This window comes from Carica papaya, chromosome 8 (assembly GCF_054855325.1).
Source record: "Carica papaya isolate Zhongbai chromosome 8, ASM5485532v1, whole genome shotgun sequence".
Classification (NCBI taxonomy): Eukaryota; Viridiplantae; Streptophyta; class Magnoliopsida; order Brassicales; family Caricaceae; genus Carica; species Carica papaya.
The window spans coordinates 14,053,060-14,197,238 of NC_142316.1; positions in this window are offsets into that span (position 1 = coordinate 14,053,060).

Below are 144,179 nucleotides of genomic sequence, written 5' to 3' on the forward strand. Positions count from 1 at the left end.
ACTGGCCCCTCACGTGCTTGTGCAATGCGATAATGTAGAATGGTTTGTGTGCATGCAAATTTGACCTTAAGCACATGTCGGCATGCCGTCGGGGCGTGTAGGGTAGTCTGCGCACTCGTTAGGCCTACCTTGTCGTGTAGCAGACTTAAATAGTGCGTGCGATGTCTTGAGCCCCCTGCGCACCCTCTTGGAAGCCATGCCTACTCCTTTGGCCGACTAACTTGGATGACGTGATGATGATGTCATTATTTTCTCTTTCCTCATGGATTTATGATACTTTGTCGCAAATCTGACGGTCCTCCTTTTCTATAAATAAGTACCTTCTCCACCCTTCTTTCTCACCCATTTTTACCCCCAAGATGGAAACTTTAGAGAGAGAGGAAGAGAAAGTTAGAGAGAGAAAGAAGAGAAAAGAGAAGAAAAGGGAGGGCTAGCTTGTAAAGAGTCTTCAGGAATCAGTAAGGGATTCAATATTTTATTTCACATTCTAAGAGGCATTTCTAGAAAAATATAAAAGTGAATATTGACTTTATTGCATGACTTCTAGTATGATTTTGCGGGTGTGGTGAGTTATTTATTTATAACAATGTCTTAAACAGATGGATTAAGTAAAGGCTTACATTGTTATTTCATGAACAAGAATTGAAATGCAATTAAAACAAAAAGGGATTATGTGAAATTGTTGACATGGCATTAAAACATGAATGGATTCATGAAATGTAAATTAATCCGTTAGACTATTTTATCTACTTTTGTTGTCACCATATCGTTTGAAAAGACATGAGATGACAACTCTTTGTGGATGACGGGGTGAAAGCGCATAAGAAATCTTAGGACAACTATAATGAGGTATGGCATTGTTCATAGTCTTTAGGACCATAGTGGTTGGCACGACCGTCGTCATATGTTGTACTATGGTGTGATGATCTATAAATCTACTATGGTGTGGCGAGCCACAAATCAGCTATGGTGTAGCGAGTTGCAAATGTACTATAGTTGAGAAAGTCGTAACTTGCTGATAGTGTTACCACAGTGGTAGTTGGGAGTCTGTATTAGCCAGTAGATAAAAAGTAGTAACAGGCTTTGCGTGGAGTATAGTAAAAGACTTAATAACTGTGATTATATTGATTTGTTTAATTTTCTCTCTTGGTGTGTTATCTGTATTATTACATTGACTTGATGATTTTGATATTTTTAAATAAATGTTTTTCTAACATTAATCTTACTCCAATGGATCGTTGAAATGGTAAATAGAGAAAGGTATTTCTTAAACACTTATACTTTTATAAAATTTTTAGTTATGTCAATTTAATACTGTATGCCTTACTAAGTTTCATAGAACTCACCATTTCTATCTTAAGCCCTCCCAAATGACGTTGAAAGGGATGTTTGTGATGAGTTATCCGCTAAGTTACCTCTTAAGGCTTGCCTAGATCCTGTGGATCCATGATCGTTGGCAGGTGCATGTTTTGTTTTGTACTCTAATGGGTCCATTTGCATGATGGAAGAAGTGGCATTCTTTTGTGTTTTGTATTTTGTATTTTATTGCCACTTCTGCCCTCAGTTGTATATTTAATTGAGAACTTATATTTTGTAAGGGATTTTCTATTGAAAAATTTTATTGTATATATTCTATTTAAAGGCACTCGTATTTTGTATTGGTATCTGACACCCTTATGCTGTAATCAGTATTAGGGATGTCATATTTAGCATTTGGGATGTTACAAATATATTTATAATGACAAAAGGACCTAATCACTTTGATCTTAATTTTTTGGGAAATAACTTCAACGAGAATCATAAAGTAAAACTTTATACCTCATTAAAAATTGCTTCATGGAAACCATTCGATCATGAAAAGCCTTTATCTTCTCTTTTTAAATCCTTGAATTCTCATAGGCATCATTTTTAATTTCTTCTAATTCCTATAGTTGTAATCTCTTGTTTTCTCTAGCTTCCTCTAACTTCATATCACAGCCTTGGATTGCCCAGTAGGCCCTGTGTTCCAATTTAATAGGAAGATGATAAGATTTTCCAAAGACCAAGCAATAAGGTGACATACTTATTAGGGTTTTAAAGGCTATCTTGTAAGCCCATAGGTGTCATCAAGTCACAGGCCACAATCTTTCCTATTAGAATTGATTGTTTGTCCAAGAATTGACTTCATTTCCCTATTAGACACTTCAACTTGCTCACTAGTCTGTGGCTGGTAAGTTGTAGAAATTCGACGAGTGACATGGTACTTCTTGAAAAGAGTTTCTATAATTTGATTATAAAAATGAGTTCCTCTATCACTTATTATTGCTCGTTGTATTCCAAACCTGACAAATATATAGGATTTGACAAAATCTATAATAACTTTAGCATTGTCAATTCGGGTAACTTTGGCACCCACTTGTTTTGAAACATAATCAACAACATGTAATATGTAAGAATTTTTGAAAGATGAAAGGAATGACCCCATAAAAAATCAATGCCTGCAAGGTTAAAATTTTCACAAATTAAAATGGTTGTTAATAGCATTTGATCTCTGCATCCTAAATTTTCAGTTCTTTGGTAATTTCCACATGATTTACAATACAAACCACATTCGAGCACCTTGCGGGCTGTCCGCTTCAGACCGAAGTGTCCCCCACAAGTATATAAATGACAAAATTTTAGAATGGAAGACATTTCTATTTTTGAAACACAACTCCTAATTATCTCATATGCACAATGTTTCCATAAGTACAGATTGTTTCAAACATAATATTTGGCATCTCTTTTGATCTTATCTCTTTCAATTTTAGATAACTCATCTGAAAGTGCATTGGTAACTAAGTAATTAACAATATCAATATACCAAGGTGTAGATTGATGAATTGAAAAGAGATTGTCATCTCAAAATCAATGGCAGTGGTTCTTCGTTCAGTGGCAGGTGGCTAAAATGGTCAACAACAAGATTTTCCAACCTTATCTTATCCCGTATTTCTAAATAAAACTCTCGTAGAGGGAATATCTATCGAATTAATCTTGGTTTTGCTTTTTTATTCTTAAGTAGGTACTTTAAAGCTGCATGGTCAGAATATACAATTACTTTAGTACCAAGAAAATATGAACAAAATTTTTCAAAAGTAAAAACAATAGCTAAAAACTCCTTCTCTGTGATTGAATAGTTGTTTTGAGCATTGTCAAGTGTCTTTGAGGCGTAATAGATGACATGAGGGTCTTCTCTTATCTTTTGCCCAAGGAAAGCACCCACGGCTTGGTTTCTAGCATCACACATAATCTCAAACGATAGCTCCTAATTTGGTGGCTACATAATTGGTATTGACACCAATCATGAGCGTGTCAAATGCCTTTTTACAAACTGCATCAAACTTGAACACTACTTCTTTTTGTTGTAATCGATATAGAGGACGACTAATCTTGGAAAAATCTTTTATGAATCACTAGTAGAGTCCTGTATGTCCAGGAAAAGATCAAACTTACCATACACTCATGGGGTAAGGTAAAGATTTAATTATATAAATTTTTGCTTTATCTATCTCTATCACTCTTAAAGGCACCACATGACCCAAAATCAATCCTTGATCTACCATAAAATGACATTTATCATAATTCAAAATAAGGTATAATTCAAGGCATCTTTGGAATATTGTTAGGGCATTACAAAGACCAAAGGGCATCCTCCTATAAGCGAAAGTACTAAAAGGGCAGGTGAAAGCTATCTTCTTTTGGTCTTCGGGATCAACTGGGATTTGAAAAAAACTTAAATAATTGTTAAGATAACAATAATGAGTTCAAGTAGTTAAACGTTCAAGCATTTGATCAACAAATGAAAGAGGACAATGATTTTTTTCTAGTTGATGCATTCAGTTTCCTATAATCTATACAAATCTGTCATCCATTTTTAACTCTAATAAACACTAACTCACTGTCATGATTCTCAATTACTGTTCTACCTATTCTTTGGTACCACCTGTATTGGGTTTACCCACTTACTATCTAAAATAGGATAAATTACATTGGCATCAAGGAGCTTTAAAATTTCCTTCTTAACTACCTCCATAATGAGTGGGCTTAAACATCATTATGCTTCTCTATTGGGTTTGCTATCCCCCTCCATTAATATTCTGTGCATGCACATGGATGGTGATATTCCTTTAATGTCAGCTATGGTCCACCCAATAGCTTCCTTATGCTCCCTAAAAACTCTAATCAGCTTGTCTTCTTCTATTATGTTTAACTTGTTAGAAATTATCACCGGAAGTGCTTTTTCTTCCTCCCAAGAAACATATTTCAAATGTTTAGGAAGTGGTTTGAGCTCTAATTTTGGTGCCTGCCTATAAAATCGAAGGTGGAAGTTTCATGTCAAAAATAGGAAGATTAACATATGGTGCATTGCTCTTTTGGGGTTTAAGTGCCTCCAATTCAAACACCATTTCTTTTAAATTCTCTTTAGCAACAAAATCCTCTTCTAAAGTTGTTGAGCTATCCATATTAAAATTGTTGCAAAGCACAATATTCAGCTTATCATTATGCCATAAATCAAAATACTTTTGACTTAGAGAATCTATAGTATCGATACCATACACACAGGACACATCACTAGGATACTTCATAGTATCATAAACATTAATTTTTATAAATTCTCCATCAAACTCCATAGTGAGGGCACCGTCTTATGCATCTATCTTTGTCTTGGTTATATTAAGGAAGGCCCTAGCAAAAGGTCAGAGGAATTAGATGATTTATCATCTTCTATGTCTAACACATAAAAATCAGCAGGAAAAATGAAACTATCAACTTGGACTAGTACTGCTCTAGAACTCCTTCAGAATAAATGACTCATCTATTGGCTAGTTGAATTATGACACTTGCTTCTTTTAATAGACTAGTATTCAATTTTGAATAAATGGACAAAGGCATGACATTTATTGATACTCCTAAATCACACATGCCTTTTTTTATGTTTAAGGTGCCTATTTTGCAAGAAATAGTAAATATACCTTAGTCTTTGCATTTGGGGGGATAGTTTCCTCTAAATTATAGCTAGAACATTTCCTCCCACGCTTACCCTTTCATTGTAGTTCAGCATTTTCTTGTTGGTGCACAACTCTTTTAAAAACTTAGCATACCGAGGTACCTGCTTAATTGTATCGAGTAAAGGAATATTTAAATAGACCTTGTATAATTTTTTAGGATCTCTTTATCTTTTTTTTCCTTTTTTTATTTTGTAAATCTTTCTGAAAATGGTGGACTGATTGTAAATGAAGCTAGTTTATTAGAAGCAAGCTTAGCTCTATTGACATTATCATCAACAATAGCTTCTAGTTCTTTGTCTTTCTATAAGCCTTGCCTAAGGGTTACCTTACGGAATTTTCCTGCAATTCCTTACCATTTCTTAACGTGACACACCTTACATTTGGCATTGGATTAACCTAGGGTTGATATGGTAGTTTGCCTTAAGATTTAAGCTTACTCATACATGTTGCTAATTGGTACACTTGGATCTCTAAATTTTGAATACTTGCTCTTGTCTCTTGTTGAAATTGTTGGGTATTAGTAGCAAGTGATTTAATAATTTCTTTAAGAGATACACCTTGTTTTGTAGGTGATGATTGTTGTTGTTGAGGTGGTCTTGGCTGGTATTATTGGAAATTTGGTTATCTTGCTCCATGACTAAAGTTAGGATGACCCCTCTATCCTAAGTTATAAGTGTTGGAAAAGGGATCATATCTCCTTTTGTAGTTGATTGGGAAATCCTTCTATTGCATTGACCTGTTGTTCGTCATCTTCTTGAAGTGTAGGACACATGTTAGTAGAGTGTCCAGAGTGCCACATATTCCCCAAACTGTAGCTTGTTGAGTGTTTCCTGTAACCATATTTCGCACCAAAGTAGTTACCTGTGAAATTTGAGATTCAAGAGAAGATATATTTACCTCATTCACCTTTTTTGGGGTGTCTTGTGAGTTTTCGAATTACTGTGAAATGATAGCCATGATTTCTATTAAATCTCTAGCTTGTCGAGGCATTTTATTCAGTATGATTCCACCACTACCTGCATCCAACATTTGTCTTTATGTGGGTAGCAATCTTTGATAAAAATAATGAATGAGGTACTATTCCGAGATGTCACGTCTCCCAATAGTTGTGGAGACTCTTTGATTATTTTTTTCTTAATTCTACACATTTCTCTCCTTATTCTAGCAGTTCTAGAGGTGGGAAAAAATCTGTTTAAAAATATTTTTACCATATCTGCCCAAGTGGTAATCAAACTAGGAGGTAGATAGAACAAATAATCCTTAGCTACATCATCCAAAGAAAAAGAGAATGCCCATAATTTTATTTGTTCTTTAGAAATTCCTTGTGGTTTCATGCTTGAACAGAAGATTTGGAATTCTTTAAGATGTTTGTAAGGTTCTTCATTCTCCAATCCCCAAAATTTGGGTAGCAAATGAATCAGACTAGATTTTAGCTCAAACGTTGCTTCCAAGTCTTGACAAGTGATGTAAAGGGGTTGCCTTTATGTAGAGGTGGGGTTGCCAACTCTCTCAATGTACATTCTTCAGCCATTTGCTCTTCTCCTCCTTCATATTTAGTGACTGAATTATTGACTTGAAGGATTGTGTGTTGGTTATGTTTTTTTCTCCTCAGCCTCATTTGTTTCCTCAAACTTTTAGCAATCTTTTCAATTTCCAGATCATAAAGAAGTATTTCCTCACAATAAAACCTGGTCATAAAAAGAATCAAATTAGTTTAACTTTAATTATCCAGCAACAACACGAAAATTTTATGAGTTTCTAATCCATGAAAAATAAATTTTTATTCCAACAATAAATTAAATTGTAGTAGTAGCAAATAGGGTCGAATCCACAAGAAATTGAAATATAATATTCTTTTACAGCCAATAACAAAATAAAAATAAAAAGAAGAGGGTTTTTGTTTTGGGTTAAAATTAAATAATTTATTAATTAATTAAAATAATTCAGTAGAATTTAAATCAACAAATTGAATAAAATAAAAATCAATTAAACTAAAATTACCAGAAACTGATTCAGAAGATTAAGCAAAGTAAGAATTAGTTATAAATAAATTCCAATCAAATAAATAATGTCAATTTCAATTCATAGGATTGATCATTGATGCAAAAATAACTCTTACCAATTTTCAATAAATCAGTTCTAGTTATTGGAGACGCTCCTAACAACCAATCTTTTCTTAATTTTAAATTAACCAAGAGATGATTATTGATTAACCCTTATTAACGAATAACACTAGAGATGCTCCTAGAGTTTAATTCACTAATAGCATTAAGAATTGGAAAGACTTTATTCTAAGAAACAAACTCAACCACACAATTCATTCAAATTAGATTATATATTTTCTTAGGCTGAACACTAATTTATTACTAGTTATAAGAATAACCTGAACAGTTATAGATTTAGGAATCTTGACTGTGATATATTATTATGCTAGATGCACAGCGGGCCCTGTTGTAACAAATAACAAATAGTAATTTTTGTATGCACAGAAAGTACATAAGTACTACAAACAAGCAAGAACAAGGATAAAGCAATTTGATCTCATAGTCCTAAAATTGAAACTTCAATTGAAAATTAGAGTATCTAGCCGCTCATATTGAGTTTCGTACACCAGAAATTGTTTAAAATTAGCATAGGAAATTTAGAGAGAAAACTGAGAAAAATAAAAAATTTTTCGTTGTCTTTTTATCTGTTCCACCTCTTCTCTCTTCTTTTTCTCTCTAATTTGCCCCTATTTAAAGAGTGAAGCCGTGTAAAGATATGGTTTCTCTCCCTTGATTTCGGCCTTCTCTTTTGGCTTTTAAAAATGGCATTTGACTTTGTTTCCCACCTCCAGATAAAGATATTTTCTTTGAGTTTGAAAGAATCCTATAAAAAAATTAATATATGCTACCACCGCTAGGGTATGTGGCAAAATAAACTAAACTAGGGGCTTTTTTGGAATTGGATTTTATATTTATACGTACATTAGAATTCAATAAAATTCTTTCCGTTAGACAAAAATTAATCTAATTATGACCTCAAACTAAGGAATAAAAATGAAATTTATGCAGACTATTAGGATCAACTATTAACTAGAGACAACACAATAAAGACCGAACTATCTCAACATGGAGGGAGATGAAATCCATCATGAGAAAAAAGGTTTGTACTCTCTTACTATAACAGAGAGATGGATAAGAAGTTGTGACACCTAACCTAAGAATCCATGTTTGTGGAAGATTATCACGAGGAAAAGGAGAGAGCAAAGATCAAGTTCAACATAGATGAAGATTATGAAGTCACCATAACACGATTCTTAAGTGGTCTAAACTAAGAGATTGCCAACATAATAGAATTGTATCATTTCATGGAGTTAAAGTCTATTGTGCACATGACCATGAAGGTAAAGAGACAACTAAAATGCAAGGGGTCCTTTAGAGGAATGTCAAATTCAAGCCCACAATATAGCTAAAGATGTTTGAGGAAGGAAGAAAAAATGGGATTTAATGTAAAGAAAAATAAGCGAATCCACCGATCCAAGAGGTAATTCTAAAACACTAACTTCTAATAAAAAACATAACACTATTAAACGCAAGTCAGACATACTGTATCTCAATGCACTAATAAGAAGATCATGATAATGCGAGATGATAGAGCAATAGATAATACTAGTGACTATAGCAGTGATAAGGATAACATGCCTCCACTTGAAGACTATGAAGAAGATTTTGATAACGTAGTCAAGGGTAAGACTTTGGTTTTTCAAAGAGCTCTAAATTTACAAGCAAAGGAAAAAGACAACAACCAAAGAGAAAACATCTTCCATACATGATCCTTTGTATATGGAACGGTTTGTAGTTTGATTATTGATGAAGGGAGTTATTCTAATGCTGTAAGCACTTTACTTGTGGAAAAATTAGGGTCGACTTCCACAAAACACCTTAATTCCTACCAGTTACACTGGTTAAACAAGTGCGAGGAAGTAAAAGTCACTAAGCAAGTTATCGTACCTTTCTCCATTAAAAGATATGCGGATCAGGTATGCTATGATGTCATGCCCATGTACGCTGGTCATATATTATTTGGGCGACCATGGCAAAATGATAAATGAGTCATTCACGACGGTTTCTAAAATTACTACTCCTTATGTCTGGATGGTCAGAATTATAGACCTTTGTCACCTAAAGAGGTATTTGATGATCAAACACGAATCAAAAGATCCATTGAGGAACTTTCAGAAAAAAAATAAAATAAAATAAGACAAAAAAAGGAAAGAAAAGATGTTGAAAATAAAAAGAATAGTCCAATGAGAGAAAAAAGATTAAAAAAATAAAAATGGTCCATTAAGTAAAAAATGACCTAAAAAAAGGAGTGGCCCATTAAGCAAAAAAAAGGCCTAAAGGAAAAATTACAGCTGAAAGAGAGATTATGAGAGACAAAAAAGAGAGACTATTTTTATGTTAAGGAGAGAGAGTTGAGCAGTGCATTTTATGAGAGGAGAAGTTTAATCATACTTCGGTACAAATAGGCTTATTTGAATTTAACTGACCTCCCCACTTTGCCTAGTTGTGTTGACTCTCTTTTGTAGGAATTCAGGGACGTATATATAGAGGAGATACCGGATGAATTCTCACCATTACGGAAAATTGAGCATCAGATTGATTTCATTTCTAGCTCATTAATTCCTAACCACCAAACCTACTAAAGTAATCCCAAGAAAACAAAGGAACTTCAACGATAAGTTGAGATGTTGCCGAGATAGGGATATGTATGAGAAAGCATAAGTCCTTGCACTATTCCAGTTCTACTGCTACTTGACGTGAGAGGGTACAAGAGGATCATTTTGACTCTCAAAACCTCAACCAATGTATGCAATTAAAAGATTTAACCACCTAAATCCTCCTCCCTACTTGAATTTACACCACCTATATGGCATGCAAAAACAATAAGAAAAAATAAAAGAAGGAAAGACATCACAACTTACCTGATAAGTCGATCGCAGCTCCTTGGCTCAACAAGACTTTTGGAAGCTACCTAACTTTGAACAACTGAAGAACACTCAAAGAAATTAGCCTAAGCTAATTCTAACGAGAGCAAAAGCTTTAACATTTATTGACAAATTGAATTGTGATTTACATCCTAGGAACTAAAGTCTTTATATCGCCTTTTATTGATAATTCTAATCGAATTAGGATTATAAATTCCTATCCAAACTCTTAGACTATAATTAAGCAAAAAACAAATACAAAAGTAATTAAATAATTAAGTTCTTATCCATAATAAAATAATCTAAAATAATTAAATCGAATAATTAAGATAATCTAATCAAATCATAAAATAATCTTCCCTCCTAATCCAAATCTCTCCATGTGCTCTTATCCACTTGGGTTCCACATTTGAATAGAATTCCCTCTTTAATTAAACATATTAATTACATGTTGAAATTATGGACGTCATTTTGATTTGCGACATGGGAATTAGTTTAAAATAAGAAAAAAGAATCCCATTCCTTTTTGGAAACTAACTTGTTGTCTAAGTGAGTGGTTGGAAGCTTCTCCATGTAGTTTCTTGCTTTCTCGTGACTCCTTCTTGCGGCAGGAGTCCTCCTTCAGTTGTCGTTCTTCCTTGAGTCTTCTAAAAGTTGCTTCTTAAATTTAAAAGGAGTTATGGGGTTGATTTCCTCATGCATGGTGAGGTCTCGCATGTTCGGGTTCTCTTTATTGCACATGTGGCAGCCCACACATGCGAAATAGGAGAAGCACATGCGCGACACGTGTTGTCCATAAATCTCTTTGGATCGTGGCCCACTTTGGCCGTGAGGCCTTAAAGTAACCTCTAGTTGGGCCAAAACTTGACTTTTCTTCTTGCCTTGTGACTTATTTAAGCCCATGAAGCATTACTTGGGCCCTAAGCTTCCTTTAAAAAAACTTGACCCATTCCTTGAAATAATCCAATTTAGGAAAGTAGTTAGGGATGAAGTTACTTTCTTGTTCAAGGTGTTCCTATTTAGGAAACTAGAATTTACTTGTTTTAGCTGATCTCATTTAGGAAACAACAAGATGTTGGATTTACTTGCGTATTTGGGATGGGACTTGTGGGAGTCCTAGTGAGAAAAGAATTTTCCCTTTTTCTAGACTCGCAACAAGTGCGTGGGTCTACGCCTATGTATGCACGTCTATTATGCTACATGGCCATGACCTCATACTGTAATAGACTCACGAGTAATTATTTCGTAGGAGTTTAGATTTGGATGGGGTTCCTCCTTTATGCAGGATTGCATCTTTAGAAAATTTAAGCCATCTAGGATAATATCAGTACTTAAGAAGGACACATTTTCGTAAATGTTGTCAACTGCTAAGTGGTAAATGAAATTATGGTAAATTATAGACACCCTATCCCTTGACTTAATGATATGCTAGATGAACTTATTGAGTCCTTATGTCATTGGTATAAACAATGTAATGATAACATTATTGTTGATGCCTTATCCTGAAGGTATGCCTTAATTTTGACTCTCAATTATAAATTATTAAGATTTGAACATACCAAGGAGATGTAAGCCAGTGACACTGATTTTTTTACTATTTTTAAAACATGTGAGAATTATACATTCAAAACATTTTATAGGCATAATGTATTCTTACTATAGGATGCCATTTTATGCAATTTTTGTGTGCCTAACTATTAATTGAGGAAACTATTGGTGTGTGAAGCTTAATAGGGGACTCATGGGACATTTTGGGGTGATTAAGACTTTAAACATTTTGCATGAGCACTTTTATTGGCTTAATATAAGAAAGGATGTTGAATGAATTTGTGTTAAGTGCATTGCATATTAAAAGGCTAAGTCTAGATCATTACCTCATGGTTTGCACATGCCTTTACCTATTCCTAAACACCTTGGATTGATATTTTCATGGATTTTGTTTTGAAATTGCGAAGGACTAAGAAAGGTAGTGATAGTATATTTTTCATTGAAGATAGATTTAGCAAAATGACACACTTCATTACATGCCATAAGATAAATGATGCAACAAATATCGTTAATCTTTTCTTTAAGAATGTTGTCAGATTGGATGGTATTCCTAAAATGATTGTCAGTGATAGGGATGTTAAGTTTTTGAGTCACTTTTGGCAAGTTATGTGAGGTAAGTTAGGAAGTAAACTATTGTTCTCTATAGTATGTCATCCACAAACTGATGGCCACACAGAAGGGGTCTATAGAATGTTGGGATCTCTTTTACAAATTATCATTAGTCATAGTTTTAAAAGTTGGGAAGACTGTTTTCCTATGGTTAAATTAGTTCACAATTATAGAGATGTGATTTTAAAAGGCAAAAGAAACACGACGCTTATGGGATTTTATGTGCTTGCGGGAAGATTGGTAAGGAAACTGCGGATACATAGGTAAAAAAACATGTATGCGAAGCACGCCCAACCGCATGGACATGCACAGTAGAAGATGCACGCATGGAGGAAGGAAGCACGCACACACCCAACATGCATGCACATACAGGGGCACCAGGAAGAGCAATCACGTGCCCGCAAGGATTCCCACTCTTGCGGGGAAACGGGTTCCTACCCTAGGCCGAATTCCCACTAGTCTAACACCTAAAAAAGAAGTTTCTTGGAACTTGTACCTCCCCGCTTACCATCATGTTAAATTGTATTTGGAAAACCCAATTTTTTCAGGCCTTAAGACCACACAGAAGTCATTTAATTTTATTTCGCAACTTTATATCGTAATACGTAAATTATACTAATTTTATTATTTTATTTTATTTTTAATTTTTATTTAATTTAACTTAATTTTGTTTTGATTTATTATTTTTATCATTATTTTTTTAAAATAAATGATTTTTAGGAGAAAACATAAAAAAAGGGAAACATCTTGCAGAAAAACTTATGCAGGAGAGGGCTGCCCATGCAAGCATCACGCTTGTCAAAGGCGCAGGACGTGCGCACAGTGCGCACGTCCCATCCGTGCAAGGCGTGGAGCCAGACTTGCAAGTGCATCTGTCGTGCACGGACCAGGCTGGCGCCACACCTTGTGTGTGCGCCGACCGTGTAGTAGGCTTAGACAGATAGGCCTACGCGTTTGGGGCCTGTGCGTGGCGCCCCAGTGCTTTGTAGGCCCTGCGTACGATAGGGTAGCCCAGCGCCTATAGGCTAGGCTTGCAATAAGTGCCAGACGGGTGAGGTATACTGTTGCCTCGAGCAGTGTGCTGTCAGTCACCTTGGGCGTTGTGCCGCCACTGGTGGAGGAGAAAAATTTTCCTCCATTTTTTATGCCATATCAAATAATTTTTATTTTCATTTCTACACTATCTCTTAGTCAGATTTTACCACTTGGCACAAATACGATGACCCCCATTTTTTATAAATTGGGGCCCTTCCTCCCATTTTCTCCTCACTTCCATTCTTCCACCTTTTAAGAGTTTAGAGAGAGAGAAAGGGATCTAGAGAGAGAAAGAAAGGAGGAGAAGAAGAACGGTGTAGAAAAAACTATCGAGGTGTCAGTAAGGAATTTAGTATTTCTTTAAACTTCTTAAGGAGTCTTTCTAGACAAATTTTAAATTAATGATTCTCTAATTTTACGTGATTTGCATGCTATGTTTAGTAATTTTAATAAACTGAAATGTTCTTGATTTCAAGCTTGCCATGTTATTTATAGGCACTTGATGATTTGTATGGAAATAAAATAATATGAAACTGGTAAGGTTATTTGGAAAATAAATAATATAAAAGATAGAAAAGTGGAATGAAGTTTGAATGGTCCGAAGCATGTATCTGTATTGACATGCATAATGCATCAAGCATCTCATTAAGCTTTTTATCTCTTAGGGGAATCTGTTTTCCCCTCCCCATCTAGTTTGAAAAGACGTGAGAGAACCACTCCCTGTGAATGACAGCACATGCTCTGACGACAGCGGTGACAAAAATATCTGTTAGGGGTCACCTTTGGATAAATACTATCGTGACTATAGAATATCTTATAGGACAACTATGGTAAGTATGATTGTTTTCGTAGATCGTACAATGGTTTGGCAAGTCAGAAATATGTCTGAAGAAATTGCTGTTATCTATATCTGATCTTGTCATTCCACATAGGTAGTCAAAAATCTGTATATGTCCTCAAAGATGGATGTCGGAACGATTTCGCGAAGTATAACATGAAAATTTGAGCATTTTATAATTTATTTGATTTTCTCTATTGTCAAGTATACTGTTTGTTTTATTTTTATTGTTGTGATTATGATGTAATTTTTGCTTTAACAAATAAATCATTTTTGTAAGGTAGGATAGGACTCTAACGTGACCTAATGGTAAGTGTTTATGATATGATTATTCGCCTTTTAAACTTTATGATACTATCTAAATACTATTTTTCTTACTGAGCATATAAAGCTCACTCTTTCCATACCCCCGAGATGAGGAAGATAGTGAGGGACTGTCAACTGACCTACCCATTGAAGTCTATGAGGATCCCACGGATCCGTAAACCTTGAATGCATAATTATTCCCACACTCTGATGAGTCCAATAGTATAATGATAGAAGTGGCCCTTTTTTTGAATTTTGACATTTATATTTTGTAGCTATTTCTGGCCTAAGTTATATATATATATATATGTATAATTTAGAACTCATACATTTTGTAAGAGATTTGTATTAATTTGCTCAACTGCATATAATTTTTATTATGTACTCGTAATCTACTTCTGTATCTGACACCCATGTCTTGATTAGCATTTGGGATGTTATAGATATCATAATAGTTACACGGACCAAATCCCTTAAAATTGAGGTTGTAGGTAGAACGACCCTTAGAATATCCATAAAAATAAGTTCTCTTTCTTAAATTAGACCACCAACTCGTGTCTTCGTTTCTTTTGTAGGAATGACACGAGGAAGACCATCTGTAGAATGTACAAAAAGACTTAAGGCCCAGGATCATCCAACCAGGGCCAAGTTTACCAAACTCTTCTGAGATATCCAAGGGTTGACTGTAACCGTAGGACAAAATCAAGCCAACCCTTGTCAACACCTTGCCCCGGAATATCAAACAACTGAAAGGTCAATCTCTCATAACATAGCAGAGTTTAGGAAACTTAACTTGCCACACTTTGAAGGTTGCCCTGACCTCTTAGTAGCCGAAGCCTGAATCCTATAAATAGAGAAGTTTTTCTTTGTCTTGGACCTAACTGAGGAACAAAAAGTTTCCCTAACAGCCTTTATGCTGAACGATGAAGTAGAACACTGGTGGTGACTTAAGAAGGAAGTCCTGCCTACCCTTACCACCTGCGAAGTTTTCATGGATGCAATTTTTGATAACTTTTTCCCACGTTATGTCCAAAAAAAGGAGGAAGAATTTTAGGACCTCCGCTAAGAAAATATAACGGTTGCCCAGTATGCCTCTTGGTTTGTCCAACTGTCTAGGTTTGCCCCTCTAATGGTCACCCTTGAAAGTCGTAAAGTTTGGAAGTTTCTGAAAGGCCTTCATGTCGATATCTACGATCAGGTTGCGATACTAAGACCTAGCTAGTATGCAGAGATGCTAGAACATGCTCAGTTGGCCGAATATCTCATCTCGGCCAAACACCAACGCATTGTCCGAGTTCATACCCAACAACAACAACAACCTTAACAACCCACAAGAAGATTGCCCGACCCAGTAAGTAGCCACCCTGATAAATAAACCTAAGTTGCCCTTCCCCTTGCCTTACCTCCACCTACTGGACAGCCTACCCGATCTTCCTAGGTATGTCAGCATTGTGGTCACTCGCATGGTGAGCTATCGGTGCAGAGACACCCAACAGCTAAAGGACTGCCCTCAACAGTTAAAAGATATGGCTAGGCCTGTAGCCCAGGGTCGTGTGCACCACTTAGATGAACCCAATGCTCTCTCCACTCCTATCCTTATCCAAGGTATGCTTTCTATTCATGATACTTCTGCCAAGACTTTGATCGATATAGGTGCTACTCAATCTTTTATTTCCTTTGCATTTGTTTTTAAACTTAATAATAGATGGGAACCTTTAGAGAAAATATTAATGGTAGAGACTCCCTCTAGGGGATTACTAAAAGCTCACTGTGTATATAAAGATTGTAAGATAGGAGCTTCAAAAATAAAAGTATTTAAAAAGTTAATACTATTAGACTTCTCAAGATTTGACTTGATTCTAGGAACGGACCAACTAAAAAATTATAGAGCAATTATTGATTGTGAAAGTAAAGTTGTAACCTTGTGATCCTAGAAAAAAATATAAAATCTATCTTTATTATTTTCCTAACAATTGAATAAACAAGAATATAAACGTTGATCCTAATGTATATTCCATACCGATTGTTTGTAACTTTTTAGAAGTTTTTTTCGTCGAACTACCTAGTCTACTTCCCCCCGAGAGATAGAATTTTTAATCGAACTGCTACCCGGAACCCAACTAATCTCGAAACTTGCCTATTGCATAAGTCGTGCTGAGCTCGCAGAACTGGAAAAATAGCTTTTTGAGCTACTTGGTCAGAAGTTTATTTGCCTTAATCATTCCCCTTCGGGCACTTTGGTATTATTTGTGAAAAAGAAGGATGGCTCCCTCAGACTATGCATGGACTACCGGAAACTCAACTGAGTAACAGTAAAAAGTAAGTAACCGTTATATCGAATCGATAATATTTTCGACCAATTGCAAGGAGTCAAAGTCTTCTCCAAGATAGACCTCATATTTGGATATTACCAGCTGAGAATCAAAGAAAAAGATATTTCAAAGACCGTTTTTTGGTGTAGATACAGTATGTATGAGTTTAGGGTGATGTCGTTTGGATTAACTAATGCCCCTGCTACCTTCATGGACCTCATGAATAAGGTTTTTTGGCGTGCACTAGATCAGTACGTCATCATATTCATTGATGACATCTTTGTGTACTTCAAGAGCCTGGAAGAACATGCAGTCTACTTGTCTGAAATGTTGGGGACACTTCACTGAAACCAATTGTATGTTAAACTTAGCTAATGCTACTCGCAAAAGCATACCTTTTTTCTGGAATTATGAATGTAGTTAAAGCTTTATGGAATTAAAGTGTCCTCTTACCTCTGCTCCGATATTGATCCTCCCTAAAAATGTTGGAAGATTTCAAGTCTACTGCGATGCATCTCATATTGGCTTGGGATTCATCTTAATGCAACATTGTAGAGTGGTCACTTATGGATCTCGAGAGTTGAAACCCCATGAGTGAAACTACCCTACTCACAACTTGGAGTTGGCGACCATCATCTTTGCCTTAAAGATATTGCATTATTACCTGCCTAGTTAGACCTTTGAGATTTACACTGACCATAAAAGTTTAAAGTAAATCTTCTCGCCGAAGGAGTTGAATATGAGACAGAGATGCTAGATGGATTTCTTGAAGGACTACGACAACGACTACAAGATCATCTACCACTCTAGTAGAGGAAATATAGTTGCTGATGTACTGATCCGAAAGGAGTCAATAGTGTTTGCCTAAACCATGGCCTCAAGTTAGAAGTTAATTAATGTTATCTAGTCACCTTGCCTTAGCTACTATGGTAAAGGTACCTATCTTGCTCAGATCAGAACCCTGCTGGATCTTTTCATGAAGAGTTAGGAAGCTCAATCCATGGAGCAGGAACTCACTAAGAATCTGAGTAAGTTCTCTTCTGACGAATTTTCTTTTTTTAGGATATCAGATGATGGGCTGTTTAGATTTTGGAATTGAATTTGGGTTTTTGTCATTATCAGGACAGATGTTCTTAAGGTTGCCTATGCCTCCAAGTTATCCATCTATCCTGAGAGTACCAAGATGTACTGGGACCTGAAGCGTCAATGCTGGTGACCAGGAATGAAGAAGGACATTGTCAACTATGTCTCCAGATGCCTTACTTACTAGAGGATTAAGGCAGAACACCAGAGACTCGGCAATTTGTTACAGGGCCTCTTGATTCCAGAATAGAAGTGAGAACATGTAATCATGGATTTTGTTATAGGACTACCCAGGACCTGTTATAGTCATAATGCTATTTAGGTCATCATTGACAGACTAACCAAGATCACCCATTTCTAACCCATCAGAACTACTGACTCCACCAGCAAATTAGCCCACCTTTATGTCGATGAAATTGTTTGACTCCATGGTGTTCCCTCATCCATTGTGTCCGATTGAGATCCTCGATTCACCTCCCACTTTTAGGACAACCTTCAAGAAGCCTTTGGATATGGAGTGTACTTCAACATCGATTATCATACCCAAATAGATGGTCAGTTAGAATGTATTATCAAGACGTTAAAAGACATGTTGCGTGCTTGCATCTCTGACTTTGGCGATAACTGGTATAAGTATCTTCCCCTATGTCAATTTGTTTATAACAACACTTATCATTCCAATATTGGTATGGCTCCATATGAACCTTATATGGTAGGCCCTACGGTTCTCCCACTTATTAGAGCGAAGTCAGAAACTAGCATCATTTTGGACCAGACTTCATCCAAGAGACTATTGAGAAGGTTACGATCATTCGTAAAAAATTGGCTACCGTGCAGAGCCACCAGAACAGTTACGCTGATAATCCTAGGATACCTTAAGAATTTGCTGTAGGAGACCAGGTCTTCCTTAAGGTTTTTCCCTACAATGAAAAAATACGGTTAAGGAAAAAAGGGAAGTTGAGCCGTTGTTATGTGGGACCTTTTTGGATCGTAGAGCACATTGGACCCATAGCATAGTGCCTTACTTTATGCTGAGAATTTGCAGGTCTACATGATGTTTTTCATGTCTCTATGCTCAAAAGGTACCACCCTAACCCTTCTCATATCATTCCTTATGATGAGACGCAAGTACAAGCCGATATGACTTACGAGAAATTTCCTATAGAGATTCTTGGATGGATTGACAAAGTCTTATGCAGCAAGATGATTTCAATGGTGAAGGTGCAATGGCAGCACCATACTTCGAAAGAGGCGACGTATGAGTTGGAAAGAAAGATGAGGAAAAAGTCTCCAGACCTGTTCCAGACAAATTTTGGGACAAAATTTTTTTAAAGTGGGGGAGATATAACACCCTTCTCACCACCATGTTAAATTGTATTTTGAAAACCCTATTTATTTGGGTCTTAAGGCCACACTGAACTCAGTTAATTTTAGTTCATAGCTTTATATCATAATTCACAAATTATGCAAATTTTATTATTTTATTTTATTTTTGATTTTTATTTAATTTTATCTAATTTTGTTTTGATTTATTATTTTTATTATTTTTTAAAAAATAAATGATTTGCAAGAAAAAACAAAAAAAGGAGAAAAATCCCACTTGAGAGGACTGCCCGTGCAGGCACTGCGCGTTGTTCACATGTGACAGGTGCAGGACTTGCGCATAGTGCGCATATCCCATCCACATGAAGCACAAGGCCAAACATGCACGCATATCACATCGCGCGCGGATAAGGCTGGTGCTGCACATTGTGCGCGCGCCATTCGCGCAGCAAGCCTATGCCAACAAGCCAATGTGTGGTGCCCCAGCGCGCCGTCGGGTGAGGCACACTACCACCTCGGGCAGTGTGCCACCACCACCTTGGGTCTCGTGCCACAACTTAAGGTGTGCTGCCGCCGATGGAGGAAAAAAAATTTCCTCCATTTTTTGTGCCACGTCAAATAATCTTGTTTTCCATTTCTATACACTCTCTCTCTTAGTCAGATTTTGCCACTTGGCATAAATACGACGACCCCCATTTTCTATAAATTAGGGCCCTTCCTTCTATTTTCTCCTCACTTCCATTCTTTTACCTTCCAAGAGTTTAAAGAAATAGAGAAAAAGTGATCTAGAGAGAGAAGGAAAGGAGGAGAAGAAGATTGGTGTAGGAAAAACTATCGAGGTTTCGGTAAGAAATTTAGTATTTCTTTAAACGTCTTAAGGAGTATTTCTAGACAAAATTTTTAAATTAATGATTATTTAATTTTGCATTATTTACATGCTCTATGTTTAGTGATTTTAATAAAGTGAATTGTTCTTAATTTCAAGCATGCTATCTGATTTATAAGCACTTGATGATTTGCATGTAAATAAACTAATATGAAACAAGTAAGGTTATTTGAAAAATAAATTTAAAAAAAGATAAAAAAAGTAGAATGAAACCTGAATGATCCGAAGTATGTATCTTATTGACATGCATAAAGCATCAAGTGCCTCATTAGGCTTTTTATCTTTGAGAGATATCTATTATTTCCTCCTCCATTTGGTCTGGAAAGATGTGAGAGGATTGCTCCCTGTGGATGACGATGTACCCTTTGACGAGAGTGGTGATGCAAATATCTATCAGGTGTCACCTGTGACTAAGTACTATCGTGACTATAGAATATCTGATAGGACCACTATGCTCGGTACGACCGTGGTCATAGATCGTACAAAGTTTAGTAAGCCAGAAATGTGCCTTAGCAAATTTTTGTTATCTGTATATGATCTGGTCATTTCACGTGAGTAGTCAGAAATCTGTATCTGCCCTCAGAGATGGAAGTTGGAACGACTTTGCGAAGCATGACACAAAAATCAGAGCATTTCTCTATTGTCAAGTATGCTGTTTGTTTTATTTTGATTGTTGTGACTATGATGTGATATTTTTCTTAATAAATAAATTATTTTTATAACATAGGATAGGACTCTTACGTGACTTAATGGTAAGTGTTTATGATATAATTATTCACCTTTTAAACCTTACGATGTTATCTAAATACTATTTTTGTTACTAAGCATATGGAACTCACTCTTTCCATGCCGCCCCTAGATGAGGAAGATAGTGAGGGACCGTCAGCTGACCTACCCATTGAAGTCTATGGGGATCTCATGGATTCGCAAACTTTGAGTGCATGATTGTTCCCGCACTCTAATGAGTCCATTAATATAATGATAGAAGTAGCTCTCTTTTTGTATTTTAACATTTGTATTTTATTGCCACTTTTGGATTTAGTTTTTTGTATGTGTAATTTGAAACTCATATATTTTGTAAGGGATTTATTTTTATTTGCTCCATTGCATATAATTTTTATCATGAACTTGTAATCTGTTTCTATATCTGACACCTACATGTCTTAATTAGCATTTGGGATGTCATAAAACTTTTCAAGTTTCTGGGGCATCTATAGCCCCAGGGCCGCCTAAGAAGATCCAAGAAAGTCGGCCCAAGAATTGAAGGTCACTAGGTCTTGATCGAAGGGACTGGTCCAAAAGGAGGAGCCAAAGCCCAAATCAAGAAGGGATAAGGGGCGTGAGGCAAACATCGATTTTAGAGGACCAAGAAATAGCATGGCCACATCAAAAAAGAGAAATAAGATTCAACTAAGCCCTAATCTTGGCTCATGGGCCTCATGGCTAAGAACAACAATGAATGAGGAAGCATGCCTGACATGATAATAATCGAGGAAGTACCCAAGCCAGCACTGGTGGAAGGGAGGAAGAGAGCTAATATTAATGAGCTCCTTAGAAATTATAGGAAGCATTCCTGAAGTGAGAGTTCCTAAGATGAATTCATGCTAGAACAAGTCTCAAATAGCGAGGTTGAATCCAATGAACATGAGTGCTGGCCTAGGAAGTACCCAAGCCAGCACTGTAGATAATCCTTGATTGGGTGTATTTATGTATGTTGTCATTAGCAGTAATGACATCCTCAATATAGATGAGGAGTGCAATGAAGTAAGTACCACTGGACTTAAGAAACAAAGAGGAATATGGATGAGCTTAAGTGAATCCCTGAGCCTTTAATGTATCTGTCAACTTGAAATTGCATTATTGGCTAGGTTGTTTTAAACCATACAAGCTTTTCTCCAACCTACATACTTGGTTAGGTTGATTAAAATGAAAACTAAGAGGAAGAGTCATATAAACTTTAACAAACAAATGTCCATGTAAAAATGCATTGTTTATGTCTAATTGACGCAAAATCCACCTTTTCGAAGTAGTAATAGCAAGTAGGGATGGTAGTCAATTTTGCAATCGGTGAAAAAGTATCAAATAATCAACTCAGATTGTTAAGAATATCCTTTAACTACTATTCTTGCTTTATAACACTCAATTAATCCATCTACCTTTATTTTAATCTAGTAAATCTACTTACATCCAATAGGCTTCCTATTAGAAAGTAAGGTAGTCAATTCCCATGTTTGATTTTCTTCTAATATTTTAATTTTTGTAAGCATTAGTTCTTTCTAACAAGGCTGTTTAATGGCTATATGAAGTAGGTTCTTTATCATTGGATATGGCAAATATGAAAGGCTTATGCGATGTGGCTATATTTTTGTAAGGTAGTATATTGGATATATGATAAGGTGTAAATACTTTCAAAATGTTATGGCACTTAAGACCATATATATGATAATTACGTTAATGAGAAGGTTGCCTTATAGAATGTTAGAATGTTATATAATAGTGGTTATAGTTTTGAAATGTTAGAATGTCTAGGTATTGATGAATTTTGAGAAATATTAGTTCGATCAATTTATATATCAGTGTTGGTATCAAACATATGTTTATTGTGTGTATGCTATATAGAATGAGTAATAGATATGTTACTAGAATTAACCATCTCAGCAGTACTTGCATGATCAACATCATCCTATGGAGTTGCAGAATATGTGATGTCACTATATTGTTCTGTTATAAAGTCATCACCACAAGGGAATACAAAGTTATTTAATGATTTAATGGAAGATGAAAAAGGAAACACATTTTCAACAAGTACCACATCTTGGGCAATAAAGACTCTTTGAGAATTGAGATCATAGACATGATGTACTTTAATGACAGAAGGATATATAAGAAAACACACTTTATAGCACGAGGATCAAATTTTAAGTGATGAGAATTGTTAGAAACATAACATTGACACCTAAAAACTCTTAAATGAGTAAATTTTGCAGGAATACCAAATGGGATTTCAAAGGTTTTTGATTATTGATGACAGGAGATAGTATATGATTGATTAAATATATAGCATAAAACATATGGTCTACCCAAAATTTCATTGGTAAGTTTGCTTGAATCTTAAAACTTGAGCCACATTCATAATAGTTTGGTGTTTTCTTTTTACCACATTACTTTGTTATGGTGTATATGGACATGAAGTTTGATGCATATCATCATTGTAGAATAAAATTCTAATATGTTGAACTCTTTGCCATTGTCTAAACGAACACATTTTATTTTCTTATTGAATTGTGTCTCAATGTATGTAAAGAAGTTGATGATGAGCTTTCGTACTTCTCCTTTACTCTTCATGGGTAAGATCTATGTATACTTACTCTTGTTGATGTGATCCTAAATGGCCCAAGATTAGTTCCAAAAATGCGATCCCACATCGAGGAGGAACCCCTTGGAAATCTACCCATGCAAAATAATTACTCGAGTATCCACTGCAGCACAACAGACGTGCACACATAGGTCTCGCAGGTCCTATCCCAAACAGGCAAACAAGTCCAACATCTTTTTGTTTCCTAAATGCGACTAGCTCAAGCAGGAAAGTAAACTCCAATTTTCTAAACAGGAATGCCCTGGACAGGAAAGTAACTCTATCCCTGAACACTTTCCTAATTCCAACTATTCTAAAGAATGGGTCAACTTTCAGAGAAAGCTTAAGGCCCAAGTGAGATCAAGTGGGCTGGCCTTCCCAAAGCCCAACCTGCACACATGGGCTAAGAAAAGGCCCATAACGATCCAATGGAGCTATCCACAAGGCCCAAGACAAGAACCCAGCGGTCCATGGATGGGCCCACCAAGAGGAGGCCCAAAGAGGGCTTGAACAACCCAGCCTGAAAGAGAACATCAAGGTTTTTAAGCCAAACCAAGACGCATCTAAAAAGGGGCTGGATGCATGCATGTAAAATAGCCCCAAGTGTGGGAAGACAGTTCTCCTGCGCAGCAGAACATGCACAGGGCATGCTTGCACGAACAACTAGTCCTGCACATGTGTACAATTTATGCACAGTAAGGCCTCCAGCGTGCGCCACACGTTTCCAGCAACATGCTTACACAGATGGATAACCTGGATAGCTTGTTTTGAGTATGATTTGTACTCTTAATTCTTCTATTTTTTATAATATGAATTCACTTGTAGATTCCTACTCAAATTCAAGGAAAATTCAAACATAAAATAAACTAGAAGACAACAAGTTTAATTTGAAAATGAGACTTCATTTGTAATTGAAAATGCAAATTTTATGGAAAAATTTCCAAGAATAATTCTTCATTAACTTGAAGTCTACATGGAGATTAAAGGCACATGGAAACTATTGAGATAAGGGAAGATTTATCTAATATTATTTTATTAATATTTTGATGTTAAGCCTTATCCATGGGATTAATTCATTATTATTTTAGGATTAGGATAAGGATTTGATTATTTGATTATTTATATTTTTTAACTTAAATTAAATCCTAGATTTTGGATAAGAATTCTAAATCCTATTCTAAGTAGAAATAGAAAATAAAATCCTATATAAAGGCTTAAGTTCAAGTTTTGTAAACACAACTTTGAGAATTCAATAAAATTAAAGCTTCAAACTTTTATTTAGAATTAGCTTTGTGATAATTTTTCTTCTTCAAATTCTTCAAAGGTAAGGAGCTTTTTGAAGTCTTATTAAGCCAAGGAGTTAATCGACTTATCAAGTAAGTCCATGTTCTCTTTCTTTTCATTGTTTTTGTTCTCTAGTTTTTGTTTTTACATTCTTTTTAAGAATTGTGATTCAATTAGAGGGAGGGATTAATAAGGCAATTGAGTTTTAATATTGCATGCATTGGGTTGAGGTTCCGAAGTCAAAATGATGCTTCTCATACCCTCCCGCGTCAAGTGGTATTAGGGCTTAAGCTCTTAGTGAGCATGTTTACCTTAATTTTTTTAGCATTCTTATGAAATAATCAACATTCAAATTTATTTGAATTTTTAATTCATTTTGTATCCCGCTTGAATTAATAATTATCTATTTAATTCAAGTGGTTTGTTTTTATATCTTTATTCAAAAAAAATATACAAAATTAAAAAAGACGCAAAAAAATCCCAATTGCACTCTATAAGGCAATTGGCACGCTATTTGCATTCTTGCACTAAAAAATCATTGAGGAGTCAAAAGAAGAGTACCTCACCTAGTAGGTGCATGTGAAAACTTTTGGTTTTCATTCATTTGCATAAAGCAAAAAAGAAGATTAACTCACCCACTATGAATGAAAACCTTTCTACTTCACATTTATTTTCTATTTTACATCCCGAAATTTTGTCTTAATGTTGCATAAGGAAACTTGGTCATTCGTAGAGCGTAGCTGACATTAGGTAGTATAATTAGGATACACCTTCTAGTTATATCCATATGAATTTATCGGATCTCTATGCTTTGAGTCCATTGTGTTTTCTTTGTGATCTACATTTTCATTATTCATTGCACTTTTGTTCCATTACATTGTTAAGTGACTAATAGTTCCTATTTGCTTAGGCTATAAATAAAAGCACACAATTTCTTCTTCTGTGTGCTTGTTTTTTACCTTCTGTAAAATTTAAATTCCTTTAGGATTTTTTTTGTGTTGGAAAGACTAACGTCTGGATCCTGATCTAAAAAAATTTGATTCCAAATGCTTAACTTGATAGAAGAAGCTATATTTTGAGAGATTGCAAGGTAAACACGAGTGAAGGTGAGCGAGAGAATTTATTTGCTTCCACTAACCTTTTCTTGCAGGAATCGAAATGAGTTTTTTGTGAAGAGTTTGTCAAACTCCAGCATGACATGCAAAAACTCCAACACCTTTTTGATGAATAGAAGAATTTAGTGCAAGAGTCATTAAGGAACGAAATGATATGGTCATGTAATGTTGTCGTAGGACCTTCTTAGTCAAGAAGAGATTCATGCCCCTGAAGAGGTCGAGCACCTTATCACGAAAGATACAAAAGAAGGAGCGAAAGCTGACCCACAAGATGAATTATGTGTAATTGATAACTCTTTTATTTCCAGTGATGATACCTTGGATGATCCATGAGGAAGTGTGATTTCAGTCATGAACCACATCAATGAAAAAGTCAACGAGCCAGGTAAGTATGGTGTGTCTTATGTTGGTATCATTAATCATTTTCCTTTTGATGAAGGACAAGATTCAAGGACGAATCTTTTTAAAGAATAGGGGGATGACGTGATCTTAGATGGCCTAAGATTAGTTTCAAAGATGCAATCCTGCATCAAGGAGAAACCCATGGAAATTTGGACTCCTATGGAATAATTGCCCACGAGTCCGTTGCAGTACAACAGATGTGCACACGTATGTTTCATAAGTCCTTTCCCAAACAGGCAAGAAAGCCAAACATTCTTTTGTTTCCTAAATGGGATCGCTTAAATAGGAAAGTAAACTCTAGTTTCCTAAACAAGAATGCCCTAAACAGGAAAGTAACTCCATTCCAAGATACTTTCCTAATTGGAACTATTCCAAGGAATGGGCTAAGTTTGTTAAAAGAAAGCTTAGGGCCCAAGTGAGATCAAGTGGGCTAGGTCTTCCCAAAGCCCAACCTGTACGCATGGGCCAAGAAGAGACCCATAAAGTTCCAATAGAGCAATACACAAAGCCCAAGACAAGAACCTGACAGTCCATGGATTGGCTCACCAAGAATTAGCCCAAAGCGAGCTTGAACAGCTCAACCCAAGAAAGAACATCAACGCCTTTCAATCAAAGCAGGTCGCGACTAAGAAGGGGTTGCATGCACGCATGCGAGACAACTGACGCATACAACAAAACACGCATAGGGCATGCTTGCATAGACAACCAATACTACACACATACACACAATCTGTGCGTGCACGAGAAGGACTTCAGAGTTTGCCAAACATTTGCAGCAATGCGGTTGCATGCGCGGACAACCTAGACAGCCTATTTTGAGTCCGATTTGGTCTCTTACTTCTTCTCCTTTTTCCAATCTTAATTCACCTACAGATTCTTACTCAAATTAAACAAAAAAATTCAAATATAAAAGAACTAGTCGGCTATAAGTTTAATATGAAAATGAGACTTCTTTTTCCGAATTCAACATGGGAATTTTATGGCAAAATGTCTAAGAAGAGTTCTTCATCAATTTAAAGTCTACATGGAGATTAAAGGCACATGAAAAATATAGAGATAAGGAGAAGATTTATCTAATATTATTTTATTAATATTTTTATTAATATTTTAATATTAAGCCTTATCTATAAGATTAATTAATTATTATTTTAGGATTAGGATAAGGACTTGGTTATTTTATTATTTATGTATTTGTTTTCTATTTAAATAAAATCCTAGTGTTTGGATAAGAATCCTAAATCCTATTTCGAGTAGAAATAGAAAATAAAAGTCGATAGAATGCTTAAGTTCACGTTTTGTAAAGACAACTTTGAGAATTTAATAAAAATTAAAAGCTCTGAGCTTTTATTTAGAATTAGTTTTGTGCTAATTTTCTTCTTCAAGTTTTTCAAAGTCAAGGAGCTTTTCGAAGTCTTGTTGAGCTGAGAAGTTGGGATCGACTTATCCGATAAGTCCGTGGTGTCTTTTTTTCCCTTGTTTTTGTTTCTTAGTGTTTATTTTTGAATTCATTTTGAGGATTATAGATTCAATTAGACAGAGGGGTTAATTAGGTAGTTAAGTTTTGGTATTGCATGCGTTGGGTTGATGTTTTGAGAGTCAAAAGTATCCTTTCCATACCCTTCCGCATCACTTATCACCATTAATGGTTAAAACATAATGATGGCCATACAAGGAAACAATGGATATAGGATCCCAAATGTCAAGATGAAGATCAAAACAATACTTAGATACTAAAGTACTTATTGGAAATAATAAACATTTTTGCTTGACAAATTGACATGTGCCTCAAATAAATGAGGAATAAGGCATAATAGAATCATCTAATTGATGAAGTAATTATGGTCTTAGAGAAAAAAAATGCCCAAGAGAAAAATACCACAAAGTTTGTTTATTGACATTCTTTGAAAGAATGATAGAAGATGACTTTACTATAGAACAAACACTTGGAAAAGCTTTGTCTTTTAGGTTCACAAGATGATATAACCCATGCTTTTGTCTAGCTAGCCCAATCATCTTCCAACTTTCAACATCCTGAATAAAAAAGTAATCAACATTGAATATAGTAGGATGAGTATTTCAATAAACTACTTATTGATATAAGATTGAAAGTATATTAAAGTACATATAAAGCATTGTAAAGGAAAAAATTAGAAGGAAGGTGTACAACACATATATGGGTTACTCACTGTTTGGTTATTAAGGATTATGATAAATATCCCATTTATAGGTCTATAAGATGTAAACGACTTAATAGGATTTATTATATAGTTTGTTGCTCCTAAATCGATAATCCAAGTGTTTGATATTTGATTAAAAATATATTTTGATTAGTACTAAATTAAAAAATAAGGGAAAGGTGTTACCTATTTCTGTAGATGGTTTGAAACTTGTTGGATGAGTATTTATTTGTGGTGTGTTTGTTATCCCACTAGGTGTGTCATATGTTTTTTTTTTCACTAAAGTTACAGGTTGTATCAAGGCTAATACTTTATTTTATATTGATCTTTTATAAAAGAAAAATGCAATACTTATGAAACATTGTATTGATTATTAAATCTCCCATGTGAATCAACTACTTCAGAATGCTTGTCTTATGCCTCAGTCATGTACACACTTGACATCTATAGAATTTCTTGGCCTAGATTTATATCTTGATGGATACCCATGCATTTTGTAGCATTTGCCAATAGTATGTCCACTAAGATCCCAAATATACAGGTAAATTTTCTATTGTTGCCACGTCTAGTGTATTTTTTAGCATACCTATAATTGTTATATGCATCAACATTTTTTGAAATGCCACCAAAGACTCCTTTACTTACATAAAAAATATTAGACCTCAACTTGTTGAAAAGGAAAACCAACACCTAAACTTCTTTCATGCTGAAGGACTAATGCAAAAACATTATTTATGTGCAGTAGTGGTTCTAAAAGCAAAATTTGTGACCACTACAACAAACGATTCATTTAGGCCCTTACAAACCTAATAACATTGTCTTCTTTAAGATATGTTTGTGAAATAGTAGCTACACTACACATGTATTGACAATTACAAGAGAAAGTGGGCGCAAATTCATCAATTCATTCCATAAAATTTTCATTTATGTGTAACACTCAATCATAGACTGATTACTTTATTTGAGTGAATGAATTTTTTCTTGTAAGTCAAAAATTCTTACCTTATCTCCTTGTGCAAATTGATCTTTTAAATCCTTCCACAAGACTTTTGCATAATCAATCCAGTTGACACTTTAAGTGATCGATATTGATAAGGATCTGATAATCTAGAAAAGAACTTCTTTGTTGCATATTTCCTAGCTCCAAACACCAAATCATCTTTATTTGGAACCTAAATGGAATTGTCTATAAATTTCACCTTATTCTTCGAGATTAGCACCATCTTCATTGATTTAGACCATGAGTAAAAATTATTCCCCATAAGTCGTGATGTCTTAATGTCAATACACTAATGTCCTTTCGAGTTACAAATTTATAACATAAAAATATAACAAGCAGAAATTGACATCCCTTACAAAATTATGTACAACGTAGTATATTGAGGCATCTGGTTATTAACATCTACATACAAAGTATATTAAAATAAAAGTAACCTAATTGCCTCTCCAAAATAAAACTCCAAGGGTCTCATTCTCTCTCCTAATCTTCTTGAAAGGGATCTAGACATGGCTTAGCTGGAAGATCAGTCAAATCATTTAGGGGAAATGGATTTGGGATGAGTTTCAAAAACCCAATAAGAAAAATAGTAATGAAACCACACAAATATGTTTTAAAGACATTCATTAATGCAATTTAAATAAAACAAATTTACCATAAAACCAAGCTATTTCTCATAATTCTTCTACTCAAGAAGTGGCATTTCTTCTCTTCTCATATCAAAGTACTAAATTATCTAAATTCATAATTTCACATGCAATCATTCAGTGTCAAATTCCAAATTTTCTTAACACACACACACACACACACCCATTCCTAGACTTTAATTCTGATAGTTTTAATTACAAATTAATTATCTTACTTCTAGTTACACTGATTACGAACCTACGCACGTAGCTGCTTACATCTATTTCCAAGGAGAGCAACAAGGGACACTAACTATGACATCCTGCTACTCGGTAGGAAGCGATGTCCAAAACATAGCAAATACAAGCACAATGAAACTTAAATTATAATACAAAAGTACAATCATCCCTTACAAAATTTGTAGTACAATTACACTTCTAAGGCACTCAAATTAGTTATCAAGATATTTACAAGACCATGTTCAAGCTACTTCTATATTTATAAAATATTTTTCTTCTAAAGAAATGCACAATTTTGCATTCAACACTCTAAAGATCCACAAACATATCAAAACAAGCATTGAAGGGCAAGTCAAAAGGCAGGTCATCTTCTTCAACATCATCTGGGGGAAATGGATTGAGGTGAGTTCCATGAAACTCAGTAAAGAAAATAACACTATAACCATATTATTAACATTTCAAAAGTTCAATAATACAATTGGTGAAACACATTTTACCATTTTTAGCACCATACTGCATGATAAAGACTGCTAAAAATTTCATAGTAAAACATAAGTTTCTTTAAAATAGCAATTCCAATCTATCCCTATCAACATAATTAATCACACATCAAAATAAGAAATTCCAAGGCAATTCATAATTCAATCAAATTTTATGACATTAGATAGTTTTGTTTTTAACTTGTTCAATTATTTCAACTCAATTTAGTTTCCACTGTTTACAGACCTTCGCGCGAAGTTATTTAGATCTATATCAACGAAGGGCAGAGGGGATCTTCAGCTACCACTGTGAATAGGGAAAACAATTCAGTTGAGAAGATAGTAATTCAAATAGGTTCTATGATCATGACATTATTTCACTATTGTGACCCCTACGGTCAATCGTGATCCATTCTCGTTAGAGAAAAATCCAGTATAGCACCCATTCATAAGGAGTTGGTCATAAACAGTCGGTAAACAAATAAATAACAATAACCCCTCCGTGATAACGGCTAAACAGATTTAGAACTTTCTTTGTTAATTTACTTTTATTTCAGAATCAGTGACTGAAGCTAAAGTAGATCCCCAATCCATTACGTCATTTCCAATAACCTAGTTATTCACACTGTCTAGCCATTCGAACCACCACTATATTTTTCAATTATTTTTAGACCTACCAGCCCACTAAAAATCATTCTCAGCTAATTGGACCCTAAGACCTAATCCGACCCGTATTGGGGTCTATTTTAATTTTTTGGTTTGGTAAGACCCAATAATTAGATACTGGGCCTAACGGAGGCCCATAAGTCATTTTTATGGGCTCCTCGAAGCCCACCAAACACCCTGCCCATTTGGGGCCCTTGTTGGTCCAAGGCCCATAAGGAAATCCCTCACTACATTGCCAAACGAGCGAGGCAAGGGCTAGCTGTGCGGTCCTTTTGGCACACGAGTATGCCTGTTGAGACACATACTACGTGGGCGCTTTGTTTAGTGAACACTCACGTGTGCGTTATGCATGTGCAGGGACCGACCTCTACATTAAGGGATTGCCAAAGTAATCCCAGCATAGGCATGTACATATCTTCCACGAAATCCTTAGGTGTGCATGCGCACCTGATGAAGTTCACATGTAATTCCACTGTTGTACTACGCACTGCATGCTCGAGGGCCTGTCCCAGCATATATGCCTATTTGGACAGTGTCACTCGGACGTCTAGCATGCAGTGGTGCCTTCGTTGCATCATAAATATGACACCTCAGTGCCCCTTTTTTTTTTCTGACTTGTCCCAATTACTCACATGCATTTTCGTCTCTCCGAATACACCCCTAAACATGGATAAACAAAAAGCTCACATTTCTAAACTGAATCCAAGCAAAACTTTAACAAGTATTTGATAAATTTACATTAAACAAAAGCAATTGATGCATTCATATTTTGATTTTTTAAAATAATGTAGAAAACCCTTTAGAAGTACAACAACATTGATATCATCCTTACCGAAGGTTAACTGAAGTATTGTTTCCAAAAAGAGATGGAAGACACTCTTGGGTTTTAAGAAGAAGATGGTTCCAACAACAACCAAAAAGTTACAGAATCGATATGCACTTGATCACGAAGAAGGAAAAGGTTGTTGTAATGTATATTGGCACCGAAAGAAAAGAAGGATAAGGTAAGTAGAAAGCTTACAGTTAAGGGGAAGGAAAGAGGAGCTTAGTAACAAACTTGTTGTGATGGATGAGAAAACGACAGCTCACTATCCTCTTCTCTGACTCTAAGGTTCCCTCTCTCTCTCTCTCTCTCTAGCTCATAAATTCTTCTTTTTTCGAATGGCTGAAGGAATAATAAAGAAATAAAGAGAAGAGGGCGGTTTAAATATGGAAAGGTGATAAAAATATGATGCATCAGATCACATGCAAAGGAGGCAGCCATTGATTGGATAAGTGGTCGATCGTGCATGGCTGATGAATGCTAAGTAGCGACCTACTACAGTGGAGGGTGTGAAGGTGGCTTGGCTAAATAGTAACTGACCAGTGGTGAATGAACAAGACTTGTCCACTTGTGTGCAGGTGCCATCGCAGGGATGGGGGATTTGCCTGCAAGGCATGCGAATGTTCGTGAGGCATTCCTGTGGGCTTGCCCGCGAGGTTTAGCTTCCTGGATTTGAATCTTGTGAGTGATTTTCAAATTTTTATTTTATTTTCATCTTCATTTTAATTTAAATATACATTCAATATATCTCAAATTTTTGGCAAGAAAATTTTAAATCAAATTTAAAATATGTTAAATAAAATTTAACATGAAAAAATTCAAGGTTCAGTTAAATAACTGAGGGGTTGCCACATCCTCCTCTCGTTACAAAAATTTTCCTCCAAATTTGAAAGTTTTAAAATAACTCAGGATACTTATCCCACATCTTCTCTTCAAGTTCCCAAGTAGCCTCGTCAAGCGAGTGATATTGCCAGACGACTTTGACCATGGGGATTGTTCTAGATTTGAGAACTATCTCTTGTCAATCAATGATCTCGACTGGGTACTTTGAGTAGGTCATGTCTGATCATACAGGAAGTTGTTGGTGTGAAATGATATAGGAGGGATCATAGTGATATTATTGGAGCATTTAGACATAGAAGACATCACAAAAACCAGTAAACTCCTGTGGCAAGGTAAGATGATAAGTTACAGGGTCAACACGTTTTAGTACTTCGAAGGGTCCAATAGGAAAAGGACTTAGCTTACCCCTCTTTCTGAATCTCATGTTTCCCTTGGCAGATAAAACCTTGAGAAAGACAAGGTCACCCATCACAAATTCTAGATCCTTCATTCGATTATCGGCATAACTCTTTATTTAGCGAACGCTCATGTCAAATGAATGATATTGCCAGATGGCTCTGAGCACTCAGGAGATTCTTACGAATGATAGCTACTTCATCTACAGTGTACTAAATAAGATCTTGTCGAAGGGATGTTAGTTTCTAACTTCATTGCAACAGGTTGGGGATCGACAAGGCTTACCATAAAGGGCTATGTAGGGAGCCATCCCAATGCTGGAGTGAAAACTATTGTTGTAAGCAAATTTGACTAGTAGTAGATGTGTGTCCCAACTACCACTAAAGTCCAACACACAAGCCCTTAGCATATATTTTAATGTCTAAATGGTTCTTTCAAATTGATTATGGTTTTGGGGATGGTAAGCAGTGCTGAAGGAAAGACTACTACCTAGAGCTTCTTGGAAGCTTACACAAAATTGAGAGGTGAAACGAGGATCTCTATTTGACACCGTATAAATAGGGATACTATAGAGTATAACAATCTATTGCACATACAACCTAACCAACTTACTAATAGAATCAATGGTCGTTATCACTAATAAATGGGCTGACTTGGTCTGTTTATTAACTACAACTCATATGGCACTATGACCTGAATTGGTCCTCAGCACTTCTACAATGAAATCCACTATCACATGTTCCCCTTTCAATTCAAGAATGGGAAGGCATTGTAGGAGACCACTGGGTCTTTGATGTTCAACTTTAACCTGTTGAGAAATGAGGCATTTAGAAACAAAGTCATTGATGTCATGCTTCATACTTAGCCACTAGAAATGGAGTCTCAAATCTAAGTACATTTTTGTACCACTAGGGTGGATAGCCAACTTGAAGGCATGAGTGGCCTTCAAGATATCCAACTTGAATTCAGGATCATCGGGTACCCATAAACGGTCTCGAAACCTAAGAGTTCCATCATCAAATTGTTTAAAATCATATTGATGTCCTAGTTCCATTTTGTTCTTCTATTTCTCAACACTAGAATTCGTGGATTGGGCTTCCCTTATTCTCTAAATAAGAGTTTATTAGATCCTGATATAGGTAAGATATGTATCCTCGCGTGATGACTCAATTGAAGACTCTAGATTGTTTCTAACATTCTCCATTCTGAAATCATCATTTGTGCCAACAATGCCAAATTTTTTGTGACATTCCAAATACTAATTAAGGTATAAGGGTGCCAGATACAGAAACAGATTACGAGTGCATGATAAAATTATATGCAACGGAGCAAATTATTACAAATTCCTTACCAACATATATGAGTTCCAATTACACATATATAATTGAGGCCAAAAGTGGTAAAATGCAAAATATCAGAATATAAAAGGGCTACTTCTTTCACTATGCAATTGGACTTATCAGAGTGTGGGACAAGTCATGCACTCAAGGCTTGTTGATCTACGGGATCTTCATAAACTTCAAGGGGTCAGCGATTAGTTCCTCACTATCTTCCTCATCTGTGGGGGCATAGAAAGGGTGAGTTTCATATACTCAATAAGGAAAATAGTATTTAGATAACATTGTAAGATTTTAAAAGTGAATAATTATGTCATTAATACTTACCATTATGTCACATCAGGGTCCTATCTTACTTTATGAAAATAATTTTATTTATTAAAGGAAAAGTCATGTCACAGTCACAACAATCAAATAAAAAATGATACTTAACAATAGAGAAAATCAAATAAATCATGTAATGCTTAGATTTTCGTGTCATGCTTCGCGAAGTCGTTTCAACTTCTGCCTCTGAGGGTAGATACAAATTTTTGATTACCCATGTGGAATGACTAGTCAGATATATAATAGCAATTTGTTCAGAAACATTTCTGGCTTGCCAAACAATAGTACGATCTATGACCACGGTCATACCAACCACAGTGGTCCTATAAGATATTTTATAGCCAAAGTAGTACTTAGCCAAAGGTGACCCCTAACAGATATTCACGTCACCGCTCTCGTCATACGGTACGCCGTCATCCACAGGGAACGGTCCTCTCATGTCTTTTCAGACTAGATGGGAGAGGGAGAAATCGATACCCCCTAGAGATAAAAAGCCTAACAAGACACTTGATGCATTATGTCTTTCAATATAGATACATATATTTTTCAGACCATTCAGGCTCATTCACCTTTTCTTTCTTTTTTTTTTATTTATAAATTTTAGAAAAATTATCACCTGATTCATATTATTTAATTTACATGCAAATCATCAAATGCCTATAAAATCACATAACATGCTTGAAATAAAAAACAAATCACTTTATTAGAAGTACTAAACACGAAAATTCAAAACACAAAACACAAACTTTATAATTTTGATTTTCTAGAAATGCTCCTTAAGATGTTTAAAGAAATACTAAATTTCTTACCAAAACCTTGAAGTTTTCCTACATCTTTCTTCTTCTTCTCCTCTCTTTCTCTCTATAGATCACTCCCTCTTTCTCTAAGCTCTTAGAAGATGGAAGAATTAAATGGAAGTGAGAGGAGAATGGAAGAAAGGGTCTTACTTATAAAAAATGGGGACCATTGGATTTATGCTAAGTGGCAAAATCTAGTGAGGAGAGAGAAGGTTGAGTGGGAGATGAGCGATTTGACACGATACGATGGCGACATAAAAAATAGGGAAAGAATCCTCCACCGGCAGTGGATCTCCACCTAAGGCGGCAGCGCATAATGTCCAAGAGGGCGGCGGCACATTACTCGAGGCAATAGTGCGCCTCACCAGGCCAGCTGCATACTACAGGCTTAGCTTGCAAGCACTAGCCTATCCTACCACGCAGGCCTACTGTGTGGACAACGTGCGCACAGGGCGCATGACACCTGGCCTTGTCCGTGTGTGATGTGACACGTGCATGGATGGGATGTGCGAACAGTGCACTCATCCTACTCTAGTCGCGTGCACATGATCGCACACAACATGATACGCCTACGTGGGCAAGCCTCTCCCATGGGTTTTTTCTCGCGAGATTTCGCTCCATTTTCCATTTTTCTCCTGAAAATTATTTTTAAATAAAAAATACAACAAATAAAATAAAATAATAATAAAAATAAATAAAATAATGATATTTGAATAATTTAAAATTATGAATTTAAATTACAAAATATGATATAAATTGCGAAATAAATTTAAATGAGTTCAGTTAGCTTTAAAGCCCGAATAAATAAGGGTTTCCAAATATAAATTTAGCATAATGGTGAGCGAGGTGTTACATTTCCCCCACTTTAAAAAATTTGGTCCCCCAGAATTGTTTTGAATAGGTTTGGGAACTTCTCCCTCATCTCAATTTCCAACTCCCACGTTGCCTCTTCCGGAGTTTAGTGCTGCCACTGCACCTTCACCATGGGGATCATCAAGTTATATCAGCTTGTACTTGCGTCTCATTATGAGGAATGATATGAGAAGGGTCAGAGTGGTACATTTTGAGCATGGAAATGTGGAAAACATCATGTAGACCCGCAAACTCTCGATGCAGAGTAAGATAGTACGCTATGGGTCTATACACTTCATAATCCGGAAAGGTCCCACATAACGGGGGCTAAACTTCCCTTTTTTTTCGAATTGCATTTTTCCCTTGCAGAGAAAAATATTAAGGAAGACTTGGTCTCCAATGGCAAATTCCAAAGGTCTTCTACAGTTATTAGCATAACTCTATTGGCAATTCTGGGTGATAACCAAGTTCTTATGAATGATTCCACCCTTTTTAGTAGTTTTTTAGATGAATTCTGGTCCCAAATGATGTTGGTTTCCAACTTTGCTCCAGCAAGTGGGAGAACAGGAGGGCCTATTGTGTAGGGCTTCATACGGAGCCATACCGATGCTAGAATGATAACTGTTATTATAAGCAAATTCACACAGGGAAAGACATTCAGACCACTTATTGCCAAAGTTAAGAACGCAAGCGCGTAACATGTCTTCCAACATCTAGATAGATTGTTTTGAGGATGATAAGTAGTGCTGAAGTATAATCCAGAGTAGTTCCTAAAAGTTGTCCCAAAAATTAGAGGTAAATCGAGAGTCTCGATCGAATACAATGGATGAGGGAACACCATGGAGTTGAATAATTTCATCGACATAAAGATGGGCTAATTTCCTAGTGGAGTCAGTGGTTCTGATGGGCAAGAAATGGGCAGTCTTGGTTAGTTTGTTAACAATACCTAAGTAGCATTACGACCAGAACAGGTTCTAGGTAAGCAGTGATAAAATCCATGGTTATATGCTCCCACTTCCATTTTGGAATAAAGAGGCCTTATAACAAACTATCGGGTCTCTAGTGTTCTGCCTTAATTTGCTGACAAGTAAGGCATCAGAAGATGTAGTCAACAATGTCCTTCTTCATTCATGGCCACGAATATTGGCACTTCAGGTCCTGGTACATCTTGATACTTTTGGGGTGGATGGACAATTTGGAGGCATAGACAGCCTTGAGAACATTCGTCCTGATAGCAATAGAGACTTAAATTTGGTCCCAAAATCTACATAACCTATCATCTGAGAGTTTGAAATCAAGAAACTCGTTAGAAGAGAAGTTAACTTTTTGGTGATGTCTTGGTTTGTGGACTGAGCTTCCCAAATCTTCATGGAAAGATTAAGCAAATCTCAGATATTAGCAAGATAGGTACCATTGCCATAGTGGTTGAGGCAGAGTGCTTGCATAGCATCTACTAACTTCTAACTGGAGGCCATGGTTTGGGCCAACACTGCAGACTCCTTTCGACTCATCACATCAATAACTACATCCCTCTACTGGGATGGTAGATGATCTTACAGTCGTAGTCCTTCAGGAGGTCCATCCAATGTCTCTATCTCATGTTAAACTTCCTCTGTAAGATGATGTACTTTAAACTTTTATAGTCAGTATAAATTTCAAAGGTCTTACCAAATAGGTAATGACGCCATATCTTCAAGGCAAAGATAATGGCCACCAACTCCAGGTCGTGAGTAGGGTAGTTCTGCTCATGAGGTTTTAGTTATCTATATCCATAAGCGACCACTCTATAATGCTACATCAAAATATATCCCACACCAATACGAGATGCATCGCATAGACCTGAAATCTTTCAGTGTTGTCGGGGAGGATCAACACTGGGGTAGAGATAAGATGATGCTTTAATTTCATAAAGCTTTCACCACATTCGTAATCCCAGATAAAAGATACGCCCTTTCAAGTGAATCGAGTCAAGGGAGTAGCGATCTTGGAAAATTCATCGATGAACTAATACCCCTGCTGCCTTCATGGATCTCATGAACAAGGTTTTCCAGCATGTACTAGATCAATACGTCGATTTTATTTCTACACTAAAAAATAGTCTTCAAAATATCTTTTTCCTTGAGCTAGTAGTATCCTGATCTGAGGTCGATCTTGGAGAAGATTCTGACTCATTGTAATTGGTCAAAAAGATCATCGATTTGAGGTAGAGGATACTTACTCTATATTGTTACTCAGTTAAGCTCTCGGTAGTCTACGCATAATCTGAAGGGGTTGTCCTTTGTTTTAACAAATAACACCGTAGACCCCAAGGAGAGTGACTAGGGCGAATAAAGTTTTGGCCAAGAAGCTCTGAAAATTGGTTTTTCAGTTATAAGAGCTCAACACGACTCATACAATAGGTAAGTTTTGAAATTGATTGGGTTTTAGGAATCAGTTTGGTAGAAAACTCTATCTCTCGGTGGGGAGGTAAACTAGGTAATTTGACTGGAAATACTTCTTGGAAGCTACAATAATGAGAATAGAATACACAGTAGGATCAACATCCATATTCCTGTTTATTCAATTATTAGGGAAAAAAATGAATTTTATTTCTTTTTTAAAGTTTCCAAGATTACAACTTTACTTTCACAATCAATAATTGCCCTATATTTTTCTAATTAATCCACTCCTAAAATAGCATCAAACCCTGAGAAATCTAAGAGTATTGGGTCTACAAATATATTTATTTTCAAAGCTTTTATCTTATAATTTTTATACACACATTGAGCTTCTAATAATCCCCTAGAGGGAGTCTCTACAACTAACATTTCTTTTAAGGGTTCAGGCATAATATCTAATTTACAAACAAATGCACAAGAGATAAAAGAGTGGGTAGCACCTATATCGATCAATGCTTTAGGAAAAGTATCATGAATAGAAAGCATACCCTAGATAAGGATAGGAGTGGGGAGGGCACCGGGTTCATCTAGGTGGTACACATGATCCTGGGCTACAAGTCTGGCAATGTCTTTCGACCGCTTAGTTGTAAGATGTTGGGTGCCTCCGCACCGATAGCAGGCATGATTGATACATCGATAGGGTAATTCACCATGCAAGCTACCACAATGTTGAAATGGTTGAGAAGCTTAGATAGTTTGTCAAGGAAGTGGAGGTAGAGTAGGGAAAAGGTCAACTCGGGTTCATTTATCGGAGTGACCACTTACTAGATTAGGCAATCTTCTTTTGAGTTGTTAGAGTTATTGTTGCTGGGTATGGACTCGGACAAGGTGTTGGTGTCTAGTTGAGATGAGGTCTTCAGCCAATTGGGCATGTTCTAGCACCTCAACATACGAGCTGGGTCTCAGCATCACAACCCAATCATAGATATTGGCACGAAGGCCTTTCAAAATTTTTCTAACTTTACAGCTTTCGAGGGTGACCATTAGAGGAGTAAACCTAGACAGTTGGATAAATCAGGCTGCAGATTAGGCAACTATTAGATTTTTTTGATGGAGGTCCTGAAATTCCTCCTCCTTCTTCTCTGGGACATAGACTAGGAAAAAATTATTAGAGAATATATCCATGTTAACTTCCCAGGTGGTAGGGATAGGCAAGACTTCTTTCTTAAATCACCACCAGTGTTCTGCTTCACCGATGAGCATAAAGGCTAAGGGGACTTTCTGTTCCTCGGTTAGGTCTAAGATAGAGAAAAGCTTCTCTATCTACAAGATCTAGGCTTTTTCTATTAAGGGGTCAGGGCCACCTTCAAAGTGTGGCGGGTTAAGCTTCATAAACTCTGCTATGTTGTGAGAGATAGACCTTTTGGTTATTCAGTATTCCAGGGCAGGGTGCTGACAAGGGTTGGCTTGGTTCTGTCTTAAGGCTGCGGTCAATCCTTGGATAGCTTGAAAGAGTTCGATAAACTAGAACCTCATTGGATGGTCCTGGGCCTCAGATCTTTTGATACATTATACAAGAGGTCTCCTTCGCATTGTTCCTACAAAAGAAAGGATGACACGAGTTGGTGGTCTAGTTTAGAAAAGATGACTTATTTTCCTAGATATCCTAAGGGTCTTTCTACGTACAACCTTAGTTATAAGGGATTTGGTCCGTGTAACTGCTCTGATACCATCTGTGACATCCCAAATGCTAATTAATACATAAGGGTGCCAGATACAGAAACAGATTACGAGTGCATGATAAACTTATATGCAGTGGAGCAAATTATTACAATCCCTTACCAAAATATATGAGTTCTAATTACACATATATAAGTAAGGATAGAAGTGGGAAAATACGAAATATCAGTATACAAAAGGGCTACTTCTTTCACTATGCACAACATGAGCTTCTATGGTGGATTTGGAATGGGTATCTACAATCAAAGCTTGCTATAAGGGATTAGGTTTTTTTAATAAATTTCTAACAGACTTACATGATATAAAGGAATGAGTGGCACCAGTATCAATCAAAGCACGAGCTATAAAGTTGTGTATAGAAAGCATACCCTGAATGATGACTAGTGTCGATATTGTATTTAGCTCATCAAGGTGGAGAACTCATCCTCTAGCAAAAAGTCTGGCCACATCTTTCAACTTTTAGGGCGAAGCACTAAGTGCTTCCACACTTATAACAAGCTTTGTTTAGCTTGTAATAAGGGTAGTTGCCATGACCTTTATCATAGTGTCGACACACTTGGGCAAGTTTAGAGGTATTACCTAGGGGTTGAGGTGGAAGTGAAAAAATAACTTTAGTCAGGGCAATCCTTGGTCATTTATCAACACGACCATGATCAAACTACTTCATTCTTGATTGGTTCTATGCCCGAAGATGGTTGATATGCTGGTACAGGTGGTAAGAAGTTCCTCAATGTAGGTAACAAGCTTCCTCATGGCTACACGGATAAAGATGTCAACCCTTAGGCCCTTCACAAATTTCTTAGCCTTTTTGCTCTCAATAGCTATCAGTTTAGGGGTGAAACAAAATAAGTGAATGAATTTGGAAGCATAATGGCTCACAGACATGCTTCCTTATCAAAGGTCATGGAATTCTTCCTCTTTTTTTCATGAACGTACACAGGAAAGAAGTTCTTAAGGAACATATTTAAGAACTAGTTCCAGGTAATATAGGAGTGGGTAGAGTTTCCTTCTTGAGACGCCACCAGTGCTCAGCCTCTCCTCTGAACATAAAAGACACTAATGGGGCTCTCTGTTCTTTTGTAAGCTTGATAACTATGAAGAGCTTCTCAATTTGCATGATCCGGGACTTAACTACCATGGGGTTTGGTCCATCATCAAAAGAAGTTGGATTTAGCCTATAGAATTCAAAGATATTGTTGGATATAGTACAAGTAAGGTTTGGTTGGTCCACCACAAGATGAGGATGATCATTATTGTGAGCACGATTATGGCCCATAATAGTGGTCAAACCCTATATGGCCCTAAATAATTCAGTAAATTTTGCCCTAGTTGGGGCATCCTAGACCTCGGGTCTTTCAACGGATGATCTTCCTTGAGTAATAATCACTACAAAAAGGAGACAAGGATCTAGTAAAACCCTTCGTCAAGGTTCTCTTGGTTATTATCTTTCTTAAAGAAGTTCTCCGAACCTGCTAAACCTAAGTCCTAATGTAATAACCCCAAACCTTTGCACTTAACTGTATGCTAAACTCTATTGTTTTGGGGCCCCATGGCCATTTCAAGGGATGATCTTCCTTGAGTCATAATCGCCTATAAAAGGAGACAAGGATTTAATGAAATGCCTTCATCAAAGTTCTCTTGGTTATTATCTTTCTTAAAGAAGTTCTCCAAACCTGCTCCTTAAGTCCTAATGTAACAACCCCAAACCTTTGTGCTTAACTGTGTGCCAAACTCTATTGTTTTGAGGCCCCATGGCCATATAAAATTCGGTTCGTTTTTAAAATTAGCAATGTTTTCACTTTACATTAATTATCATTATTTTAATAACTCTTAATTATTTAAATTATTTTCAAATTATATGTATGGAATTTTCTGAGAAAATTAGAAGAAGAATCGAAAAATGAGAAAACGAGGATGAAATCCCCTAGGCCTGCAATAAAATAGCCCGTGAGCCCGTGGCCCACACGCTCGCTATGCCATGCGGACCTTCCCCTATGCCACGCGGGTCCACTATCGGCCACCCACGTTAACCACCTGCCATGTGTCCCACTTGGATGCCCACGACGTGGCACACATCCAAGCCTTCTCCCTTGCCTATTTAAGGCCCTTTTTCCACTGCTTCCTACATTTCATTTTCTTCTTCCATTTTCACCTTTTAGAGGGAGAGGTTTTGAAGAAAGAGATAAAGAGATAAATTTTAGATAGAGAAACAAATAATAAAAAAGGAGAAGTAGGAGTTTGTTCGAGGATCACTAGAAGTCCTTTCTGCTCCTTCCAAAAGACCAAATCGACTTGATTTTGGTAAGGGATTCTTTGATATTTTTCTTACATTTCTAAGTGCACTTTCTAGTTGAATTAAATTGCAATATTGATGATTTTATGAATAGATTTCTATGTTGTTTTGGTGACTAATTATTTGGATATGAATGTATGAGATATGATGCATGATGGTTGTACCATATGATGAAATGACTATAATGCATGAATTTCTCCAAAGATTGATACTTGTTTGATTAAATAAGTGACATGATATTATTGAGCATGTTGATTTTATGCATACATCCTTTGGGTAATTGATCATTGTTTATTATGGAGATATTGAGTATGATGTATGAAAAAAAGATGATTGGTAATTACATGCAGGTTTGGTCCTTTACCTTACGTTGGTGATGGTGAAGAGGGTTACTCTAGCGGGCCTTGACCCAAGAGGATGACCCAAAGGTCAAGACTGAGTAAATATGGGCCTTCGAGCTAGATATGTGAAATGGGCTGGATATATGAAATTTGACTTCAGGCTGGATATGTTGTTAGATCCCCAATGGATCCGTAATATGGAAATGGTTGTGTTGAACACGAAATATGCAAAGAAAAGAATAAGGAAATTATTGTGAACATAGAATAAGCAAGTGAAAAGAATGAAAAATCTGTTCGATTGTTATCTCTGAGGGGTTTCTATTTTTTCCTTTCAATAAATATTGGTGAATTGTTCCCTGTGATAATCAGCATTCCCTCTAACAATAGTGGATACGCGTTAGGAGTATATAGGGCCATAGTGGTGACGTACGATCGTGGTTATAATTTAGACGGTGAAATAAAAATCGCCTGGGATGGGGTCAATGATTCACAATGGTAGCCAGGTATCCCCTCTGCCCTCAATGAATATATGCTGTAATGGTTTCGTGTGGAGGTTGGTAAAAGACTTAATAAATCACAAACATGACTGGAATATTTTTGTAAACTCTATAGTGATTTTGTATGATTGTTCTTCTATCTATCCTGAGACTTTTGATATGACATTCATTTGATTTATGTGGAGCATTTTATATGCTTGGACATGTCTGATGTGACATAATATGCTTGCTTATGATGTTGATTAAATAGACTCTTAGTTTGGTTTTACAATTGGTTCACTGGATTTTCCTAAAGAAAGACAAATGTTTTCTAAATATATGAATGCATCTATCCTGGGGCGGCCCTCCAAGATAAGAGGTTTATATGAAATTATTATTCAGCTTGTTTACTTTTTAAACCTTAGTCAAGTAGTGTAAATAATGTTTCCCTTATTAAGTTTACATAGAACTCACCCTAAATCTGTAACCCCCATATGATGTGGAAGATTTATGATTTGCACCCCAAGTTGTCTCTTGGAGTTAGACCCATCCACAGATCCTTGGTTACTCTTTAGGACATAATTCGAGTGCAATAATTCATTCCACACTCTGATGTTACATCTTGTAAGGACTCTACCTTTTGTAATAAACACTTAAGATTGCCAATATATTGCCTTTGGTGTAAGTATTAATCTTAGAATGCTTATAAGAGGTTTTTAAATTTCCACTTCAATGTTAAAATTAATTTTTTTAGCACTTGTAACTACTTAGTAGTTGGGTCCTTTCTACCCATCAGGTATCTATGATGTTACACCTAAGCCTCAGTGTAAGGGATGTCCTAGGAATTTTACTTTGATACTACCTGTGACATCCCGCTACCTGATGGGAAGTAATGTTCAAAACATAGTAGATATGAGTGCAATTAGACCAAAATTGTAGTACATTCATCCCTTATAAATATTGTAGTACAATGACACTTCTAAGGCATTGAAGTTAGGTATGAAAATATTTATAAGACCATATTCAAGCTACTCTTATATTTACAAAATATTTTTCTTCCAGGGAAATGCACACATTCGCACTCAACATTCTAGGGATCCATAAATGGATCCAAACAAGCATCGAAGAGCAAGTCAAAAGGCAGGTCATCTTCTTCAACATCATATGGGGGGAAATGGATTGTGGTGAGTTCCATGGAACTCAATAAGGAAAACAACACTAGAACCATACTATTAATGTTTCAAAAGTTCAATAAAACAATCAGTGAACCACATTTTACCATTTTGGGCACCGTTCTGCGTGATAGAGACTACTAAAAATTTCATAGTAAAACTTATGTTTATTTAAAATAGCAATTCCAGTCTATCCCTAACAAAATAATCAGGCATAGAGAAAAATAAGTTATTCAAAGTAATTCATAATTCAATCAAATTTTATGACACTAGACGATTTTGTTTTTGACTTATTCAATTACTTCAACTTAATTTAGTTTCTACTGTTTACACACCTTTGCGCGAGGCTGTTTAGACTTGTATCAATATAGGACAGACAAGATCCTTAGCTACCGTTGTGAATGTGGCAAACAATTCAATTTAAAAAACAGTAATTTAGATAGATTTTATGATCACAACATTACTTTGCCGTTGTGATCCCTATAGTCAATTGCGATCTATATTTATCAGAGGGAAAGCCAGTATAGTACCCATTCACAAGGAATGGTTCAACAACAGTGTGTAAAGAGATCAATAACGATAACCCCTCTGTGATAACGATCAAATAGATTTAGGACTTTCTTTGTTAATTTAAAATTATTTCATAATCAGTGACTGACCTTAAAGCATATCCCAAATCCGTTATATCTTTGTTATTAGGCCAACAACTACATTTTTTAATTATTTTATGGTATGATATGGCCCATTAAAAACTATTCTCGGCCCATTGGACCCCTAAAACATAATATGGACCTTGTTGGGGTCTATTTCAATTTTTGGGCTTTGTAAGGCCTAATAACTAATCTGAGCCTAAGAAAGGCACATCAATCATTTTCGTGGGCTCCTTTAAGCTTACCAAACACCTCGGCCTATTTGGGGCCCATGTCGATCCAAGGCCAACAAGGATATTTCTCATTGCATCCACCAAACGGGCAAGGCAGGGGCCAGCTGTGCGGCCCTCTCGTCACACAGGTGCACTTGGCAAGGTTACACAACCCAACAGACTACGCATTGCCGCATGCATAGGGCAGATAATCTGGACACCTTGGGTGTGCTAGGACAGACCCTTATGCGTAGAGGTGCATGTCACTTCGCGCAGGATGCCTGCATAGAATGGTGCATTAATGCGCGCTTGCAATGCGGCATGTCCGTGCACTAGTGACACGTTATGCTTCTCTATTCTCTTTCTTCCACATGACGCAATGTGCCCTTACGCACTCTTACCCGCACTTGGGTGCTCAGTTGAGTAGACGCTCATTGCACGTGCTATGCATGCCCAAGGACTGACCTTTGCATCAAGGGAATGCCAAAGTAATCTCCACACAGACACATACATATCCTCTGCAGAGTCCCTCGACATGCATGCGCACCTTACAAAGTCAGCATGTGAGAACTCTACTGTGCACGAACATATGCATGCTTGGACAATATCTCTTGCACGTTTGGCATGTAGTGGTGCCTGTGCTACAACCTATATTCAACACCTTGATGCCCCATTTTTTTTCTCTTTTTGACTTGTCTCGATTACTCATATGCATTTTCATCTCTCCAAATACACACTTAAACATGCATAAACATAACAATCAAATTTTTAAATCGAATCCAAGAAAAACATCAACAAGAATTTGATAATTTTACATTAAAAAAAAAGCAATTCGTACATGCATATTTTGATTATTTTTTAACAATGTAGAAAACCCATTTGAAGTATAAAAACATCGCTATTATCCTTACTAAAGGTTAATTAAATTCTGGTTTCCAAAAAGTGATGGAAGAAGCTCTAGTGTTCAAAGAAGAAGTGGTTGCAGCAACAACCAAAAAATTGCATAATCGATCTGCACTCTATCACGAAGAAGGAAAATGTTATTATAAGGTGTATTGGCATTGGAAAGAAAAGGATAACATAAGTAGGAAGCTTACTGGGAAAGGAAAGAGGAGCTAAGTAATAAGCTTGTTGTGGCGGGGGAGAAGGTGGCAGCTCATTATCCTCTTCTCGCATTCTTGGGTTTTCTCTGTCTCTCTCTCTAGCTCAGGAATTCTTCTTCTTTTTAAATAGAAGAAGGAAAATGAAAAAATAAAGAGAAGAGGGGGTTTAAATATGGATAGGTGAGGCAAATGTGATCCGTCAGATCATATGCAAAGGAGAACAACCGTTTATTGACTAAGTAGCCGACTGTGCACGGCTGGTGAATGCCATATGGCGGCCTACTACAGTGGAGGGTGTGAATGTGGCTTGGCTGAATAGTAACCATTTAGTGGTGAGTTGTGACGTCCCAAATACCTAATGGATAAAAAGGGAGCCAATACTCAAGTAAATTGCAAGTGCAAAATAAAATGATTACATTGAAGCAAAATTTGGAAATCCCTTACAATCTTCTAAGTTCAGTTCCCTACAATAAAGTCATAAGATGCCATTTTAATACAAGGTAGGCTCCTTACAAGAAGCCTCATTAGAGTCCAGAGTAACTTTTGCACTCGAAATATGTCCTAGAGTATTATGAAAAGTCTTGAACTGGGTCTAACTGGACTCTAAGAGGTGACTTAGAAAGCGAACCCTTAACTTTTTCAACACCTGGGGGGGCATGGATTAGGGGTGAGTTCCATGTAAACTCAGTAAAGAAAATAGTATTTAAAATCACACGACTAAGTTTTAAAGAGTAAGCAGTTTAAATAAAATCTATATACCTCTTACCTTAGATTTCATCGTGGGATATAGCCATTAAATTGTATTAAAAACCATTATCTTTATAAATAAGAGTTAAACAAATATTCAATCATTATAAAAATATCATCTTAAATAGATATATTTCATCAAGTAGACTCAAACGGATATCATGTTGGGTAAACAGAGAAATTGGGCAAGGTGATGACAAGAAGAATATCATAAAGTATTAATAATGCACCAAAAACAGGAATTTCCATACCTAAATTTTATTTATCTTTTACTGACCTTCGCGCGAAGCTGTTGCAACATATATCCACTAAGGGTAAAAGGGATCCCTTACTACCACTGTGAATCACCGACCTATTCTTGGGTCCTTATCATTTTTCCATTTAGACTCTAACCATGGCGATCCATTTGTCATGGGGACCCTACATTCACCTAATGCATATCTTCTTTCATCAGAGGGAATGTTGATCATCATAGGGAGCGATTCACCAACACTTATTCAGAGGAGAGAAAAATAGAAACTCCTCAGAGATAATGGTTGAACGGATTTTTCCATTCTTCTCATTTGTTTATTTAAGGTTCATAACAATTTCATATTCTTTTCATGTGCATGCTATATGTTCAATGCAACAGTTTTCAAACACGATAAGGATTCTTCAACTTATCTAGCTTGAAGGCTCATATCCTCGAATGCTCATTTTACCTGGACTTGACCTTCGGGTCACCCTCTTGAACCAAGGTCCACTAGAATAACCTTCTTCACCATTACCTAAGCTATGCGGAGGGCCAAACCCGTATTCAAATCTATAATTTTCATGTTTTCATGCAAAATGCTCAGTATTTTCATGGCAAAATGATATTAAACATTGCAGAGATAACAAATCAACAATTCAACCAAGCAAAACATCACTATAGACAAAGATTCATGCATCTTAATCATGTAACAAACTCTTATGCATCATGCCTCATGTTTGGAACCCGATGAGGATCCAACACATTTGGCCAAAAATCCATTACCTCTTCTCTTTATCATCAAGATATTTTCATGCAGCTATGGCTCATCAAAATACCCCTCTTTACTCTTACTAAGAGTAAGGAAAAATATCAGTACCTATAAAAATCCCATTTAGTTAAAACGAGTATAAAGACATCAAAGTAGATTAGCAACCAATACCAAACAAAATATGACACCAAGCAAGCATTCCCAACTATTTTATGTTATCATTATTTTATTTAGCTAAAAAGAGCACTTAAAGGCATAGAAATAAATACTAAAGAATCCCTTACCATAACAGGATTGACTTAGCCTTTTGGTAGCGAAGGAAGAGATTATAGAAATCCTCAGAACGAGTATGTGAAGCTCCAAACTTTTTTTTTCTTTCTTGCTCCTAATCTCCCTAAAGATCTCACCTTTCTCTCTCTAAAAATCTCCCCTCTTACTCTCTCTTTAAGATTTAAAAATGAAAAAGGAAAAATGGTGAGGAGAAAATGGAAAATAAGAGGTTTAAATAGAAAAATAGAAAGCTAGATTTGTGCCACTTGGCAGAAATCGGTGAAATAGAGTGAAAAGGTGCATTTGGGGCCCACCAAGCATGGCCAAAAAAATAAAAAAAAAGGCCAAGGGTGGTCGTTTAACCAATAGGACAAGGTTTTCCCATAAGTGACAATGCTTTTTTACACGCGTGCGTAGGCGGCAACACTACGCACTGTTTGCGTGCTATGCTATACACTTGGTGCACTGCGCATGGCCCTACTCGCATGGGTTGTCCCCAGTTGTGGGTTGCAACTCACAGGCTACGGCATGTGGGTTGCGAGCCCTAGGTCAGGGGTCGTGGTTTGAGTTTTCCCTAGCTGTTTCTCTTTGTTGTATTTCTACTAATAAAAATTTTGATAACCTCGAGTAAAATTTTGGAAAACTAATTAAAATAGAAAGCTTAAAATTTTAAATGAAAAATTTCGCGAAATAGTCAGGGTGTTACACGAGTAAACAAGACCAATCCACGTGTGTGTAGGTGTTGTCGTGCGGGTAGGGGATTTCCCCACAAGGCATGGGGATGTCACGAGGCATTCCTACAAACTTTCTCGTGAGGTTTGACTTTCGAGATTTGAATCCCACGAGTGATTTTCAAAATTTTCCTATTTTCATTTGCATTTTAATTTAAATATACATCCAATATGTCTCAAATATTTGGCAAGAAAATTTTTAATGGAATCTAAAATATGTTAAATAAAATTAAACATGAGAAAATTAAAGATTCAGTCAAATAACTAAGGGGTTGACACACCAACTATCCCTATGAATGGGTATTAGTGCCAATAAGCACAATACAAGTAAGTTGACCAATAGATACACTCGCTCTTTCACTCTAGTCGACACACAAAAGATCGTCAGGTTGCCTACTTCTCATTTTCCCCAGGTAGGGATACTACCAAACTAATGCCATCACAATTAGTGCATAGTGCCAAATAGTTTCACCCAGTGGAATAACTCCCCAAATCATAATGTAATGACTCCAAGGCGGCCACACCCTCCAAGGAAACTAGAGAACTGGATTTAAACTCTGTGTGTTCATTTCTTTTAGACTCTTTTATTATTCTTTCTTATTTCCAGGTGATTCTAGATCCTACTCATTTTCCCTACCTTTTTCTTTTTCACATTATCAATTTTCTTTCCTTTTATACAAAATTTTCATGTTATATTTAAATTCTTTCCTTTACTATTTTTTCCACATTATTCTTCATACTAACTAATTATTTTATGTCATTAAATTGCCAATTTCCAAAAATACCAACAAATAAGGGAATTTCCTCTTGAAACCGTAGGTGGGGGATTTGTTTTGCCATCGGCTCCCACCTACGGCCTAAGAGGCCAACTCCCACACAAACCCCTCAGCGCATGTGTGCCTGTTGGGCCTACAACACACAACAGCACACTTACGGGGCATGTGCCATGGTGCTGAGGTACCCAGACCCATGTCCTTCTGCGCACAACAGGCATGCCTCACACAGGACATACACAATTCCTGCGATTGGGCTTTCTCAGCATAGCAAGGTGCTTGGAAGAGCTCTCCTACATGCAGCAAGCCGCGTATTTGCAATACACTAGGGAACTTGTCTCTACACTTTTTGGTGCCTGAAAAGTGCTGTGTGCGCCTCACATGCATGACCTAGCTATGTTGCCTAGTTTTGCGAGCACTTTGGTGCCTAGGCACAGCAACTTAAGGCATTTGGCCTTCAGTGACATTTCTTCCATTTTTCTTCTAATTAAAGCAAGTGCAACAATTCAAATTTCATTTTTAAACATTCATTAATATATGTAAACATCGAAAATTGATAAACATCAAGTAAAACATTAATTAATTCATAAAACAATTATGAACACACTACATTACTACTTTTATTAAAACAGTGACCTATTTGTGTTTTCTTTTAAATTTTACTGTTTAAATGCATCTAAAAGCCTCATTACTTGTGTTAATTAAATTATCATCTATCTTACCTTAAAAACACATGAAGAATCAACCAAACACATGAAGAAATCGTCTCCAAAATAAGAAACATGAACTGCAACTTGCCTGGGCAATAATTGTAGAATCAGAGGCATTTTTGGAAAGAATCTATAGTTTCTAAAGTAATTCCACTACAGGGATCCATTTCCTAAGATTCCTAACTAGTAAACTAATAAATCAACTAACTAGAAGTGGAAACAAAATAATGAATAGAAGCTGAGATTGAAAGAAAATAGAAGCTTACTTGTACAGACCTTCTGTTCAGGTGTTGCAGAAAAGATTGAAGTTTGGGACTTCAATCTTAAAAGGTGTGTTAAGGAGCTAAAGGAAGAAAAATTACATTACCAAAAAGTGCAGAAACTCACCTAGTTCGAAAAGGAAGCAGAAATCCTCTCAGGATTGCACATAATTTATGGTATTTTCTCTCACTTTTGTTTCTATTCCTTTCTCTATTTAAAGTTCAGTGTTTCCCTCTATTTTACAGCTCTTAACTTAATCTTTTTCTCTTAGATGAAATGGAAAAGATGAAGAACATAATGAGAAACTTAAAGGCAATAATTCCCATTCACTCATAGCCCTCAGATCACGTACATGTAATTCGAGCCATTGAAGGAAGACGGTGGTCAACTAGTTATGGAAGAAAAGGCTAGGGAGCTGACAACTGGAGAGATGGCTATCAGCACTAACCTTCACTTCGATTACATTGTTGGTGGGAGGAGGAAGTGTTGTCAAATCCTAGCCTAAACTTTGGAATGCTTACAGGTGATCTACCTATACGCTAAGTTAGGAAAGCTTACATGCTTGCTGGCACCAACATATTTGCCCATGAGGTAGGAAACAAACTTCCCCTTTCTCGTGGCCAAGTGATGCAGAGAAGGCTTGTGAGTTGGGGCCATTGTCTCCACTTCATATAGCCAAAGAACAAAAGAAGAGACATGTCGTCCATGGGTTGACATGCTCGCGGGGTGTTAGGTGAAGTCGTTCAAGTTTTAGTGCGAGTTGTCATGCAATCTCCCCTCGTAGTGTCACGTGGGTTATCATGCTCACAGGTTGAGGGATTTTGAAATTTCATAAGCACAGCTTGGTTCTTCTTATTTTCTTGGAACTTAAAGAAAATTAATTAATAAAATTAAAATGCTTTACAAATTAACTAAAATACCTCATTTTATTGATTTCAAATGTTTTACAACTTGATTGTTACATTCACCCTCCAAAAGAAAATTTGTCCCCAAATTTTAGAAAACTATCTAAACAACCCAGAATATATATCTCTCATTACACTTTCAACTTCCCAGGTTGCTTCTTCAGGAGTATGATGTCACCAGAGTACTTTAACAATAAGAATTATAACACCCCCAGAACCTTCATGCTTTAATGTGTTGTGTAAAAACTCCTATTCGGACCCTAAAGTCATCAACTATTTAAATTATTATTTTAAATTTTCGTATAATTTTGAGTTTTACTTAAAAATTATTATTTATTTACTTATGAAATTTTATCACTAACATTTTAAAATTTCAAGTTAAATGGAGAAAAATGGTGGAGAAATCCCACAAAAAAAGCAGTGGGAAAATTTTTCCTGCTAGCACATGGCCCGTGTGCATTGATAACTACATCACATCAATCAGCTTTTTCTTCCCTCTCTCATCACCGATTCGCGCCACTTGGCAAAAATCCAATAGATCCATTTAATCTATAAATAAGGACCCCTCCCCACCACTTCTTCACACACCATCTTCATTTTACTTCATTTAAAAGCTTTTTAGAGAAAGAGCTAGAGAGAGAAATGAAGGAATGTAGGAAATCTACAAGTTTTTGGTAAGGAAATTTGGTATTTTCTCATATATTCTAAGGAATATTTATAGAATAATAAAATGAAATATTGCTTGATTAAATTAGAAATGGCATGTGTATGTTTAGTAATTGTTAAAAGCTTTAATTTAAATATTTTATGAGTAATGAAAAATAGTACTTGCTTGATTAGTAATCTTATTTACATTTGAAATTTAATTATTGAATGATATGAAAAGATGATAGGTGAAGCAATGCATGAGATGTTTTGATTCTTACTCAAGAAGCATGGATATTATGTGAAAAACATGAATATGATACAAAAACATGGACATTATAAGAAAGTGATCATCGAAATATTTATGCATGGCATTTTAAATTAACATGACCTATTAGGCTTTTATCTCTGAGGGTTCTATTTTTTCCCCATCTGATCTGAAAAGATGTGTGAGCACCATTTTCTGTGGATGACAGCATACCTTTTGACTAGAGTGGTTACGCGATATGATCGTAGGGATCACTGTGGCAATGTACGGTTGTGACTATAGTTTACATGTAGGACTATTGTGGTTGAGACAACTGTGGTCGTAAAATGTATCATGATTTGCCAAGCTGTAAATGTATTGTGGTTTAGCAAGCTGTAAATGTGCAGAAAAATGAAATAAATTTGTCTTTCCATAGTGTTAATCGGGAATCCGTAGTGCCCTCAGTAAATATAATTTGAAATGGCTTTGCACGAAGAACAGATAAAAGATGAAAAAGAAAGCATGATATGATTTATATTCATTTTATTCTCTTTATTCTATGCATGATATGGTGGTCTTGATACTGACGCTTTTCTAAATAAAAATAAAGATGTTTTCTTGATATTAAAATGAACCTATAAATATTGCTGATGGTAAGTGGCTTATGGCATATTTCCTTAAAGTTTAAGCACTTTTAAAATCTTCAAAATCTTGTTTAAATATTATTTTTCTTAATGAGTTTATGGAACTCACCCCTTTCCATGTCCCCTCCAGATAGGGACGATATTAAGGAACTGATCGTTGATTTACCCATTGAAGCCTCTGAAGATCCAGTGGATTCATGAACTGTTACAAGTGCATGTTTTGTCCCGCACTCTAATGAGTCCATTTTGGATAGACTTCTATTTATTATTATTTTAACAAACTTTTGCCTCAGTGTTGTAATATTTGGAACTCAAATTTTATTTTGTGAAGTATTGTAATATTTATTTCACTGCATATTATTTATCTTGATGCACTTATAATCTATCTTTGTATCCTGCTCCCTTATGCTATGTTTAGTATTGGGGATATCACAAATGATATCCGAGTAGTTACAGAAAATAAATCCTTTACTCGGAGGCTATGATATAGGAAACCATTCAAGAGAACTTAGGAGATTTCCTTTCTTGAAACTGGTCCACCAACTTGTGTCACCCTTTTTTTTGTACAATCAATGACTCGAGGGAGACTATCGGTAGAAAGAACTGAGAGACCCGAGGCTGAGGACCCACTGACTAGGGCCGAATTTACCGAACTCTTCAGAGCAATTCAAGGCTTAACCACAACCGTAGGAAAAAACTAAGCCAATCAATGCCAACATCCCCCAGCCCAAGACGATCACCCTACTGATCACTCCATCTCCCATAACATTGCCAAGTTTAAGAGACTGAACCCACCCCACTTTGAAGGAGGACCCAACTCCTTTGCTGCAGAAGCTTGGATTATGTAAATAGAGAAACTTTTCTCTATCTTGGACCTGACAGAAGAATAAAAGGTTCCCCTTACAACCTTTACATTAACCGGTGAAGTCAAACACTAATGGCAACTTAAGAAAGATGTGCTACCCTCCCCCACCACAAGGAAAGTTTTCATGGATGCATTCTTTGAGAATTTCTTCCCTGTATATATCTGATAAAAAAAGGAGGAATTTTAGGACTTCTACCAAGGGAATATGACTATCAACCAGTATGCCACCTAGTTGTTTAGATTTTCCCCTTTAATGGTTGCCTTAGAAAGTTGTAAGGTCCGAAATTTTTTGAAATGTCTTCATGTAGATATTTAAGATCGAGTAGTGATGCTGAGGCCTAGCTCATAAGCCGAGGTGCTTGAACATGCTAAATTAGCCGAAGACCTTATCTTAGCCCAACTTTAATGCATCACTCGAATCTAGACCAAATAACAGCAGCATTAGCCACAATAATAGAGGAGAAGGTTGCCTAAACTTGGCATCGATCATCCTAATAACAAACCCCGTGTTGCCCCTACTCCTACCCTACCCCATCCATTGGAAATCCTACTAAATTTTTCCCACCATGCCAACATTTTTTACTCTTCCACAATGATCAGCCTAGCCGATGTATGAACAACTCTTACTATAAATGCGGGAGCATTCAGTATTTCATGAGTGATTGCCCTCAGAGGCCTAAAGAAGTGACTTGACTAGTTGCCTAGGGACGTGTCCACAACCTTGATGAGCCTGATGACCTTACCACTACTGCCATCATTTAGAGTATGCTTTCTATTCACGATACCATTGCCCGAACCTTAATTGGTATAGATGCTACACACTCTTTTATATCTTGTTCTTTTGCTTATAATTTAGATATTAAACCTGAACCATTGAATGAAACTTTAGTAGTAGAAACACCGTCTAGAGGACTTTTAGAAGCTCACTGTGTGTATAAGAACTATAAGATAAAAGCCTCAAGAACAGAACTACTGGTAGATCTCATACTTACAGATTTTTTAAGATTTTACATAATTCTAAGTATGGATTGGTTGAAAAAATATAGGATAATTATTAATTGTGAAAATAAAGTTATAACAATCTGCCCACCTAAAACAAAGTAAAAAAGTGAAAAACTTTTTTTGTAAAAGAAAGTTTAGACTTAAAATTTTTTTATATACTTTGTTTGCCTTTCATAACCTTATGGTCAACAGGAGCATGGACATTGATCTGATAGTTTTACAATCACTGTGGTTTGTAATTTTCTTAGTGTCTTTCTGAAAGAGCTGTCAGGACTACCTATCCCTCAAGAGATAGAATTTTTTATCAACCCGTTCCCAGGAACCCAACCCATTTTGAAGCCTGCCTACTGTATGAGCCGTACCGAACTTGTTGAACTAGAGTGCCAACTCTTCAAGCTCCTATGTCAAAAGTTCATTCACTCCAGTCATTCTCCATAGGGTGCCCCTATGTTATTCATGAAAAAGAAGGACGATTCCCTTAGATTATGGATAGACTACCGAGAACTTAGCTAGGTGATGGTTAAGAGTAAGTACCCCTTTTCCTGCATTGATGACCTTTTTGATCAATTGCAAGGTGCTTTGGTCTTTTCCAAGATTGATCTCAGGTCTGGTTATTATGAGTTAAGAGTGAAGGACGAAGATATTCCTAAGACAGCATTATGATGCCAGTATGGTCAATTCAAATTTAATGTCATGCCTTTCGGGTTGACCAATGTCCCTGCTGTATTTATGAACCTAATGACCAGATGTCATGCATTAAATCAATACATCATCTTTATAACCTCGTGCATTCTAAGGACCATGAAGAAGAGCATGCAGATCATTTATTCAGTGTGTTGGAAACTCTTTATTGACAACACTTATACGCCAAGTTTAGTAAGTGTTCTTTTTGGTTGGACCATATTTCCTTCCTTGGTCAAGTGATTTCTAGTGAAGGAGTTTGTGTTGACTCCTCCAAGCTTGAGACTGGTATTAATTAGAGCCAACAAAGCAATGTTACTGAAGTTTGCAGTTTCTTGGGATTGGTCGATTATTACTGACACTCCATTGATTGTTTTTTAAGATCGTAGACCCCTTGACTCGCCTTACCTAAAAAGTATAATCTTTGATCGGGATTATTAGTGTGAAAATAATTTTGTTGAATTGAAACACTGTCTCACCACTATCCCAGTATTAATTCTTCTTGACAGTACCGTAGAATTTTAGGTTTTCTGTGATGCATCTCACATGGGTCTGGGATGCATACTCATACAGCATGGTCAGGTAGTTGGTTATGGCTCCAGACAATTGAAACTTTATTAGTGTTGTTACCCCACTCACAACTTGGAGTTGGCTACCATTATCATTGCTCTAATGATATGGTGCCACTACTTGTATAACCAGACCATCCAGATCTATACGGATCATAAGAGCTTGAAGTACTTATTTTCTCATAGGGAGCTTAACATGAGATAGAGACATTGGATTGGTCTCTTAAAAGACTATCACTACAAGATCCTTTACCACCCTGGTAAGGGTAACGTGGTTGTTGATGCTGTGAGTCGAAAGGAATTCGCTATGTTGACACAATTGATGACTTCCAGTTGGAAATTAGTTTATGCGATACAATCACTCTATTTGAATCATTATGGCAATGGTGCTTATCTCACCCAAATTCGGGCCATGCCTAACCTTTTTATGAAGATTTGGGAAACTCAGTCCACCGATCAATAGATTTCATAAAACCTTGATAAGTTTACTTTTGATGAGTTTTCTAATTTCAGGATTACTAATGATGGTCTGTGCTGATTTTGAGATCATATGTGGGTACTTGCTACAGTTAGAGTGGATTTTTTGAAGGCAGCCCATGCATCCAAGTTATCCATCCATCTAGGAAGCACTAAGATGTACTGTGACTTGCAGTGCCAGTATTAGTGGCCTGGAATAAAGAAGGACATTGTTGATTTTATCTCTTAGTGTCGTACTTGTTAGAGAGTCAAGGCCGAACACTAAAGACCTAGTAGAGTCTTACAAGGCCTCCCCATCCTGGAGTGGAAATGCGAGCATGTGACTTTAGACTTCGTCACTGGTTTACCCAGAACAAGCTCTAGTTGTAATGCAATGTGGGTTATAGTAGACAGATTGACCAAGACCACTCATTTCCTTACCATCAAGATGGCATACTCCACCAACAAGTTAGCCACCTGTACATCAAGAAGATTGTCTGACTCCATCGCATACCTTTTTCCATTATTTCCAATAGAGATCCTCGGTTTACCTCTCATTTCTAGGATAGCTTCTAGGAAGCCCTTGGCTTAAGTCTGTACTTTAGCACTGCCTATCATCACCTAACTGATAAATAGTCTAAGCATACCATTCAAATGCTGGAAGATATGTTGTGCACATGTGTTATTGACTTTGGTGACAATTGGATTGAACATCTTCCTCTTTGTGAGATTGCTTACAACAACAATTATCATTTCAGCATTGACATGGCTCCATATGATACTTTGTAGGGTAGGCCTTGTCGTTCACCAACTTGCTGGAACGAGGTTAGAAATAGGCATCACTTGGGACCATACTACATCCAACAAACCATTAACAAGGTCGCCATTATTCACATGAATCTTACCATTGCCCAGAGTCATTAGAAGAGTTACACTGACAACCATAGGAGACCACTGGAGTTTGTTATTGGTGATCGTTCCTTAAAATCTTCCCCTGTAAAGGTAAAATGCGATTCGAAAAGAGAGGAAACCTGAGCCCTCAATTTCTGGGACCTTTTATGATTTTGGAGTGCATTGGACTCGTGGCGTACCATCTCGCTCTACCTCCAGAGTTTGCGGGTTTCCATAATATATTTCACTACTACTTGGGAAGTTTTTATGGATGCTTTCTTTGATAACTTCTTCCCTGCTTATGTTCGAGACAAAAAAGAGGAGGAATTCGAGGACCTCCCCCAAGGAAGCTTGTCTGTAACCAGATATGTATCCCGTTTTGTTCAACTATCTAGGTTTGTTCCTTTGATGGTTACCCCCAAAAGGAAAAAAGCTAACAAGTTTCTTAAAGGCCTTCGTGCCAACATTTATGACTGGGTCACGATGCTAAGACCTAGCTCATATGCGGAGGTGCTTGAACATGCCCAATTTGCAAAAGATCTTATCTCAGCCAAGTCCCAATGCTTTGCCTGAGTTTGTGCCCAACAACAACCCCAATAACTTAGAAAAAGATTGCCCGACTCAGTAAGTAACGTTCCAGACAAATGAATCATAATTACCCTTCCTCCTGCCTTGCCCCCACCTATAGCTCCACTTGCCCGAGCTAACCAATCCTGTCATCATTATTGTCACTTGCATGATGACATGCCCTGTCGGTATATCAATAACGCCTGCTATCGATGCAGAAGCACCCAACACCATATAAAAGACTTCCCTTAGTGACCAAAGGATGTAGCCCAATCTATAGCAAGTGGTCGAGTGTACCACTTAAATGAATCTGATGTCCTTCTTGCTCCTATCCTCATATAGGGTATGTTTTCTATTCATAATACTTCTGCCAAGGCTTTGATCAATACTGGTGCAACTCACTCTTTTATTTCCTATGCATTTGCTTGTAACCTAAAATTTAGACCATAAGCTTTAGGAAAAACGCTAGTGGTTGAAACTCCCTCTAAAGAACTACTAGAAGTTCATTGTGTATATAAGGATTATAGGATAAAAATTTCAGGGATAGAGGTATGTGTAAACCTGATACTACTAGATTTTATAAGATTTGATGTAATATTAGGAATGGATTAGTTGGAAAAGTATAGAGCTACAATAAACTATGAAAGTAAAATTGTAACCTTACAATCCTGGAAAAAGAAATAAAGGATGTTGTCATTTTTCTAATAATTGAATGAACAGGAATATGGACTCTGATCCTGTTGTGTGTTTCATACTAATTGTTTGTAATTCTTCGGATGTCTTTCCCATCGAACTACCTAGTCTACCTCCCCTACGTGAGGTAGAGTTCTTGATTAAATTGTTGCCTAGAACCCAACCAATCTCAAAGCTTGCATATCGCATGAGTTGCACTGAGCTAACAGGACTGGAACGTTAGCTTTCTGATCTTATCACCCAAAAATTCATTTGCCCTAGTCATTCCCCTTGGGGCGCTCCGGTGTTATTCGTAAAGAAGAAGAATGATACCCTCCGACTCTGCACGGATTACAAGGAACTCAACTGAGTAACTGTTATAAGAAAGTACCCCTTACCCCAGATCAACGATCTCTTTGATCAACTGCAAGGAGCCACAATCTTCTCTAAGATCGATCTCAGGACTGGGTATCACCAGTTGAGAGTTAAAGAAGAAAACATTCCAAAAACTACCTTTCGGTGCATATACGATTTATACGAGTTCAGGGTGATGTCGTTCAGATTGACCAATGCCCCAACAGCCTTCATTGACCTAATGAATCGTATTTTTTGGCACGCACTAGATCGGTACGTCATTGTTTTTATTAATGACATTGTGCATTTAGTTGAAGTGTTAGAGACTCTCTGCCAAAACCAACTGTATGCGAAACTAAGCAAGTGCTCATTTTTGTTGGATCGAGTTTCTTTTCTCGGTCATGTAATCTCAAGTGAAGGAGTTTCTGTAAACCTATCCAAGGTGGAATTAGTGATCAGCTGGAGTCTGCCCACCAATGTGGTTGAGGTACGTAGTTTTCTTGGTTTAATATGCTACTACCAACGATTCATTAACGAATTCGCCAAGATTGCTACCCCTATCACTTAACTCACCATGAAGGGAGTACTCTTCATTTAGAATTAGGAGTGTAGTAAAGTCTTCATGGAATTAAAGCATCGTCTCACCTCTACTCCTGTGTTAATCCTCCCTGATGATATTGGGAGACTTCAAGCTTACTGTGATGCATCTCGTATTGGTTTGGGGTTTGTCTTGATGAGCATGGCAGAGTAGTCGCCTTTAGATCCCGATAGCTTAAAGTTCATGAGTAGAACTATACTACTCACGACCTTAAGTTGGCAGCCATTATCTTTGCCCTGAAGATATGGCGGCATTAACTGTATGGTAAGACTTTTGAAATCTACACTGACTATTAGAGTCTCAAGTATATCTTTTCTCAAAGGGAGTTAAACATGAGGCAAGGGGGCTGGATGGATCTCCTAAAGCATTATAATTTTTAGATCATTTATCACCCCTAGGAGAGGGAATGTAGTCGTCGATGCCCTAAATCAAAGGAGCCTGCTGTGCTGGCTTAAACCATGACCTCAAGTTGGAAGATGATGGACACTGTACAATCACTCTACCTTAGCTATTATGGCAAGGGCACCTATCTCACCCAGATCCGAGGCATACCGGATCTTTTTATGAAAATATAGGAAGCACAAGCCACGGACCTAAAACTCATGAAGAATCTGGGTAAGTTCACTTATGACGAATCTCTTAATTTTAGGATCTTCAATGACAAATTGTTCGGATTTTGAAATCGAATTTTGGTCTCCATTTCTATATATACAAATATACTCAAGGCCACCCATGCTTCCAAGTTATCCATTCATCTCGGAAGTACCAAAATGTATCCAAACTTGAAACAACAATATTGGTGGCCAAAAATGAAGAAGATTATAGCTAACTCCGTCTCACGATGCCTCACTTGTCAATGGATAAAGGTAGAATATCAGAGACCTGGTGGCTTACTATAGGGTCTTCTAATTCCCAAATGGAAATAGGAGCACGTGACTATGGATTTTATCATCGGATTGTCCAAGACTTGTTCTGGTCAAAATGCAATTTGGGTCATCGTGGATAGGCTTACCAAGGCTATTCATTTCCTGCCTATTTAAACCATATACTCCACTAGTAAGTTAGCTTGCCTATATGTTGATGAGATTGTTTGACTTCATGGAGTTCCCTCATCCATTGTATCCGACCGCGACCCCCAATTCCTTTCTCACTTTTGGGACAACGTTCAAGAAGCTTTGGGGTATGGGTTGTACTTCAGCACCGCTTATCATCCCCAGATGGATGGTTAATCAGAACGTATGATCCAGACATTGGAAGACATGTTGTGTGCTTGCATTCTCGACTTTGGTGATAACTGGTATGAGTATCTCCCACTTTGTGAATTGCTTATAATAACAGTTATCATTCTAGTATCGATATGGCCTCGTATGAAGCATTGTATGGAAGGTTTTGTCGTTCCCCTACTTGCTAGAGTGAAGTCGGGAACCAACACCATTTTGGACAAGACTTCATTCAGGAGACCATTGAGAAGGTCGAATCATCTGCAAGAATTTGGCAACTTCCCAAAGCCGACAAAAGAGTTACGCTGATAATCGTAGGTGACCCTTGGAGTTTGCCGTGGGAGATCAAGTTTTCCTAAAAGTCTACCCCTACAAAGGCAAGATGCGGTTTGAAAAGAGAGGTAAGTTGACCCCTCATTATGTGGGACCTTTTCTGATCATCGATCACATTGGAACTGTCGCATACCGCCTCACTCTATCCTAAGAGTTCGTGGGTCTGCATGATGTCTTCCATATCTCGATGCTTAAGAGGTACCACCCTGATCCTTCTCATGATATTCCTCGCGCTGAGGTGCAGGTACAGACCGATATGACCTATGAAGAGGTTCTCGTAGAAATTCTCAGGTGGACCAATAAGGTCTTACGTAATAAGACGATCCCTATGGTGAAGGTACAATGGTAGCATCATACCCCGAAAGGAGCAACTTGAGAGTTGGAGGACGAAATGAGAAAAAAGTATCAAGACTTATTCAAGACAAACTTGCGGACCAAATTTTTTTAAGGTGGGAGGGATGTAACACCTGCCCATCACTGTGCTAAAATGATTTAGAAACTTTATTTATTCCGGCCTTTGGCCACTTTGAACTTAATTAATTTATGCTATTTAATATTTATCATGATTCGTGATTTTGGTTGATTTTTATTTATTTAATTTTTATTTAAAATAATTTTATTTTAAATGATTTTAATTTAACTAAATTAAGTTGAAAATAAAAATTTAGAAAAAAATCGAAAAACGATGAATTGGAAAAAAAAAATCCTGTAGGAAGGCTTGTTGCTCGCACGGGTGCTTGGCATTGTGTGCCCGTGCATGCACGCACAGTGGTCACGGGATGTACACATAGCACGCACGTCACCTCTGCACGCACACACGTATGGGACGTGCACACAGTGCACATTCCCCCGCTGCATGCATGGCGCAGGGTAAGGACCTGCGTATATGTCCTGTCACGCGCAGACGGGGGGCGTCAGTGCATCACCTAGTGTGTGGACAGGCGCCACACACGGTGGGCACACCATTTGCATAGCAAGCTTGCATGGATAGGTCCTGTGCGCCTGAGGCTTGCGCGCGTGCAAGCTAGGCCCTGCATGCGCGGCATGTGGCCTATGCACCAGGAGGCTAGTCTGCAGTATGCTGGCTAGAGCACTGCAGCCTCAAGCAGTGTGCCACCGGTGGAGGAGGCCCTTCTCCCTCATTTTTCATGTCGAGCATCTTTTCTCCTATCTCTTCAACGAATTTTGCTACTTGGCGTGAATCCAACAGTTCTGAAATTCTGTAAATTGCCCTCTCCCTTCTCTTCCTCTCTACACTTCTATTCTTCTATTTTTCAAAGATTTAGAGAGAGAGAAAGAGAGAAAAAGATAGTATTCTAGTGAGAGAAGAAGAGAAAGAAAGGAGAACAGTGAGGGACAAAACATCAAGGTCTTGGTAAGGATTCTAGTATTTCTTTTGACGTCTTAAGGAGTATTTTTAGATAAACTAATTTAATATGATTATTAATTTACCTATTTTGTATGCCTCAGTATTCAAATGAGTCAAATTGTTCTTGTTTTCAAGCATGCTATGTGAATTGCAGATATTTGATGAATTTGTATGTAATAAATATAATAATAATCAGTAATAGTAAAAAGTATAAAAGAAAAGAAAAAAAAAGAGAATATATAATGAAGTCTGTGTGGTCCGAAGTGTATCTGTATTGACATGCATATTGCATCAAGTGTCTCGTTAGGCTTTTTATCTTTGAAGGGTACCTGTTCCCTTTGCCCTTCAGGGTATCCACTTCTCCCTCCCCTATATAATCTAGAAAGAAGTAAGAGGACCGCTCCTAGTGGATGACAACGTACCCTCTGATGAGAGTGGTATCACACTATCTGTAGGGGTCACCCATGGCTAAGTAATGTCGTTAATGTAGATATTTTTAGGGCCACTATAGTGATATGGTTGTGGTCATAAATTGTACCATGGTTTGGCTAGCCAGAAATGGGCCTGAGCAAATTGCTATATTTGTATTTGATCTGGTCATTCCACTCGGATAGTTGGAAATTTGTATATGTTCTCAGAGATCGAAGTTGTAACGACTTCGCGAAGCATGACATGAAAATATGAGTATTTCATGATTTATTTGGTTTTCTCTATTATATAGCATGATGTATGTTTGATGTTCTTTGTTAACATATCATTTTCTTAACAAATAAATAGTTTTCCATAATGTGAGATAGGTAAACAAGGAAGTTAAAAGGTAAGATAAAATAACTAACTTTTAAAATCTTACGATGTTAATTTAATACTATTTTTCTTACAGAGCATATGGAACTCACTCTTTCCATGCCCCCCAAATGAGAAAGAAAGTGAGGAACCGTAGGCTGACTTACCCTTGGAAGTCTATGAGGATCCCATGGATCCACAAGTCTGAGTGCATGACCGTTCCCGCACTGTGATGAGTCCAATAACATAGTGAAAGAAGCGGCTCTTATGTTTTGTATTTTGTAGCCACTTCTGGCCTCAGTATATGTATGTATTTAAACTAATATATATTTGTAAGGGATTTGTAATAATTTTGTTCCGCTGCATAAATTTTATCATGCACTCGTTATTCTAAATTTGTATCTAACACCCATTTGCCTTAATTAGCACTTGAGATGTCACACCTAGGGTTACGAGCACTGCTTTTAGGTTGTACACACTGTCGTTCGGCCGATGTGCCGCTGCCATTTGGGAGGCGTGCGTCATCCTTTAGCTGGCGTGCCCTCAGCCTTCGTGTTGATTGTCGTGTCATCGTCATCTTTTTGGTTGTTCGTCACTCATCATGTCATGTTAGTTAGCTTTTCCCTTGCCTTCTCCTTATAGATACGTGCTAGTTGGCAAAAATCCAACAGCCCATTTAATATATAAATAGGGGCGTCTCCTTACCACTACCTCACACCATCTTCATTTTACTTCATTTAAAAGCTTTCTAGAGAGAGAAAAAGGAAGCAAAGAAGAAAAGAAATGTAGGAAATCTACAACTTTTCGGTACGGAAGATTTGGTATTTTTTCGTACATTCTAAGGAGTATTTCTAGAATAATAAAATGAAATATTGTTTGATTAAATGAGAATGGCATGTGTATGTTTAGTGATTGTTAAAAACTTTAATTCAAATATTTTATGAGTAATGAAAAATAGTACTTGCATGATTACAAATCTTATTTACGTCCAAAATTTAATTATTAAATGATATAAAAATGATGATAGGTCATGTAATGCATGAGATGTTGTGATTCTTACATAAGAAGCATGGATATTGACCTGTTGACAAGTAAGACATTGGGAGTGTGACATCCCATATGCTATTTAAGGCAAATGGGTGTCAGATACATATTCAAAATAACAAGTGCATGATAAAATTTTATGCAGCGAAACAATTAAGACAAATCCCTTACAAATATATATATGAGTTCCAATTACATACATATAACTGAGGCCTGAAGTGGCTACAAAATATAAAAACAGAACATAAAAGAATGTTACTTCTTTCACTATGCTATTTGACTTATCAAAGTGCAGAAATAATCATGCACTCAAATTTTGTGGATACACGGGATCCTCATAGACTTCCAAGGGTAGGTGCAGTTCCTCATTTTCTTCCTCATCTATGGGGCATGGAAAGAGTTAGTTTGGTATGCTCAGTAAGAAAAATAATATTAAATTAACATCGCAAGGTTTTAAAGGTGAATTATTTTAACTTAAAAGCTTACCATTTGGCCACCTCGTAGACCTATCTTACATTATGAAAACAGTTTATTTATTTATAAAATAGTACATTAATATGAACAATCAAACATACATCCTTCCAGATAATAGAGAAAATCATATAAATCATAAAATGCTCAGATCTTCGTATCACATCCCAGGTGCTAATTAAGGCAAATGGGTGTCAAATACAGATTCAGAATAACGAGTGCATGATAAAATTTATGCAGTGGAACAAAATCATTACAAATTCCTTATAAATATATATGAGTTCCAATACATGCATACACTGAAGCAAGAAGTGGCTATAAAATAAAAAAAAAACATAAGGGCCACTTCTTTCACTATGTTATTGGACTTATCAGAGTGCGAGAACAGTCATGCAGTTAGACTTATGCTGCACAGGATCCTCATAGACTTTAAAGGGTAGGTCATCCTGCAGATCCTAACTTTCTTCCTCATCTTGGGGGGGCAATGGAAAGAGTGAGTTCCATATGCTTAGTAAGAGAACAGTATTAAATTAACATCGTAAGATTTCAAATTTTAATAATTTTATCTTACAATTTAACTTTCTTGTTTACTTATCTCACATTATGGAAAACCATTTATTTGTTAAGAAAATGATAGGTTAATACGGATAATACATCATGCTAGATAATAGAGAAAATCAAATAGACCATGAAATGCTCAGATTTTTGTATCATGCTTCGTGAAGTCGTTATAACTTCCATCTCTAAGGGTAGATACAGATTTCTAACTACCCGAGTGGAATGACCAAATCATATACAGATATGGCAATTTCTTCAGGCCCATTTCTGACTGGCCAAATCATGGTATGATCTATGGCCACGGCCATACCAGCCATAGTGGCCATAACAAATATCTACAGTCACGACATTACTTAGTCACAGGTGACCCCTACAGATAGTGCCACACCACTCTCGTCATAGGGTATGCTGTCATCCATTGAGAGCGGTCCTTTCATGTCTTTCTAGACCAGATAGGGGAGGGAGAAAGAGATATCCCTCAAAGATTAAAAGGCTAATGAGACACTTGATGCAATATACATGTCAATACAAATACACTTCGGACCATACAAGCTTCATTCAACTTTTTTTTCTTTTCTTTTATACTTTTTATTTTTACCAATTACATATTATATTTGTTTCATGCAAATTTATCAAGTGTCTGCAATTCACATAACATGCTTGAAAACAAGGATAATTTGACTCATATAAACATAGAGGCATACAAAACAGAAAAAATAACAATAGTATTAAATTGGTTTATCTAAAAATACTCCTTAAGAAATCGAAAGAAATACAAGATTTCTTACCAAAATCTTGATGTTTTCTCCTTCACCGTTCTCCTTTTTTTCTCTTCTTCTCTCACTAGACTACTATATCTCTCTCTCTAAATCTTTGAAAGGGGAGGGCAACTTATAGAGTTTTGGAACCGTTAGATTCATGCCAAGTGGTGAAATCTAGTGAAGACAGAGAAGAAAAAGATGCACAACACGACAAATGAGGGTGGGGGCCTCCTAAACTGATGATGGTGGTGTGCTGCCCAAGGCAGCAGCGGCGCACTACCGGAGGTGACAGTGCCCCGACCAGTTGCAAATAGGCTAACCTGTAGGCCTACAGGCCTCCTACCGTGGGCGTAAAGGCTAACCTGCGTGCGCGTAGGGCCTCGTTGTGCTGGGCACCGCACGCGCAAGCCCCAGGCACACAGGTATCCACACAGGCCTACTCCGTGGACGACCTGCACGAGTTGACTTGCGGACTGCCTGCCAGTGCGCGACAAAACGCACGTAACTCCTGACCCTGCGTCGTGCTCATGTCCTGTGCGTTCATGTGTGCATAAGGGACGTGCGCACTGTGTGCAAGTCTCGCGACCACTGTGAGCACATGCATGCGTGAATAGTGCCTAGCACTCGCGTAGGCAACCAGACTCCTCGCGGGATTTTTCCTGTGCAATTTTCTTCCTGATTCATCATTTTTTGATTATTTTCTTAATTTTTTTATTTCATTTAAATGAGTTAGAACAAAATTATCTAAAATAAAATAAATAAAAATCAACTAAAATTATGAATTACGAAAAATATTAAGCAGTGTAAATTAATCAAGTTTAACGCGGCCAAATGCCCCAATAAATAGGATTTCAAATCATTTTAGCATAGTGATGGGCAGGGTGTTGCATCTCTCCCAGCTTAAAAAAATTCGATCCCTAAATTTGTCTCGAATAAGTCCGAATACTTTTTCCTCATTACGTCCTCCAACTCCCACGTCATTTTTTCCGTGGTATGATGCTACCATCGTACCTTCACCATGGGAATCGTCTTGTTGTCAAGACATTATCGGTCCACTCAAGAATCTCTACAGGAACCTCCTCATAGGTCATATGAACCTGTACCTGCACCTTATCGTGAGGAATAACATGAGAAGGATCAGGAACTCTACCTTATGTGGGGGAGGTAGACTAAGAAGTTTAATAGGAAAGACATCTATAAAATTGTAAACAATTGGTATGGAACACACAGCACGATCAGCGCCCATATTCTTGTTCATTCAATTGTTAAGAAAATGATAACAATAATTTTTATTTTTTTTTGGGGATCGTAAGGTTACAATTTTACTTTCACAGTCTATTATAGCTCTATACTTTTCCAACAAGTTCATTCCTAATATTACATCAAATCCTAAAAAATCTAATAGTATCAAGTTTACACATACCTTTATCCTTGAAGTTTTTATCCTATAGTCGTTATATATACAATTAGCTTCTAGTAGTCCTTTAGAGGGAGTTTCCACCACTAGCATTTTTCCTAAAGCTTCTAGTCTAAACTCTAGCTAATAAGCAAATGCATAAGAAATAAAAGAGTGAATTGCACCAGTATCGATCAAAGCCTTGGGATAAGCATTATGAATAAAAAGCACCCTTATACTACGGGTCAAGCTATATCCTTTGGTCGTTGAGGTCAGTCCTTTATAAGGTGTTGGGTGCTTCCGCACCAATAGCAGATGTTATTGATACGCTGATAAGGCAGGTGACCATGCGAGCGACCACAATATTGACAGGGTTGGTTAGCTCGGGCAGGTGGAGTTGTAGGTAGGGGCAAGGCAAGAGGAAGGGCATCTCTGGTTCATTTGTCTGGAGAGTTACTTACTGGGTCAGACAGTCTTTTCGTAAGCTTTTGGGGCTGTTATTTGGTACGGACTCGAGTAATGTGTTAGTGCTTGGCTGAGAAGAGATCTTTGGCTAACTGGGCATGTTCGAGCACATCTGCATACAAGCTGGGTCTCAACATCGTGACTCAGTCATAAATGTTGGCACAAAGGCTCTTGAGAAACTTCTTACCTTTTTGGCTTTTGAGAGTGACCATTAAAGGGGCAAACCTAGACAGTTGAATAAAAAAAGCTGCATATTGGGCTATAGACAAGCTTCCTTGGTGGAGGTCTTGGAATTCCTCCTCTTTCTTTTTGCGAACATAGGTAGGGAGGAAGTTATCAAAGAAAGCATCCATGAAAACTTCCTAGGTAGTAAGGGTAGGCAGGACTTCTTTCTTAAGTTGCCACCAGTGTCCGGTTTCACCATTTAACATGAAAGCTGTAAGAGGGACCTTTTATTCTTCGGTCAGATCTAGGATAGAGAAGAGCTTCTCTATTTGTAGGATCCAAGCTTCAGCTACAAAAGGATCAGGGCCACCTTCAAAGTATGGGGGGTTAAGTTTCCTAAACTCCACTATATTGTGGGAGATAGACCGTTCTATATTTCAAAATTCAGGAGGAGGAGGTGGATAAGGGTTGGCCTGGTTCTGTCCTACTGCTGTGGTTAATCCTTGAATGGCTCAAAAAAGTTTTATAAATTCAGCCACAGTTGGATTATCCGGGGCTTCAAGTGGTTTAGTATGCTCTATGGTCAGTCTTCCTCGTGTCATTCCTATAAGAGAAAGGAAGACATGAGTTGGAGATTTAATCTTTAAAAAGAGGACTTATTTCTTCCCTAGGTATTCTAAAAGGTTCATCTATCTAAGGCCTTAGTGCAAGGGATTTGATCCGTGAAATTCTTCTTTGATACCATTTGTGACATCCCAAATGCTACTTAAGGCAAATAGGTGTCAGATACAGATTTAGAATAATGAGTGTATGATAAAATTTATGCAGTAAAACAAAATAATTACAAATCCCTTACAAATATATTTGGGTTCCAATACATACATATACTGAGGCAAGAAGTGGCTGTAAAATACAAAACAAAACATAAGGGCCACTTCTTTCACTATGCTATTGGACTCATCAGAGTGCGGGAACAGTCATGCACTCAGACTTGTGGATTTATGGGATCTTCATAGGCTTCCAAGGGTAGGTCAGCCTACGGTTCATCACTTTTTTCTTCATTTTGGTGGGCATAGAAAGAGTGAGTTCTATAGGCTCAGTAAGAAAACTGTATTAAATTAACATCGTAAGATTTCAAAAGTTAATTATTTTATCTTACCATTTAACTTCCTCATTTATCTATCTCATATTATGGAAAACATTTATTTATTAAAAAAATAATATGTTAATACAAAAAATCAAACATACATCATGCCAGATAATAGAGAAAATCAAATAAACCATGAAATGCTCAAATTTTCATGTCATGCTTCGTGAATTCGTTACAACTTCCATCTCTGAGGGCAGATACAGATTTTCAACTACCCAAGTGGAATGATTGGATCAGATATAGATATGGTCATTTGCTCAGGCATATTTTCAGTTGGCTAAACCATGGTACGATCTTTGACCACGGCCGTACCAGCCATAGTGGCCCTTTTAGATATCTACAGTAACGACATTACGTAGCCACGGGTGACCCCTACAGATAGTGCAACACCACTCTCGTCATAGGATACGCCACCATCCATTGAGAGAGGTATTCTCATGTCTTTCTAGACTAGATAAGGGAGGGAGAATGAGATACCCCGAAGGGTAAGGGGAACAGATACCCCTCAGAGATAAAAAGCTAAATGAGACACTTGATGCAATATGCATGTCAATACAAATACACTTCGGACCAAAAAAGCTTTATTCCACTTTTCTCTTTTTCTTTCCTTTTATATTTTTTACTTTTACCAATTATATATTATATTTATTACATGCAAATTCATCAAGTGTCTGCAATTCATATAGCATGCTTGAAAACAAGAATAATTCGACTCATCTGAACATAGAGGCATAAAAAATAGGCAAAATAACAATCATATTAATTTAGTTTATCTAAAAATACTTCTTAAGACATTGAAATAAATACTAGATTCTTTACTGAAACCTTGATGTTTTCTCCTTCATCGTTCTCCTTTCTTTCTCTTCTTCTCTCACTAGACTACTCTCTCTCTCTCTCTCTATAAACCTTTGAAAAATGAAAAAATGGAAGTGTCAAGAGGAAGGAAAAGGGGAGAGAAATTTATAAAATTTTAGAACCGTCATTTTCGTGCCAAGTGGCAAAATTCAGTGAAAAGAGAGGAGAAAAAGATACTCGGCACAAAAAATGAGGGAAGAAGGCCTCTGGCACCAACAGTGGCAGTGTGTCACCCGAGACGATGGCGATGCACTACCCGAGGTAGTAGTGCCCCAGTCGGCGTGGTGCAGGCTAGCCTATAGGTGCATAGGCACCTAGCTGCAGCGTGCGTGCAGGACCTAGGTGCGTTGAGCATAGCGCGCGTAGGCTTAGTGCACGCTGTCCTACAAGCTCGCAGACCCCAGGTGCGAAGGGCCTATTCGCGCAGGCCTGCTACACGGACAACACACGAACAGTGTGCGGAGCCTATCTGTTCATGAGGTGACACATGGACGGCCCGCCTGCACATAACAAGATGCGCGCATGACCTGTCCCTGTGTCGTGTGCATTGAGGGGATGTGCGCACTGTGCGCTCGTCCTCTTCGTGCGTGCATGCAGATGGAATGTACACGTTGTGGGCATGTCCTGCGTCTGTATCCATGTGTGCATGCACAACAGTGCACGACTTCCCATGTGGGCTGCTCTACTTCCCTGCGAGATTTCTTCTTGTTTTGCCATTTTTCCAATTTTTTTCCAAAATTTGTAAATTTGAATTAATGAAAATTAAATGCAAAATAATTAAAAATTAATCAGATTCATGAATTACAATAATATGCGAAGTAATTTTAAATGAGTTTAATGCGGTCAAAGGCCCGAATAAATAGAGTTTTCCAAATAAATTAAGCACAATGATGGGGGGCATCTTATAGGGAGATAAAATCTGAGACATCCCACTTTATCCCTAGCCACCAAAAGCTAGATTTTAAATCATTATACATCATGGTGCTACTAGAATGAATAGATATATGGAGGAATGAGCCTCCCTCAATATCTCTTGTTTTATTTATGAATCATCTAGTACCCACAATCAAGTTTTGAATCAAAGAATGTCATCATTAGAAACCCTAAAATCCGTCTTATCGCTAAGAGAAATATAGGGATCACTAGATGAGCATCCCTAATTCTTTGGATGAAATAGGGCAGACTATACAAATGAGCTATATAGGTACCATTATCGAAAGTGTCCAAGGATAAGTCATGGCTAGTAGTGAGCAACTATAACTTAGAGACCATTAATTGGGGAACAAAACATGAAGTCTTCCTACTGAGGGCTTCAGCTACAACATTAGCCTTTTCAGGGTGATACGAAACCTTACAATCATAGTCCATTAGTAGGTCCAACCAACGTCTTTGTCTCATATTTAATTCTTTTTGGGTGAAGAGATATTTTAGTCTTTTGTGATTAGTGAAGATCTTAAAGGTTTCGCCATAAAGATAATGTTGCCAGATTTTTAAGGCAAAAATAATAGTTGTAGGCTCAAGGTCATGAGCAAAATAGTTGAGCTCATGTGATTCTAACTATCTAGAGTCGTAAGCAACTACTCTACCATGCTACATCAATGCATAACCTAAGCCAAGTCGAGATGCATCAAAGTAAATTGTGAAACCACCAGAGCAAGCAAGAATAGTTAACACAGGGGTTGTGGTCAATCGACACTTCAACTCCAAGAAGCTCTCTTCACATTTAAAGTTCCATTTAAACTTGGTTTCCTTTCAGGTCAATCGAGTTAGTGGAGTAGTCATTTTTGAGAAAGCCTCCACAAAACGTCGATAATAACCAGCTAGACCTTATTGACACATTGGTTTGTTGATTCCAACCAAGGATTGCCAATATCTTAGAAGGATCAACTAAAATACCCTCACCAGTGAAAATGTGTTTTAGAAAAGTAACTCTATCCAAGCAAAACTTGCACTTATTGAATTTAGCATATAGCTTGTTCTATCATAGAGTCTCTAAGATGTGTCAAGTGTATAGCACGATCAGTCAGACTCTTAGAATAGACAATTATGTCATCAATGAAGACAGTAACATACTTATTTAATAGTGACTTGAATACCTTATTCACGAGATCCATAAAGACTATGGCGGCATTTGCTAGTCTAAATGGCATGACTAAAAATTGAACTTCTCTTTTTGAAGGCATACCTAGAAATTTATCAAGAAAGATATCTAAAAAAGTCCCTCATAACAAGGATGTTATGAATGTTCGGCTCGAAATTCATTTTTCCTAATTCTGAAAAAACTTTATTTAGGAGCTTAATCTTTACTTATAAAACTTTATTATTTAATTAATGAACGAATATAAATATAATTTTAAGAGAATGCAAAATATAAAATACTGTTACTTTTATTAATTATAAAAGGTTACTTACATAGAGTAGGGCTCACTATTAGGAGGATGAAATACAACTATTTTTCAAAAGCAATCTAGAGTGGCATGATAGGCGGCTAACCAATTTAGCCCAAGATTATGTCAAATCCTTATAAATCTAATTGTAGGAGATCTACAACTAATGCCCTACCTACTACCTTAATCTTACAAGATTTATACACTAAGTTGGACACAAGTATTTCTTTTATCGATGTTTCAACTATTAAAGTCCTATCTAGAGGCATAGGTTTAACAGTTAAACTTTTGACAAACTTAATAGATACAAATGAATGCATTGCACCATAGTTAATTAAAGCACGCACAAAAGAATCAGAAATAAAAAGTGTATCCTCGATGACTGTAGATGTAGCCTTAACATCTGGTTATGTCAATTGATAGATTCGTTCCCTAGTAACAGGTCTACGAGCCTTCTAGGAAGAATCAAGAGCGTAATGTCCAGTTTCCCCACAACTGTAGCATACACTGTTCAACTTATGACATGGACGGTTACCGTGCCTCCCTCCACAGTGTCGACAGACAATGCCAGTATTAGAAACAGTACCTAAAGATGGTGGTGGTGGTGGTGGAGTAATCCGATGTCGCTTGTCAACTAGACCCTAAACAACTAGTTTCCTTTTTTGATTATCAGGAAACCTAAAACTCTCTACCTACCTGAACTTAGTAGAAGCCAACTCCTCTACAAGCTAAGCATACTCAAGTACTAAGGCACAAGTAGTTGACCTAAACATGGCCACATAGACATAGATACCAACCCTCAATCCCTTGAGAAAACACTTGGCTATCTTGGCCTCAGTGGAGACTAATTCTAGTACAAATTGGGACAACTGAACAAATTGAGCAATATAGTGGCTCAAAGAAAGGGGCCTTGGCAAAACTCTTAAATATTTTCTTCTTTCCTTCCACGGATATAGATAGGAAAGACATTATAATAAAAAGCATCTAAAAAAGGGTCCTAAGTGGTGGGAGTAAGTAAGAAGTCTTTTTTGAGTGTCCACCAATGTTCTGCTTCACCAACAAAAGTAAAAGTAGTAAAAGGAACCTTATGCTCCTCAGTCACATCAAATACAGTAAAAATCTTCTTGATCTGCATTATCCAACTCTCAACAATCATTAGGTTAGGACCACCCTCAAAACTGGGAGGATTAAGCTTCTTGAACTTAGAGGTATTACTTGCAATGGTCTTGTTATGCCTAGTATGATTGTCTATAGGACGAGGATGATCATCATTCTACTGTAGATGGAACTATTGGCCAACAATATATGTCAGGCCATAAACGACCCTAAACAACCCAGCGAATTCTACACTAGTAAGGGCATCATCAAGATGTTCAATAAATCTTTTCTTTTCCCTTGTGTCATACTACCTACAAAAGGAAAACAATGCTTAGAGAAGAATAAAGAAATTTGAAGAGTACTTAAGGTTTCAAGTTTACTTAGGAAATGATACTCTAACCTATTCTAACCTAAAACCTTAAGCCTTAATATAAGATATGTGACGTGATAGTGATCAAGGAAGTACCCAAGCCAGTACTAATGAACTCTCTAGGAGTGCTAGGAAGTACTCCTAAAGTGAGAGTTCCCAAGATGAATCCACACTGGAACAAGTCTTAAATAATGAGGCCAAATCCAAGATATAAGAAACAAGGAGGTTATCAGGCCTCACTACCAAGGAAAGACTATGCCTAAGAGTCCCTAACCCAAGAAGAGGTCAAGGATGTCATCTGGGTTTAGATACAAGTGGGGTACACATGTGTAGCCCTTCACATAAGCGAATCATGGCCTCCACACATGCTAACATTCAACTTGCAAGGTCAAAATCCCAGAGCGAACGAACAACGATGTTCATATGCCCCACAACACAGCCTTTCGAATGTGTAAATGCACATCTCTGCATCCTCTGTCGGTGCGTAAGCTTGTGAGTAGCCTCACTTCGCACGCTTAAATGTGCAGTCGGGGTGCATGGTTCGCGTGATGCTAATAAGCCTGGCACACAGCCCATGCCCAGCATGTGTATAATAGGCTAGTCACACTCCTAGCATGCAGCAGGCTAGGCGTACGCTCAGTGCCTAGTGCGCACGTAAGCCCAGCCCACATTGGTAGCCCAACAATGTGCCCTGCACAGCCTCAAACGTGACCTACATGTTCACAAATAGACCAACTAGAGTAGTAACCAGCATGACCTAGGTAGATAAGCTCACATAAATGTTCTATGTGACCTACAAGCCCCATCTAGATTAGCTTGCATGCCTGCCCCAATCGACCCGCATGCCTCCTACGAGTTGACCTACACACCCGGTTCTGCCAACCCAAATTGGAGTCCTTTTTGGACTTTTTCTTTTCATTTTTTATGTGGTTTACATGGAAAACACATTAGATAATTTTCTAACATTTTTTAATGTTATTTTATTATTATTTTAGGATAGGATTTTATCCTTTAATTATTTTATTAATTTTTCCAAGTCTTTGTAATCGTTTAGAATTATCTCTAAAAAAGTCTATATAAAGATCTTTACCTGTAGATTATAAATAAACATTGAGAATAATAATATTTGAAGCCTTTGCTTTGTTCAAGAATTAGCTTTACTAATTCCTTTAGCATCTTCAAGTTCTTTAGAAGTTAGGATGCTTTTCAAAAATCTTGTTGAGTCAAGGAGTTATGATCAACTTAGCGAGTAAGTCCATGGCATCTTTCATTTCCTCATTTTTTTATTTCCCTTTTCTTTTATTTACAGATGCCATTTAAGTGCATATATTCTCAATCGGGAGGTTAATTAGGCGGTTAAGTTTTATATTGCATGTGTTGGTAAAGGTTATAAGAATTGATTCGATCCTCCCCATACCCTCCGGTATCATTTGGTATAACAGCTTAGACTCCTAATAACCTACTATCTTTACTGCTTTAGTATTATCATTTATAAATTAGCATTAAATTTCTTGATTGTTAATTCGTTTGCATATTGCTTGAATCTATATTATCTGTTTGATTCAGGTATTTTCATGTCTATTCTACTAATAAAAAAATATTCAAAATTAAAAATATCTCAATTGCACCCCATAAGGTAATTGATACATTATTCTGCATTCTTACATGACAAAAGTAGAGTAACTACCTATTAGAGTGACTGGAAAACTTTTGAGGAGTCAAATGCATAATACCTCACCTAAGAGGTGCGAGTGAAAACTTTTATTTTCACTTCGTTGCATCATTCACATTTAATTTTTGAATTGCATTATGTAACCTTGCATTAACATTGCATGAAGAATCTTGATAAATCGTAGAGTATTAGTGGTAGTGTAATTAGATACACCTTTCATTTATATCCATCGATATTGATCGGATATGTGACATTCCATATACCAAATATAGCATAAGAGAGCCAGATACAAAAACAGATTACGAGTGCATGAAAATAATTTATATGCAGCGGAATAAATATTACAATCCCTTATAAAATATAAAATTTGACTTCCAAATCTTACAATACTGAGGCCAAGTTTGGAAAAATAATAAATATAAGCCCCTTCAAAAGGGACTCATCAGAGTACGGAACAAAACATGCACTCGTAACAATTCATGGATCCACGGGATCCTCGAAAACTTCAATGGGTAAATCAACAAGAAGTTCCTCCCTATCATCCTCATCTGGGGGGGGAGAGAGGACATGGAAAGGGGTGAGTTCCATAAAACTAAGTAAAGAAAATAATATTTAAACAATGTTTTTAAGATTTTAAAAGTGCTTAATCTTTAAAGAGATATACCATAAACTTCTTATCGTCGAAGATCGTCACATGGGGTCCATTTTAATAATAAAGAAAACATTTTCATTTATTTAGAAAACCATTAATATCAAATATTTAAATTAATCATGTATAGAATAGGGAAAATTAAACAAATATGAAACATGCTTTAATTTTTAGTTTTTACCTATTCTTCACGCGAAGCCATTCTGACCCATATCTACTGAGGGCAATACAGATTCCTGACTACCATTATGGAAATACAAGTTGTTTCATTATTCAACATATTTATGGCTTGTTAAATCATAACACATTTATGGCTTACCAAACTATAACATGTTATATGACCACAGTCGTGCCAACCACATTGGTCCTACATGTAAACTATAGTCACAACCATACGTCGCCACAATGACCCCTACAATCATATCGCATAACCACTCTCGTAAGAGGGTACGTTATTCTACATAGGGAGCGGTTCTCTCACCTCATTTCAGACCAGGTGGGAGAGAACAGAACCCCTTAGAGATAGAAGCCTAATGGATCATGTAAATTTAAGATGCCGTGTATAAATATTGCAACGATTATTTCTCATACTATCCATTTTTTCATAAAATATTTATTCTTTTCACATATTATCCATTCTTCTTGAGTAAAATCATAACATCTCTCGTATTTCATCGCATATCATCATATCCATATCGTTAAATTTCAAACGTAAATAAATTTGCCTAATCATGCAAGTACTAAATTTTCATTTCTCATAAAATATTTCAATTAAAGCCTTAATAAATTACTAAGCATGCAAGCACCATTTCTCATTTAATTAAATAATATTTCAATTTATTATTCTAGAAATTCTCTTTAAAATGTACGAGAAAATACCAAAATCTTCCTCATCAAAAACTTGTTGATTTCCAATGTTTCTTTTCTTCTTTCATTCCTTTCTCTTTCTAGCTTTTTCTCTCTCTAAAAAGCTTTTAAATGAAGTAAAATAAAGATGGCGTGTGAAGAAGTGGTGGGGAAGGGCCCCTATTTATAGATTAAATGGGTCGTCGGATTTCTACCAAGTGGCACGAATCCGTGAGGAGAGAGTGAGGGAAAAATTGACTAACACGACGGCACAACTGACAAACGTGACTAATGAAAGCTGACAAGACGACAACGACATGATAGTTGACACGAAGGCCGAGGGCACACTAGCAAAGAGACAATACATGCCTCCCAAATATAGGTGGCCCACCTAGCGAATGGCGGTGTAGGCCCCAAGGGACATTTGACCATGGATTTCATCACCGGTCTACCCAGGACCACTAGTGGTTATAGTGCAATTTGGGTCATTGTGGATAGATTAACTAAGACAGCCCATTTTCTTACCATCAAAACCATTATCCTATAAGCAAGTTATCCCATTTGTATGTTGAACAACTTATTCAGATTCATGGTGTATCCTCCTCTACTGTGTTGGATAGAGATCCTCGATTTACTTCCTGCTTCTAGAACAGTTTTCAAGAGGCCCTAGACACTAACTTGCATTTCAATACTGCCTATCATTCCTAGATCGACGGGTAATAAGAATGCACTGTCCAAACAATAAAAAGATATGTTGTGTGCCTGTATTCTGGATTTTAGAAGTAAGCACCTCCCTTTCTACGAATTTGCCTGCAACATCTGTATGGCTCCATTTGAAGCTCTTTATTATAGGCCGTGCAGATCTCCTACTTGCTGGTATGAGATTGGGAACCGATAATATACAGGGACTGAATTTATCTAAGAGACTATTGAAAAAGTGGATCTTATCCAAAAGAACCTCCTCACTGCCTAAAGTCACCGGAAGATTTACACTAACAACTATGTGAGGCCTTTGGATTTTGTTGTTAGCGACCAGGTATTCATTAAGGTCTTTTCCTTCAAAGGAGCGATGAGGCTTGGGAAGAAAAGGAAGCTGAGCCTTTGATACCTTAGCCCTATAGAGAATTTGGAACATTTTAGCATTGTGGCATACCACCTTGCTCTACCCTGAGAGTTCATCGGTTAGCATGACGTCTTCCTTGTCTCCATGTTAAAAAAGTACCACCTTAACCCTTATCAAATTGTCCCAATTAAGGAAACTCCTGTTAGCTCTAACCTGGCGTACGTGGAGTACCCAACGGAGATACTAGGATGGACTGACAAGGTGCTACACAATAAGAGGATCCCAATAATGAAGATACAGTTGTAGCACCACACCCCAAAGGAGGTTATGTAGGAATTGAAAGATGAAATGCGGAAGAAATTTTTGCACCTATTCATAACCATTTTGGAGGACCAAAATTTTTGAAGGTAAGGGTAATGTGACACCGCACACCTTTGTGCTTCATGTGCTATTAAGACTCCATTTTATTCGGACTTTTGGCCATTAAATTTTTGTGATGTAATAATTTTTCATCTTATTTTATTTGGGATTTCTGCCATTTTTCCTTAATTTATCAAAATTTATTTTATTATTAACATGTTATTTTACTTTTTTGTTTTAAAATTGTTGAGGATTTCAAATTAAAAGAGAGAGAAAAGAAATTTTGGAAGAAAAATGATGCCTCGAGCCTCGCGATGCCACTGCCACTACCACTACGGTCCTATGCCACTGCCTTACCGCTGCCCTACACTGCCATACTGCCACCGTATGTAGCCACCGCCCTACACTGCCCTACTGCCGCCTTGCACTGCCCTCATCTTAGGAGCCATGCCTCCCCTTGACTGATTGACACTAATAATGTCATGATGATGTCATCATTTTCTCTCTCTTCATGGATTCGCAACACTTGTTGCGAATTCGATAGTTCTTTTCCTTTATAAATAAGATCTCCTCCCCCAATCTTCCTCATCCATTTTCATCCTCAAAGACCAATTCTAGAGAGAGACAAAGAGTTAGAGAGAGAAATGAGGAAAATTTGAAGAGAAGGGGGACTAGCTTACAAAGAGTTATCGGTATCGATAAGGGATTCAATATTTTCTTGCACATTCTAAGATGCATGTTTAGAAAAACAAAGAAATGAACATTGATTTTATTGTATGATTGTGGAATGATTTTTAAAGAAAAGAATGTTGATTTTATTGCATGATTGTAGCATGATTATGAGAGTGTGATGAGATATTAATTATGATGATTGTTTTAATTATACATGCATCGTGAAGAGACTAGTTTGTTATTTCATCAATGAAGTTGAAATGCAATTGATACAAAAAGAGATTACATGAAAATTTTGACATGGCATGAAAAATATGAATGGATACATGGAACACGAATTAATCCATTAAACTATTTTATCTACTTCTATCGTCCCCATCCTGTTTGAAAATATGTGAGATGACCACTCCCTATGGATGACGACGTGAAAGCGCCTAGGATATCCTAGGACTACTATGACGAATTACAACTGTGGTCATAGTCGTTAGGATCATAGTGGTTGACACAGTCGTGGTCATAGAACGTGCTATGGTGTGGCGAGCCACAAATCAGCTATGGTATGGTGAGCTGTAAATCAACTATGGTATAGAGAGCTACAAATCTGCTGTGATTGAGCAAGCCGTAAGTTGCCGTTAGTGTCACCACAGTGGAAGTTGGGAGTCTATATTAGCCAATAGATAAAAAGTCGTAACGGGCTTTGCGCGAAGTATGGTAAAAAACTTAATAATAGTTATTGTCTGATTTGTTTGATTTTTTCACTTGATGAATTATTTTTATGTTATTTGATGATCTTAATATTAAATATTTTTCTTACATCAATGGATGTTGAAAAATGGTAAGCAGAAAAAGATATTTTCTTAAACACTTTTAATTTTATAAAATTTCTTAATGATGTCAATTTAATAATGTGTGCCATACTGAGTTTCATAGAACTCATATTTTCTATGTTGGGTCCTCCCAGATGATGTCAAAGAGGATGTTTGTTATGAGTTCTGTGAGTTGCCCCTTGAAGCTTGCCTAGATCCCATGGATCCATAATCGTTGATGAGTGCAAGTTTTGTTCCGTACTTTGATGATTCTATTTACATAATGGTAGAAGTAGTTCTCTTTTGTATTTTGTCTCCACTTCTGATCTTAGTTGTATATATAATTGGGAACTCATATATTTTGTAAGGGATTTTGTTTTGTAAAAATTTCTACTGCATATATTCTATTTAAATATACTCGTGTTCTGTATTGGTATCTGACACCCTTATGCTATAATTAGTATTGGGGATGTCACAGTTTTAATTCATTGCTTTCTTAGTTAAGCATTTGTTTATACTTATTCTCTTAGTCACTAGGCATCTAATATTAATTAGTTGAGATTATAGTAATTGTTATATTAGTCTTTTTGGGACGATATCTGAATTTACCACTATAGTATGTGTTCGAACTAGTGCACTTATTAGGTGAGTTCAAATCACAATAAAAATCTCCCTACTTAACCCATAAACAACATGTGAAAGTGAAGTATGGTAATAGGGAGTTAAGAAAATATAATTGAAAAGACACCATGCGATTACCTGATGTGTTCCTAGACGGCTCAAATTTATTTGCAATGATGCAATCCCACATCAAAGAGGAATCTTCAAAGTCCCGTCCCAAGCCAAAAAGTGATGTCAACATCCTTTTGTTTCCTAAATGAGATTGCCTTAAATAGGAAAGTAATATCATCCCTGACTACTTTTTTAATTAGGATTATTCCAAGGAATGGGTCATGTTTATTCAAAGAAAACTTAAGGCCCAAGTAAAATTAATGGGCTTGAAGAATCAAAAGGAAGTTCAATATTTGGGCCCAACCTGATAAGGCCTTATGGACAAGATAGGCCACGGCCCAAGGATGTCGCACCCATGGGCAGCCCACACCCGAAGAAGATGGCCCACGCACACCAAGCCCGCGCAGCCACATGTGTGCAACAAGGCCTGGACGTAGGCAGTTTCAAGTCAGGCAGCAACCTCACCCATACATACCAAGAGAGCTGTGGGCCCATGCACGAAACCAACCATGCGGGTCTAGCATAGTCAGGTCTGAAACTTGCCCAACCAGCCCAAACACGCATGCCCGCAACCACCCACAGGCTTGCCTTGCACGGCCTGAGCATGTCCGTCGACCCAACCCATATGGGTTGTCCAAAACCGTCCCACTTCCCACCTCTTTAATTAAATAAATTATTTTTAATTATTTTAAGACTTTGGACCTCACCTTTTAAATTCCCACATGGCTAAACTAATTTCCCCATGTGTTCTACATGGAAATCACATGGGATAAAGCCTTATTTTATTTTTATTATTATTTTAGTGTAAAATCTATCCCTAGGATTATTTAATTTATTATCTTCTAATTAGATGGGATAGAATAAATATTTTATCATGTAATTATCCTAGAATTAGATAGAATTTTATCTAGGATATTATTTTATTAATTTCTTTAAGAGATTGTAATCATCTAGTATTATCCCGGAGAAGGATATAAATGGGTCTTTGCCCATTGGTTGTAAGCACACCAACTTACAATAGATTTGAGAGAAATTCTTGAAAGCTTAGGCTCTTCTTCTACTGGCATTTTTGCTAATTTTAGCTTCTTCAAGTTCTTCGAGGAGCAAGAATCTTCAAAAGTCTTGTTGAGCCAAAGAGCGGGGATCAACTTATCAGTAAGTCCGTGGCATTTTTTCTTTTCTTATTTTATTTTTTCTAGTCTTTGTTTTTACATTATTTTTAGGATTGTAGATTCAATTAGACGAAGGAGTTTTTTAGGCAATTAAGTTTTGGTATTGCATATGTTGAGTGGGTTATAGGAGCTGATTCGATCCTCCCCATACCCTCTCGCATCATTACCTCGATAAGTAGATTCAATTCCTAACTTAACAAAAAGGTCAAAGAACCTCCCCAAAGCACTCACAATTGGAAATAGCTAAAACTAATCATACTTGAATTTATTGTTCTTGAAAGTTGTGAATAACAACTTAAGAGTAGGACCTTTATATAGACTTTCACATATCCAATCCTACTAGTATTGGAAAAACAAATCCTAATGTACTTCTAAATACTTCTTAAAGTAGGATACTATTAAAATAATAATTATAAGACTATAATTTAATTAAAAGATGAACTCCTCTCTCTTGGATGGCTTGAAGACTCATAATCGAACTTGCTGAATTCGACTAGAATAAAACTTTCTTTTGGTCGAATCATTCTTGGAGTCTTGACTTCAAACTTGAGCATACTCTTCTAGTTTTTTTTTTGTCAAAAAGAATTTAGGTTTAGGAATTTTGCATGTCCTAGCCTCCATATAGATAATGTCGCATTTCCTAGTCCAACTATGGCTCAAACCTGAAATATTCTTGGACTCTTCTTCTTTAGTTGCATGTCAAGTTCAAGTTAGACTAAAAATCTTCAACAAATCAAGTGAGGAGAAATCGAGTGAAGAAGGTGTAACACCCCAAAACCTCTATGTTAAAATGTTGTATTTCTAAAATTCATGTTTCAGTGAATTACGACTTTTGATGTTAATTTTAAATTTTAGTAAGTATTCGAAATTTATTATGTTTGGCTATATTTTAATTTTTAATTTTTAATTATTTTGCATTAAAATTACTCAGAAATTTTTAGAGAAAATGAATGAAAAAGTAAAATAAGAAAAAACAGTGCAGAACAACCTCGCAAACCCGTGGGAATGGCTTGCGAGCCTGCAAGCATGAACATTGACGTGACAACACACCTGCATAGGCTGTCTTGTCAGTTTGCAGCATGCGCGGCTGCACGCATGGTCAATTGTTGTGACTGATTTACAGATGGGTTAACCTATTTGTCCATCACATTTGACCAAGTGAGTGTGCATGGCCGCCATGTGGCATTCATGCATGTTGTATGGGGTGGCTGGTCGGTCATTTGGTTGATCGATGACCATTGATCGCCCATGTAATCCAATGGCTTCCGTTCGCTTAGAAAATCTATTTAAAGGGCCTTCTCCCTCCCTTTCACTTCATACATTTCTTTTTCCTCATTTTCTAGAGAAAATTGAGGGAAATTTTATGTGGGAGACTAGGAGTTAGGATTTCTTCTCACGGTTCACGAGTCATTGAGTAATCCTTTCTATTATTTTTTCATAGGAAATTCAAAATGCATTAAAGGTTTTGGTAAGGGATTTCTTAGCATTTCTCATACATTCCCAATAAAATTTTTAGATAATTAATTTATGACTATTAATTTTTCTTGATGCATGAAATTAAATCTTGTTTATCAGATATATGATATGAATGGATATATGTGTTGGTAGTTTTCCTTAGAAATAATAATGCATATTTATTCGAACTTTGATGATATTTGATATATGTGCAGATTTGGCCCTCTGTCTTACCCTTGGGTGATAGTGGAGAGGGTTATTCTATTGAGTCTCGACTTGAGAGGATAATTTGATGAGAAAGTTCAGATATAAAGGGAAACTTAGGCAAGGATATGTTGATTAGATCCCCACTGGGTTCTAAATCCATGATTATATGTGAATCGAAAGCATTAAAGAAAAAGAAAATAATTGAAAATCCAATTGACCGTCATAATTGAGAGGGGATATCTAGGAGCCACAGTGGTGAAGTACAATTGTGGTCATTAGTCTTATTTAATCTGTAGGGGGCATAGTACCAAAATAAGACCATGGTCATTAGTTTATCTTTAAAACATTTGATATTGAAACGAATATGTTTTCCCATTCATAGTGGTTGTTGGGGATCCCTTCTCCCCTCACCTTATATAAGTTAGAATGGTTTCACACGAAGATCTATAAAAGATGTAAATAAACTTTAACCACTCGATGACAAGGCTAGAACTGTTGATTTTATTTTCCATGTTTTAGTTTCTCTTGGAGTGAATATGTTTCTCACTGTTCCGTCATGATGTTGCCATGTTTTTAGTTGGTTTAGCTAGTTTCTATTACATTAATTAGTATTATTGACTCTTTTATGTTGCATTGCTCTGTCTTTATTTCCTGTTGTGCTTTAAATACCAATGTTTATAATTTAGTTTAAAATAAAAGTAATTGTTTTCTCAATATTTCAAATGAACGCATTATGTTACAAGTCCACGAGGTGAGTCACTCCTTTTTATGATAATGATATGCTTGGAAAGTAAATAATATTTGAAGACCTTGGTAATGTAGTTAAAATACTATTTCTCTTATTGAGTTATTTGGAACTCACCGCAATCCATGTCCCCCTAAGATGATGAAAGTGATGATTCACTCACTGAATTACCCATTGAAGCTTGTTTTGATATGTTCTCAGATCTTTAGGAAGATTTTGAGCTCATTATCTATCTGTACTATGATAAAACACTCTTGTATTGGAAGAAGTGACTCTCTATAAATTTTTGTATATATGCATTTTGAAAACCATCTTTTTCACCTCATATGTTAAATTTGAAACTCAAATCTTTATAAGGGATAATATTTTTCGCTGCATATATATTTGTTTATTTTTATGCACTCGTATCTATTCTATTATTAGGCTCCCTTTTATCCCACCGGCATTGGGATGTCATAGTTGGTGTTAGAGCATGATTCTTAGAATATCCCTTACACTAAGGTCTAAAAGTCTAGATTTATAGACAAATTTAGGAAATTCTTAGAATTAGAATAATATTTTTTCAACCTAGCCAACAAACTTTGTTTCTCAACCTTTGCTTCCATTTGGTAGGAAAAATGACTCGAGGGAGACCTTCTGTAGAATAACCTGAAGCCTAGGATGTTTTAACCCAGGTTGAGTTTACTAAATCATTTCAAGTCATCCAAGGTCTGACCGCCACTGTTGGTCATAATCATGCCTATATTGCCGATCAACCACCTCCTGAAATGACCATAGTCCAGTTGACCAAACTATCTCCCAAAACATCTAAGAATTTAGGAGACTGAAACCTCCTCACTTTGATGGTGGGTCTAACTCCATGGCAGCAAAAGCATGGATCATGCAGATCGAGAAGCTTTCCTCCATCTTGGAACTAACTGAAGAACAAAAGGTTCCCTTGGTAGCTTTTATGTTCACTAGAGAGGTCGAACATTAGTGGCGTCTCAAGAAGGATACCTTGCCAACTTCAGCCACCTAAGATTATTTTATGGATGTTTTTCTCAAGAAATTTTTCCAAGTCTATGTTCGAGAGAAAAAGGAAGAAGAATTCTAAGATTTGCATCAAGGAAGCATGATTTTCAGCCAGTATTCTGCTCGATTTATCTAGTTATCCTGGTTTACCACTAAGATTGTAGTCATTGAGATTCAAAAGGCTCAAAAAACTCTAAAGGGTATTAGAGCAGATATCTTTGACCGAGTGGATATGTTGAGGCCAAATGCTTATACAAAGGTCCTTGAGCATGCCCAGTTAGCTAAAGAACTCCTTATATCCCATTACCAACACATTAATCATGTTTGAGTGCAATAGCAACAAAAGAGAAAGATGATTGCCCCGATCATACTAATAAATGACCCAAAATAATTACCACTACTCTCCCACCACCACTTTATGGTAACCTTGCTCAGCCTGCCCAGACACACTAGTATTGTGGGTGGAATCATTGTAATTAACCCCGCCACTAACTGAATAATGTCTATTACAAGTTCGAGATTATACAACACTTTGTGAAGGATTGTCCCCAGAAGCTGCGAGACACTTCTAGTCTGATTGCCCAAGGTAGAGTCTTCCATCTTGATGAGTCTGGTGCCGTGACAAAATCGGCTATCATTCAGGGTACGTTTTTTGTTCATAATTCTACCACCCATATTTTTATTGATACTGGTGCCACCCATTCTTTTATATCATGTGTAAGAAACTTGGAAATTAAACCAAAACCTTTAGGATAAATTTTAGCAGTAGAAATGCCTTCTAGGGGACTTTTAGAAGCACATGTTATATATAAGAATTGTAGAGTGAAAGTTTCAAGTAAAGAACTAACTATAGATCTTATACTTTTAGATTTTTTTGGATTCGATGTAATATCAAGAATGGACTAGTTATAAAATTATCGAGCTATTATCGATTATGTTGAAAAAACTGTAATCCTTCACTCTCCTAAGAACAAATAATCCTAGAATTATAGGAAACTTTGTTTTATAAATGAATATTTTTTTAATAGTTATAAAATTTTTGTTACATTTAAGTATTTGCATGGAAAGGAATTTTAAAACTTTCATTTGCCTTTCTTTGTTTAACCTCTATGATGCATAGGCACATGAATTTTGAGCTTTCAGTACAAGTGATCCCCATCATGACTTCAAAATAACTGATGATGGCTTGTACAGGTTCCAAGATTGAACATGGGTATCTAGCAACCCCAAACTTAGGTTACATCTTTTGAAGGAAGTCCATGCATCCAAGTTGTTTATCCATCTAAGTACCAAGATGTATCAAGACTTGAGGCACCATTTTTAGTGGCTTGGTACGAAGAAAGATATTGTTGAATTTATCTCCCGATGTCTCGCTTGTCAAAGGATCAAGGCAGAACATCAGAGACCCAATGGCCTTTTTCAATGTCTCCCCATCCCAAAATATGAGCATATGCCTATGGACTTTATCACACGTTTGCCATGGACTAGTTCATATTGTAATACTATTTGGGTCATTATGGATAGATTGACCAAATCCATCCATTTCCTTGTAGTCAAGGCTACTGATTCAACTAGTAAATTGGCCAGGTTGTGTGCTGAGGAGATTTTCAAACTCCATGGTGTCCTAGCTTTGGTGGTTTTAAATAGGGATCCTCATTTTGTTTCCCATTTTTGGGAAAGTTTCTAAGAGACTCTTGGCTCCAGCATTTACTTCAACACTGCTTACCATCCATAAATTGATGGATAGTCTAAATGAACCATTCAGACACTAGAGGACATGATGCATGCATGTGTACTAGATTTTAGTGGCAGTTGGGATCAACATCTCTCCCTTGCCAAGTTTGCGTACAACAACAGCTATCTCTCTAGTATTGGTATGGCTCTATATGAAGCTCTCTATGGTAGCCCTTGCCAATCCCCAACCTATTAGAATGAAATTTAGAACAAGTGTCTCCCTAGAATGAATTACATCTAGGAGATTGTTGGCAAAGTTGCCATCATTCGTAAGAACCTCATTACGACATAAAAGTCGTCAAAAGAGTTATGCTGACAACAGAAAGAGAGCTCTAAAATTTGTTGTTGGTGACCATGTTTTCTTCAAGGTCTTTGCATACAAGGAAATATTATGGTTTGGGAAGAGAAGAAAGTTGAGTCCTCATTTTGTTGGGCTTTTTAAGATTTTAGAGCGTTTAGGTCCCGTGGCTTACCATATTTTTTTGTCCCCTTAATTTGCTGGCTTACATGATGTTTTCATGTCTTCATGCTCAGGAGGTATTACCATGATCCTTCTCAAATCATCCCGCATTAGTAGACTATTGTATTTTTGGACATGGCTTATGTGGAATACCCTACCGAGATCAATGATTAGGTGCAGAAAGTTCTACGAAATAGGAGGATTCCAATGGTCTAGGTGTTAATGGAGCATCATACTTCGGATGAAGCTCATTGGAATTAGAAGATGAAATGCAAGACAAGTATCCCTTATTATTTTAAAATTTTTTTTTTTCAAATTTGGAGGACTGAATCTTTTGTAAGTGTGGAGGATATAACACCTGACACCTTTGTGTTCAAATACCATGTTTTTAAACTTCATGTTTTAATGCAATACGACTTTTGATGTTAAATTTAAATTTTAGTTCGTATTGGGAATTTATTACGCTTGGCCTTATTTTATTTTTTAATTTTTAAAATTATGTATTTTATTCTTTATTTTGCACTAAAATTACTTGAAAACTTTTAGGAAAAATCAAAGAAAAAGTAAAATAGGAAAAATCAGTGTAAAAAAACCCTGAGAACCTGTGGGAACGACTCGTGAGCCCGTATGCCCTTTTCTGCACGCTAACTATGCCCACAGGGCTATCACGTCGAGATATGATAATGCGTGCACCTGTCTGTGTACATGTGCTGGTTGTCACGTTGATGTGACAGCACACGAGTGCTAGCTAGAGCGGCCATACACGCTCTGCAGGCTGTCTTGTCGGCTTGTTGCGTATGGGACTCTAGGCACGGTAACTTGTTGCGACTGATAGATGGACATACTGTCCTGTCCATTCGTCATGTCTGCCCAGTTGGGCGTGCATGGCCGCCGTGTGTCGCGCATGCACACTCCGTGTGGTGGTCGATTAGCCAGTTGGTCAATCGATGACCATTGATCAACCATGCTATCCGACAGCTCCCCTACACCCAAAAAATCTATGCCTTCCCCCTCCCTTTCACTATGTACATTCCTTCTTCCTCATTTTCTAGAGAGAATTTAGGGAAATTTTATGTGGGAGACTCGGAGCTAGGATTTGTTCTTATGGTTCACTAGTCACTGAGCAATCTTTTCCATCTTTTTTTTGTAGGACTTCGAAAAGCATTAAAGATTTCGGTAATGGATTTCTTAGTATTTTTTTCATAGATTTCCAAGTAAATTTATAAATAATTAATTTGTAACTATTGATTTATCTTCATGCATGAAATTAAATCTTGTTTCTTGGCTATATGAGACGAATGGATATATGTGTTGGTAGTTTCATTTGAAAACAATAATACATGTTTATTCAAACTTCGATGATATTTGATAAATGTGCGGATTTGGCCCTCTGCCTTTCCATTTGGTGATAGTGGAGAGGGTTATTCTATAGAGCCTCGGTTCGAGAGGATGACCTGATAGAAAAGTCTATGGATTCGTAGTTGAATTATTACCTACATCAAAAGGAGAAAGATTAGAAACATTAAAGTAGCAGATACTCCATACTCACATGGGATGGTCCGTCTCATCTGGGGTCGAGTTTAGACTTCCTGTGCTTAAGGAATCTTTCTTTCTCATATGAACTCAAACCCATTCTATGTATTGGAACATAATTTGCTTTCTACCATTATTAGCATTACGAGCATAGGTTTCATTTTGTTTATGTATGTGCTGTCGTGCTTTTTCATATATGTTCTTAACATGTTTAGCTCTTCATTGCCCATCCATATTTTTGAGATCCTCCACAGGAATGGGCATAAGTTCTAATGGGTTGGAGGGGTTAAAGCCATAAATTATCTCAAAAGGTGAGAACCCCATGGATGTGTGGATATTATGGTTATAGGTACATTCTACTAGGGGTAGACAATCCTCCCGAGTTTTAAATTTTGACCAACCATGGCTCTTAACAAAGATCTTAAGATTCTATTAACTACCTCCGTTTGATCATCAGTCTGGGGGTGACATGCAATTAAGATTAACAATTTTGTTCCTAAGTTACCCCATAGTACTCGCCAAAAGTGACTAAGGAAATTGACATTTCTATCACTTACTATCATTTTAGGTATGCCATGAAGCCTCACGACATTCTTAAAGAATAGGTTTGCGGTGTTAGTTGCATCTTTAGTCTTGTAACAGGCAATGAAATCGGTCATTTTACTAAATAGGTCCACTACAACAAATATGTTGTCATTACCCTTCATAGTCCTGGGCAATCCTAACATAAAATCCATAGAAATATCTATCCAAGTTGTCGTAGGTGCAAGTAAAGGTTTATAAAGACCATGAGTTAATACCTTGGACTTGTCTTGTCTACATATAATGCGTTGGCTACAGATGGGTTCGGCATCTCTATTCATATTAGGCCAGTAGAAGTGTTCACTCAAGATATCTAGGGTTTTTGCTGTCTTGAATGTCCCATGAGTCCCCCACTTTGCATGTCACAAACTAATAACTCCCTAACTGAGCAATTGGGTATACACAACTTCCCTTCCTTAAGAAAGAACCCACCCAATGCTCTTGTGGTACTTCAGGAATGCATAGTGCTCACAAGTATGATATACAGTGGAAAAGTCTTATCGTTGGCATACATCTCTTTGATATGTTTAAAACCTAAGAACGTAGAACCTATGGTGGTCATTAAAGCGTACCTTCGAGATAATGCATCGATGACAAAATTATCTTTTCCCTATTTGTACTCAATCACATAGGAGAAGGACTCTATAAATTCTACCCGTTTATTGTGTCTATGGTTGAGTTTACCTTGACCCTTTAGGTGCTTAAGGGATTCGTGATTGATATAAATCACAAATTACTTTGGAAGCAGGTAGTGTTGCCACACTTCTAAGGATCTTACCCAGGTGTAAAAATTCATATCGTAGATTGAGTAATTTAAGGGTGCGCCATTAAGCTTTTCATTGAAATAGGCTACTAGGCACCCTTCCTGCATCAATATTGCTCCTATACATACTCTTAAGGAATCACATTCAAACTTAAAAGTTTTGTTCAAATCAGGCCGAAAATGAATAGGGGCAGAGCACAACTTATCCTTTAGCATAATAAAAGCGTTCTCCTATTTTTCAGTCCATGCAAACTTGACATCCTTTTTTACCAACTCATTTAAGGGTGCTGCAATAGAGCTGAAATCCTTCATAAACTTGCAGTAGAAACTGGCTAGTCCATTGAAACTTTAGACTTCATTAGCGTTTGTCAACATGGGCCACTCTTGAATAACTTTTACTTTTTCCACATCTATGTTAATGCCTTGGGCACTCACCATAAAGCCTAAAAAGATCAGCTTGTCACTGTAAAAGATTCACTTCTTGGCATTAAGATACAATCATTCCTTCCTAAGGACCTCGAGGACAAAGCGAATATGCTGAAGGTGGTCATCTAAATTTTTGCTATAGATTAGGATATCATCTAAATACACCACTATAAATCTCACAAGGAATGAACGTAGGACGTGGTTCATATGCCTCATGAAGGTGCTAAGGGCATTATTAACCACTAGTACAAGCCGTATTTGGTTTTGAAGGCCATTTTCCATTCGTCTTTGGGGTTCATTCGAATTTGGTGATACCAACTTTTATCTATTTTGGTGAAGAGGTGGCTCCACTAAACTTGTCTAGCATGTCATCTAATATGGGGATAGGGTGGCTATATTTTACTGTAATCTTGTTCATGGCTTTACAGTCGATACACGTTTATCAAGAATCATCCTTACTTGGTACTAGTAAAATAAGAACAACACAAGGGCTTAAGCTTTCCCTAATATGTCTTTTTCCTAACAACTCTTCCACCTGTTGTTGGAGCTCTTTTGTTTATTCAGGGTTACTCCTATAGGCACGTTAGTTAGGGATAATAACTCTAGGAAAAAAATCAATTTGATGCTCGATCTTGTGGATAGGGGGAAGGCCATTTGAGATTTCTTTTGGAAAGACATGTTTGAATTCCTACAAAAGAGAGAAAATGCTTGTAACATCCTAGGTGCCAATTAAAGCAAATGGGTGTTAGATACAGATTCAGAATGATGAATGCATGATAATTTTTATGTAAAGGAATCAAACCTTAACAAATCCCTTACAAATATATATAATGTTCCAAATACATATATCATTAAGGCAAAAAGTTCAACAAAATACAAAATATAAGGGCCACTTCTTTCACTATGCTACTGGAATTCATCAGAGTGCAATAATAGTCATGCACTCAGATTGTGGATCCATGGGATCCTCATAAACTTCCCAGGATAGGTCTACCTTTAGTTCCTTATTTTCTTCCTCATCTGGGGAGAATGAAAAGAGTGAGTTGCATATGCTCAGTAAGAAAAACAGTATTAAATTAATATTATAAGATTTCAAAAGTTTATTATTTTATCTCACCCTCTAACTTCTTTGTTTACCTAACTCATCATTAGAAAAGGAAACCATTTATTTGAATATCAAAATAATACGTTAGCACAGAAAGTTAAATATTCACATATCATGCAGAATAATAAAGAAAATTAAATAAATTATGAAATGCATAGATATTTCGTGTCATGCTTCACGAAGTCGTTACAAACTTCCATCTTTGAAGGCAGATACAGATTTCAAACTACCTAAATGGAATGACCAAATCAAATACAAATACTGTAATTTGTTCAGGCCCACTTCCGGCTAGCCAAACCATAGTATGATCTATGACCACAGTCGTACAAATATAGTGGTCCTAACAGATATCTAGAGTCATGACATTACTTAGCCACGAGTGACCCCTACAGATAGTGCGATACCACTCTCATCAGAAGGCATGCCATCATCCACTGGGAGCAGTCCTCTTACGTCTTTACAGACTCAATAGGGGAGGGGTAAATAGATACCTCGAAAGGCAAGGGATACAAATATCCTTCAGAGATAAAAAGTCTAACGAGACACTTAATGCAATATGCATGTCAATATAGACATATTTCAGACCACATAGGCTTAATTCCACTTTTCTCTTTTTCTTTCTTTATTATTATAGACTACATTTTACATTTATTACATGCAAATTTATCAAGTATCTGTAATTCACATAACATGCTTGAAATTAGAATAATTCGACTCATTTGAACATAGAGGCATGCAAAAAAGACAAAATAACAATCATATTAAATTTATTTATCTAAAAATACTCCTTAAGACATAAAAAATAATACAGATTCCTTACCAAAACCTTGATATTTTCTTCTTCATCATTTTTTTTTTCTCTTCTTCTCTCACTAATTTACTATCTTTCTCTCTCTCAGTAAACCTTTGAAAAATGGAAGAAATGGAAGTGTGGAGAGGAAGGGAAGGGGAAGGCAATTTATAGAATTTCAAAACCATTGCATTTTCATTAAGTGGCAAAATTCGGTGAAGAGAGAAGAGAAAAAGATTCTTGGCATAACAAACAAGGGAGAAAAATTTCTTCCACCGGCGGTGGTGGCGCGCTGCCCAAGGTAGCAGCGGCGCACCACCAAAGACAGTGGTGATGCAATGCCTGAGGTGGTAGTACTCGGCTGGCACGCTATAGGCTAGCCTACAAGCGTACAGGCCTGTTTCCACGCACGCTTAGGCTAGCCTGCCCATGCGCAGGACCTAGGCTTACTAAGTGCCACGCACGTAACCTATTGCTCACAGGCCATATGTCCACAGGGCTTGTCTGCGCAGGCCTAATTCGCGGATTGCGCACATACAGTGTGCGACACCAGTCCGTGTGCAAAATGACGCACGGACGGCTGGCCAGCATGCGACAGGATGCGCACACAGGTACTGACCCCGCACCGTGCCTGCAGAGGGGACGTGCGCACCGTGCGCACGTTTTGTGAGTGCGTACATGCAGAGGGGACGTGTGCACTGTGTGCACATCCCATGCGTGCGTGCGTGCGTGCGTGCACACTGTATGCGCATCCCATGCGTGGTAGTATACAGAAGGGGCCGTGCGTGCTGTGCACATGCTCTGCGGCCACTGTGCTCACATGTGCACATGCATATTTCCTAGCACCCGCACAGGCAAATAGTTTTCTCACGGGATTTTTCATGCGAGCTGGTTTTCTCCCATTTTGCCGTTTTTTGATTTTTTTCTAAATTTTCCCTTTGAAGTAAAATAAAAACAAAATTTATAAAATTAAATTAAAATAAAATAAATAAATATAAATAAAAATATATCAAAATCACGGATATAAGGAAATGTTAAACAGCTTAAATTAACTTAAGTTTAAAGCAACCAAAGACTTAAATAAATAGAGTTTTCTAATCATTTTAGCATAGTGATAGGCGGGGTGTTAAATCCCTCCCACCTAAAAATATTTAGTCCCCAAATTTGTCTTGAATAAGTCTGTATACTTCTTCCTCATTTTGTCCTCCAATTCCCACGTCGCTTCTTCTAAGGTGTGATACTACCAATGTACCTTCACCATAGGAATCATGTTGTTACGCAAGACATTATCAGTCCACCCAAGAATCTTCACAGGAATCTCTTCATTGGCCTGTACCTGTACCTCATCACAAAGAATAACATAAGAAGGATCAGGGTGGTACTTCATGAGCATGAAGACATAAAAGACATCATGTAAGCTTGCAAACTAGTGAGATAATATGAGGCGGTAAGCCACGGGTCCAATGTGCTCGACAATCGAAAAAGGTCCCATATAACAAGGGCTCAACTTCCTTCTTTTTCCAAACTGCATCTTACCTTTGTAGGGGTAGAATTAAAGGAAAACTCCAAGGGTCGCCTATGATTTTCGGCGTAACTCTTTTGGAAGCTTTGGGTAGTTGCTAAATTCTTGCGGATGATTGCGATCTTCTCTATGGTCTCCTGAATGAAGTCTGATCCTAAATGGCATTGGTTCCCGACTTCACTCAAGCAAGTAGGGGAACAACAAGGCCTCCCATACAAAGCTTCATATGAGGTCATACCAATGCTTGAATGATAACTGTTATTATAAGTAAATTCACAAAGAGGAAGATACTCATACCAGTTATCACCAAAGTCGAGAATGCAAGCACGTAACATGACTTTCAATGTTTGGATTGTATGCTCTAACTGACCATCTATCTAGGGATGATAAATAGTGGTGAAGTACAACCCAGACCCCAAAGTGTCTTGGAAGCTGTCCCAGAAATGAGAGGTGAACTGGGGGTCACGGTTGGATATAATGGATGAGGGAACTCTATGAAGTCGAATAATCTCATCCACATATAAATGGGATAACTTACTGGTGGAGTCTGTGGTATCAATAAACAGGAAATGAGCAGTCTTGGTCAGCCTATCCACAATGATCCAAATGGTGTTTCGACTAGAACATGTCCTGGGCAATCTAATGATAAAATCTATAATCACATGCTCCCATTTCCATTAGGGAATTAGAAGACCCTGTAGAAAGCCACCGGGTCTCTAATGTTCTGCCTTTATCCATTGACAAGTAAGGTATCAGGAGATGTAGTCAATTATATCCTTCTTCATTCCTGACCACCAATATTATCATTTCAAGTCCCAATACATCTTGGTACTTCCGGGATGAATGGATAACTTGGAAGCATGGGTAGTCTTAAGTATATTGGTGCGTACTACATCAAGGACCCAAATTCGGTTCCAGAATCTGAACAATCCATCATAAGAGATCCTTAAATCAGGAGATTCATCTTAAGTGAACTTACTTAGGTTCTTGATGAGTTTCGGGTCTGTGGCCTGTGCTTCCCAGATCTTCATAAAGAGATCCAGCAAGACTCGGATATGGGCGAGGTGGGTGCCTTTACCATAATAGTTAAGGCAGAGTGATTGCACAGTGTCCATCATCTTCCAACTGGAGGCTGGCTAACACAACAGGCTCTCATTGACTTAGAGCATCAACGACTACATTCTTTCTCCTGTGGTGATAAATGATTTGACAATCATAATCCTTCAGAAGATCCATCCAGCATCTTTACCTCATGTTTAACTCCCGCTGTGAAAAGATGTATTTGAGACTCTTGTGGTTAGTATAGATTTCAAAATTCTGACCATACAGGTAATGCCACCATATTTTCAGGGCGAAATTAATGGTTGCCACTCCAGGTCATGGGTAGGATAGTTCTACCCATGAACTTTGAACTGTCGAGATCTAAAGGCGACTATTCTTCCATGCTGCATCGAGACACAACCCAAACCAATATGAGATGCATCATAGTAAACTTGGAATCTTCCCTTATTGTCCAGGAGGATCAACAAAGGGGCAGAGATGAAACAGCGCTTTAGTTCCATGAAGCTTTCACTGCATGTATAATTTCAATTGAAGGGTACACCCTTTCTGGTGAATCGAGTCATGGGGGCAAAAATTTTGGTGAATTCGTCAATGAATCATCAGTAGTAGCCTGTCAAGTCAAGAAAACTTTGCGCCTTGGCCACATTGGTAGACGGACTCCAGCTGGTTACTTATTCCACCTTAGATGTGTCTATAGAAACACCTTCACTTGAGATTACATGACCGAGAAAAGAAACTCAATCCAACCAAAAGGAGCACTTGCTTAGTTTCACATACAATTAGTTTTGGTAGAGAGTCTCCAACACTTTAGCCACATATACCATGTGTTCCCCGTGGCTTTTAAAATATACTAGAATGTCATCAATAAAGATGATGATGTATCAATCTAGTGTGTGTCAGAAAATTCAGTTCATTAAGTCTATGAAAGCTGCTAGGGCATTGATCAATCCGAATGTCATCACCCTTAACTTGTACAATTCATATCTACACAGAAAGGAAGTTTTTGGTATATCTTCCTCTTTAACCCTCAACTGGTGGTACCTAGTTATGAGATCGATCTTAGAGAAGACCGTGGCTCCTTCCAATTGATCGAATAGATTGTCAATTCGAGATATGAAGTACTTGCTTTTAACAGTCACTCAGTTGAGTTTCCTATAGTCCATGCAGAGTCGTATTGTACCATCTTTTTCTTTACGAATAACGCCGAAGTGCCCCAAGGAGAATGATTAGGGCAAATGAATTTCTAGTTGATAAGATCAAAAAGCTGATGTTCCAGCTTTGTTAGCTCAGTACGAATCATCCGATACACAAGCCTCAAGATCGACTAGGTTCCAGGCAGTAATTCAATTAGGAACCACGTTGGGGAGGTAGACTAGGGAGTTCGATGGGAAAGACATCAGAAAAATTGCAAACAATGGGTATGGAACAGATAACAGGATCAATGTACATATTCCTGTTCATTTATTTTTTAAAAAAAAAATGATAACAACAACTTTTATTTCTTTTGGGTTCATAAGGTTACAATTTTACATTCACAGTCTATTATAGCTTTATACTTTTCCAACCAATCCATTCCTATTATTAGATTAAATCCTACAAAATGTAATAGTATCAAGTTTATACATACTTCTATCCCTAAAATTTTTATCCTAAGTCCTTATATACGCAATGAGCCTCTAGTAGTCCTTTAGAGGAAGTTTCCACTACTAACATTTTTCCTAAAGCTCCTATTCTAAGTTACAAAAAAATGCACAAGAAATAAAAGAGTGAGTTGCACCAGCATCGATGAAAGCCTTGGCAGGAGTATTATGAATAGAAAGCATATCCCAGATGAGAATGGGAGTAGGAAGGACTTCAGATTCATCTAAGTGGTACACTTGACCTTGTGCTATGGGTCAGGCTACATCCTTCAATCATTGAGGGTAGCTTTTATAAGGTGTTGGGTGCTTCCACACTGATAGTAGACATTATTGATATGCCGATAAGGTAAGTCACCATGCGAGCGACCACAATATTGACAAGGTTGGTTAGCTCGGCAGGTGGAGCTATAGGTGGGGTTAGGGCAGGATGAAGGGTAATTCTGGTTCATTTTTTTGGAGGGTTACTTACTGGGTTAGGCAATCTTTTTCTAAGCTGTTGGGGTTATTATTGGGCATGAACTTGGACAAAGCGTTGGTGCTTAGCTGAGATAAGATCTTTAGCAAACTGGGGATGTTAAAGCACCTCTGCATACAAGCTGAGTCTCATCATTGCAACCCAGTCATAAATGTTGGCACGAAGGCCTTTAAGAAACTTCCTATCTTTTCAGCTTTCAGGGGTGACAATCAAAGGGGAAACCCTAGATAGTTGAATAAATCGGGCTGCATATTAGGCTACAAACAAGCTTCTTTGACGGAGATCCTGAAATTCCTCCTCTTTCTTTTCTCGAACATAAGCAGGAAAAAAGTTATCAAAGAAAGATCCATGAAAACTTCTCATGTAGTAGGAGCAGGTATGATTTCTTTCTTAAGCTGTCACCAGTGTTCAGCTTCCCCATTTAACATAAGGCTACAAGAGAGAATTTTTATTCTTTGATCAAGTCTAATACAGAGAAGAGCTTTTCTATTTATAGGATCCAAGCTTCAGCTACTAAAGGATTAGGGCCACCTTCAAATTGTGGGGGGTTAAGTTTTCTAAACTCTATTATCTTGTGGGAGATAGACTGATATGTGTTTTAGAATTTGGGGGCAGGGGGTCGACAAGGGTTGGCCTGATTTTTGTCCTACGGTTGTAATTAATCCTTGAATGGCTTGAAAAGTTCTATAAATTCAGCCCTGTTTGGATAATTCGGGGCTTCACGTTGTTCAGTACGCTTTACGGACGGTATTCCTCACATCATTCCTACAAAAGAAAGGAAGATACGAGTTGGAGGTTTAGTTTTTTGAAAAGAGAATATTTTTCTTCCTTAGATACTCTAAAAAGGTTTATCTATCCTAGGCCTCAGTGCGAATATTTGTTTTATGAAATTCTGCTCTGATACCACCTATGACATCTCAGGTGCCAATTAAGGCAAATAGGTGTCAAATATATATTCAGAATAACGAGTGCATGATAATATTTATGCAGCAAAGTCAAACGTTAATAAATCTCTTATAAGTATATATAATGTTCCAAATATATATATCACTAAGGCCAGAAGTGGGAACAAAATACAAAACATAAGGGCCACTTCTTTAACTATGATACTGGAATTCATCAGAGTGCAGGAATAGTCATGCACTCAGACTTGTGGATCCACCGGATCCTCATAGACTTCCAAGAGTAGGTCTACCTACAGTTTCTCATTTTTTTCCTCATCTAGGGGGGAATGGAAAGAATGAGTTCTGTATACTAAGTAAGAAAAATAGTATTAAATTAACATCGTAAGATTTTAAAAGTTTATTATTTTATCTCACCATCTAGCTTCCTTGTTGACTTAACACATCATTAGAAAATGAAACCATTTATTTGAATATCAAAATAGTACGTTAAGACAGAAAAATCAAATATACACATATCGTGCCAAATAATAAAGAAAATTAAATAAATCATGAAATGCACAGATATTTCGTGTCATGCTTCGTGAAGTCATTACAAACATCCATCTCTAAGGGCAGATATAGATGTTCAATAACCCAAGTGGAATGACCAGATCAGATACAGAGACGACATTTTACTCAGGCCCACTTCTGGCTGGCCAAACCATGGTACGATTTCTAAACACGGTCGTACCAACGATAATGGTCCTAATAGATATCTATAGTTACGATAATACTTAGCCACGAGTGACCCCTATAGATAGTGCGATAACACTCTCATCAAAGGGCATGTCGTCATCCGCTAGGAGCGATACTCCTACGTCATTCCAAACAAGATAGGGGAGGGAGAAATAGATACCCGAAGGGCAAGGGGAACAGATACCCCTCAGAGATAAAAAGTATAACGAGACAGTTAATGCAATATGCATATCAATACAATCATACTTCGGACCACACAGGCTTCATTCTACTTTTTTCTTTTTCTTTCTTTTATTATTACAGACTACATTTTACATTTATTACATGCAAATTCATCAAGTGTCAATAATTCACATAGCATGCTTGAAAATCAGAACAATTCGATTAATTTAAACAAAGAGGCATGCAAAACAGACAAAGTAACAATTATATTAAATTTATTTATCTAAAAATACTCCTTAAGATGTCGAAAGTAATACTAGATTTCTTACCGAAACCTTGATGTTTACTTCTTCACCATTTTCCTTTCTTTCTCTTCTTCTCTCACTAATTTACTATTTCTCTTTTTCTCTCTAAACCTTTGATCAATGGAAGAAATGGAAGTGTGGAGAGGAAGGGAAGGAAAAGGGTAATTTATTAAATTTTAGAACTGTTGGATTCGAGCCAAGTGGTGAAATTCAATGAAGAGAGAGGAGAAAAGATTCTTGACTCAGAAAAAAAGGGAGGAAAATTTCTTCCACCAACAGTGGCGATGTGCCGCCCAAGTAGTGGCGGTGCGCTTCCCAAGGTAACTACGGTGCACTCCCTGAGATGGCAGTGCCCGGTCGGCATGCTGCAGGCTAACATATAGGCGCATATTCCTGCTTCTGCGCGTGCAGGGCCTAAGCAAACTAGGCACCGCACGCGCAGCCTATTGCGTGCAGGCCCCAGGTACAAAGGGTCTTTTAGGTTAGGCCTGCTGTGCAGACGGCATGCGCACAATGTGCGGCACTAGTTCGTACATGAAGTGACACGCAGACAGCCCTCTTACGCATGAGAGGACACCTGCGTATGTCCTAACCCCGCATCGTGCATGCGAAAGGGTTGTGTGCGCTGTGCGCAAGTCTAGCGCGCGCGTGCGAAGGGGACATGCGCACATGTCCCGTGCATGCTAGTGTGCAGATGGGTCTTGCGCGCTATGTGCTCGCCCCACGGCCACTATGTGCACATGTGCGCGCGCACAATGCTCAGCACCCACGCAGGCAAACAGTTTTCTCGTGGAATTTTTCTTGCAAGCTGGTTTTCTCCCATTTCGCCGTTTTTCAATTTTTTTCTAAATTTTTCCCTTTGAAATAAAATAAAAATAATTTAAAGTAAAATAAAAACAAAATTAATAAATAAAAATATAAATATATTAAAATCACAGATATCGAGAAATGTTAAACAGCGTAAATTAACTTAAGTTTAAAGTGGCCAAATGCGCAAATAAATAGAGTTTTCTAATCATTTTAGCACAATGATAGGTGGGGTGTTACAATTTGATTGAGTAAGGAGTGGTCAAGGTCAGATAAATTCAAATAAGCTTTTTTGTACCATACTACAATCAGGCTTCTTTTTACTCACATTTCTCACCTCACCTCTTTCTCCTTTACATAAAAATTCTCGTGATAATTTCATAAAATAAACACAATATAATAATTTAAAATAAATAAATAAATAAAAACCCCAACATTATGCATAAATTTTAAAACATAATTTAAATAGTTAATGATCTCATACTCGAATAAATATAGTTTTTACACAATAATTAAGCTTGAAGGTTCTGGGGTGTTACAGTTATCTTATTGAGTCTCTGCTCGAGAAGGTGACCCGTTGGTGAAGTTCAGGTGTAATGGCTTCTATAGGCCGGGAAAAGTTATTGAACCCCCACCAGGTTCTGATTACATGATTATTTGTAAATCTGAAATAGTAAAGAAGAAGATGAAAGAATTGAAAATATGTTTGATCATTATCACTGGGGTTTTATAGACTGGTAATAGGGTTCCCTTTGATGAGAGTGGATTTGATGTGAGCAAGGATAGAGAAAATAATTTCTCTAAAGAGAGAATCAACCAAGAGAGGAGACTTCTTCCTAAATCATATGATATCTTAAAAAAAGAGAAAATCAAATATCATTCCTTAAAGAACTAAATCTCACGATTTTGGAAAGATATCGGTGGCCTCTTTTCTCTTTTAATGGCCTGTCTTAATTATCCATATTTCCCTTAATTCCTCCACAATTAATCAAAATATTCTCATTTAGAAAGAGAATATCCTATCTAGTCTATTATAGTCAAAATCTTCTTTATTTTTATTATTTTTTCATTTAAGATGAAATTTAATTTTCTTGTAATTTCTTCCATTAATTTAAGAGATTTATTTACTTGTGATGCACATGACCTACTCTATAAATAGGTCTTCAATTCATAATTGTAAAGAATAAAATTTGAGAATAATAAAAATATGAAGTTTTAGTTTTCAACTAGTTAGGTTTCTTCAACCTTCTTATTGAATGGGAATTGATTCAACTTATCAAGGTAAATTCTTGTAGAGTTTTATCAATTTTCTTTCAAATTGATTTCTAACTTATCAAGTTTATACTTGTGGCATTTTTAATCAATTCAAACTATCCCAATTATCTTGGTTGATATTTACGTGTTGAATGTAGTTCAAGTAGGGGGGATTTGTTGAGAGTTTTATAATTCTGAATACTAATGTTATATGCGAAGTTTTTGATCACGTTAGTTTATCTTGGGTTCCGTACTAGGATTAGTGATTGATTATAGGGCCTTAAATGGTAAAGTACGGTTGTTGTCATTAGTCTTCACTGTTATTATAGGGGACATAGAGACAAGTACTGCCATGGTCATTAGTTTCCACTCTGAATTATAACATTGAAATTGATCTGTTTTCCAATTCACAGTGGTAGTTGGGGATGTGTTCTACCATTAGCTAATATAAGTTAGAATGATTAAAATATTTAAAATCTATTAAAACAATCACATCATTTATTGAGATTATTGATTGTTGTTTATACATATTACCATTATTTAACTATCCCCCTAATAACTAGGTGTTTATTTTCTGTCGTAGTATATGGAACTATGTATGCTTTGTATTGTTTTCTTTTTACTCTTGCTTTACTATTATTGGTTTATTTTCCATTAGATATGTTTCTCATTGTTCCACTTAACAACTTATGATTTGAAAAGGATTTTTGATCAGATACACTGTTTTTTAAAATCGATGCTTTCAGAAATACTTTAATCAAGTCTATTATAGCTTCGTCCAATGGTAAGTTCATAATGGCGTGTTTTGAAACTAATCAACTTTTAAGAACCTTGGTAGTGAAGTTTCAATACTATTTCTTTTACTGAGTTTATTGGGACTCACCGAATCCATGTCCCCCTCATATAATGTTAGAAGTGACAATTCACTCGCTGAGTTGCCCATTAAATCCTATTTGGATATGTTCTAAGATCTTTCGAAGAATTTTGAGTGCATTATTTGTTCATACTCTGATGAAACACCTTTGTAATGAAAAAAATGGCTCTTTATAACTTTTTTGTATATATGTATTTCAGCAGCCATCTTCTTAGCCTCAGGTGTATTTGTGACATCCCAATGCTAATTAAAGCATAAGGGTGCCAGATAGAGAAACAGATTATGAGTACATATAAGATAAATGCATGCAGTGGAACAAATAATTACAATCCCTTACAAAATAATAATAGAGTTCCATACATCATTGAGGCATAAAAAAATTAATTGCCAGGGATGATACTTTTTGCTGAATATATATATATATATACATGTTTCTATTTCATGCAATCGTATCTGTTCTGTTATCAGGCACCCTTTATCCCATCAGGTATCAAGATGTCACAGTTGGTATCAGAGCATGATTCTCGGAAACATCCCTTATACTAAGGTCTAAGGTTTAGATTTAGAAAATTAGGAAATTCTTAGAACTAGAAATAATCTTTTACAAACTAGAAAACAACTTCGTTTCTAAACCTTTGTCTCCCTTCTGTAGGCAAAAAATAACTCAGGGGAGACTCTCGCAAAATGACCGAATACACAGGATGCTCCAACTTGAGTTTAATTTACAGAACTATTTTTAGCCATTCAATGTTTAATCCCCACTATGGGCCACAACCTTGCCCCTAATGCCAACTACCTACCTCTTGTAAATAACCATCATCCAATTGATCGTGCCATCTCTAAAAATATCTCAAAATTTAGGAGACTAAACCCTCTTCACTTTGATGGTGGACCTGATCCAATGGGCGCCGAAGCATGGATAATGTAGATTAAGAAGTTCTTATTTGTCTTGAAGCTCACCAAAGAGTAAAAGTTCTTTTGGTAGCCTTCATGTTCACTAGAAAGGACAAACATTAGTGGCGTTTGAAGAAAGATGCACTGCCGACGACGACTACCTAGGATCATTTCATGGATTCTTTTCTCTAGAGCTTCTTCCTAGTTTATGTCTAGAAGAAAAAAGAAGAAGAGTTCCAAGACTTATGATAGGGAGCATGACACTCAATCAGTATATTGCTAGGTCTATCCAGTTGTCCTAGTTTTCCCATGAGTTCATAGCTAATGAAAGCTGGAAAGCTCGAAAATTTCTAAAAGGCCTTAGGGCAGATATCTATGTTGAGGTCTTTGAGCATGCTCAATTGGCTGAGAAACTCCTTACAGCTTGTTACAGGAATATCAACCATGTTCGAGTGGAACAACAATAAAAGTGACCTAGAATAGGTCTTGTCGTAGGTACTACCACACCTCCACCTCCTAGTAATTATGTTCAACCTACTTAGATATGCCAGCATTATAGACATAATCAGTGTAATCATCCCTAATATCGACTGTACAATGTCTACTATAAGTGCAGGAGCACACAACACTTTGTGAATGTCTCGAGAAATTGTAGGACACTACTAGATTGGTTGCTTAGGGAAGAGTCTTCCATCTTACCAAGCCTGGTGCCTTGGTGACACCGATTATCATTCAGGGTAGGCTTTCTATTCATAATTCTACCACATGTGCTTTGATTGATACTGGTGATACCTATTTTTTTGTGTCATGTGAGTTTGCTAAAAATTTAAAAATTAAATCAGAACCTTTAGGACAAACTTTAGTTGTTGAAAAACTCTATAGGGGACGCCTAGAAGCCTATGTCGTATATAAGAATTGTAAATTGAAAGTTTCAATTTAAGAACTAACTATAGACCTTATACTCATATTTTTCTGGGTTCGATGTAATATTGGGTATGGACTGGTTAGAAAAACAATGTGCTATCATTGATTATGGTTATAAAACTATAACACTCCATTTTCCAAAAAAGAAATAATCCTAGGACTATAGAAAGCCTTTTTTTGGTAAATGAATGATATTTTTAATATTAAAAATTTAAATGCGTTTTAATATTTGCATAACAAAGATTTTAAAGATTTAAGATTGCCTGGCTTTTTTAACCTTTGTGATATATAAGCACATGGATTCTAAGCAGTTAATGCAGACGATCCATATCATATGTAACTTCCCATATGTTTTTCCTACAGAGCTACTAAGTCTATGACCTAAGGGGAGATCCAGTCCTCTATTGACCTAATCCCAAGGACACAGCTTATCTCCAAGACCTCCTATCAAATGGGCCAAACAGAACTTCTAGAGCTAAAATGTCATATCACAGCATTGAGGGAAAAGAAGTTTATCAAACCAAGTCATTCTCCTTATAGTGCTCTAATTTTGTTTGCTAAGAAGAAGGACAGGACCCTAGGTTGTGTATTGACTCTAAAGAACTCAAACAGGTGATAATCAAGAGTAAGTATCCATTATCCCATATTTATGAACTGTTTGACTAGTTATAGGGTGTATCGGTCTTTGGAAAGATTGATCTCAGGTTGGGCGGTTAAGGCCAAAGACATTCCTAAAATGGCATTTTGTTATGGGTATAACTAATTTGAATTTAGGGTCATGCCTTTTGAGTTAACCAATACCCCTTCAGTGTTTGTACATTCTAGTGTATTCCAAGGACCCTCAAGAACATGTTGTCCACCTAACTTAACTCCTAAGTACTCTTCGATAGCACTGACTCTATGTCAAGCTCAATAAGTGCTCTTTCTAGTTGGACTAGATTTCTTTTCTTGGTCGTATGGTTTCTAGTGATGGAGTTTCTATTAACTCATTAAAAATCAAAGCTTTAATAAATTGGAGCCGAACAACAATTGTCACATAAATCCATAGCTTGTTGGGATGGGTGGGATATTATCAATGCTTCATTGAAGGCGTCCCTTGCATTGCAGCTCTCTTGACCTGCCTCACCGGAAAAAGGTGTTATTTTTTATTAAGACCTCAAATGTAAGGAAAGTTTTATCAAACTCAAACGTCGACTTACCACTACCCCGATGTTGATTCTTTTTAACAATATCAATTGATTCAAGTTTTCTATGATGCGTCTCATATTAGTTTGGGATGCATACTCATGCAGCATGATCAGTTATAGCATATGGTTCGAGCCAGTTAAAACTGCATGAATGAAACTACCCCCCTCATGACCTTGAGCTTGACGCCATAATCTTTTCCCTTAAGATATAGCATCACTACCTATACAATCAAACTTTTGAAATCTACACTAATCACAAAATTCTGAAGCATTTATTTTTCCATAGAGGGTTAAACATGAAAAAGAAGTGTTGGATAGACCTCTTAAAAGACTATGACTATAGGATCCTATACAACTCATATAAGAGTAATGTAGTCGAGGATACCCTTAGTTGAAAAAACTCAGTCATGTTGGCTCAGTTGATGGTTTTTATCTTGAGGATATTCGAGGTAATTCAAGGACTCCAACTGAATCATTACAGGGAAGGTGCATACCTTACCAAATTCGGATCCAACCCACTCTGTTCATGAGAATTTATAAAGCCCAGTCTATGGATCCTCAAATTTTAAAGCACATAGAAAGTTTGCATCAAAGGAACCTTGTGACTTTAGAATAGCAGACGATTGACTTTGAAGATTTTGAGATCGAGTAAAGGTAACTAGTAACCCCAAGCTTAGATTGGATGTTCTAAAGGAAGCCCATGCATCCAATTTATCTATCCATCCTGGATTTTAGGCTCTATTTCTAATGGCCTGACATAAAAAAGGATATTATTGAATTTGTCTCCCGATGTCTTACTTGCCAACAGATCAAGGCAGAATATTAGAGACCCAGTGGCCTTCTGTAGGCTCTCCCCATCCCATAATGGAAATTGGAGCATGTGACTATGGACTTTCTCACGAGTTTGCCGAGAACTAGTTCATGCCATAATGCTATTTGGGTTATTGTTGGTAGGTTGATTAAATTTACCAATTTTCTTAGAGTCAAGACTACTTATTCAACCACAAAATTGGCCAGATTGTATGTTGAGGAGATTTTCAGACTCTATGGTGTCTTAGCTTCTATGGTTTCAAATAGGATCCCTATCTTACTTCTTGATTTGAGATAATTTCAAAGAGGCTCTTAGCTCCAGCCTTTACTTCAGAACAACCTACCATCCACAAATTGATGGACAGTCTAAACAAACTATTCAGACATTGGACAACATATTGCGTGTCCGTGTACTAGATATTAGAGGACATGCTTACAACAACATCTATTATTCTAATATTGTTATCGCTCCATATAAAACTCTTTATGGATGCCCTTTTGATCCCCTACTTGTTGGAATGAAGTTAGGAACAAGTGTCTCCAAGGAATGGATTACGTTCAAGAGATTTTGACGAAGTTACCATCATTTATAAGAATCTCATTATCGCTCAGAGTCACCAGAAGAGTTATATTGAGAACAAAAGGAGAGCTTTGGAATTTGCTATTGGTGACCATGTTTTCCTCAAGATTTTTCCATATGAGGGAAAAATGCAGTATGGGAAGAGAGAAAAATTAAGTCCTCATTTTGTTAGACCTTTTGAGATTTTGGAGTGTGTAGGCCCTATGGCATATTGTATTGCTTTACCCCCTAAATTCTCCTACCTACATGATGTTTTCCATGTCTCCATATTCAGGAGGTATCACCATGATTCTTCTCACATCATCCCGCATCAATAGACCCCAGTCCGTTCGGACATGGCTTATGTAGAATACCCTATCGAGATCTTTGATCGAGTGGAGAAGGTTATGAGGAACAGGAGAATTCCAATGGTCAAGGTATTATGGCAGCACCATACTCCTAAGGAGGCTACACAGGAACTAGAAGACGAAATGGGGGACAAGTATCCCAAGTTATTTTAAATTTCAAATTTTAATGACCAAATTTTTATAAGGTAGGAAGGATGTAACACCCTGGAACCTCTATATTTAGATGTCATGTTTTTAAAATTCATATTTTTATAATTTGCTCTTTTTTAACATTAATTTTAATTTTATCAGCATTTAAAATTATATGCATGACTTTATTTTTATTTTTATTTTAATTCTATTTATTTTTGCACTAAATAATTGAGAAATTTTCAAAAAAAAATAAAATAAAGCGTGAAATTGAAAAATCGGAGGGGAAACTCGCTAAACCATAGGAATAGCTTGCAAGCCCACACCCACGATCTTGCACCCGTGAGCCCTCGCCTGTGACCCAGCGATGTGAGAATGCGCGCACACGCCCACACACATCCATGCATGTATGCCAAAGTTGTCGCGTCAGGCCGCGGAAGCCTGCGTCCTGCACCGACTATCCTATTGGCTATCTTATTAGCCTACAACGCATGGCTCTGCGTGCGCATATGTCACTTGAGTGATCGATTGATGAACGATCTATCCCGTCCATCAGTCACCTCTACCCAGCAAGGCATACATGACCACCACGTGGTGCACATGCACGTAGCATGAGGGTGGCCAATCGTCTAGTTGGCCGACCGGCAACCACTGTTGGCTCTTCGATCCAATGATCCCCATTCTTTTGGAAAGCCTATTTAAAGGCCCTCTTTGCTTCCTTCTCTTCATAAAATTTCTACTTCTTCATTTTCTAGAGGGAACTTGATGAAAATTATGAGTGAATTAAGAGAAATTGGAAATTCGATTTCCTTCATACGATTCACAAATCACCGAGCAACCTTTCAAACTTTCCCTGTTAGGACTTCAAAAAGCCTAAAGGTTTCGATAAGGAATTTCTTAGTATTTTCTCATACATTTCTTAATGAATTTGCAGATAATTAATCTACGACTACCGAGTTTTTTTAAATGTATGAAAATGAATATTGTTTATAATCCTAACTTATTGAATATTTGATATGATTGGATATATGTTTTTGAGCTTCTTTAAAATGAAAATGCATGTTTAAGATCAAACTCTAAAAAATACTAATGTGTATGTGTAGATTTAGCCCTCTACCTTGCCTTTGGGTGATGGCAGAGAAGGTTATCTTATTGAGTCTCAAATCGAGAAGGTGACCCGTTGGCAAAGTCTAGGTGTAAAGGCCTCTGTAGGCCATGATAAGTTATTGAAACCCCACAGGGTTCTGATTGCATGATTATTTGTAAATCTGAAACATTGAAGAAAAAGAGAAAAGAATTAAAAATCTATTTGACTGTCATCACTGGGGGTATCTGAATCTTACTAAATTGGTCGTTGATGAACCACTCCCTGTGACTAGTACTGGCATCCCTTCTGATGAGAGTGGATCTGCGATTGATTGTAGGGGCCATAGTGGCGATGTATAGTTGTGATCATTAGTCTTCATTGTTATTGCAGGGGTCATAGTGGTGAAGTACGTTTGTGGTCATTAGTTTCCTCTTTAAATTATCTGACATCAAAATTGATCTATTTGTCCATTCACAATGGCAATTAGGGATCCCTTCTGCCCTAAATTAATATAAGTTAGAACGGTTTAGTGCGAAAATATGTAAAATTCACGAAAACTATCTCACCATTTATTGAGATTATTGATTATTGTTAATGCATGTTTCCTATGTGCTTATTTTATTCTGTCATGCTATATAGAACTATATATGCTTTGTATTGTTTTCTTTTCCCTTTTGCTTTACTATTATTGGTTTATTTTTTGTTACATATGTTTCTCACTATTTTACTTAGAAACTTATGATTTGAAAAGGATGTTCAATCGGATAGACTATTTTTTGAAAAGCCAATATTTTTTGGAAATACTTTAATCAAGTTCGCTGCAGCTGCATCCAATGGTAAGTTCATAATGGTGTGTTTTAAAACTAATCAACTTTTGAACTTGGTAGTGTAGTTTAGATACTATTTCCTTTACTGAGTTTATTGGAACTCACCCCAATCCTTGACCCCCTCAGATGATGTTGAAAGTGATGATACACTCGTTAAGTTGCCCATTGAAACTTTTTTGGATCTGTTCTCGAATCTTTAGAAGAAATTTTGAGTGCATTATTGGTCCGCACTCTGATGAAACACACTTGTAATGAAAGAAGTGGCTCTTCATAACTATTGTGTACATATGTATTTTGGCAGCCATCTTCTTGGCCTCAGGTGGATTTAAAACTCAAATTTTATAAGGGATGATATTTTTCGTTGAATTTATATATGTTTATATTTCATGCACTCGTATTTATTCTGTTATTAGGTACCCCTTTTGTAGAACCCCAAAATCTTTGCGTTTAATGTATGTCGAACTCCATTAATTGGGTCTCATGACCATTTAAATTATGTTAGTATTTATGATGCAACAGCTAACACTCCAGTAGAAGAAGTGACGTCTCAAGGAGACCATGAAAAACTGGGGCCAATAGGAAGTAAAATTCAAATAAACCCAGAACCCATTACCCAAACCTAGGGAAAACAATTTCAGAATATTTTCAACCTTTTGGTTCAAAAATGGGTGAATAACGAGCTCCCCGTCCAAGCCTAAGTAAATTCCCACAAGAGGCAGTCCGAATTAGGAGGGCAAGAGCCAACACGTTCCACACACATGACATGCTTCAAACATTTGTGCGAACCACTACACGTACAGGAAAGACCACCCGCACCTAAGGGAGCCCCACCCACATAAGGGAGCATATGGGGCATGTGGAACGCATGCCCACACACACTGACATGTGTACAGCAGTGCGCATGTGTGCAAGGTAGTTGATTGCAAGCTTAGCAACCTGTATGCGTGTGGCCCACACACGGGAAAAGACTGTGAGACCCAACCGACCTATTTAGATGTTCTTATGGTTAGCCCGTGCAATCCGCAGCAAGGTTAGCCCGTGCAATCCGCAGCAAGGTCAGCACCCTAACAACCAGCCAAAGAAGTCCTTATTCCTAGTCCTTTTTGGACTCCAAAAATTCAACTTTTTCTATTTTCATAAGGTATACAAGTTCCCAAAATTTCCCATGTGCAAAATATGCCAATTATAAAGGTGGAATTCTATTCAAAGTTGAAGAGAAGATATTCTTGATGAATTAGGAAGAGGAGGTAATTATCTAATAGTATTTTATTAATATTTTAATGTAAGATTTATCCATAGGATTAATTTATTATTATTTTCGGATTTGGAGAAGGATATGTATTTATTTTATGTATTTTAAATTCAAATTAGGATAGAATTTAATCATTTAATTAATTAAGTACTCATTTTCTAATTTGAATAAATCCTAGAATTTGGAAAGAGCTTTCTAAATCATATTCCATGTAGAAATAGTAATTAAGAGCCTATATAAAGGCCTTAACTCAAGCATTGTAAAGACAATCTTTTGAGAATTAATAAAATCAAGCTTTGAGCTTTTATTAGCCTTGTGCTAAGTTTTTCCTTCAAGTTCTTCTAACCTAGGTGAGCTTGCAAAAGTCTTGTTTGAGCCGAGGAGTTGGGATTGACTTATCAGATAAGTCCGTAGCGTCTTTCTTTTCCTTGTTTTTATTTTCCTAATTTTTTTTTTTTACATTCTTAAATTTTAGAGTTGTGAATTCAATTAGAAGAAGGGGTTTTAATTAGGTTGTTTGAGTTTTGATACTGCATGCGATTGGGTTAAGGTTTTGATAGTTAAAATGATCCTCCCCATACTCTCCCTCATCAGGTGGTATCAGAGCTTAGGCTCTAAGTGAACCTATTTATGTTAATTACTTTAGCATTCTTGTGAATTAATTATCAATTCAAATTAATTTTTGATTTGTTAATTCGTATTACATCCCACTTAAATTCATATCTATCCATCTAATTCAAGTGGTTCGTGTTTATTACAAAAAAATTTACAAAATTAAAAATATAAAAATATCCCAATTGCACACCATAAGGCAATTGGCACAATGTTGCATATTGTATTTAAAAGCAGAATAACCACCTATTAAGTGAGATTGGAAAACCTTCATGGATTCATAGTTAGAGTACTTCACCCAATAAGTGCATGTGAAAACTTTTAGTTTTCATTCATTTTGCATCATTCATTTATATAAAGCAAAAAGGAAGATTAACTCACCCACTGTGAGTGAAAACCTTTCTGCTTCACTATTAATTGATCGTTTTATAACAAAAAATTTGGCTTAACGTTGCATCAAGAAACTCAACCATTTATAGTGCGTAGCTAGTATTAGATAGTACAATTAAGATACACCTTCTAGTTATATCCATCAAGATTAATCGGATCCCTATGCAATAGAGTTTAACTTGTTTTCTTTGTGGTCTATGTCTCCATTATCTCATTCTTCTTTTATTTTATTACATAACTAAGTGATAATTGATCCTAGTTGCTTAGCATATAAATAAAAGCACACCCATCCTTCTTCTGTGTGCCTGTTCGAGCTTCTATAAAATTAGATTCCTTTAAGATTCATTGTGTGTCAAGAAAGACTAACATACATATCCGGTCTAAAACAAATCCAATTTTGAACACTTAACTCGGTAGTGGGTGCTAGAGTCTAGAGACTGTGAGGTAAACACGAATGAAGGTGAGGGAGAAGCTATTTATTTTCATTAACATATCCTTGTAGGTACTTCCTTATGTCTCAAGAGATTAATACCCTTATTCTCCAGAGAGGTCTTAACTCATAAGTCAAGAGCAAAGACCACAAATAATGAGACAACATATTCCACACTCATTGCCTAATCAACGACAAGGTGTGTAGTATGATCATCGATGGAGGAAGCTGCGCCAATATAACAAGAACCCTACTGGACAGATTGGGACTGATATGCACTAGCCATCCCAACCCCTACAAGTTGCAGTGGTTGAATGAATGCAGTGAGGTAAAGGTAACCAAGCAAGTCATGTACCTTTTTCATTGGTAAGTACAAAGATGAGGTATGTTGTGATGTTGTGCCTATACATGCTAGCCATGTAATTATTGGAAGACCTTGGCAATTTGATAGGTAAGTCAAACATCACGGCCGCACCAACCACTATTCATTGTAGAAGGATGCCATTACCAATGTCCTTACGCCTCTGTCACCTTAAGAGGTATATGCTGACCAACTCAAAAATAAAAGGGCTTATGAAGAATACTCAGAAAAGATAAAAGAGAGTAAGAGAAATAAGGCCCAACAAAGAGGTAAACATGACCTAATAAAAGAATATGAGAGAGGGAAAAGAAAGTAGAGGAAAAATAGCAAGGAAATCCCACAAAAAATTTTCTCGCCCCTAGGGGCCCCGTGTGCCAAGCACACATGTGCACACGGCCAGCTCCTGCACGCACAACTCATTTGTGTCAGGTGTGAGGCACACAGGCACTTTGGCTAGCGAGCGTTGTAGGCTTTGGGTGGTAGGTGCTGTCTCTTAGGTGTTGTGTACCACCCCTTCGAGGGGCATGCGCCGTCTCTTGGCCAGCAAGCAACTGCTGTTTGGAAGGCGTACACGGTCCCTCGAACCGCATGCCTTTGGTCTTCATGCCACCATCACATCACCATCATCTCGTCAGTTGTCCATCAGTGATGTTCGTCAACAATTGCGTCGTGTCATTCTATTTTTCCCTCCCTCTCTCCTTATAGATTTGCACCATTTAGTGAAGATCCAATGGTCCACTTTTTCTATAAATATGGACCCTTCCCATCACTCCTTAATCACTTCATCTTCATTTTTAATTTATTAAACCAATTCTAGAGAGGGAGAGCTAGATAGAGAAAAGGAAAGAAAGGAATGAAGAGGAACGTAGGAAACATTTCAAGCTTTCGGTAAGGGAAACTTGATATTTATTCATACATTCTAAGGAATATTTTTACATTAACGAATGAAGTATTGCATAAATGTGAGATGGTTTATTACACGTTTAATAATTGCTATGGTTATAATATATTCACATTCCTATTCTATGGTTTTTCATGTTTGTGTCATACTAATATTTGTAAGTAAATAAAAAAATGAAATGGATTTGATGACGTGATAAGAGATGATGAAGCATGATATTATTCGACAAACATATAAAGCGAATATTGATATTTGCATGCATGATATTTAAATAAGTATGATCCGTAAGACTTTTTATCTTTGAGGGGTTTTGTTTCTCCCCCATCTGGTCTGAAAAAGATGAGAGGATTGCTCCCTATGGATGATGGTCTATCCTCTAAAGAGAGTAGTTACGTGATATGCTTATAGGTGTCACTGTGATGACATACGACCATGACTATAGTTTACATATAGGACCACTGTGGTTGGCACGATCGTGGTCATATAATGTGCCATGGATTGGGAAGTTGTAAATGTGTTATAGTTTAGCAAACTGCAAATATGCTGAAAATGATATAAAATAAAATTTTTATTACACAGTGGTAGTTGAGAATCCTTACTGCCCTCAGTAGATATAGGTCAGAATAGCTTCATCCAAAGAATAAATAAAAGATGAAAAGGAAGCATGATATGATTTGTTTGATTTTTTTCATTGTATACATGACATAATTATATATTTGATGTTGATATTTTTAAAAATAAAATAAAATATTTTCTCTATTATTGAAATGAACCCACATACACGATCTTTGACGGTAATCGATTAAGGTATAATTTCTAACTTTAATTACTTTTAGAATCTTAGTAATGTTGATTAAATACTAATTTTCTTACTAAGTATACATAACTCACCCTTTTCCATGAGACCCCCCGGATGAGGACGATAGTGAGGAACCACTCGTTGACTTACCCATTGAAGCCTTTGAGGATCCCATGGATCCATAAACCGTTATGAGTGCATAATTTGTTCCGCACTCTAATTATTCTAATTTTTGGAGAGACATGTATATATTTTTATTTCACCCTAGTATTGTAAGATTTAGAGCTCAATCTTTATTTTTAAGGGATTATAATATTTTATTCCATTGCATATAATTATTTTGAATGCACTCGTAATTTGTTTTTGTATCTGGCACCCTTATATTTTAATTAGCATTTGGGATGTTACAATAACCCTCTCTGCCATCACCCAAGGACAACGCAAAGGGCCAAATCTACACATACACATCCCTCATTTTTGGAGTTCAATCTTAGACATGCATATTCATTTTAAAGAAGCTTAAAAACACATATTGTAACACCCAAGACCTCTTTACTTAAATGTGGTGTTAAAACTCTATTATTGTTGGCCTAATGACCATTTAATTCCTATTAATATTTAGATTTATTGGTATTTTGCCTTAAACTAATTTTTATTATTTTAAATTATCCTTATTTTATTTTATTTTTAAATTTATTTTGTTTAAAAGCATTGTGAGGAAAAGAAGGAGAGAAATAGGAAGAAAATCAAAAAATGGGAAACTGGGGAAAAATCCACTAAACTCGCGGGAAAGCAACCTGTATGCCCGCGGCCAGTGCACCCGAGAAGATCCCTTCTTGGATCCTCAGGATGGTTACAAGTGCCTTTTTTTGTCCGCACTCTGATGACACATTTTGTAACTATTTAGATGACACTTATAATATATATTCTTATTTTGGAAGCCAACCTTTAGTCTCCAGTGTAAAATAAACCTTCACTTTTTATGTAAGAGATTTTAATTTTCAGCTTCAATTTTAAACTTGTTATTTACACTCCTATAAGTTTCTGTTATCAAACTTTTTTTTACCCCATAAGGTATCTACGATGTTATAAAAATAGTATAAGAGTGTTATTCTCAGAAAAATCCTTAACACTAAGGCATATAGTGTAGACTTATGGAAAAACATTAGAAGATTCTTAGAGTTAGAAAATACCTTTCCTTTCTCGTCACCTCCCTTTTGTAGCACCAATGATTCGAGGGAGACCATCTTTAGAATGCCCAAAGGCTTAGGAAGCTCTGACTTGGACCGAGTTAATAGAATTTTTCTGAGTTATCTAGGGTCTAACTGTTACTATTTATCATAACCAAAATTAGCCATCCCCTACCAATGATTTTTGTCATGTAGACAGGACCATTTCACAAAATATTTATGAGTTTAGGAGATTAAACCCTCCCTTTGATGATAGACCCGACCTTTAGTCGTAAAAGTTTGGGTTCTGCAAAAAGATTTTCTCTATTTTAGACCTAACTGAGGAGTAGAAGGTCCTTTTAATTGCTTTCATGTTTATAGGTAAGGTCGACCATTGGTGCCAACTTAAGAAAGATATCTTGCCCACTCTTACCACTTAGATGTTTTTATGGATGGCTTTCTTGAGAACTTCTTTTTGGTTTATGTTCGGGAGAATGAGGAAGAGGAATTTCAAGACCTATGCCAAGGAGGTATGATAGTAAGCCAGTATGCCGCTAGGTTTGTTTAGCTATCCTAGTTTTCTCCCATAACGGTTGCCACTAAGAGATAAAAGGCTAAAAAATTCTTGAAGGGTCTTAGAGTAGATATTTTTTACCGTATTGCCTTGATGAAGCCTAGTACTTATGTTAAAGCCCTTGAGCTTGCTCTATTGGCCAAAATACTCATTTCGGCCTGACATCAGTGCATCACTCACATTCGTGCTTAACAGTAGCCTAAAAGGAGGATAACTGACATTATTGATAAGAAACCCCATATAACACTAAATCCTACTACGCCCCCCACCTCCTATAAAACCCTTTAAGTTTGGCTAGGCTTGTCGACATTGTGGGCAGGATCATGATGACTGACCCTGTTGGGCAACTCCTACTATAAGTACAGGAGCACACAACATTTTATGAGGGATTGTACCTAGAAGCTCCAGGACATTGTAAAGCCTGTCATATAGGGAAGGGTCTTCAATCTTGATGAGCCTACTACCATTACCACACCAACTGTCACTGAGGGTATGCTTTCTGTTTACAATTCTACCATTTGTGCCTTGATAGATATTGGTGCTACTCATTCTTTTGTATCATAAAAATTTACTAGGAACTTAGTAATTAAACTAGAACAATTAGCGCAAATTTTGGTAGTAAAAACATCCTCTAGAGGACTTTTGGAAGTACGTCTTATTTATAAAAATTGTAGAGTAAATTCTTTGAGTAAGGAATTAGCCATTGATCTAATACTCTTAGACTTTTTCATATTTGACATATTTCTAGGGATGGATTGGTTAGAAAACTATCGGACTATTATTGATTGTGATGAAAAAATTATAACCCTATGCTCGCCTAAAAGAAAACTCTCTTAAGGCTCTTAGGGATAATTTTTATTTTTTATAAGTATTTCCTAAAATGTATAAAATATATATAACTATAAAAAAGGGACTATTTCAAACTGCTACTTGCCTTTTATAACTTGTGTAATGCTTAGGCGAATGGATCCTGAGCCATCAGTTTAGCCAATTCCCATTATTTGTAACTTCTCGTATATTTTTCTAGTAGAATTACTAGTTTACCTCCCTAGAAAAAAATTGAATCCTCCATTGACTTAGTCTCTGGAGCACAACCTATATTAAAACCCACATATCAGATGGGCTGAGCATAACTTGTTGAGTTAGGACAACAAATCTTTACTTTGAGGAAGAAGTTCATTAGATTGAGTCATTCTCCTTAGAGTGTTCCTGTGTTATTTACAAAAAAAAGATGAGATCCTTCAACTCTATGCTTGACTATCAGGAGCTAAATCAAGTCACCATCAAGAGTAGATACCCTCTACCTCGAATTAATAACCTGTTCGACATATTATAAGGAACATTTATTTTTCCCAAAATTAATCTCAAGGCGGGCTATCATCAGTTGAGGGTTAAGGTCGAGGATATTTTGAAAACAATATTTTGTTGTAGATAGAACAGATTCAAGTTTAGAGTCATGCCCTTTGGGTTGACTAATGCCCCTGCTGCCTTCATGGATCTCATGAAGTAGATCTTCAAGTATCTACTGGATCAATATGTCATCGTCTTCATTGATGACATTCTTGTATACTCCAAGAGCCCTTAGGAACATGTAGTTCACCTTGCTCAAGTATTAGAGACCCTCCATCAATATCAACTTTACGCAAAACTGAACAAATGGTCCTATTGGTTAGACCAACTTTAATTTCTCGGTCACGTGGTTTCTGGTGAGGAAATTTCTATGGATCCTTCCAAGGTTGAAACTGTTATTAATTAGAGCCAACTGGCCAACATCATAGAAGTTTGTAGCTTCTTGGGATTAATAAGATATTACCAACGTTTTATCAAGGATTTTTTCTGTGTTACTACTCCCTTAATCACACTCACCAAGAAAGGATTTTCTTTAAATTAGGATCAAAAGTGTCAAGAAAGCTTTGTTGAACTCAAGCGTCAACTCATCACTGCTTCAGTGTTGATCCTTCTTGATGATATCAGACGGTTCAAAATTTTCTCTGATGAGTCTCACGTTGGTCTGGGACGTGTACTCATGCAGCATGGTCAGGTAGTTGCTTATGGTTCCAAGTAACTGAAGTCACACAAGCGTAACTAGCCCACACACAACCTCAAACTTTCCACCATCATTTTTGCCTTGAAGATATGGCCTAACTATCTGTATGGTCAGACTTTTGAAATCTACACTGATCACAAAAGTTTAAAGTACCTATTTTCCTAGAAGGAGTTGAACATGAGGTAGAGAGGTTAGATGGATTTTTTGAAGGACTATGACTACAAGATCCTATACCATGCTGGTAAGGATAATGCAACTGTCGATGCCCTTAGCCAGAAGGAATAAACCATGTTGGGCCAATTGTTGGCTTCTAACTGGAGGATGCTTAAGTCGATTCAAGACCTCCATTAAAATCATTACAACAATAGTGCATACCTTGCATAGATCTGGATCTAGCCCACACTATTTGTGAGAATTGGGGAAGCCAAGCAATAGATCAGGAGATTTTGAAGCTCATCAATAAGTTTACCTCCAAGGAAGCCCACGACATTAGAATCACCAATGATGGGTTGTATAGATTTCGAGATCAGATATGGGTACCAAATGACTCCAATCTCATATTGGATGTTTTGAAGGAGGTCATTCATCCAAGTTTTTCATCCATCCAGGAAGTAAGGAGATGTATTGGGATCTGAGGTGCCATTATTGGTAGCCTAAAATGAAAAAGGATCTTGTTGATTATGTCTCTCGGTGTCTAACTTACCAAAGGATCAAGGCTAAGCATCAGTGACCTAGTGGTCTTTTGTAATTTCTCCCCATCCCTAAATGAAAATGGGGTTAGCTGATCATGTCAATTGGGTCATTATGGACAAACTGACCAAGTCCGCCCATTTTATTGCAATCAAGACCACGGCAAAATCAAGAAATTAGCCTAGCTGTGTGTCAAGGAGATTGTTCGACTTGATGGTGTCCCTGCTTCTGTGGTATCAGATAGAGATTCTCATTTCACTTCTTACTTTTATAATAAATCCAGAAAGCCCTTGATAACAACTTGTACTTTAGTATTGCTGATAACCCACAAACTGATGGGCAATCAGAGTGAACCATTCAAATGCTAAAAGACATGTCACGCACCTGAGTATTGGACTTTGGTGGCAGTTGATATCAATACCTCCCTTTTTACGAATTTTCTTATAATAACAACTACCACTCAAGTATCAGTATGACTTTGTTTGAAGCTTTATATGGTAGGCCTTGCCGATCTCTGACCTGTAGGAATGAAGTTGGGAACAAACATCTCCGGGTTACATCCTAGAAACTATCGACAAGGTCAGTGACAACCGAAGAAGGCCTTCCGAGTTTGCTATTAGTGACCATATTTTCCTTAAGGTATTTCCATACAAGGGAAGGATGCAGTTCGGGATGAAAGAAAAGTTGAGTCCTCACTATGTTGGACCTTTTGAGATCATGGGACGTGTAGACCACGTGGCATACAGGCTAAAATTTGCCCAAGAATATGAAGCCCTACGCGATGTTTTCCATGTCTCCATGCTTAAGAAGTATCACCATGATCCTTCTCACATCATTCTGTGACCAAGGGTTCTTATCTGTATGGATATGGCTTATGAGAAGTATCCCATGGAGATCATCAATCGAACGGAGATGGTTCTACACAATAAGAGGATTCCTATGGTCAAGGTGCTATGGCAGCACCACACTCCGGAGGAGGATACGTGGGAAGTGGAAGAAGAAATGTAGAATTAGTTTACTGAATTATTTTAAAAATTTATTCAAATTTAGAGGACTAAATTTTTATAAGGTGGGGGATTGTAACACCTCAAACCTTTGTACTTAATTTTATTGTCAAACTCTATTATTTTGAACTTCATAGTAATTTAAATTTTATCAGTATTTTATCTTTATTAATTTATTTATTTTCTTCTAAAAATATTTTTAAATATTATTTTTTAGATGTTTTTAGGAAAGATAAGAGAAGAAAAGAGAAGAAAAAGAAAAGGAAGAATAAAAAAAAAGAAAAAGAAAAACTCAAAAGCACGTAGAAGAAAGCCGCAAGCACTGCACGCAGTCTTAGCCCACAGGCCCGCATGCTAATAGCCGAAGCACTGGCACTGTGAGCGCGTACACCGCGTCGTGCACCTGTGCGTGTGGCATGGTAGCAAGTGCTGTCAACTGCAGGCCACCATGCACAACATGACCAGCTATTGCGTCTTGTGTTCCTCTATGCCGAGCAGGTCTCATGCCAACCACTTGCTCCATGTGTCCTTCTTTGATTTCTGCCACTTTGCGCACATCCAAAGCCCTTTTTTTTTCCTATTTAAAGAAGCCTTCTACCCTTTAATTTTCCCACCATCTTCCCTTTGTTTCTAGCAAAGTTTAGAGAGAGAAAGAAGTGGAAGTAAGTAACAAATCTCACAATGCCCTTGTAACATCTCACACATTTGTGCTTCATGCGATATTAAGACTTTATTTTATTCTGCTCATTGGACATTAAACTTTCGTGGTGTAATATTATTTTGTTTTATTTTATTTTTGAATTTCTACTATTTTCCTTAATTTATCAAAAAATTTATTTTAATTTATTTTACATTAAAAGTGTTGAGGATTTAAAAAAAAGAAGAAGAAAGGATGGAGAATGTCGTGGGAAAGCCAACCCATGTGGACATGCATGTACACTCGTGCGGAAACACCTGTGCGCCATGCGCCCACGTGCACACGCACTAGGCTAACAAGACGAGTGCGCAGACACACGTTCCATCAGCTGGGCGCCCATGCTATGCCCAGTCTGTGCACGAATCCTGGTCACAAATGCATATGTCAGGCATGTGGCTTAGTGCCCGACTTACAAGCGCAGATCCTGTGCGCAGACTTGTCACGTCAAGTGCGTAGCTCCATTTGCGCCTGCACAACGTGATAGTGCAGGCTCAAGCCCTGCGCGCCACCCTCTTAGGAGCCGTGCCTCCTCCTTGGTCGGCAGATGCAGATGATGTAATGATGACATCATCAGTTTTTTTCTCCTAAAAAATTTGGGACAGTTGCCACAAATTTAAGGACTCTCTTCTTTTATAAATAAGGGCTTTCCCCACCATTCTTCATCACATATTTTCACCCTCAAAGACCAAAATTCTAGAGTGAGAAAGAAGGAAAAATAATAGAAGGGGACTAGCTTACAAAGAGTGTCGGTAATCGGTAAGGGATTCAATATTTTTTTGTTCATTCTAAAAGGCATTTCTAGAAAAACATAGAAGTGAATATAGATTTTATTACCTGATTTGTGGAATGATTTTGAGGGTGTGATGAGTTATTTCTTATAACGTTGTTTTAAATACATGCATTGTAAATGCTTACACTATTATGTCATGAAAAAATTAAAATGCGATTGAAACAAAAAAGGATTATATGAAATTGTGACATGGCATGGAAATCATGAATTCCATATGAGGTATAAATTAATTTCTTCGACTATTTTATCTACTTTTGTTACCCCCACCTTGTATAGAAAGATGTGAGATGATTACTCCCTATGGATGACAGCGGGAAAATGCATAGGAAATTTTAGGACCACTATGGCAAAGTACAGCTGTGGTCATAGTCTTTAGGACCACAGTGATTGACACGACTATGGTCATAGATTGTGCTATGGTGTGGCGAGCTTCAAATAAGCTATGATGTGGCAAGCTACAAATCAGTTATGGTCTAACGAGCCGTAAATCTGCTATAGTTGAGTAAGGCATAAATTATTGTTACTATCACCATAGTGGTAGTTGGGAGTCTATATTAGCTAGAGGATAAAATGTCATAACAGTTTCTTGTGAAGTACACTAAAAGACTTAATAACAGTGATTATATTGATTAATTTGATTTTCTCTATTGGTGTGTTATCTGTATTATTACATTGTCATAATGATCTTAATATTTCTAAATAAATGTTTTTCTTACATATTTTTACTCTCACGGAATGTTGTAAATGGTAAATGGCAAAAAGATATTTCTTAAAATGATTACAATTTTATAAAATTCTTAATTATGTCGATTTAATGCTGTATACCTTACTAAGTTTCGTAAAACTCACTTTTATCTATGCTGGGCCCTTCCAGATGACTTCAAAGATGAGGTCCGCTGAGTTACCTCTTGAAGCTTGCCTGATCTCGTGGATCCATGATCGTTGATAAGCACTCTGATGAGTCCATTTACATAGTGAAGAAGTGGCCTTCTTTTATATTTTGTTGCCACTTCTGGCCTCAGTTGTATATGTAATTGAGAACTCATATATATTGTAAGGGATTTGGTATTGAAAACAATTTCTACTGCATATATTCCAGTTAAATGGACTCATATTCTGTGTTGGTATCTTGCATTCTTATGCTGTAATCAATATTGGGGATGTCACAACCCTTTTCTTCTTCACCCGAAAGACAAATCAAGTTACAGTTATGATAAGGATTCTTTAGTACTTTTATCTTCATTTCCAAGTGCATTTCTAGTTAAACTAATTTGTGATATTGATGATGTGATGAATGGTTTTCTTCACTTTTTTGGTGATCATTTGTTTGAATATGAATATGTGATGGATTATACAAGATGATGGTGCTATATATTGATTTAAAATGCATGTGAGACAGACCCTTTGTCTTACTCTTGGTAATGGCAAAGAGGGTTCTTTTAAGGAGTTATGCTCCAAAGAATATCCCGGTGGTCAAGTTTGGGTAAAATAGGCTGTTGTCCAGATATGTTGTTAAAACCCACCAGGTTCTGAATATGAAACGTTATGAATACATGATGGATCTTAGTATGTGATTATTATAAATAAATATTGAGTATGAAAGAAAAAAAGATGAAAATTCATTTGACTGTTATCTTTGAGGGGTTTCTATTCCTCTCTCCTCTAAATATGATATGTTAGTGAACCACTCCCTATGAATGATTGAAATTTTCCTTTAATGGAGAGTAGATTCGCGATATGATTTGTAGGGCCACAATGGCGACGAACGGTCGTGGTCATAGATTATACCCATATCATTACGGAACTAACCCAATATTGTTATAGAATTGACCCAATATTATTATGGAATTGATCCAATATTGTTATGGAACTAACCCATTATCATTATGGAATTGTCCCAAAATGGGAATTGAACTTTAGAACGGGAACCACTATGCCCTCAGTAGATGTACATTAGAATGGTTTCTCATAAAGGTCAGTAAAAGACTTAATAAAACACAAATATGATTGAGAATATTTATTTAGAAACTGTATGGTTAATTTATATGATGATTCTTCTAATTATCCTACCCTTGCTAAAATCTTGGTTGGTTCAACTAGTTTCTATTGCAATGTTTGCTTATTATTGGTCCTATACTTTCCCTGCCTTAACTATCTAATATTCTGATAGTGTTCATTTGTTTCTATAAGTAAAATAATGAACTTTTCAAAGTATTTGAAATGAGCTCATCCTGTGGAGACTTTGAAGATAAGTTATTTAATTAAGGAAAGTTGTTTGTTCTTAAAGGTTAATTACTTTTTAAAACTTAGTGGTGTGGTTTAAATACTATTTCCCTTATTGAGTTTACATAAAACTCACCTCTAATCATTATCCTCCCAAATGATGGAAGTGATAACTTGTTCCCTAAGTTGCCCCTTGAAGATGTTCTAGATCCTTTCTTGGATCCCTATGATGGTTACGAGTGCTTTATTTTATCTAAACTTTAATGACACTTTTGTAACTATTTAGATAAATCTTATAATGTATATTCTTTTTTTGGTAGCTAATCTTTGGCCTCAGGTGTAAAATAAATCTTTGATTTTTATGTTCAGAATTTCTATTTTTTGCTTAAGTGTTAAACTAGTTATTTACACTTGTATTGGTTTCTATTAACAAACTCCCTTTTACCCCACTAGGTATCTGGGATGTTACACTTTGGGCCACCTTGGGTTGGGCCATAAATGGGCTTTTCGTCTTACCTTGTACTTTTTCAAGCCCATAAAGCATTACTTAGGCTTTAAGTTTCCTTTGGACAAACTTGGCCCACTTCTTGGAATAGTCCCATTTAGGAAAGTAGTCAAGGATGGAATTACTTTCATTTTTAGGATGCCCAAGTTTAGGAAACTAGAACTTACTTTCCTGTTCAGGGCATTCTCGTTTAGGAAACTACACATTACTTTCTTGTTTGAGCCGATCCTATTTAGGAAACAAATGAATTTTGGACTTGTTTGCCTGTTTGGGACAGGACTTGCAAGACCTACAAGTGCACATCTGTTGTGTTGCATGAGCATGATCTCGTGCTACAATAGATTTGTGGGTAATTATTCTCCAAGAGTATGGATTTCCATGGGATTCCTCCTTGATCTAGGATTTCATCTTTGGAACTATATTTGGGCAATCCAGGATCACATCACTGAGGCTTATAGTTTAGACTTAGGTAGTTTTAGAGTTAAAAATAATCTTTTCTTTTAGATCTATCCATCAAACTTGCTGTCTTCCTTTTATAGGTCTAATGACTCGAGGAAGACCCTCCGTAGAATGACCCAAGGCTTAGGATATTCTAACCACGGTCGAGTTTACAGAACTCTTTCCAACTATTCTGGGTTTGATCACTACTGTAGGTTAAACTTGAGACCAACCATCCCTTGCTAATGATTATTGTCATGTAGACTGAACCATCTCCAAGAATATCTATGAGTTTAAGAGAGTGAACCCTCCTCACTTTGATGGTGGACTAGATCCCTTGGCCGTAAAAGCATGGATTTTGTAAATTTAAGAAGCTCTTCTCTATCTTGGATCTTATCGAGGAACAGAAGGTTCTCTTAACTACTTCATGCTCACTGGTGAAGCCGAACATTGGTGGTGGCTTAAGAAGGATGTTATGCAAACTCCTACTACTTGGGACTATTTTATGGACGCCTTTCTTGAGAAATTTTTTTTGTTTATGTTTAGGAAAAGAAGGAGGAATTACTGGAACTACATCAAAAAAATATGACTGTAAGCCAGTATGCCGTTAGGTTTGTTTAGTTGTCTTATTTCGCTCAAATGATGGTTGCCACCCAGAGTAAGAAGGCTCGGAGGTTCTTAAAGGGTCTTAAAGCGGATTTCTTCGACCAGATTATGATCTTAAAGCCCAACTCCTATGCTGAGGTTCTTGAGCACGCCCAGTTAGCCGATCAACTTGTTGTAGCCTGGTACTAACATATTTCCCACATCCATGTTTAGCAGCAACAAAAGAGGAAGATGGCTAACTCTAGCCCCGATTGTGTTGATAAGAGACCCTTTGTTGCACCTATTTTTACTCCACTACCACTTTCTAGGAACCCTACTAAGTCCGCCTAGCCTTGTAAGTGTTGCACATGAAATCATGGTGATCGACCCTACCATTACTTGAATAACTCCTGCTACAAGTGTGGGAGCATGCACCATTTTGTGTGGGCCTGTCCCCAGAAGACTATAGACATTGTCTAACCCATCGCGCAAGGTAAAGTCTACTATCTTAATGAGTCTGGTGCTAAAACCACACTGGTTATCATTCAGGGTACACTTTATATTTATGATTCTATTACTTGTGCCTTGATCGATACAGGTTTTACCCATTCTTTTGTATCTTGTAGATTAATAAAAAATTTAGGAATAAAACAAGAACCTTTAGGGCAAGTTTTTGTGGTAGAGACACCTTTTAGTGGACTTTTAAAAGCCCATATTGTCTATAAGAATTATAAAATGAGTGTCTCAAGAAAGGAATTAGCTATAGATCTCTTACTCCTAGACTTTTCTGGATTTAACATGATCTTAGAAATGGACTAGTTAGACAATTATCAAGCTATCATAGATTATGATATCAAGGTCATGACTTTATGCTCACCTAAAAGAAAACAATCTTAGGACCATGATAAGCTTTCATTTTATAAATAAATGCTCTTTTTGGAAACATTTATAAAAATTTTGTATAACATGTAAATGCATGAAAAGGACTATTTTAAAATTTTCGTTTGTCTTTTCCTAACTTATGTGGTGCATAGGAACATGGATCTTGAGCCATTAGTATAGTCAATTCCCATTATCTATGACTTTCCAGATGTTTTTCTGGTGAATTTACTTGGTCTGTCTCCTCGGTAGGAGATCGAGTTCTCTATTGACCTAGTCCCTAGAACACAACTTATTTCAAAACCTACCTATCAGATGAGCTAAGCAGAGCAATTAGGACATCAGATCTCAATGTCGAGGTAGAAGAAATTCGTTAGACCCAGTCATTCCCCTTGCGGTGTCTAGTTTTATTTACAAAAAAATGGATGGGACCCTCATATTATGCATTAACTATCGAGAGCTCAACATGTAACCATTAAAAGTAAGTAATCTTTGCCCCATATTGGTGACTTGTTTGACCAATTACAGGGTGCATTGGTCTTCTATAAGATTGACCTCAGGTCAAGCTATCACAAATTAACAGTGAAGGCCAAGGACATCCCTAAGATGTCATTTTGCTATTAGTATGGCTAATTCGAGTTCAGGGTCATGTCATTTGGGTTTACCAATGCCCTTGCTATCTTCATGGACATCATGAACCAAATTTTCAAGCCTGTACTAGACCAGTATGTCATAATTTTTATTGATAACATCCTGATGTACTCCAAGAGCCCTGAGGAACTTGCCATTCACCTTACTCATGTGTTGGAGACTCTTCGAGGACATAGTCTCTATACCAAGTTTAGTAAATGCTCTTCTTTTATGGATCAAATTTCCTTCTTGATCTTATGGTTTCTTGTGAGGAAATTTTTATTGATCCTTCCAAGGTTGAGGCTATCATCAATTGGAGCCAACTGACCAATATCACGAAAGTTCATAGCTTTTTAAGATTGGCTGGCTACTACCTGCGTTTCATTATGAGATTCTCCCGTATTGCCTCTCCCTTGACCCATCTCACCATAAAGGGATTTTTCTTCAATTGGGAGTTCGAATGTGAAGAAATATTTTTTGAGTTTAAGCGTCAACTCACTACTGCTCTAGTGTTGATCCTCCTTGATAATATTGGATGTTTTCAAGTTTTTTGTGATGCGTCTCATGTTGGTCTGGACTGTGTACTCATGCACCATGGTCGAGTGGTTGCATATGGTTCCTGGAAACTAAAGCCCCATGAACATGAGATAGAGGCACTGAATAGACCTCTTTAAGGACTATGACTATAAATCTAGTACCACCATAGTAGGGGTAATGTAGCCATTAATGCCCTTAGTCTAAAGGACTCGGCTATATTGGTCTAGTTGATGATTTCTAGTTAGAATATGCTTGAGACATTTCAGAGCCTTCATTTGAATCACTACGGCGAAGGTTCCTACCTTGCCCAAATACTGATCCAACCCAATCTCCTCATACAGATTTGGGAAGCCTAGTCAATGAATCATGAGATTTTGAAGCATATTGACAAACTTGCATTCGAGGACGTTCGCGACTTCAGAATTACCAATGATGGACTATACCAGGTCCGAGATTGAGAATGGGTACCTAGTGACCCCAAGCTTAGATTGGATGTTTTAAAGGAGACTCATGCATCTAGTTGTCTATGCACTCTAACAATAACAAGATTTACTGAGACTTGAGGCGCTGTTTTTGGTGGCCTAGTATGAAGAAAGATATTGTTGAGTTCATCTCCTGATGTCTCACTTGCCAAAGGATCAAGGCAGAGCATCAGAGATGTGGTGATCTTTTGTAAGGACTCCCCATCCCCAAATGGAAATTGGAGAACGTGACCATGGACTTCATCACTAGTTTATTAAGGACAAATTCAAATAATGATGTTATATGGGTCATCGTGGATAGAATGATCAAGTTTGCCCAGTTTCTTGCAAGTAAGACTATGGACTCAACATGTAAGTTAGCCTGATTATATGTGGAGGAGATTGTTCGACACCATGGTATTCCTTCTTCTGTGGTTTCAAACAAGGATCTGTATTTCACCTCTCATTTTTGCGATTGTTTTTAAGAAGCCCTTGGCTTCAATCTGTACCTTAGCACTACCCATCACCCGCAAATTAATAGTCAGTTAGAACAGACCATTCAGACACTAAAGGACATGTTGTGGGCCTGTGTACTGGACTTTGGTGGCAGTTGGGATCAGCACCTTCCCTTTTATGAATTTGCTTATAACAATAATTACCACTCTAGCATCAGTATGAAGAAACAAAATTTTTTTAAAGACAAGAGAGGGAAAAGGACCTTTAAATAGGCTTTTTGAAAGAATGGGGACTACCGAATCGAATGGACCAACGGTGGCCGTCAATCGGCCTAGTGATCGACCAGCCACCCTTATTCGGCGTGTATCCATGCCTTGTGGCAGTCATGCACGGCCGACTAAATAGAGGTGATGGATGGACGGGACAACCCGTCCGCCAATCAGTCACTCAAGTGACCATGCGCGTGCGGAGTCATGCACTGCAGGCTAATAGGACAGCATGCACAACTCGCGTGCTCACACTGGTGCATAGGCTTGGGTGCGTGCTGTCACATCATATATGTGACAATCTGCGCATGTGCGTAGGCATGAGTTGTATGGTCATATCCGTGACGTGACCGTGCTGCTTGTGCAGCTAGCTCACGGGCGTTGCGGGCCGTTCCTGCGTGTTAGTGGGTCTTCTCCCTTTGATGTTCTATTTTATCTTCATTTTATTCTTTTTAAAAAATTTCTCAATCATTTTGTGAAAAAAGAAATAAAATTAAAATTAAAATTAAATCATGCATATAATTTTAAATGCTAAAAAAATATAATTAACGTTAAGACATCATAAATTACAAAAATATGAATTTTAAAAACACGACATTTGAATATAGATGTTCCAAGATGTTACAGTCGAGTTCATTGAGTCATTCCCCTATATCATCAGCTATAAATAAGGTAAGGATAACATTGTGGCTAATGCATTATCTTGCAAGTATACTTTGATTTCTACTCTTAGTTATAAGTGGTCAGGATTCAAACATAACAAGGAGATGTATGCTGGTGAATTAGATTCCTCTATTTATCATGCTTGTGAGCATTATGCATTCTAGAAGTTCCATAGGCATGATAGATTTCTCCTTAGAGATGGTAAATTATACGTGCCTAATTGTTAACTTAAGAAATTGCTAGTGTGGGAAACACATAGTGGGGGACTCATGGGTAATTTTGGGGTAGCAAAAACTCTAGATATTTTGTTTGAACACTTTTATTAGCCTAGAATGAAAAAAGATGTGGAAAATATATGTAGTAAATGAATTGCTTGTAGACAAGTCAAATATAAAGTTATGCCTCATGGATTGTACATGCCTTTACCTATCCCTGTGGTTCCCTAAATAGATATTTCTATGGATTTTATATTGGAATTACCTATGACTAAGAGAGATATTAATTGCATATTGATAGATTTAGTAAATGGCACACTTCATTACATGACATAAAAATGATGATGCAACTAATATTGTAAATTTGTTCTTTAGGGATGTTGTAAGATTTCATTGCATTCCTAAGACATAGTGAATGATAGAGATGTAAAGATCTTAAGCCACTTTTGGCAAGTTCTATGGGGTAAATTAGGTACTAAATTGTTATTTTCTAATGCATGTCACCCCAGATTGATGGCCAAATAGAGGTGATCAATAAGACCATAGGATCTCTATTATGGGCTGTAGTGGGTCGAAATTTAAAAACTTGGGAAGATTGTTTACCTATAGTTAAGTTCACATACTATCATAACATTTATATCTTCACTGAATGTTCACCTTCTGAGATTTTTTATGGTTTTAACCGTAACTCTGCTTTATCTAACATATGCTCTTGCTGGAAATTACAAACACCAATGGACAATGGAGGGCTGAGTTGATTAAGATCATACATGAGAAGGCCATACAGCACATCTAGAAGTAAAATGAATCCTATGCACACCATGACAACAAAGGGAGGAAACAGATTATATTCTAACCAGGCAACTAGGTTTTGATTCATATACAGAAGGAGAGGTTTCCTAAATAAATGAAATCCATGAATCTTAGAGGCGATGGGTCATTTCAAGTCTTCAAGCATGTCAACCACAATGCTTACAAGATTGATCTTCTAGGTGAGTTTAGAGTGTCCACTACTTTTAATGTTTTTGATCTTTCTATTTTAATGTAGGTAAAGATTTAAGCACGAATCTTTTTGAAAAAGGAGCGATGATGTGATCCAGGACACCTGAGAAGAATTTGCTCGCTAGAAAGACATTCCTGCAAGAATGCCAGTGGGATAAGCATAAGATGATGCCCTCACGTGCATGGGAGCACAGAGCAAGGATCCCCACATGCGCAAGGTAGCAGCCACAAGCGTGTTTAGTGTAAGCGCATACTCAAATAGCATAAAAGAGTTTTCCCACATCTACGGGGATAGGGATTCCTTTTCTCCCTTGGAATCCCATGACCCTAACACCAAAAATGCCCAATTTTATTTCCTAATCCATCTTAAGTCCAAGAGTAGCCCAAAATCATTTAAGATGGGCGTGGAGAATTTGAAAGATGGATCCAAATGCCCTTAGGCTCAATCATAAGGAATCAGGCCAATAAGTTCCAACAAGACTGTAACCCTTTGCCCCAAGAATGGATAAGTGAGGAGCTGATTTTGGAGGCCAAGGAAATTGAAAGGAAAAGCCCAGGTTTTGTGGTTGACCTATGGCCCAAGAAAGTTGCACGTGTGAGTGTCCTAACTCACAGGTGCAACCAAAGAGAGGAGCCCAATCCTGTGAGTTTCCTCACGACATAAGGAGTCCTCTTCACCCACAACTCTCCTCCTTTCAAACACCGAATGGAAGAGTCCTTTTCAGACTTAAAGAAACGGCTAAAGGAGATAAGCATGAGAGGGGATTCAAGAAGAAGAGTCTTAAAGAGAGACAACTATGCAGCAAGCTAAATCCTAGAGGAAAAGTCCTACAAGCATAAGAGGAAGTGTAATCCAAGTGGGGAACCTCTTCCCATATTTTCTCACATTTTTTGTGTTTCTTGTAATGTTTTTATAAGTGAAATTATGACTAAGAAGGAGACTACATCGAATGGAAGATTCACTTCAACAAGGATGTATATTCATCCAAGAAACAAGTTTATAGTCTATGGGAGAATCAACCAAAGAGTTTCTCTCCTAGCTGATTCTCCCTTCCATCTTCTTACTCCATCATTTCCACTCTTCAAGCACATTTAACAAGGAATCTTTCTCAAGAAATTAATTAATTAATGAAGAACAAGTTAAGATGAATCAAGCTACCTCAATCCCAAGAAAACTCAAACATTCAGCAAAGAGAGAAGAAAAGCTATTTTAGTTTATCCTCATTTCTTTAAATTAATATTTTAACTGAGTTTTAGGTTAAGTTAATTTAAGTGTTTTATTAAAACTTTAGAGTTTGATTTTGTTTAGAATAAATTTGATGAAAGTCTATATAAAGGCTACACCCTTAGGTTGTAAAAAATTCAATAATGATTAAGAAAATTATCAAATTAATTTGCTTTTAGCTTATGCTAATTATGAGAGTGAGTGTTCAATCAAGCGATGTCACTTTGATCATCTTATTAAGCCAAGGAATCGAATCAACTTATCAGGTAGGCCATTTTTTTTTATTCTCATTTATTTCCAAGTTACCTTGGTTTGCATTCACAAGTTGACTGTAGGTCAAGTAGGGAGGGTTTGCTTAGATTATTTATCCTAGGTTTCAGATAAGAAAATTTGTTAGATCAAATGGAATTAATGAATTAAAATCATAAACTATCTTGAAAGATGAAAACTTTGTAGAATATGAATATTTAGGTTGTAAGCAAACTCAACCATATGTAGCAATCTTCTTAAGGTTTCAAAATTTGTCCTACGACAACTCGTACTAGAGATCTTAAGGTTCTATTGACCACCTCAGTTTGGCCATCAGTTTATGGGTGGCAAGTTGCAGATAATGGAAACTTAGTTCCTAACTTACCCCACAACACTTGCCAAAAGTGACTCAAGAACTTAATATCTCTATCACTAACAATGGTTTTAGGAAAGCCATGCAGTCTTAGGACATCCGTAAAGAAGAGATTAGTGATATTCGTTACATCATCTTTTTTGTGATATGTAATGAAGTGTGTCATCTTACAAAATCTATCCATAAAAAAAAATATGTTATCACTATCCTTCCTAGTCGTAGGCAATCCTAACATAAAATTCATGGAAATAAAAATCCAAGGTGCCATAAGGATACGTAAAAACGTATATTGACCATGAGATAATACACTAGATTTAGCATGTCTACATGCAATGCACTTGCTAAAAATGTGTTATGCATCTTATCTCATTTTAGACTAATAAAAATGCCCATCCGAAATTTCTAAGGTCTTAGTTACCCCAAAGTGTCACAGGTGTCACCCATTATGAGCCTCACGCACCAGAAGTTGCCTTAATGAATAGTTAGGCACATATAATTTACTATCTCTAAGTAAAAACCCATCATGCCTATAAACATTTTGGAATGCATAATGCTCACATGCATTATAAGCAGTGGAAACATCAGAGTCATTTGCATAGATCTTCTTAATATGCTTAAACCATAATAGTTTAGAACTAAGAGTAGAAATCAAAGCATATATGTGAGATAATTCATCAGCTACCACATTATTCTTACCTTATTTATACCATATGACATAGGGAAAGGGCTCTATGAACTCGACCCACTTGTTCTGGGTTGAGTTTACCTTGACACTTCAGGTGCTTTAGGGATTCATGATCCATATGAGTCACGAACACTTTTGGCAATGGATAGTATTACCAAACCTCTAAAGGTCTTACTAAGATGTATAACTCCTTATCATAAGTCGAGTAGTTCAATGGCACTCCATTGAGTTTCTTGTTGAAGTAATCGGGCACCCTTCCTCCATCAAAACAGCTCTTATCCCTACACCCAAGGCATCACACTCAAACTCAAAGGTTTTATGAAAGTTAGGTAAAGAAAGAATAAGTGCAATACACAATTGTTTTTTAACAAAGTAAAAACATGTTCTTGTTTATCAATCCATGCAAACTTAACATTTTTTTAACAAGTTCATTTAAATATGCTTTAATTGAACTAAAATCTTTTACTAACCTATGATAAAAACTAGTCGGCCCATGAAAACTTCTTAACTCACTAGTAGTCTTAAGGGGAAGGCCAATCTCTAATAGCTTTTACTTTCTCATCATCCACCTCAATGCCCTATGAACTTACAATAAATCCATGAAAGATAAGCTTTTCATGATAGAAAGTATACATTTTAGCATTGGTATACAACTGGTCCTTCCTAAAGATCTCAAGGACAGACCAGATATCTTAATATGATCTTTTAATGACTTACTGTATATTAGTATGTTATCGAAGTAAACTACTACCAACTTACCAAAGAATGGCCTCAAGACATGGTTCATTAATCTCATGAATATACTAGTTGCATTGGATAATTCATAAGGCATAACTGACCATTCATATAAATCATACTTAGTTTTACATGCAATTTTCCACTCATCACCAAATTTCATCCTATTTTGGTGGTAATCACTCTTTAAAGATCCACTAAGTTCATCTAGCATAGGGATAGAATGTCTATACTTGACTATTATTTTGTTTACTGCTCTATAATCGACATCCAGCAGGACCCGTCCTTTTATGTACTAATAACGCTGGAATAACACAAGGACTCAAGCTCTCCCTAATATATCCCTTCTTTAATAATTCCTCTACTTGTCGTTGAAGTTCATTTAATTCCTTGGGATTACTTTCATAGGTGAGATGGTTGGGAATTAATGAGCTAGGAATAAAGTCAATCTAGTGTTCAATATCTTATAAAGGTGGAAGTCCATCTGATATCTCCCCTAGAAATACATCTTGATATTCCTATAAAAGAGAGAAAACACACCTAGGCAAAGGACTAAGGTTAATTAAATTTAAATAAGTCGTCTTCTGCAGAAGTATAATTATGCTTCCTCTCTAACATAAAGTATTCCTCAACTTTCTTTCCCTTACATAAAGAAACTCTTTTTTCTTTCTCATAATCTCTCTTAGGGCCATTATTATTTTTCTTTTTGGCTTATTTTTCACTCAGTGGGCTATTATTTTTCTTTCCGCCCTCTTTTTCACTCATTAGGTCATTCTTTTTCTTTTCAGCTTCTTTTTCACTCATTAGACCATTCTTTTTTTTTTACCCTTTTCTTTCTTATTCTTTCTCTTTTTCTTTTTCCTAAAGTCCACAGAATATGATTTCTTCTAAGTTGATCTTCATATACCCTCTTCAGTAATAGAGGTGTAAGAATGTGATTTAGGTCATTTAAATGTAAGGACTTCTAATTTTTGAAACTGTGATGATAGATTTGTCTATGATATTGCCATGGTCGCCCAAGTAGTGTATGAATTATATACATAGACATGACATCTCAAGATACCTTATCTTCATATTTGCCAATAGAGAAAGCTACCATGACTTGCTTTGTAACTTTAACTCATTCGCACTCATTCAACTAGTGTAATATGTAAAGACTAGGGTGTTTTGTGCAAGTCAACCCTAACAATTCTACAATTAGAGTGTTAACTACATTGGTACAACTCCCTTTGTCAATAATCATACTCCATACCTTCCTGTTAATAAGACATCTAGTGTGTAAGATGTTTTCTCTTTTACTATTGTCCTCTTCTTTAGCTTGTATATTAAGAGCTCTTCAAACAAATATGCATCACCCTGCAATGGTGTAGCTAAGTTGTCTTCATAGTTTTCTAGTGGTGGCATGTTATCATGGTCACTGTTACAGTCACTATCACTCTCTATCTCTCTGTCATCTCGCATCATCATGATCTTCTTATTAGGGCACTAAGATGCAATATGACTAACTCCCAAACACCTAAAACATTTAATGGATCTATGCTTTTGATTAGAAGTAAGTGTTTTAGAGTTACCTTTTAGGTTAGTGGGGATTAACTTATCTTTCTTTATATTAAATCCCTTTCTTTCTTTTTTTTTGGCCATCTAGAGCTGAATTGAGCGTTGGAATTTAACATTCTGAATGATCCTTTGTACTTCAGTTATCTCTAAATCTTGGTGGCCATGTGCACCATCTCCTCCAAATCGATGTAGTATTGTAACTTAAATATGTTGGTAATTTCTCTATTCGCCACTTAATAACCAAGCCATGGTGGCTTCAGGACTCTTGCAGATGTTGGCCTTAATCATTGCCATCTCTATCTCCTTGTGGTAGTCTTCCACGAACATGGATCCTTGGATCAAGTGTTGCAACTTCTGGTGCATCTCCCTGTTATAGTAAGAAGGTACAAACCATTTCTCATGATAGACTTTATCTCACTCCAGGTTAAAATATAGCAGTCTACATCTTGCCGTTTAATGGTGAACAACTAATTCCACCATACTAGAACATAGTCGGTGAATTCAATAACCATTAATATACCTTCTTCTCTTTATATAGTTGTGATAGTCGAAGATAAGTTCTACCTTCTATTCCCATTCAAGGTACGCCTCAGCATCATTCTGATCTCTGAATGGTGGTATCTGCATCTTGATAGAGTTGATGTTGCTATCTCATGATGCAGGAGGGTATGGGAAGGATCGTTTTGACACCTAGAACCTCAACCCAATTGCACGCAATATCAGAACTCAACAGCCTAATTAAACCCCTCTCTCTAATTAAATCTATAATTTTAAAATTAGAAATACAAAAAAAAAAACTAGGAAAAAAATGAGAAAAAGAAAGATGTCACGAACTTACCTAGCTCCTCAGCTCAATCAAGACTTCGGAAAGCTTACCTAGCTTCGAAGAACTCAAAGAGAAAATTAGCACTCAGCTAATTTAGATAAAAAGCTCAAAGCTTAATTTTTATTAATTCTTAAGGTATGTTTACAATGCTTGAGCTAAGGCATTTATATAGGATCTTAATTTCAATTTCTACTTGGAATAGGATTTAGGATTCCTATTCAAACTCTAGGATTTATTCTAACTAGGAAATAAATACTTAAATAAATAAATAATTAAATCATTATCCTTATCCAAAAATAGTAATTAATTATCCTATGGATAAGGCCTAACATTAAAATATTAATAAAATAATAAATTCTATCCTAATTTAAATTCAAATGCATAAAATATTAAAATATTAGTTTATCCTTATCCAAATCTCCAAGGGCCTTTATCTTCTTTGCTTCAATTTTTAATAGAATTCCTCTCTCAATTTTGCATATAATCACATGAGATTTATTTTGAAGACTTTGTTGCAGCTTGGAGTCTTTGAAGATGTTGGAAAAAGGAAATTAAATCCAAAAGGATTTAGGAGAGGCAAGCCACACGGGCCACCTTTGGGCCCAGTGGATTGGGCTTGGATCGCATGAGTTGCTACTGCGTTGGCTTCGGCCAAGTGTGCACCCCTATTTGGCAGGAACTTTGATGCTTGCGTGCATGCAGGCTCTTGCACACTTGTGGGGCTCTTCCTACACACATCCATGCAAGTGCTAAGCGTGCAAAGTTGTTTTTCTGCACATCTCGCATGCTGTCTCACACAAGCGATGGACCCGTATATATAGGTAGGCTTTCCCACACTTGTGGTTACCTGAACATGTTGTCCACCATTCTCTTTAAGGCTGATTGGCCTCTCTTAGGCCTTCTATTGGGAAAAATGTTGCCTTGACCAAAAAGGCTTTGAACCCATCTCTTCTCAGGTCAAAGTCAATCTCTTCTCTCCCTTCATAATTTTTTAAGCCCACAGGTTCTCTCATAGGCCTCAAGCCCATTCTTTTGTTTTGACCCAAATTTATTCATAGGGTCTGGACCTTTTTCGGTGTTCATTAGGTTGGTACTTAGCCTCATGTGCAAGAGCTTTGAGTTCTTCTCTTTTGGACACTTGGATTGAGTTTTAAGCCCTTACTTAGGCAAATTTAGGACCTCAGCCACAACTGAACTACTTATTGGGCCAGGATTCTCGGACCTATTAAAGGTGGACTAGGCTTGGACTCTTGAGATTGTTTTTGTCTTAGCTTGGATCACGTCATCTTATCTATCATCTCTTCAGCCTCCATGGCCATCATCCTCTTTATTATCATCACAAGATTTACTATCTTCTTGTGTAGGCCAACATCTAGCCTTGGGTGGACTTTTATTTATCCTTCTTCTATCCATTCTTGCCTCTAGATTCTCAATAAGCAAACTAAGCCGTGTAAACATGGTTTCCATATGCTCTTCCAGATTTGTTGAACTATTGTTTTCACTTGGTTGAGACGTAATGAAACACCTAAAGGAAAAGGTTAATAGTAAAATAGTCTCTCTCAAAGTTCACTTTTGTTTCACTCGCCTCATCTCTTAACTCTCAATCTTCTTCCTTCAAGTTGAATTTCATAACTGAGTCCTGTTGAATCAAGATATTGAAGGTTGTCTTGAAGATTCTACAAGGAATCCTAAAGGGATCTCGTTTCTAGAAGGATGGAGTTAAACACATGGATGAAGAAGATGTGTAGCTTTTATGATTATGTTAAGTAAGCAGAAAGTAATTAACTACTTAGATGTGTTTCAAAACAAAAGCACAAGTCAAAGGATGAAACATGGAGTGCAGTGAATGACAATGTTGGACACAAAGCATAATGGATTTGGTTTAACCTTCTGAATGAAACCGAAGATACAATTCCTAAAAGTTCTACTTGATGATGGCTACACTCTACGAAATGATTTAAGTTGATGCTATATATATAAGTGTATGCAATCAATGCATGATTGTCAAAATGGGAGCAAGGGGAATCATGCACCTTTTTATTTATATCTAGTGGAGTGATAGGCCTTTATTGATGAAGGATGAGATAAATCAAGCTTGAAAGAAACAAACAAATTTCGATTTGCCTCTTTAATGAGCGATTGGTTTTCATTAGTTTTTTTTACTATAATAACAAGAACAAACTCACTTAAACAACGATTGGTGAAAGGTCAAGTGATATGCACACAATGAAAAATTAACACTTTATGCGATGGGCGTTAATTATGCAAAACAAGAATATAAGACAATAAATCAAAGATAATAGATATTTTAGAGCCTAAGATCTTATATCAAATTATGCAAAACCCAATATTAGTACATGCAATCCAAGACCTCACATATAAATTTAGCATGCATAAACTTATCTCTAAATAAACCCTCCTTACTTAACCCACAACCAACATGTGAAGTTGAACTAAGGTAACAAAGAATTAAGAAACATAATTGAAAAGATGCCACAAGATTATCTTAATAAGTAGATTCAATTCTAAATCAATAAGATGGTCGAAGAGCCTCCGTAAGAATATGGACAATTAGCAATAGCTAAAAACAACAAATTTGAATTTTTATTGACTTGAAAAGTCATGAATAATAGCCTAATTATGAGGCCTTTATAAAAGATTTCACATATCTAATCCTACTAGAATTAGAAAACAAAATTCCTAGTGAAATTTTTTATACAACTTTATCTAGCAAACAATTAAAATAATAATTAAAAGTATAAAAACCAAATAGGATAGAAATTTCTCTCTCTTGGGAAACTTTAGTTTCATTACGAAATTGTGATGGTCTTCTCCTGCTCAGGTTTGGACTTTGAATTTTAAAATAAGTTTTATGGATTAAGTTGATTTGAAGAGGTGTAAATTGTCTCCTTGAAGTAGAATTTGGTTACTTTTAAGAGAAAATCAAGGACTTGTCTTTCGCTCGAGCAAGGATTTTGTAACACCTTGAAATTTTGTGATTAGACGAGAGAAACAATTTTACGATTAATCCTATCAACACTTAGAATTTTTTATGTGTTAAGATTTTTTAAATATTTTTTTTCTTTCTATAATTATATTTTCAGGAATTTAAGTAGGAAATTTAGAAAGGAACGAAAGACGGCGACACAAGAAGCTGGCAAAATTTTAGTAACCCGCACAGCAGAAACCTGACCTGCACGCGGTAAGGCATGCACTGTTCAGCTGGTTGCAAGCTTGCTACTAGCCAACATGACTACCTGTCATGTTGAGCAACCATGCCACGTGGGGCCCATAGCCATACCGCATGGATCCCGTAACAAAACTATGTGGGGCCCATGACCATGTCACTTTTTTTATGATTGGATTTCTGCCATGTGGCATAAATCTAGCAGTCCATTTTCCTTTAGATAGGACCTCTTCCTCCCTCACTCTTCACCACTTCCATTTTCTTCAAATTTCCTAAAGCCAAAGAGAGAAAGAGATGGAGTTTTTAAAGAGAGAGACATAAAAGAAAGAGAGGAAGAATTTCAAGCTTGCTTAAGAAATTTGAAGGAGTTATTCTTTGCTTCTAGAGAGTTAGATCAACTTAATTCCAGTAAGGATTTCTTAGTATTTTAACTTATGTTTCTAAGTGCTTTTCTAGTAAAATAAGATTGTTAAATGGACTCTATTCTTGCTTTGTAATTTATCTCGATATATGCTCGTTCGGTGATTTGTTTTAAAATCCTTGATACTTTAAAGGTATGGCATGATAATATAATGTTGAATTCAGATTGACCCTTTGCCCTACCTCCGGTAACAGTAAAGAGGGTTATTCTAAAAAATTTTGGTTTCAAGAGACACCCCCAATGGTCAAATTCTAAAATAACAGGCCTCTGGCTGAATGTGTGTTAAGTCCCCACTAGACTCTAAATGTGAAATAACAGTGAATGTGTGATAGATCTAAAATGTAACAATTAAAGAAGAGAGTTGAAAGTAAAAGAAAAAAGAAGGAAAAATATGTTAGACTGTTATCTATGAGGGGTTTTTGTTTCTCCCTCCTTTGAATAAATGATTATTGAACTGCACTCTATGAATAATCATCATTTCCCTCTAACTATAGTGGACCCACGAAATGATGTGGTTGTGGAACCATACCTCATAAAGTTATAAAACTATACCTAAGAAAGTTATGGAACTGACCTCAAAAAGTTATAGAACTACACATTAGAAAGTTATGGAACTAACCTCATAAAAGTTATGGAACTAACCTCAGAAAGTTATAGGACTATCCCAAAATGGGAAATAAATTGACCCCAATGGGGAATAAATGATAAAATGCATGGGTCACTCACAGTGGTAGTCGAGAATCCCCTCTCTTCTTAGTAGATATATTTTGCAACGATTTCATGTGAAGGTCAACAAAAGACTTAATAAGGGTACAAAATGATGATGTCTCTATTTATCTTGGTTAAGTAGATACTATAGTTTCTATGTTCATAAAAATGTTTTATGTTATTTCTATCTTTCTATGATATTGTGCTCACCTGCTCCTTATAAGTTAGAAGATATTTTCCTTAAATTACCTAAATTTACTCATCTATGCCCTGCTCAGATGATAAAAGTGAGAGGTGCTCGATGTGTTGTCCCATGGAGCTTATCTGGATCCCTTCTCAGATCTTTAGGATAGTTACGAGTGCTTTTGTAGAACTCGCACTCTAATAACTCTTGTGAATATTTTAAATGAGTATATATTGTATATTCACATTTTAGATAGCCAACCATTGGCCTCAGGTGTAATGTAAACATTGATTTTGTGTAACGGATTTTTATTCTTCCACTTCAATGTTAAATTTAGTTAGTAGCACTCATGTGTGTTCTTATTATCTGGCTCCCTCCTATAACCAGGTATTTGGGATGTCATAGATTCTCTTTGACAAAATCCTTCTTGGCCTCCTATTCCTTTTCTTAATTAATTTTGATGAAGAAGAACATTTCTTGAAAATATGAAATTCCTAGCTAATTAGGAGTCTTCTCTACCCATATTTCCTAGTCTTGAAAGGACTCAAGAGTATTAAGAATCTAAGAGAAGGGAAGACGAGTGAGGAGAAAGTCCTCATGGGATGAGGAATCCCACGCAAGCAGGACTCTCCTCTACCCCTACCTCTCAGCCAAGTGTGTGAATAAGGATATTCACACATGTGTGACATGTGCTGTGAGCTTCCGAGAATTCTTATGCATTTTTTTGAATCTTTATGGACCTCTCAAGCTCATTTTTCATTGATCCACTCTTGCACTAGTAATTGGAAGGATTGTTGAAGTTTCTTGGAGCTTGATCTTGTAATAGGGCTAATGAGCGTCGTAATCCCCTTTCCAAGACATCCAAGTCCATCTTCTTAAAAGTTCACATGTTAATTTTTTTCATGGGCAGCTTGTGGGCTTGAAAAAGAATTGATCTCCATGCTTTTCTTTGAGCTAAAGTCATGGGTGTCCTCGCAGGAAGATGATTCTTCCTTTCTGCTAGAAAAATCCCCCATCCTGCGGGATAGTGGGTGCTCACCAGTGCGAGTATCCTTGAATGCATGAACTTCTTCATATGTGTGTATGAGGCTTTCATCTCTATAGGCTTCTTCCGTGCGGGCATGCTCGCAAGTTTCTTTCATGTTGGTATGCTATGGGTTGCTATTTGCTTGCAGGAAAAGTTTCAAGTGCCCAGGACATCTTCTCATCTACCTTAGCTCACATCATCCCCCTCTTCTTCAAAAGGATTCATCTTTGAATCTTCATCTGCATCAAAAGGAGAAAGATCATAAACATTAAAGATAATAAACAAACCATACTCACCCATGAAGTCTATCTCGTAGGTGTTGTCATTGATGCACTCCAAGACTTCAAATGACCCATCTCTTCTAGGATCTAACTTAGATTTTCGTTATTTAGGAAATCTTTTCTTCTGTATATGAACCCAAGCCCAATCACTAAGTTGGGACATAACTCGTTTCCTTCCTTCATTGGCGTTACAAACATAAGATTCATTTTGCTTCTTTAAGTGCTATGAGGCCTTCTCATGTATGGCTTTAACCATTTTAGCTCATTGTAGTCCATCTATATTAGATATTTCCAATAATGATAAAGGTGTTAGATCAAATAGAATTAATGGTAAAACCACATACTATATTAAAAGATGAAAACAAGGTGGATGTATGAATACTTCAATTATAAGAAAACTCAACAATAGGAAAATAATCTTTCCAAGTTTTTAAATTCCTACCTCTGATAGCTCATAATAGAGATCCTAGGATCCTATTGACCACTTCAATTTGGCCATCAGTTTAGGGACGACAATCTATAGAAATAGAAACCTAGTTCCTAACTTTTCCCATAGAATTTACCAAAAGGGACTCAAGAACTTGACATCTCTATCATTGACAATGGTTTTAGGAATGCCATACAATTTGACAACATCCCTAAATAAAAAACTAATGATATTCGCCATGTCATCTATCTTATGGGATGCCCTGAAGTTTGCCATCTTATTAAATCTATCCACGATGACAAATATGCTATTACTGTCCTTCTTATCCTAGGGAATCTAGCATAAATTCTACAAAAAGATTGACCCAGGGTGTCATAAGGATGGGCAAAGGTGCCGATAGTCATGAGGTAATGCCCTATATTTTTCCTATCTACATAAAATGCACTTACTATAAAGGCATCAACATCTTTTCTCATATTACTCCAATAAAAATGCACATAGAATTTGTCTAAGGTCTTAATTACTCTAAAGTGACCCATGAGTCCCCAATTATTAGCCTCACATACTAGTAGTTCCTTAATGAATAGTTGAGAATGCATAATTTACCATCTTTAAGCAAAAACCCATTATGCTCACATGCATTATAAAGAGTAGAAAAATTAAAGTCATCTGCATATATCTTTATAATTTGCTCAAACCCTAATAGTTTAGAACTAAGCGTAGAAATCGAAGGATACCTGTGAGGTAATGCATCAACTACCACATTATCCTTACATTGTTTCTATCATATGCCCATCCTGCACACATGGAGTGTCATATAAAACAAACCCTTTCATATCTGAGACTCAATATACGAATCATATTCAATCATGGTAAAAAAGCGAGACAGACATCATGGGATATACAATCCTTAAACACAACATTAGTTCATGCAAGTAAACCAACAAAGCAATCATAAATTTTGATATTCAAACATTTCAGTATCTAGAAAATACAATTATAGAGTACATGAAAATATAAAAAAACCCATACCAAGTTTCAAACTTTCTGTTTCCAAAACGTGGTTGTTACTTATTAAAAGAGAAGGAAGATTACTTGACAACCCTAGATTTTAGGGGGGATTTATGAAATTAAATAAAAAGGGAGAACCTAAGAACAAGTTCTTAGAAGTCTTAGTGAAGAAATAAATTGAGAAAAAGAAGGCTTACCATGCAGATGGGAAAGTTTTCTTGGTTTTTTTTTGTTTTGTCTCTTTCTTTCTAGTTCTCTCTTTCTCTCTTTAGCTTTCTCTCTCTCTTCAAGGAAAAAAGAAGGAGGGAAAATTAAAAATGGGAGAGGAAAGGTGAAAGAGTGACTTAAATAGGCCAAAATGAGGCCTTGC